Source organism: Homarus americanus, unplaced genomic scaffold, assembly GCF_018991925.1.
Source record: "Homarus americanus isolate GMGI-L3 unplaced genomic scaffold, GMGI_Hamer_2.0 scaffold39675, whole genome shotgun sequence".
Classification (NCBI taxonomy): Eukaryota; Metazoa; Arthropoda; class Malacostraca; order Decapoda; family Nephropidae; genus Homarus; species Homarus americanus.
Genome location: NW_024736071.1, coordinates 5,583,237 through 5,697,193, shown reverse-complemented (window position 1 = coordinate 5,697,193; position 113,957 = coordinate 5,583,237). Strand labels below are relative to the sequence as shown.

Sequence of the window (113,957 nt, the reverse complement as noted above, 5' to 3'; positions counted from 1 at the left end):
GGGAGTGATCATGCCCTCGTGGCAATCCAATTGTGAGAGTGATGATTCAAGTAAAGCAGCAAGCCTTTGTGAACTTTTTTGCCACGTGTCCCTTGATAATCCATATTTTGTTGCATGAATAACATTTGTTTTCACGGAAGCATTTTTCGTGTAATCACAGCAGAAACAATGTAAGATATGAAACAGTGCGAGACATACAGCATGTCTATCTCTCCGTGTCTGAGTGCATACTGAAACTATCTCGCTTACCCTGCCACATATTTTTGAAGATCAAAATTAAAAGTCTGCTGTTTTCATAGGGGATGATTAGTTAAAATTTCTCCCATAGCTAATTATTGCCCAGTTTCTCTGTGAAGTCGTTACTCTTCTTCTTGCCCGAATTTTTGCTATCATGAAAAACTGTATGATGTATTGTTTCATTAAAAAGCTGGGCACGAGATATTTAAGGACAATATTAAATACAGTAGTCATATGGTTTGCCCAAATCATTGATGCTGTTGCCCAAGTTTACTCAGGGGTTTGTGGGACTACAGCTCCTGCCCCATTCATAAACTGTACTGTACTGTATGTAGTGCTATACTCTGCATTGGATATTGTAAATTATATACAGTACTGTATTAAGTTAGGCGTATTGGTGAATATGTCGTGTTTTGTTGCGATTCATATTTCTAACAAAGCTTCAGGAATGTCAAAATAAACTTCAGAAGAGGCAATTTTTTATCTTATTTTATATACCAGGCAGTTGTGAAGTTCTTAGTAGATCACTAGAATTCATTTGTATTTCATGTACAGTATTGTATACAAATACTAAGGCTAGAGATATGGTAGCAAGTGGAATTAGTTATATGTACAGTACAGTAGCTAAAACAACTATCTGTGCAGGTGGGGGTCGATATGCTCCAAAATTTTACGTGTGACTAGTGACAGCCCTCATATACCAATATTTACTGTCCATGGTCTCAAATTGTTTCCCACAAAGTTTCCACAGATAGTTGTTTTAGCTACTGCACATGATGGCCTAAAGTGTACAGTATATCAGTACAGTACTAATATTAATTTTTGGAAAGGATTAACCTTACAAAAAAAAAAAAAAAGAATAAGTGTAAACAGTTCATTATTTAACCAGAAGCCTAAAACATAAAATGGCAGAATTTCACTCCTTTTCTGACTAGTAACTGGCTATAGATCGTATATACTCGTGCAAAAACAGATCCCATATGTGTACCGGTAATTAAACCCATTTGGGGAAAAAAAAGGGGGCTTTTCATATACTGTATCTCTTGTATAATTTGATCCTAGTTTTTGAGAAACACAGTACTGTACTGTACTAGGTATAATACTAGATACAATTTGTAGCAGGACACAAGATTCACACCAACTTGTCTTGGCCGTGACCACCACCACCACAACAGTTGACACTGTGCAGTGTTACCAACTCTTGAAATTGAATTCCCATCAGTTACTAATTTCCATGAGGAGTAAGATAAAATAATATACAGTAATGTCTGTTAGTTGGAATCGCTCTTAACCAGAACTCTCAGATAGCCAGAATTGAAATTTTCTTGGAATTTTCCAAAATATTCCAGGTTTAGGAAAAATTTTCTGAGACAGTTTCTGCAAAATAACAAGAGAATTTTCATGGTACTGTATCCGGGAAATTCCGGGGAAGGGGGATTTTTTTCCCAGCTTTGGGAGTTGTCTCGTTAGCCAGAAATATCTCAATCCCGGAAGTGCTCTGCACCAACTATTCCAGCTAATGGAGATGCCTGTACCACTATGCAGTAAAGTAGTACTAGTAAATGTGACAAATAAATCTAAATACAGTAAATCCTCAAAAGGCCAGACAGTTTAGGGGAAAAGGGGTCTGGACTTGTCTGTTGCCCAGACTTTACCAAGTGGGGGTTTTAGGGGCCACTGAGCAGCCACTCATTAGCCCTCTGCTTCAGGCTATGGTCAGCATCCCCTTCCCACACACGTATACTCGAGAACATTTAAAAAACAATTCTAGTCTTGCAAACTGGCCATACATGATGTAAGGAAATAAATACTGTACATGTCCTTACCACTGGTTGGCAACAAGGAGCTAGTTAGTCAAGAATGTTCGTGGAGTGGTGTGTGTGTGTGAAGCAATAGTATGGGGGTAAACACTAATTTGTAAGCAGTATGAGGTACAGGACATTTGTTTTACTATGTTATTACTATTTACACTATTATCAATAACTGATCACAATACTAGACATGTGGTTGGGGGGTAGAAACACATGGTGAAGTGAGTCAAGACCAAGGACGAGATGACTACATCACAAAAGGTGAGAAGAGACTGGGAGGCTCTTATGTGTGAGTGAGTGAAAGATATATACCTACTTGGCAAGATAATCTAGCCAGACCAGCCCTTTATATTCAAATAGCCCCGTGAAAGATCAAGAGGCATATGACGTGACCTAAAGCTCTAGAGATGCACATCATATGATGTGACCCAAAGCAGAGAGGGTTAAAGAATTTATTTAAAATATATTTATATAACTGTACCTTATTAAAATATTTACTGTATTGTCTTTAAGGGGGATACTATATAGTGGTCTAATCAGATTTTGGGGGTGGGGAGGGGACTGGACTGGTTGATTTTTATTTATTCTTTATTGTATTCTTGTATAATCAGCCTCTAAGGTGTATGTTTTATCATAAATAATATAACATACAGTATTAAATTATAGAAAAAGTACAATATATAATTTGTAATTTGACTTCAAAGTAATGGAAACCAAGATGGGCTGTGCCGAGCGTGTGTGACATGGATGATGCAACACGCACTCATCTTCTGTTCTCTTCCTGGGAGGATTACCATTATCATTGCTTTAATTAGTTTACCTAAAATCTTATAATTTTTCTATGGCTGAATGTGTTTTAAAGTTAACCAAACAGTGCAGCATTATGGCTGAGTCCATTTTGCCGAACAATTATTGATTTTTAGTTCGACAAAGGATAACCAGATATTAAACAGACAATATTTTATATATTGTTAACTCCATACATTTGTTGCCACTTAGATATTTCATTTTTCCAATATTACACATTATGATTCGCGTTATACAGTATTCCCCTGAAGCTCACAGGGGTTAGGTAAAATGGACCCCACAAGAAAGCAAAATCCGCGAGTATTTCATGCCAGTCCCAGGAATGTACAAAATACATATAACTAGCTATACGCACATGTATAATGACGTTATGTATGCATTAGATGAGGTATCATTGTTAGAACCATCATGTATGAATTATTGGGAAATTTTAAAATGGAAGTAAGAAACTAAATGTTATAAGACAATGGTTTAGTAATGCTGTTAATGTGTGTGCTGTGTGAGTGTCTTGTTACGGCACCTCTCCTCTTGCCCCGTCGCCTCTCCTCTTGCCCCGTCGCCTCTCCTCCTGCCCCGTCGCCTCTCCTCCTGCCCCGTCGCCTCTCCTCCTGCCCCGTCGCCTCTCCTCCTGCCCCGTCGCCTCACCCAGTAGTGTTACATTTATTTTTTACTGTATTGTTTACATTACTATTACTGTATGTACATTTAGAAATTGTTTGTTTGCACTGTTTGGGAGGCATGGTAAAACAGAATGCTTCAAAGAAATCAGTCAGTGAACAGCACTGGGAGGACAGCAGATAGGTGCAGGGAAATGCGTGTGCTACCTCACGGCCGCAAGCTCACTCCAACAGCAAAGTTTAAAACTGCGAGCTTTAGGGGAATACTGTAATTGTTATATTATGTAATGGTCACATTGTAAAGACAATTAATTCCTTCATGAAACACTTGAGATTAAATGTGAAACATGTATTCTTGAAATGTGATGTAAGAATCTTATGGCAGCCCTGGATGTAATTAAGTTGCTAATTCATGACAATTTCTTTACTATTTAAGCAAATATACGAACATTTGTAAACTTCTCATGATCTGAAATAATGATGAATAGTTTATTAATATAAAAATGCTACCTTTGGATAGTTTAATATTTATCCTAACAGTGATACAGCCAAAAATAGATTCATTTTACTATACCAAGCATTATCGGGTAATATGGCAACTACGACATGAGATCACTGGAACTTTGGCTATCTGTACCGGGTAGCTATCATACACCGTAAATGACCCACAGAAATACATGAATTTTAACCCATCAAAAATATTATGCTTATATAGTTTAACCCCCCCCCCCCCGTACTCGAGTATATACGGTAATAAGAAAAGTCTTGTATGCATATGAAAAAAAAATTGAAACTAATAAAAAACTGATCCTTTATACTTCAGTAGTACAGAACTTGGCAAAGTTAAAGGATGGCATTTTTTTAGTCAACAACATTAACATCTTCTAACAATAATACAGCATAAGCAACCTGCTCTGTACAGACCACACCAAGAACTGCACAAACCTCCCTGTCTTGCAGCTCATTGGCTGAGTACAGAGCAGTAAATATTTAGCATGTCATACATTTTGATTACCGGTATTCTTAATAAGCAGAACATAAAATGACCTACAATTATATGAAGGGAATCATAATTTAGTGAATAGATGTATGTACCCATGTAGCTCTACTAATCGTAAATATACTGCATCGACAAACAATATATAAAATGGTAACAAACACGAGGATTGGGCAATGTCTGCACTTGGGAATCCCCATACCTGAAAATCCCTTTCAGTCAGGTCAGGAAAGGTGGGCACCAGGCTGAACAACACAGCCAAATAACACAATTCAATATTCTACTTCTGTAGGATAGTGAAAAATATGTACGTATATCACTATGTAAGGCATTAACAGATTTCCATCAATGTAAATGGAGTGTACCATCGTTTCAGTAAATCGTTACTGTCAAGCTTATATAATAGATGTAATAATTTTAGCCGAGTTAACTTCATATTAACTGAGCTTCTAGTATTTAATCCTTTATATTTACAAACAAACATTGTCATTCTCTCTTATAACATGAAACTATATGTGTGTGTTCATCCTACCAAGTTGTATGTTACATCTATACATTTACCTGTGTTGCTACTGAGTGAGGTGATCTTTTGGAAACCTGGTATATATATCTAACTAAAGTACAGTACAGCATAGTAATCAAGTGGGAGTTGAAAATCCAAACTACAATATACAGTAATTTACTGTCATTAGAACCATCTCCATTAAAAATAAATAAAATAAAATAAGAATAAAAGTTTAGGAACTATTACTGTACCATCAATATATAACCCATTCCATATATACATAATATATATTATTGTATAATGATGTACAGGTACGTATCCCCATCTTAAAGAATGGGTTAGGTTCCTTGAAAACCATGCTGGATGAACATCGTAAAGTGAGGTATACCTGTACAATAATTCAAAATACTTATGAAGTTATGATCACTATCTAATAGGATCATAATTTGGCAATATTTAACTGAAACCACATAATGTACATATTAGCAAGCACTGAAGGAAAAACCTTATTGGGCAACTTCTCTATAAATTTAAAGTTGATTAAAAAATGAAGCAACATGTCTCAAAAAAGAAGAAGCCATAACAGTACACAGCTTGTGTCCTAAATCTCATAATATACTGTACTTTAAAATGGATTATAGAAGAGCTATTTTGCACTACACATGATTATGGGCACATCTTCCTGAGAATAAATGTTTTAGGGAAAATGTATTAGACAGGCAGGCTGGCTATGAAGATTAGCAGTGCCGGGCATTTGCCTGGAACAAGTTCATATTTTGAGAGGAAAATACCTGTATCCGTACAGGAATTTGTCAGGTACTGCATGACCCCCACCTCCCCATACATGCTTGACCAGTGAGCTCTCTCACCCAGCGAGGTGACGGGAAAGTGGAGGGACTGTGTGTGTCTGTGACCTGATGCATATCATAACATCACAGCTGAGCTGATACCAGATTTTTCTGTTCCTACAATGACCTGACCTGCTAATAAAGCCCAGGTGGATGCTTCAGCCTCAGTAACATCACAGCTGATCCCTTCTATTCATATTGGTTTATTCTCACAATGACCTGACCTGAAAATCTGTATACGGTAGGTCCCACTGATTGTTGTGTCAGCAGAGTTACGCTACAAACTGAGGTGAAAACATTAACATGAATAAGAAACGAGGAAAATTCTTAACACGACAGGATGGATGGAGAAGGGTGAGGGTGTAAGGTATTAACCCTTTGTAGGGCAGCAGTGCACCGGGGTATTTTATTGTGGCTAATGCCGGACGATTTTATTCAGCTGAGAGGAACCCCTGCCCTACAAAGATTTAAGACAGTCAAGTGATCCGAGAGTTGATACACACAATAAATTTGAATGTTTTAAAATGTTTATTTAATTTTTCCCAGAAAAAGGGGCAAGCAATTTCCTCCCAAATTTGTCTAGGCAAGTAAAAAAATTATTTTGGAAAGTAAATTTCAAAAGTCACTTGCCTGGGACAAGTAGCTGTTCCACATAATCTGCTAAGTCTTGTGTTAGATAATTACACAAAAAGTAGCTAGGTGTGATAAAATAAAACCCTTTCAGAAACATTGTTGCATCCTTCAAAAATAATTACAGTAATACTGTACAATTTTCATAACTTATTTAGAAGGTGAAAACACAGCTGTGGCAGCTTCCCCAAATCTCAGAATAAGTAAACAACTTCTCAACAGCAGTACTGTACATACAGGTACAGTGCTTGTGTTCTACAGGCAAAATTCAGATATTTTAAAAGTACAGTACTGTCCACTTTTACCTAAGACTGTTTCTTCAAAGCAACTATTAACCCTAAGCCCAGGGTTAGGGTGCTGCTGGCAGTAACACCTACCTCCCCACCCAGCGGGGATAAATCAAGGAAAAAAAATCTACTTAAAAAAAAAAAAAAAAAAGGCGAGAAAATAGGAAGTCGTTCTGGAACGTCATCCGGGGCCTAAGGGTTAAACATATGTTCTGTACTGTACACAAACAAAAAACACCATGTCCCTTTTGTTGTTGATACAATATGACACAATGGACAACCAATTATTGTGAATCTTTGACAACAGAACCAAAACTGCAGTACTGTACATTGTGATCATTTCCAAACATTGGAACCCAGGCGTGCAGCTAATATTGTTTGTGTGCACACACTCCCAAACAAGTATCGGCCCCTTTTCTCATCGATACAATGTGTCACAATGGACAAATATTTCCGATCACTAATTGTGATTCCTGCATCATGTTGTTAGGTCTACCTTCCTAGTATCTGTGAAGTTACCAGTTATTATTTCAGGCATTTGTTGTGATTATGGTGAATCACCTTGCTCCATCTTTAGTAGAATAATATAATGATATTAATGTAACGAAAATATATTGACAGCAGTCAAATAGTGGGTGTTTTATGCTAGAATTCTATGACTAACACTAGTACCAGAGACTCTTTGGAAAACACAGCTTGCACCGACAGACATCGTCTCGTAGTGTGTATCGGATAATGTTCCGTTGCCAGCACGAATCACGAGATACGTTATATTCGTAATTGTTACCTCGTCAATTGAGGTAGAAATAATATTGAAATGCAGTATAAATCATCATCATTGTAACTGAGTATGGCATCAAAATACTGTATATTCCCTTAAAGCTCGTGGTTCTAAAGCTTGCATCCCTCGGAAACTCACGTACTGTCATGGGAAATAAATAAAAAAATCTGAGGCTGTGTGCCAGGGATCAAGAGGAGTCAACACTACAGGACAGTACAGAGCACCATCTTTCCCAGGTCATAAGATGCACCCTATAATTAGCAAAGTATATTTTGGAAAAATAAATTTTGCAGATTTAACAGCCTACTGTACTGGCAAACCCAAATCACTGGTTATAGGCTATCATGTTCACCACTACCACAGCTCACTTTATGGACCTACAGTATTATCAAACATTTGCTGGTACTATTAATTAAATTTACCCAATTCAATACAAAAGGATATAATTGTACATACAGGTACCTACTGTATATACATTACAAGTACTTATTGGTACCGGGCATCTTCACTAGGAAATGTCCAGTATAGGGATTGCTTACATCCTGTGTACCAGATCAGCTGGCATTTCAGAGGTATTGTCTTTGCATTGTCACTACCACAGCTAACTTACTGTGTGGACCTAATGTCCACACAGTGCTATTTCATGCTGATGTTTGTTATTTCATATTTATCATATTGCCTTATGCATACATAATGTTGTTGTACATAAGCTATTTATTTATTTATTTTGCACACTCCTGGGACTGGCAAGAAAAAGTCATGGAATTTGCTTTCTCATGGGGTCCATTTTATCTAACCCCAGCGAGCTTTAAGGGAATACTGTACACCTGTAATTACTTTATTTGTAAATGAATGTAATATCGGATCATAGTGTTTCATATTTCGTTCGAAGCAATTCCATTGTAAACTCGGTTCATGAAAACATGGTAACGTTACATTCCTATTTGGCAACCCATCCTCTGGGGCTGAAATAGTGACTAAGGTGCATAAATCAACGGGGTTACTCATGACGTTATTGGTTTTGCATATGGTATCACAATTCATCCCCTTTGATTACCTTACGCAGAGAATAGTTGGTATACTGCAGATATCATGGAGATTATCAGGTATGTACAAGAAGAACGAAAGGTGCAACTCATAAACAGAAATACAAACCGAACCGAAACTGTTGTGAACGTGTTATTGTGTTCATTTCCAAATACATCAGGTCCACGGGGCCGATACTTTTTTGGGAGAGTGTTCATTATAAGAACACTATGAGCCTCCTACATACAATACAGTATAATTAATCAGTCAAAAGACAAACCTGTCATTGCAAAGAGCAATTTTTATCATCAGCCATTACAAACAGTTCTTCAGTATAATTTCCTGGAGATGTAACTCGGTTTAGTACTTCTTTCAAGTGCTCTGCTTGTGACATCCATCGTGTGACCTCTTCTCTGAGCAGGTCCTTCCTACGTCCCTTTGGTTCACTTTGTAAAAGTTCAAGCAGTTTTCCCAGTGCAAGCTGATATTTCTCAAAAGCTGTGGCATAGCTTCCTTCATTTGCATATAGTTCTCCTGATGCTGCAATTTCTATTGCAGTTTGAATTTGTGGAGTTGTAGCTGTTAATCTCAAGAGTTCTTCACGGTTTCCCTGGTATTCTGTACTTCCTGTAGACTCTTGTCTCTGTATTGTTGGAATTCTGATATTTCTGATGGTTTCACTATCATTATTCATGATTTTCTTGAGGTCCTCTGTCCGACTTAAATACTCTGAAATCTTTCGCCTCAGAGCAGTTCGTTTACTTGCATCACCTTCTACGTGGAGGAGTGGTACAAGGTACTGTAGTGCTTGATTGTAGTGCCTGAAATAAAAAAAAAGATCAATACAGATAAAAGGCACGAGGAACATCAAATGATATACAATCATAACGGTGAGAAACTCTACTCCTTTACAATTGGGAAAGGTAAGGTTTGTTAAGTTCTTAATATAAGATGTTTATAATGACTGCACACATTAATATCTTTGGTAATACTGGAGCAGTAACACCGGAAGGAGTTGTTCGATTTTTTTTTTTTTTCCACAAATGTTCTTATCAATATAGTAAGTAATAAAAAAGATACGACAACTTTTTAATTTTTATTATAAGTATTTTTTTTCTCTATCTACAATCATAAATCACCTGTAGCAGGCAGGATATGAAGGATGAGGGTCATTGCAGGGTAAAAAAAAAAAACAGTGAAAAACTGATCTCTACATGCTTTATATGCCAAGAACTTAATTATTCACTGTAAATTTACCCCGGAAAATCTGCCATTGTCGGCACATGTTGTCATCTGCTCTATGCTTATTTATGCTCGGACCAAGCGGGTCACCAGGCCCAAGTGTATGCTCACATCCATAAAATTACAGTACACCATGATGCTTCAAGAAAATGACTGTGTAGTTTTTATTACTTACTGAGGAAAATATTAACGAAATTTAATACATTCTGGTATTAGTCATGGGTTCCAGGATTACCATTTCTTTTTTCAATGGGATTTTCATAAATATTTTTTAATGCATGGAATCCAAATGAGGTGGGAAAACAACTCTAAATTTACTATTGTTATAAACAGAGTTTTTCATGCTGATTACAGGTAATGGTGGTATTAAAAGTTTGGGGAAATACTTCACCAAGACCCATGCCGTAACCAAGCATCTGATTATGTAATATGCGATGACTTCACAACCGTTCAATTTGCACCATAATGTACTACGAATTCCCGCAGTGTATGTTGCATCCAATGCCTAATAAAATTGCTGGCTAATTATTGACGACATACCCGCCGCTGATTTTTCATAGAAAATTAATTTAAATATGGTAAATGTATTAAAAAGTGGCTATTTCTAAATTAAACCTCGCTCAACCTTATTTGATAAACACAAGCGGACGAAGCATTGTTAGATGACCTCACCAACCTAACCAATGAAACCTTCCTAACCTTACTTAACTTTCTAACCGTGAGGCTCAACCCTCCAGAAGCCCCACATATTAAACAAAAAGAACTTAATAGGATATGGTGTAATTTTATGTGTTTTGTGGATGCGAGAGAAGCCACCCAGACCAAGCAGTTCATACAGTGAGCCGAGGCCAAAATTGAGCGTCAATCTGGCAGCCTTACCAATAGTGCAAGCGTAGGGGCCTAAATGTCTACCAAACGAAACATTTGCCCAAGTAATGAATATCATATTTGAAACTTGACTGTTGCTAGTTTGGTGGACAATTTTGTTCTCAGTTTGCTCAATATTTGATGCTTAATGCAATGGAGATATTTTTTTTTCTTTTATTTTTTTTATCGTTTCCACAAAAAAAGGGTGGATATTTTGACGTGACCGGCTAAGTTCCTACTAATGCTATTTTATCGTGAGTGTGCCCTGGCTAAATAATACTTTCTGTTTAATATAATGAGGGAGGGGGGGGAGAGTCTGCCTGCTGGCTAGAAAGTTTGGTTAGGTCAGTTTTTATTAGGTCCGAGTAAATGTCACCTCTTTTATAAAAGAACTGTGGAAAGAATAAGCAAAATAGAACAACTCTTCTGGTTAGGTATTTTTATAGCTACGCAATGATTGACTCACGGTGAAATAAATGCCAAATTCCGCCAGTCACGGTCACATATCGTTATCATGTTGTTCGCCAGTAATGGACGATTAGCCAATCAGAGCACACTCACGGTAAAATAGCATTAGTAGGAACTTAGCCGGCCACGTCAAAATATCCACCCTTTTTTTGTGGAAAAAAAAAAATTCCATTGCATTAAGCATCAAATATTGAGCAAACTGAGAACAAAATTGTCCGCCAAACTAGTAAAAGTCACGTTCGAAATATTAGCAAAAAATCCATCAAAACATATTAGGCTGCGACAGGTATCTCGTCAACATTAACCATTGCTGTACTGTACATATTTATGCAACAAATCATTTCAGGCATCAATAAAATTTAGGGTAACTCTACCACTGAGTTATGCCTTGCAGAATTGTCTTACTGTGAGGTGGATGATTTACAATATATTTACCTAAAAGCTTCTTCATATTCCTGACACTCATCAAAGTTTACTGCCATGGTGAGAAGTTCTGTTGCCTTTGTCATACTTTCTGGACTTGGTTTGTGCTCTAGGTCAACAAAGGGATGTGAAAAGAATCCTTCAAAATCAATTCTCTTGCTCACATCTCGTTCCAGGCAACATTGCAATAAATTTCGGCAGTCTTGCGAAATGTTTGTGCCGTACGGTACATCAATGGCCTTGTCCTTCTTAATCTTTTCAATTAATTCGTTCATTGTTTTAGATGAGTAGGGAGCTTTCCCAAAGAGACATTCGTACAAGATGACACCCACTGACCACAGATCAACCTTGGCATCATACTGATGCTTTAGAACTATTTCAGGAGCCATGTACAGTGGACTGCCCTTGATGGTACTGTTGGTGTCGTCTTCAGGCAAGTGTTGGGCAAGGCCAAAATCGCCTATCTTCAATATAGGATTACTCCTTGACTTTAAGAGAATGTTTGAAGGCTTAAGGTCAAAGTGACTGACTTTTTTCTCTCTCATGTATTTCAGAGCTGCAGCTAATTGCTGGAGGAACCTTTGACACACAGTCTCTGGTAGTCGTCTTGTAGATTTCACAAAATTTGAGAGATCTCCACCACTACAGTACTCCATTATAATGTATATGTACTTATCATCCCATTCAAAATCTTTCATTTCTACAATATGCTCATGTTTCAATTCTTTCAGTATCTTAATTTCCAATATCAAATTGTCAAGGGCAGTCTTTGAGAGGTTAGACTTAAGAACACACTTAATTGCAGTCACTTCCCGTGTTTTCCCTTTCTTATAAGCCTTATATACATCTGCAAAACTCCCAGAACCAATTTTCTCAGCAAATATGTATTCTGGTACCTTAGGTGTGCCTGTGGATGCTGCCATGATAGTATACCAGACCAGATTAACGTAATTTACTGATTTTTTTATCCCAACAACTTTAAACCAACTTTCTTTTTCTTGGTTTATAGTTCAGTGTAGGAGACTCCCCTGAACTGACTCCCTGTTGATGACTGGACTTTGTTTACATCATCCAGTGCAGTATTACCAGAACCACTGCTGATGACTGGATGACTTTGTTTACATCGTCAAGTGCAGTATTACCAGAACCACTGTACAAATTAGCTCAACATTAGCAAAAATAAAACTCATATTTTTATAATATTGCCTTAAAAGAAAGTGATGAATATATATATAGTGTATCATCATTACAGAATAAAGTTTCATATAGAGAAATTTATTACATAACAATATATTCAAATAATTTTTTTCTATACCGTGAGCTGAGTGGTTACAGAATGACGTCACGACTCACAGGGCCGAAAGATCTCTTGAATAATTTGACTAAAAGCAAGAACAGGTGGGTAGACGGAAGGTATTTATTTAATATAAACTACATACAATACTGTCAGTCAGCTGTCAGATGGATATTTATTCATTATAATCATCTTCCACGTGTATACAATGGGTATAGACAATGCAGATATACAAACAATTCACCTAGATTGTGAGAAAGATTTTGGAGTACTGTATGATGATAAGTAGGAATCTTAAGCCAAGACAACAATGTAGTACTGGGTGTCTGAGCCCCCCGGTAAGGAAGTTAGGTAAAGTTAGGTAGGTTTGGTTGGTTAGGTCTGTTCTTCATACCCACAAATGTTAAGTAGCGTTTATTTTTAAAATATCCATTTTTTAACATGTTTCCACAACTACAACAGCGTCCACTCTAATATAACAATGAAAATCTGGTGTTTTTATAATTTTTTTCACTCAATTTCGCTCACTGGCTCGTTCTATATGTATATGGTATATAAACTTATTATAGTTTCAGAATTTTTAAAGGTTAGGTAATTTTCCCTCAACTTCAAAGCCCTGCTCACTTTAAACAAGTGAATTTTATCAATTAAAATACAAAGAATAAAATAAAATCCGACATAAATGCTATAGAAAAAAAGTGTCTTCAAATTGTGTAAACCACTGGTTCCAAGACTTAAAATCCTAAAATTCACAACATGACCAAAAGGATAATTTTACCAAATGTGAACCTCTGGCATATATAAGAAAAGTGTCTTAGAATTGTCTAAACTATTGATTACATAGGTAAAATTCCTATGATTCCCGTGTTGTCTGAAGGTAAAATAATTCTGGGGTAATTATTCGGATTGTGACAGGAATCAAATGGATTGTCAACTTCAGGAGTGGTCAAAGGAGTGACTGTTAAGATTCACCATGGCAAAAATGTGTAAGTAACTTTAACTGGGACCAAATGTAAAAAGGGCGTGGGTGTGTATGCCGACAATGAACTGAAGTTCTCAGACCATTGTTTGAAGAAGGTTAATAAAGTAATGCAGCTAATAGGTCCTGTAAGAAGTGTGTTCACAACTTCACATACCTTGACGGTGTGACCACCATAATGCTCCTCAGAAGTGAAATGCTTTCTGTTTGGATCACTGTTACCCTAAATACAAATATTGCAACTTCACCTAATTTGGTTTATTCTTGAGGTAAGAAATAAAGTTTGGTAATAGTCCAGATGAGTTAAATGACAATAACATAATTATTGCAATTGTGGAACTAAAACATGGGCAAAACTTATCAACAGTTAGTCACCTTTATTTGGAAATTTTCATATTTTGAAGGATTCGTTTCTCAATTTGTGACACCTGTTTTATAATACTGAGAAGATAACAAAGAACTTTTATTCTGTTACATCAAGTCTCAAATAAAATACAGTAGTAAAGGAGTGCAAGGAAAGTGTGGTTCCTGCAGCCAGTCACAGAATGGGGCACCCTTTGGTGATCCAGTTGGAGAATGGGTACCTAATTCTGCCTTTAGGAAGTGAGAGGCAGTAGAGTGGTGCTGGCCATGCTGTCTCCCTATGTACTGAGTATCCACACTACCCTTATGGGCTCTAAGGTTTATGGGATCTACAGTCAGGAGGCACTTGTAGAATCTAAGGTGTTAATGTACGTGTTAGATGTGGCTCTTTATTATCTCGCAATGTATCCATTTATAGGAAGTGCCATGGCAGACAAACGAGTAGAATGTATCACAAAGAAGATTGCCTCTTATCCTGATTTTCCTAAACCTGGGATTGTGTTTAAGTAAGTTATTGCATTTTGTTTCTATTCTTTACCTTTCAGAAAGTGTACCATTACATATTATATATCCAGTGTACAATAATAATTTGTTAAGAGGCTTTTTATCTTAGTGCAGTATTACAGGGGGTACTTATAATATAATAAAGTTTTATTTCTTACTACATGTGGTTACCTGACTTAATACTGTACCAACTAAACCGCTGCATAATATTTTTTGTGGAGAGATGAGACAGAGGTACTGCATAACAAACACTTTATATGAAAGGATTAAGAATCAAGGTGCAGTACTTTATAGGCATGTATATGAATAACAATATTTTTATATAAACATACATGAACATCCAAAAGACGAGTGTTTGTGTCTGTCTGTAGTTAGGTCTTAGAATTTTTTGGGCCTGACGCATTTGATATTTGGGGTCTCCATATTTTATTTGTAGGAATTTGAAGTTGGCACATTCCTACACCCATTAGGCATCAAAGAATAACCAAATTTGTATTCAGTGGTTCTTGATATATTTTATGAGTCTAATAGTAACCTATCACTACTGACCACACCTCCCAAACTGCCATCTTGCAACCTTTGATACCATTCACAAGAAGGTCTGACTGTTCTCCATATAGACATAATGTAAATGTATATTTATATATGCTGTATTTTGCCTTTGTTGACTGTTTATTTCAAAGCACATTGAAACTATCCATAATTTACTGTATTGATAAATAATTGAAACCCTTGATTTTACAAAGTAAAATTTAAAAGGATTGCAGTTCTTCATCCCCACCGCTATACTGTATACTCAGTGATATCATTTGTTGCTGTTATAACTAATTCTTAAAACTTGAGGAGAGGTTATCTAAAACTATAGATCATTTGTGGGTCTTGTAAGATGTTCTTGTCCTAGATTGGTGACTTCATCATTCTTTGATTTAGATACTGGTTTATATACTATACTGTGAAGAATTAAGATATTCAGTGCAGATACCTCATATATACTGCACCTTACTAGCAGTTCTCAATCAATTTATCCTCAGGAAATGTGTGCGATACATTTTTGTATAACATGTTAGAACTGGAGTGTAGTTTGTTGCTAGTACATATTTGTTTTGTTAAATAATTTCTAATCAGCAATGTTATATCATTTGGTGAGAAGTAACATTATACAGCGCATACTAGTCAAGTACAATTCATTTGGGTTTTGGAACTTGCCCCTGGTGACACATTTTGCACAATAAGCCTAGGTTGGGTGTTATAATAGTCTACACTTCACATCCCATGTACAGTATGTTGGTACAGTGTGAATCTTTTCAGAGACATCTTTTCCGTTCTTGCTGACCCGCCTGTATTCAAAGATTTGATGGTTATCTTTGAGGAACGCATACGAGCTATATGTCCTGATGTGGAGATCATCGTGGGTCTTGAGTCTAGAGGGTTTTTGTTGGGCACCCCTCTAGCACTTGCTCTGGGTGTACCCTTCGTACCTGTGAGGAAGAAGGGAAAATTACCTGGGGAATTGAAGCAAGTGTCCTACAAGTTGGAATATGGAACAGTTAGTATTTCGATTTTGGGTTAAGGAAGTTAAGAGAGTTAAAATTAATTCTTTCTGATGAAAATTGCTCACTACAGTGGAAAAACTTGCACTAAATTTGTTGAGAATGTTAAAATGTTAGTGTTTCAGCATTATTAATACTAAATATTAAATTTGTGAAAAATCTTGGTTGTGTCATGGGCAGCAATGATTATGTGGTCACTGCAATAGAATAGTTACTGGAGTGTGGTGGTCAATGGTGCAAGGTGGCTGTAATCACCTCAGTAAGATGGTGATGGTCACTAGAGAAAGGTGGTCTTTGAAAAAAATGGGTGCTTAAAGGTGCTTTGAAAACTAAGGTGTTGACTGGATTTAGCTGGTTGGGAGAGTTAATTAAGGTGGCCACTAGTACTGTATAAAGTCAATATTTGAGGAAGGTAGTTATGGGTATTGTATAATGTGGTTCCTACAGTGTGGTGATTCCTGGGGTATAGTGGTCACTGGATTAAGGTGGTCTCTGGAGTAAGGTAGGTGCTAGAGTAAGATGGTCATTTTAATAATATGTTTGTACTTTTTAATGTGCATGCACATGTACCGTAATTGTAAATGTACAAAGAGGTGCATATATACACTATTGGCTGTGTGCATGTAGTTACACACACACACACACACACACACACACACACACACACACACACACACACATGTACATACTGTTCATTTTACTGCATTTTTATCAGTAATAAATATGAATGTGTATTAATGAAATATGAACAAGGGAAAAAATCACAGAAATGTTTGCAAAAAAGTGTGTTTATAGTGATAGGAAGTACTGTATAGTAGTTGTATTGGTTGACCACCCAACACTGGATGATATATTTATATAAGACAGAAGTAAACTTGTGAAAGATCACCCGGGTGCCTCCCATTCATTTCACAATCACTTGCAATGAGTGTGATTACTAAACCTAGGAACATTATTATACCTAAAGAGTATAATGTAACTGATATACATTGTATTTTTTCTCTTGCAGGATGTATTTGAGGCCCAAGCTAATAGTGTGAAACCAGGGCAGAAGGTGGTTATTGTGGACGATCTGTTAGCAACAGGAGGTAAGCAAAGTCTTGACTGTCAGTGGGATAATTAAGAGCAGAGATAAAGAATTCCTCCCATATTCACTCTTCCGATCCCACATGTGTTCTCTATATAGCAAATGGGCCTTTGATGAGTAACCTTTAAGTACTTCCACCACAACAATTATAGATGGAGCCTCTCATGAGCAGTATTCTCGGGGTAGATTACAATGTTCTGTCATACTAGTGTTATTGTTGCTTAGTAACTTTTCATGCAACAAACAAGGACCAAAATAATTCTTCATATATTTGTATTGATGTTGGTTATTTTTTATTTATTTTTTATTAATTATTTACATTTACAGTACCATATTTGTAGATTTGGTCAGTTATAGTGATGGAATTATTTTGTTGCATTGGATTTTGTTTTTCTATGCCAAAGCTATTTTGTTTGATGGTAGAGAGCTGTCAGCTTGTAGACAATGATCAAGTCAGTGAGTTGCCACACATCTGTCACAAAACACACAATTATTCTGCTCAACCTGAACTCCTTGCCCATTGGTTGTTTCAAGAGTATCTGATTCTTCTATTTCACCCCCCCTCCCCTCCAGTTTTCTTCATCATGGATTTTGTCTACCTGTGCCTCAATCAATCATTAACAACCAAAATGTTCTCTCCTTCTGTGGGTTCTGTCACATTGTGTATGAAATGAATCTTCTTTAAGGTCAAGAAATTCTTCACTACAACTTGTGGGGGGAGAGTGACCCAGTCTTTCATGTTTTTAAAATATCACATGATGAATGACTGTGACTCAGAATCTGCATTACTTCCCCTCTGATACAGTCATCCCTGTAGCACACACTATCAGTATACTTTACAATATTTATGTCCTAACAAATTGTACAAGATTGATTTAGAGGAAACCATTTCATGTAATTTGTCATTGCTGATCTACTGTCGGGTGTTCCTTGACATAGAGTAACACTTCTCCAAAAGTCTTTCTGCCTCTTAATGTAGCTAATGATTGAGCAAGGACTCCAAAGCATTGTTTCAACCCATGTTTACTAGGTAGAGGCCTGCTTGGCAACAATATACATTGGTCCAACAAGACAGTGTAGCCTGCTGCTTCTAGAAAATATCAGTCCCTTGGCCCTAGCAGTTGTTGTAGGAATGCTACAGGTTATTTGTTTTATCTCCATAGCTATGAAGTAAGGTTTCATAATTTAATTCTTGATTTTTTAATTTGTTGACAAACTGTAAGTAGTGGGAGCGACTACAGTACTATATTTCCATTATTTTTTTTTATGTGAATTACCGGTATCATGCCAGTAGTTTTTAAAGTGTAAAGAGATACATTCCTGGACTGGATATAAAGATCTAGAAAGAAATAGTCCTATTGCTTTTCAATATTATTAGTTTGTTAATGTTCATCTTGTTTTATAATTAAAGTTTTGTATTCTACTTGGGTGGGCAGATGTGACCAAGAAGCTTTATTTTGTTTTCCAGGTACCATGAAGGCTGCCTGTGATTTGGTAACATCCTTGGGTGGGGCAGTAGCTGTATGTTTTGTCTGCATTGAACTTGTAGACTTAAAAGGTCGGGAACAGCTAACAAAACCTTGTGATGCTATTGTCAAGTTCTAAATCTGCAAATCTCATTCTGAAGGATAAATTCATCGCTTCGTCAACTGCTGTTGGATGAATAGTGGATGTGGGAATAGAAATTTGATACATTGTAAAGTATTTAGAATTGGTAAGTGATGTCATTTTTTGTTAACACAGCTGGTATTTGCATCACCAGTGTACATGGTCCAAAGATGCAAGTTACATGCAATTAACTCCTTTCTATCTGGCAACTATAAGACCAGGATGCTGCCATTTAATAACAAATTGTTTGAGAGATATACCTGTACTTCCCTGGCAAAATTGTAATAGTGTACTAAATAATATAACTAATGTTTCATAATGACTTGAACAACAGATTTAAGCATCTTGCCCATTCCTCCCCTACCTGAGCATTATGTAACATTTCTCCCACCTGACCTTGTTGACCTGAATTATTATAGTTAACCTTAAAAATTTAATTGATACAAAATAAAGTTGGGTGACCTACAGTGTCTTGATGAAGGATGGTGAAAATACTTGAACCGAAAAGGTAAAGTTTTAATGTTATGGTAAGTGAAAGTTATGTTGAAGTGAAAACTAGAACTAAAATTATAAACTACACTTCGTTGTAGGGTGGTATGGGGTGAGATCAGACTCTTAACCATTTACTTTGCTGTGGTAGAAGGCTCAATATACAGAAACATTTAACCATCTGAAATTTACAGATAAAGAGAAATGGCATCTTGTCCGGTTTGGGACCATATTTGGGACAGGATCGGACACAGTTCATATCATCCCCCCCCCTCGAAAAAAGACCAATTTAGAGAAATATAAAAGGATACAAATATACCAGCATACAAAATAGGACTACCAGGTAATGTTTATTTAGAAATTGTTAAATAATTTCTTGAATCTACATCTGACACCTAAGCTTCAATATGGGAGCAGATGCCATGTTGTAATGTCCACTCCTGTGTCTCCAAATGTAAACTCCTTTTCGTCATTATATTCTCATAACCTCACTCTATATACAGTACTGTACACATTTTATAACAACCACCAACTATCATTATTTTGAAGATAAAAAAAAAAATAGTGCAGGTAATTTAATAACAAAAACATACTTGAAAAGGGACTGTCTCCTTCTCTCATAGACAAGCCAACCCTGGGTATAACATCACAAGGCTGTCACCATCACCTAGGTAGCCATACTGTGTAATTTTTCTGCACACTAGATGCTCTGTCCCACCCCATACTACCCTACACATATTCACTAGATCCATCATGCACTTTCACAGTCAGTTCATCTGTTACTTCCCAGTCAGTCAGTTCATCTGTTACTTCCTAATCAGTCAGTTCATCTGTTACTTCCCAGTCAGTCAGTTCATCAGTTACTTCCCAGTCAGCCAGTTCATCAATTATGGTACTTCCCCAATCAGTCAGTTCATCCGTTACTTCCCAGTCAGTCAGTTCATCTGTTACTTCCTAATCAGTCAGTTCATCTGTTACTTCCTAATCAGTCAGTTCATCTGTTACTTCCTAATCAGCCAGTTCATTAGTTACTTCTTCATCAGCTGGCTCTTGGAAGTTATATTGAACTTATCACAGATGTCAGCTTGCTTAATGTTTTTGTAGGAAAGTGGAATGTATAATGTAGAGTAACATAGCCTCCTGTGTAGAGTAGCAAGCCGGCTCTGAGCAAATTTGTGGATTAACTCTGACCCTTCTGCCATTCTAGCCCCCAGAATCTACTCCTTTCCTCTGTTTTCTTTGGTTTTAAAGGTCTCTAGTATTTTGTCACCAGCTAGCATATGGACAACCCTAATTTCTTTTATCTCTTTCAATCCATAACTCTATTTGACTTTCACTGAGGTTACATACAGAGTTTGTGGAGTAACAACGTGGCAGTCATTTACTTTACTGTAGATTTCTTGTGACAAACATTGAATGTGGCATCTTGAAGGTTATACACTTTGTGGAAGTCTTGAATGTTGTCTTCATGGTTGATAAAGATGAAGAAATGTTTTTCCCATAATGACGCTAAAGGTTTTAGATGTCATCCTTTGGTTTCATCAGTTCAGGGTGCTGTACAGTACAACTTGTTTTACCACCTAGTTATAAGTGCTTGTACATTCCACATATAGTTTTAATTATATTGTAGTGACTTGTTAAATATGAATAAAACAAATTATTCGATAGTTACTTTTTTTGTCATCTCAAGAAATTTAAAACCATCAATCTCGGATTAGAAATTGTCTTTGCAAAAAAAACTTTATTACTGTAAATGAATTTTTGAATACCCCATCACCTGCAGTTTTATAAGTCTTTCAGACACAAGATCATCTACAGTTAACAAAAAAATTGTCGTGCCACTTTCCGTACTTTTCATTCTGGAACACAGGATGAATTGTTTAGAAAACCCGAATTTGTCCACCCAATACATACCATGAGTGTCTTGAGGTATTTGTTCATTCCCAGTACCAACAGACCCCACTCACCCTATACCTCAGAGTCAGAATTGGTGGTAAACCCTAACCTGCCACCTCTCATCCTCAATTCCGACAGTGATTAAACCAAGAAATAAATGGCAGTTTTAAGAGCAACTGTGCAGATAAATATGCAAATACTGCAGAGTTTTTCATGTATGAAAATCAAAAAGAACCCTATGATTATCTGTTCCTGGTCGTTTGTGAACTGTATGAAGTCCAATCTCCTGACATGCTTCTAAAATGTCAATGAAAAACCAGATGGAGATTTAACAGTGAAAATATTCAATGGTCCCGTTGTAGTCTATTTTACCCAACCCATCCAAACCTTGAGTACGATCGGTGGATATTTGCAAGATCTCGTGCTCTGGTTGTGTTGATCTACCTGAGAGAAGCCTGAAAGACTAACCTCATGTGAATCGAGGAGAAGGTTCAAGGTACAAAAACTTACTCCAACACTCCCCCTTCAACCTAAAAGAGTGGAGTGCCATCCATAAATAATACAGAGAAGAAAATAGAACTTGTGTGTGCAACTTCTCACAACAAGAGGGAAAGGTCCTCACACAACCACCCAGTGACACGGAGGGCCTGGAACCATGTAACCATCAAGAAGCTGACATGAGGATGATACTCCACTTCAAACATGCAGTTCAGCACGGCCACGACAAAGCATATCTCGCTCACAGTGGACACTATGTCGTGGTTGTCACAATCTTATTCCCCAAACTGTTATAGTCTGAACTATGGGTGACTTTTCACTTGGTAGCATCACAGCCCGGCCCCGAGTTGGGACTTTTCCCTTATTCCGTACACTGACAGGCTCAGACACTACATTGGAATTTGTAGTAGTGGGCATGAAGACAGGTTGGGAAATGTGGAAGCTCTTTCCGGTACTCATGGCTAGTCTGCTCGCAATATTGTGTGATTCCGACTGCTTCACCATGGAATCTGTACCTATGCAGATCACTGAACGTTTCATTGTCCTACTTTACAGTGTCTTTTGTAGCTGCTACAGTAAAACAACCACAGAGGGAGACATTTTCAAAAGGGAGCAGAACCCTCAATAATGTCCCACCTACCCAGGCAGGTCCATTTTAACATGCAAGACTAGCCATTCTTCAGGCAGCTTTCATATGGGGTCAGGCTTCATCAAGAGATTCCTGATCCTACTGACTGGAGATGGATGATCTCATAAGGAGTATGTGCCATTCTGGAAGTCACTTGCAGGTGTCGGTAAAACTGGCTCTCTTCCTAGCACAGTGGATGTACGAAATCGTGCACTGGCAAGTGCAAATGCAACAAAGCGCACTTACACTGCATCTCCTTATGCCACTGTCAAGGTGCTGGTTTTAATGATCTCGCCAAGTATTCTCATTGTATGGTAAGTTTTGACAACCTCCTCCTGTCATAACTTGCCTTGTAGTAACTATGACCTTTCCCAATGTTCATTAGTTTTGTGTAAACAAATATGACCACTTTCACTTGGTGGGGTGCATAGAGTTGGGTCCTCTTCCCACACCCTGGAAACACACTACTTTTTGAAAAAGGATTCAATTTGCAGTCTGACAGTGTGGCTACGTGTTAATCTTTGACTTGCCGATATCACACTAATTCAATAATTTTACACAGGTTGCACTGAAAATTCAACTTTAAACCAAACAACTGTGACTGAAACCACGTGGTTGTGGCTTCCTGACAACTGCGGAGCTATGAAATCTGACAACCGACGCCTGTACCTAGGCTTCTAGGACCAAATATGACCTTTATCATGTGATGGTGACCCTGAATCGTTCCAAAACAGTTCTATTAGGTATCCTCAAAACTATAATAAACGACCTCAAGATCATCAAAATTGTCTGAGCAGTTTCCTGAGGATTGGCATTTAATAGTTTGGGTTATGGAATCTAGGGAACCATTTTGAATTTTTTTTAAATGGCCGCATAATATAAGGGGGTGGCATCCCACAGAGCGTCTGGCATAATACAGAGATGGTCGTCCGCTAAAGGTTCTCCGACTGTTTTTACTAATCATCCCAGAAAACTTTTTTCCGGTTTAACATTTTCCTGCATTCTCCCGTTTGAAGATTTGTATATAATTATAGTATATCCAGCATCATAACCATTATAGTTATGCAATTCTGTATTCTTTTAAAAAGGTTTTTCTATTTAGAAATTAAATAAAACTAAAATACTGTATGTAGGCACAGATGAATTCTATACAAGGATTATAAAAACCTAAGGTATGCTGAAGGAAGCCCGTGTCCTTGGATAAACTAACTCTAGAAGCAAGAAAATCTGCTCTAAAAACCAACGATAGGCGATAGTTACCATTCCATCCCCCCAAGTCCAGAGATGCTACCTCCTAAGTTCCCCCAGACTGGTACTGTACACTCGACCAGCTAGTGCTTAATAATAAAGGGGACCAGGCAGTCATTACATACTAGTTAGGGCCTTCAGGTAGCTAAGCGTCAACCTAGAGTGGCCAATATGAAGTCTGGATAGGGCAATCTCATCCCCATGGTATTTGGGAATAGCATCACATTTAAAAGGGCCTTGGACCCTTTAAGGTTTGCTGGAAGTGCTTATGCTTCTAACCCACACAACTGCATCGACCCACATAAAGCATTTCAGCAGCTTTATATTGAATTATTAACTGGTGATAGGAATAGACTAACTTTAGCTACGACTATAGTTACTGAAATGACAAGCTGGGCATTGGCGCTTCTACACTCCAGGGTTGGGGGTCATCATGAACCTTTGTGAACCCAACTCAACAAAATTACCCTGTTTTCATAAACCCAATCTTACTTAACCATCGAGATTGTGCCCCAAGTTCTAATTAGTCCTGATAATTAGATTAGTTTGGGCTAGGGCCTATTAGAACTGGGCTCAGCTGACATTGCAACTTAATGTTTACTAAGTGGCAGAGTCCTTACCTGTAAAGGACTCTGGCCACTGATGATTCAGTCATTACAAGGCTGGAGCTGACCGCACTGCATCATCCACCACATCCTGCACGGCCACCTCGACATCATCGTCCAGTAGACCCATCCCACTGGTCACTGTAACAAGTGCCGCTACTACTACAACCACTATCATCCTGCAAGGCTCCAGCTTCATCTATTTTCGCCCCTAGGGAACTCGTTTCCTTATATCTTGCAATCGCCTCTTTCACCTTGACTAAGCAGTCAGGGCAATACCAGCAACAGCCTTCATGCTTTATGGCAGTTAGCATCGTCCTATACGTTGCAATGGTCAGGCCTGTATCATCCATATCCGTCATCTCCCGCAGTAGTCACATATCATATCCCTCATGGTTGTTGCTGTTGTGGGAGGGTTGCAGACTGTGTATAGATCCACACCTATTAAAAAAAAAAAAAACTGACATTGTCAGTGGAATTCAAAAGAACCTGTTCTTATGACCACTGAAAGTAGATAAAAATTCATAATCTCAGTAGGTTGTGCAGGGTAACTTGGAAACAATGCTAAAAAACAATTTATTTAAACAATGAGTGACAACACAAGAGATAGTTAATAGTAAAAAAACTAGTGTTCCTATATGGTAACATATGTGCAACTAACACTGGCTATGGTACATACATATTTTACATATATATACAAAAATGTCACTTGTCTATACAGGTAGTTCTGCTATAACGCGATAATTGTGTTCTTGTAAAATATCGTGTTATAGAAAATCGCGTAATAGAAATAACAGGGCTTATGGAGAAAATAGGGTTAGGTGCAGATTACTCGAAATCGAAAAAATTTAGTAGTTAGCCTAACACAAAGGATAGCACAGTCTAAATAAATGTTACATTCATATCTAATAATGAAATCATACAGTAAATGTAACACTTTACCTTGAAAAAATATGAATGTAACTTGATGGGGGAGAAGGGTGATTTTGAGGTTGAAAAAATCGAGCTTCTCTTCAAGTGTTATATCCTTTCTTTTACGATCATCACCGGGAATTCTATCACCAGAACGCTTCTTGTTGATATTCTTCTTTACTATATTCACAGTTAATACAGTGGGGTATGCTATAACGAACGGATTCTACTACGAATATTCCTATAACGAACGGTTTTACCTATAAAATTGAGAATGCTATAACGAACGAAACTCCTACAACGAACATTATTTAATTTTTTTTTTTCTAATTTATTGTTTTTTTATTACAAATATTAATGATATTCTTTATTTCAGGGGTTTAGATGCATCTTTATGCACTTTTTTACAATTTTTACAATTTTATATTATATTTTTCGGTGTTAAGTGGTTGTATTTGGGGGCCTGGAACGGATTAATCCTATAACGAACGAATGCTATAACGAACAAGGTTCTAGAACCAATTAGATTCGTTATAGCATACCCCACTGCCACAAAATTGGAGAAATAGTAAGCAAAAATCGCGTTATAGCAAACAAGCGTTCGCGTTATACAAATATCGTTCCTAATTCATAAATCGCGTTAGAGCAAATTCGCGTTATCAAAACACGCGTTATAGCAGAAATCACTGTACAGATCTAAGAATATTAACATACTGAAAATTAGGTTAAAAATTTTCAACTTTCCCAAATAAATGTATGAATATTAACAAAACAACAATGATAAAGTTATACAGTTAAACCAGAGTTTATGAAACACAAGAGAAATTTCATGAAATTATTTGAACTTTACATATTGTATTTGAAAAGTATTTTACAATTTTTACCTAACACATTTAATCCTTTGATTGGGTGTGTAGGTATAGAAGAGGTAAACAATGATGAAATAGATGAGAAGAAAGTAGTAGCACTTTGGGTACACTTGAAATCCAGTTCAACTGGAATGAAGAGGTTGAAATAAATTGTATATAAACTGCATAGCTTTTAAATTTTCTAACCACCTTGCAAGTTAACACTGCAAAAAATAATATTTACCAATGTCTGAATGTAATTGTTTGACAAACCAATTTACTCCACATTTCATTTTTGCATCTAAGGTTTCTAAGATAATCAAAGGGATTAATTACATGATGACCAGTGTGGTGAGCATAACATCTGTAAGTGCCTTGAGATCAAACATAGCTAAGGTTGTAACACACTGTATTGTGGTGGTTGAGAACATACCTGTACACATACTTTGGGAACACTTGGTTCCAGGTAAGTTAAAGAGCCTGTTATTATACATTTAATTTAGAAAGATCAACATATGTTTTACTTAGTCTATTTGGGCAGACCCAAATGCCATGCTGCAGCCCTAATATCGGTTACTTCCATATTCAGACATAACTGTACATCAAGACAACCATTATGAGTTTTAGTATCTCTGCCACTAACTCTTTCCTTGGTTATATTTCTCTTTATACTGTACTTTCACTGCTTCATTTTTATAAACAGATGCTTTTTTGGCAAAATCTACATAAATTAAAAAAGCTCTGAATATTAGTGACTCCTCTTCCACACCAGGATGTGTAAAAGTAAACAGCAATTTAATTGTTTACATTAGTTTGTGTGGTCACTTTTACACCATAATTAAGATATAAGATCAACACTCAAAAATTATATATATATATATATATATATATATATATATATATATATATATATATATATATATATATATATATATATATATATATATATATATATATATATATATATATATATATATATATATATAGTACAGTGATCTCCCGGTTAACGAATTACCTTCCATAAGATTCTTCACTTTGATTAACGAGCAAACCCTCGGTTAACGAATTCCTTACGAATTTTTCCCAACATGTTTTCGCCTGCATTTGGCTGCCCACCAGCTGTAGTATTAATCCGCCAATACAGTAATCGGTTTTAGGGCTTAAATTCCTTACCATTTAAGTAAATATCAAGAAGGTTGTACTATTCAATAATTTTAAAAGTTTTATTTTAATTTTTTTTTGTCATTTTAACAATTACGTATTGAACATAAGTGAAGTACAGGAAGCTAGTTTTTTGCGCGCCAAACAGCCACTCAACACACCAAGCTTGGCGTCAGTTTGTTTACCAGTTCAGAGGAAGGAACATCTTGTTTGAGACTCTTTAACATAAACGCTTTTTTCTGTTTCCAGTCAAATTATTGGTCATTTTGAAATATATTTTACATATTGACAGTATATAATGCAGTGCAGTGTTGATTTAAAGAAAATAATCTTGAATTACACCAAGTGAACTAAAATTTTATGGGTGAAATGGGGTGACTTCTCTTCCACCCCAATGCCTTCTCTTCTCCCTTCTCCTCCACCCCCATTCTAATTCCCATCATCATCAACCAGGAGCCTTCTGCATGCACACCTCAAAGTAAGTGTACTTTACTGCATTTATTTTTAGTTTGTATGTAATTTTCGGTGAGCTGGAACCAATTACCCAAAAACCCATTGAAAATTGTTTCAGTTAACGAGCAACCTTCTGGAACGAATTGTGCTCATTAACCGAGGGACCACTGTATAGCTAATAATGTACAAAAACACAATCAGAAGTAATTTCAATCTATATACAGTACATGTAGTTTATAAAAATATTACAAAAATATATACATTACATCATTACATGGAAGCAACTTTGTATGAAGACAAAAACAAAAAAATTATATATATATACAGTATATATATTGTAGAGTTTCCATTCTCAGTAACTTTCGCTTTGAAAACTGTACTGATATTTTAAAAGACCAGTGTCCACAGGCCTACCATGATCTCATATGGTGAGCTGATAGATTACAACTGTGGTTCATGAAAGCTGAACAGTCATATTACCACACTAACATTATGGCACAGTCTCCATGGTGTAGTTCCAACAGATAAATAATTCTTGAGCAGCTTGGAATAAAACATAAAAGAACATATTTACGATCAAGGTGGGTAGCTTCAAATGGGCTCGGTGAAAATCCTAGTTGCCAACTTTTCTTAACTTGACCCTGCCCCTTTGTTTCTCTGGCTTCCAGCATACATAAGCATTATCATGACAGTGTTTTCTGATCTAAATTTATGGGAAGAAATTGGCCTTTTCATAATTACTGTATATAATTAGACAATATATATATATATATGTATATAATGAAATATATGATAGCCTTGAATGGCTTGCTACAAAGACATGAAGGGTTATTTAAATTGTTATTTTAGAAACAGATTTAAAATTCCCCTTTTCATTTTGAAATTACTGTAATTTCAATGAAGTTTTTGTAATACAGAACCACACAGTATCTTACATTTCCATCAACATAAAAGACACCATACAGTATTAGCAGCCAATCTAGAAACCTAAATTTACAGTGATCTTACATAAATTTGGTTGATATATTTGGAATCCTTACCCATGAAAACCTGTATTTTTACATATACTGTAGTCATATTTGACCAAGATTTACTCTAACAGTTTTATATTTCTAATCTTGGATATGGAAAGTTCTTGGGATAATCATGACTTTTGATTTGCCAAAATAAATATTTTTACAATAATGGGATACTTTAAGTGTGTAAAATATAACCCATTGAATACAAGATTCAGTTTCATGTTATACATAGTATGTAAACAGTTATAAATGTTAAAAAGATTACTTAAAAAATCCCTTTGCTGTAAAAATATGTTCTTTATAAAATAAAATAGAGACCATATTGACAACGATTTCCAAGAAAACCCGTTTGCAGCGAATCTACATGAATTTCGTTGTAAAAAATGTTCCTATGATGATTAGAAGTGCAGATTTGGATCTTGTATGTATATATCGCCAAGCCGTGGTAGCCATCTCGAATTTCTTCCTTATTGCCGAGTTACAGAATGCCCACCCTTCATTTTTTGGGGTACTTTAGATGTTCCTTTCACAAAATCAAGAGGGTGATTTTGAGTAGTTTTCATGAACACAGAAGCCCCCAAGCCACTGGAGTAATTGCTTTAAAAATCATGCCTTCACAGTTGACAAGAGGAAGAAAGGGGAGGGGCCAAGCAACATATCCACGGATAATTAATCAGCATGCTGAACGAGTCTCTGACGAGTGATAAATTTTCCTTTTATTTAGTATCATTGGCTCCAATTGCAATAAAACAAAAAATCTACACTATCTTTTATGCCAATGCATCATTTCATACCATAAGAAAACCTCAACAAAACCTCCTCTTCCTTCTTGCAATCACTAAAGAGCTCTATGAGAATGGTACTACCTGTCCTTCTATGTACCTTGATCAATGATAATCTATAAACTTTATAGGTTACTGGTGCTCAGTAACTGACCATTACGGTACTTATCATCTTTCTAAATAACAAATTGTCTATGAAGGAACTGGTATGCTACAAAAGCAGCTCAGCTAGTCTACTGTGATAGGAGAACATGGCATGTATAATCCTGCAGGTCACCATATTAGCTCATGGTGGTCCACGGCTCACAGTGAGTACGCTCCTTTCTCATCATGAAGACGTCGCTTGTCTGATGCCCTTTTGTAACCAGCTTTATCTTTAAGTTTGTGGATGATGTGAATGCAGAGGATAATACACATGAGCTGGAGTCCTCCTAAAGCAGCCAGGATAGAGCACCAGATGGCCTTATTGTCATCTAACCAAAATTTGAGTGGTGCTCCACAGCCATTCTGTAAAGAGGGAGGGAGAGAGATTTTTCCATAAGCCTAAACTTCTATCATCTTTGGTGTTACTTATGTCATACTTTGATGCTTTTTGTCAAAGGTTACAATTATTGTAATAGTACTGTAATAGGATTTCTTTACTACAAAATCATTGTTGAACCTTCAAAGCAGTGAATTTTTCACGTACAGCATGTATAGGGTACCTACTGAGATTATATACAGTACAGTACTGCATTGTTATCTGAACTGAATTTATTACAAATATAAGTTGTAACCAGACATTAATTTTGAGAAAAAATGTAAATTATACCTCTGTTAAAATGGTGTAAATTGAAAGGGATAAATAATATTTACTCATTACATAGAATTCAGACTAAATTATCAGTTATAACATTTATTTTTGTTTCTTGAAAAAATATAGTAATTATCCTGCATCCACTAATGCTTTAAGTTCAGAAATGGAAAACCATAAACATAAATTACTTTATTCTCTTCATTACTGATCAGTCTGTTAGCCACTTGGGTGGTTGGTCATACTTTTACTTACTTTTATCCTCTTCGCCACTGATCGGCTCGTTGGCCGCTTGGGCGATCGGTCACGTCTCTGTTACGCACTGTTGGCAAGTACTGGGCATGTACCGGCTCCTGAATGTACCTGAACCTGCTCCAATGTTGGTCAAGTCTGGTCTTGAAAGAGCTCACACTCGGTGCCTGTCTGTAGTATAAGCTAGGCAAGTTCAGGCACTCCAATCTCTCAGGGTAGCTGAGGTGCCGAAGTGCAGGCACCAGTTTGGTGGCCCTCCTTTGAACATTTTCAATCAACTCGGGGACCAGACGGGGTGACAGTACCCTCTTCTCGCAATGGCCCGAGAACTTCAACTCATTGTCAACATACACACCTAGGTCCTTCTCCCATTCAGTCTCAAATAGTGCAGTTTCTTCATTCCACTGGGACATATGATACGTCTCCTTACCGTTGGTATGCCCCAGGTGCATCCTCTTACACTTCGTGACATTGAATCTCAGCAGCCATTTCTTCGACTATGCTGGTCAGGCTCACTGGTCTATAGTTATTTGTGGAGTGACGATCGCCCTTCTTGAAGATAGGACTCACATAAGCCATTTTCTAATCACTGGGGACCTTTTGTTCATCCAGGCATTTACAGAACACAACTCTTTCAGCACTCTGGGATGCGCACTATGTCAGGGCCGGGACTCTTATGGATCTTTAGCTTTGACAGTTACACACTGTTGGCAAGTACTGGGTCCAGAATGAATCTGAACCTTTTGTCAGTGTTGGTTAAATCTGGTCTTGAATGAGCTCACACTTGGTACTATCAAACACTGGCAGATTGTTCCAAGAGTTTACAATTCTTTTTCCGAAAAAGTTGTCCCGACAATTTTCTGAGCTTGCTTCTTCAATCTGAGGCTGCAACCTCTGGTGAGGTGGGCATCCACCTGCTCCAGGTATGAACACTCGACTGAATAGTTTTCTCTGAAGTGTTTATAGACTTCTATTAAATCACCCCTTGCCTGGGACTTGGTCAAAAAATTTTGTGATGCCATATGGCAGAAGGGTCTACATTATGCTTCCAATATCTTCCCGGGTGGTAGTACCTCCCTGTTTGATAGCTGCCTACTACTAAGGACATTCACTTTTTTTTATACAGTACAGTACAGTACTGGTTTCACTCTTACAAGCCCTCTCTAGGAACACAACCATTGGTATAAACAAGGATAACCTGACTAAAAAAATAAAGATAAGATGAGAAAGCCAGGATTGTATGTAAGATTTAAATTGTTAAGAAGAACAAAAGGTTAGGAAAAGAGAAATACAAAATCACAAAATGTTACTGGGAAGGACATGGAGTTAAAGATTTCTGAAAATTGTGTTGCTGGATGGTAATATCAGTCAATCTAGTAAACAATTTATGGATAAGGAAATCTCAGGAATGAAGGGCAAGTTACCTGCTTGAGCTGGTGAGCATCGGTGAAAGTTTCTTTAGTCACCTCTTGGATGGTGTCATAACATGAGTTGCTCAAAGGGTAATTGGTATATGCAAACTCCTTTGGACCATAGAAACCACAACAGTTGAACTGGAATGTCATAAGTTGTTAAAAGTTTACAGTACTGAATGGTATTCCTATATGGACCCAAAGGAAATAGACGCCTCATTACCCAGACACAAATAAAGTACACGGCATCCAGGAGATTGGACCCAATAATCCTTGTACAATTTGGCAATAAAAGAAAAAATAAATTGATATTTCACATAAAAATACAGTAACTATTAATAGCAATAATATTTGTCAACTAATACTGAAAAAGCGGCCAAGAAAATTCAGTAAATGTAAGAATCACATTCATAAAGACTCAGACTTTAAAACAACTCACATTTGTCTGGACGATGTTGCGGGTTCCCTGGTTAACTTCGGCCCATCCATTGATCAGGACATCATCCAGCTGCAGAGAACTTCAGACTACAGTATAACACAAATTTTAGTCACTGAGATGGCAGTAATTTAAATAACCTGGGTAATTTTCAGTCACCTTGGCCATTACAAATGATAATAACACCAATCAGTACTGAACACTAAATCACTTCCTTCAAAATCTCTTTGTTCATAACTTTCAATATAAAACATTTTAAATAATATTAATAATAAAGGAATATTGGATTGATCTTCTATCAAATGTTTTAGGACTAAACATACTTCCCCACACAAGTGACAGACTTACCCTCAGCTGGAGGAGATTAAGAGCGACGATGCCACCAATTTCTCCTGCCACTGCGAGGATCAGCATCATAAGGTACTGCAACAAACATGAGACTTGTAAACAATACCAAGATATCACAAGCAATATACTGTACCTACTATAGCGTCTGTTATAGTGAATTATTTTCATATGTTACAAGTTAGACCTCATCACCACCTAGAATATTATTCTTCTGGTAGTTTTCTGATTTTCAACTCATGATATCTTGGTTATGGGTAAAATGCCAAAAAAGTGTGATGGTGAATGTCTGTGAGGCTGCTGTGATGGTGTATGTCTGTGAGTGTGTGTGGCTGCTGTGATGGTGTATGTCTGTGAGTGTGTGTGGCTGCTGTGATGGTGTATGTCTGTGAGTGTGTGTGGCTGCTGTGATGGTGTATGTCTGTGAGTGTGTGTGGCTGCTGTGATGGTGTATGTCTGTGAGTGTGTGTGGCTGCTGTAACAGTGTATGTCTGTGAGGGTGTGTGAACTGCTGTGTAACAGTGTATGTCTGTGAGGGTGTGTGAGGAGGCTGCTGTAACAGTGTATGTCTGTGAGGGTGTGTGAGGCTGCTGTAACAGTGTATGTCTGTGAGGTGTGTGAGCTGCTGTAACAGTGTATGTCTGTGAGGCTGCTGTGATGGTGTATGTCTGTGAGTGTGTGTGGCTGCTGTGATGGTGTATGTCTGTGAGGGTGTGTGAGGCTGCTGTAACAGTGTATGTCTGTGAGGGTGTGTGAGGCTGCTGTAACAGTGTATGTCTGTGAGAGTGTGTGAGGCTGCTGTAACAGTGTATGTCTGTGAGTGTGTGAGGCTGCTGTAACAGTGTATGTCTGTGAGGGTGTGTGAGGCTGCTGTAACAGTGTATGTCTGTGAGAGTGTACAGTATGTCTGTGAGGCTGTTTTGACGGTGTATCATGCATGCCTGTGAGAGCTGTTTTTAACATGATTTTCCTGGTGTGTCCCACCAAACATGGCGTTCCTTTCTGTGACGTAGTACAAGTGTCAGTGCTCGAAGGTTAATATATATACACACACACACAGAGTATTACCCCGCTTTACGCATTTTTTTTTTACGCGTTTCCACGTTTACACGGTACCCTGCCAGACCCGGAATGCTCACTTTACGCGGTGCATCTACTCATATACACAGGAAGTGGCGCGGGCAGGGTGCGCACAAGGTCGCCCAGTCATCAAAACATTACTGAGTTCTTCGCCCACCACCCACCACAGCTGGCCCAAGTTAGTGATAGTGAGGATATGGACTTATATGGACTTTGAGGGGTTTGACAAAGAGGCCCTGCAAGCCTCTGTGGTGGATAGTGATACAAGTGATACAAGTGATACAGGTGAGGGCCAATAATCTGCCCTCTGCCTCGGAACCAACCTCCCATCCCCGTGTGCCCAGCCATCTTTTCTACTAATGTAAGTGTTAAAAACCTAATATAATTGATATTTCTCTTAATTATTAATTGTGTGTGCATACCATCATAAAATTAAGAAGTTATTTTTACTGCAACGTAGGTATTGTGTCTGAAAAAGTGGAGTTTGGGGGTCTGCCCGGTCTCTATTTCAATTAATCCCATATGTTCTGTTGTTCACTTTACGTGTTTCCCGCTTTACGCGGGCCTCCGTGGGTTTAATTGATCAATTGACAGCGTAAAGTGAGGTTTCACTATATATATATATATATATATATATATATATATATATATATATATATATATATACAGGGTGTCCCATAAGTTTCCATACATATGGTTTTTAACATTGGATTGGTCGGCGTGGTCCTGTGGAGTGGCCTCCCAGATCCCCAGACCTTACCCCACTTGATTTTTACCTTTGGGGGCATTTGAAGGCCATGGTGTATCTGGAAAAGATACAAAACATAAATCATCTCAAGCAACGTATCACCAACGCCATTACAAGCATAACTCCAGCTGTGCTTGAAAGTGTTCTTCAGCAGTGGAGGACACACATTGAAGAGTGTTTTCAACAGAATGGTAGTCATGTAGAGCATATTATATAAATAAAAATGGATTTTCATATAAAAAGGTTTATTTTTCCTATGTATTGAAATTTATGGGACACCCTGTATGTATGTATATATATATATATATATATATATATATATATATATATATATATATATATATATATATATATATATATATATATATATATATATATATATATATTGTTACGACCGTGTCGTATTTTTTTTATATAACATGCTTCCATGTTGTTCCATATTATTCCTGTAATGATGTGTTGTATTTACAATTATATAATCTAGTCACCTTACCCTATGCTGTTAAGGTTTTATCTGTTATTATTTGTTCAAACCCATTTAGTATTGTAACCAGCATTCTTTGTTTCTAAACGACCATCTGCATCGTTAAACGACCCACCGGCGGGTCGCGTGGCGGGAGCCGACCTTATATATAGGACCCACCAACTGACGGAGTTAGTTCAGTCCTCCTGTCAAACAGTTCACATCCTTTGAGTCACCCTCGTCACCTGTTACTTCTACTTAATTTATTTGTGTTGTTACTGTCGCCACCAATGTGGTATATCTATGTGAGTACCTATTTATGTCTTTATTTGTGTCCATCAGTGCTTGCTTAGTTACGTTAGGTAATTCAGTGTTTCACGTTAGTTAATTTCAGTGTTAGTTTTTATATGTTTATGCAGTGTTAACGTAATTCATTGCTTTATTTTTATTCTTTTGACATGCATGCATGTATATATGCATGCATACATGTATACATACATACATACAACGTGGTAACTTTATATGATATAGATAAGGCTCCATATGTTTTGTGCACACTTCGCCAATTACACACAAGCTATTGATGAGCTTCCAACGCCGGGGTTTCTTAGCAAGTCACGGGTGTTTTAATATTCGTGAATATCTTATGCATATGTAATACCTTTAAGTGCACGAATACATAAATATGTGATCATTATAAAATATACTTTGAATATCAATAATGTAGCACCAGGTAGGGGGGGGGGGGTATTAACGCGGGTAAAGTATAGCTGTGTAATGGCTAACAACCTGCAATATTACGAGGCCGTCGACTTTCACGAGTGTAGTATTCACTCGAATGTAATCGAACAGAGAATAACTTGCACTTTCACTTGATATTTTAGGAAAGTTTGTTGCCTCTCTCTGTTGAGGAAGCTGCTTTGTCATCGGCTGTAAAATGCTACGCACGGAGATAAAATATAATTATTACACGTCTCGCATTCTCTCCACTATTACATGGTGCACACACGTGTTGTGGTTTTGAATGATAAACCAGCTTGACAAAATAGATCGTAGAATTTTAATTTAAAGTCAACATTGAGACGTAAATATCTTTCTGGATGAATTGTTTCTGGTTACGAACTTCACGATGAAACTAACTCGCCAGGAAAGGTCAGTTTGGTAAGAAAAAAACAAACTAAACCAAATATAATCTTTAATTGACTGCGAGTTTACAAAAATCAAAATGTGAAACTTTATTAACAATACTGTATATATCGAGTAATGTTCTTATTATAAATATACCCTAAGTTACAGTTCTGACGCTTATAGAGGAATATACTCCCATGGCATTCACAAAGAAAGCTTGAAATGATCTGTGATTGGGCGAAACATACTGTAAATCGGCGAAAAGGATGGAAATAGTGTAGTGAACGAGTCTACCATCACGACATTTTGACTGTCATAACGGACGGCTGACAGCGTGGCTGGTGCATCTGGCCTAGTCCATTATTTTGTAGTTGTTACTAAGAGGCAGTTGGGTAATTAACTTAGAGTTGTAGCTTCATAGTTTTGTAATATTGTTGGACTAGTGTATATTACTAACTTTGCTACGCGCTTAAAAACTTTTGTTGAAGAGCAGTAATATTATAATTACCCCGTTGGTAACGGGACAGTTCACACAATTACCAGGCGAGTCACAGTGTATCAGGGAGTACCTGCTGTGTGTGGTGACGCCCTTCCGTTACACGCGGGTAGTGGCAGGTGCATTACCACGGTGACCACCCTAAAATGTACCCATTATCACCACCCTCCATTGCTTATACACCTACACAAAATACATGACCAAACTGAATAAAAGTGGAAGACGTAAGAATACTCGAAACCGAGCCAGATTTAATAAGACACAAAACCATAAACAAGCTTGGAGTTTATCACAAATAAATTTTTTTTCCATTCCCAGTTACAGTATTATTATCCTAGCTGAGTTCACTCCTCGATTATACTCATGGTCATTTATGCAAAACGTTTACGGCATGATTATCAAGAATAACAAAGCTTAATGTCCCGATAGGACACAAGAGATCAAAACAAGGGTCAGGCCGTGGATATAACCCTTGTTTTGATCAGTCCCCAAGCGGTGCCTTAACGAGGATATAACTAATAAAGAATTACACAATGTTAACATCCCCACTAGTAACTCTTCAGACAAGACACAAGAGGACAAATCTCGGTGACGTTCAAAATCCTACTTTTTCGTGATGTCAGGGACCACCAACACAAAAGGACACAACTTTGTTCTCCAGGGTGACATGCTCCTTCGACATGGCCACCTCTAGTTGGGGTGGCCAATGAGTAAATTAGGTAGATACACAGCCGAGTCATACATACAAACAGCCTGTTCATAAAATATACAGTAATGGACTCCGGTTGGTCTACAGTCGCCAAATACTGTCTCCATCATACTCGAGTTACTCGGCTACAACAGACAATTTCCGCATAGTATTAAACCTTTTGTAAATTTTCTTACCGCCGATCTTTTTTCTTGACAAACCCTCCTGTCATATTAAACTCTTTACCCTGACATAAAAACATAGCCAATAGCCACACGGTGTTAAAGCTACACGGTTTTGTCCGTGATTTTATTTTACGTATGGGGGTGAAGTAGCCGAAGATCCTGTAGGGCAGGGTCTTTCTATGGTTGAGGGGGCGAAGCCGAAGCCAACGGTTCACTTGTTCGAAGGTTTATCCTTATCTTTTTTTTATTTTTTTACTTTTTTTATTTACGGGTATTAGCCCACCAGGACACAGGTCACCGACCCACATCAGGGCCCGAGGGGCGAAAACGTGATGATGATAATAATAATAATAATAAATAATAATAATTCAGATAAGTAAAATTTATAATAAAAAATACAAAAATAAAATAATAATGTTAACAATAATAATAATTATAATAAGGAACCATAAAGAAATTAAATAAAAAGATCATTAGTGAGAAACGATATATGTATGTTGTGTTGTCAATAACAAGAGAAACAATTGAGACCCTGCAATTGTGTGTAAATGAGGCAGAAAGTCAGATCAACAACCTGGGACTTAGTCACAATTTTTGCAATGCCATATGGCAGCAGGGTCTACCATTAGACAACACATTATGCTTCCAATATCTTCCCAGGCGGTAGTACCTCCCTGTTAAGTTCTTGAAGTCTTTGTGTGATTTCAAGCATATATTCACATCCCTGCTACTCCTATATGATGTATAATAAGCTGTAGGCACTGTATGAATTCCACGTCTAAATAACTTTTTAAAAAATCCAGTGGTTTGACCGATTGTACAGTTGAGGAACGGGTGTTATTATTGGAGTCAGGCGTGGGCCACACTTGGGTACAACCTGGTCTGGCAAAATCTTGTTCTTTCTTCACGTTGCCACACACCACTACATGCGTAAGGTAGGTTAGTTGTACAGTACGTTACGTGACTCATTATATAAACCGGGAAGGGCGTGGCCCCGCTGTCACAGAAGTGCTTCACTAACTATGGTTTGGTTACGATGATAATATTGTTACGTCACAGTGATGGCGAGTTGCTGACGTGTGTGTGTGTGTGTAGTCATGGGTCGGGAAGCATGACCAGACAAGACAGTGGATAGGGGAGCAGTGGCGCTGAGAACGTTTAGAATAAAGGAGTTTGGTCAGCAACCCTCGGATATGAGGACGGTACTCTGAATATAGACACTGCACGAAACTACGACAGTTCATACACAAAGGAAGAAAATTTACACTACCTGATGAGCGTAGAACACTGAGCAGAACATGAAAATTATATGCATTTAAAAAAAAATAAAACCAAAATAAAAATAACAACCTCACCCTTCTCTTCTCACCAGACGGTAAAAAGAGAACCTGGAGAGGCTACTCACCAGACGCAGAACACACAGCATCTCGGAGGCGCCGGCCACCCAGCCCACCAACCCACTCATGAAGAAGAGGAAGCCCACGCCCAGCACGCTGTACGTGAAGATCTGCAACATAAAGGTACATGGTTATTGATGACAACACTGTATTACTGTACCAGTGCTGAAGGTGTCGGGAATTAAAATATATTCTTGGAGGGGGAGGGTGGCAGCCTGTACTGGCAGTAAGATGGGGCTGTTAAACTTACACTTTTCTTCCTATTTTCTCTTTTTCACCACAAAACCTACTTTGTCTTTTATCTCCTCCAGCAGCAGCAACAACAATAATTAGCTCCAACTCGCAATGCAAATAATTAATAAAAATAAGATTTGCAGTAAATATATTCCCAAGTATTTTAGATTTCTTTAATAAATATATTCAAAATTCGAGTAATGTAACAATTTAACGAATAAGTTTCCTGTACAGTATAAATAAAGTTAAACTAATTTAAACAAAAATAATGCATTTTTATACGAAGCACAACTTATAACATTTAGTGAGGAAATGTGTATTAAATTTCTCCAGTGTACCGTAGGTATAGCAGTGCCCTGTAGGTGAACAGTATATTTCTTGTGACCACCGGAAGATTTTTTCCTCTTGCAACACCCTAAGATTAACAATCCCAACCTAACCGAACCTGCCCAGGTAACGTTAGCGTGTTTAATCACCAGGTGAAATAAGCTGGGTGATCAGTTTCCTTTAAGACTCGTTTACACTACGGCTAATATGTCGGCCGATAAATGGGTGATAAAGACGTTGAATTATCATTGATTTATCTTTGAAAGAATTGACAGACCAGTTCACGAGTTATTTATTTTTTTGTTCAGACGAAGAACTATTATTGTTGTGGGCTGCAGCAACTACATTTAAAACAGACGAAGATGTCACAGAAACAACACTATTTTGTCATAGAAATTTATTTTTCTGCCTCATTTCTTCAATTATGTAGTTTTCTTTATTACTAAATGCTGTTGAAACCTTTCGAGTTACCCATGATATGGGGGAAACGGCTGCTCTTGTTGATATCAAGTACTTGCATAATTCTCCGTTTGTCATTAACAATGATAAAACCTCAAAATAAATTGATGATAGAGGCAGTTTCTCCTCAAAGTCGTGCCAAATGTAACATATATTTTTCACTTCTGCTGTGACCGCTATGAGGTTACACGTATGGAAGAACTCAGAGACCACACGGAACAGGAAAGTATAAACTATAAAGCTTTATGGGGTTAGTAACCATTACAAAACACCTGTCTAGCAGGTTTTTTGCTGTTCGTTCTTTCATAGAAACGAAGTGTTTTTGTGGCATTATTGCATAAATCACCAGGTATTGAATTTTGAGACTTATGGTTGCAATCAATAGTTTTGACAATTCTAAGACACGATTCTCCTATGATGTTTCCTTCGCTAATGACAATATGCCGGGGCCTCCAGAATGACAGAGCCCCCCCCCCCCCAGTTCGGAGGTCAGGCGAGGTCATTTGCGAAGGAAATTCATAGGAGAAAGGTGTCTGAGAATTGTCTAAACTATTGATTGCAACCATAAAATTCTCAAAATTTAATACAGGGTTATTTATGCAAATTTACTTTTTTGTCACCTCTGACTTCTAGTTGACGTAGTTTAGAGGATTTATTTTTAGATTAGTAGCTGTTCACACGCGCGCTCGTATCCACTTTTTTTGTGTGTGTGATTTGTTCTCGTAATATAAGACATCGTATGTATGTATTTATTTATTTATTTATTTATTTATTTGAAATCTTGGTGCAATTTCCATTTCGCTTTGAATGCCTTCTGTGCCGAAATGTAAGTAAGCTTTAGTTACAAGCATTCTCAGTTATATCTCACACGTTCTCGTAGGTTTAGAAAGTTGATAGAAACGCTCACTAACACTGTACTTCGACAAGTCAAGTCTGATCTACACGCACCTTGTTATTACGACGCATTCACACATTTATCTTCATGTTATTCCTGAAAACAAAGTCATGGGGTTTCACACGTCAATATACTGTATCTCAACTGCCCTCAATTGCGTTTGTCATATATTCAAAAAATAATACGTAATACGGGACATGAGGCACTAAACTTAGATCCTTGCTTAAAAAAAAATGAGTGATAGGTTATGTGAATCTTGTCATTTCTAAGTTACGGAAAGTGACAGACAAGGCAGAGAAACTCGGTATCACCAGCCACCACACACACACACACACACACATGGCCCTGGACGTTTTAAGAAAATTTCGGTGCTGACACTTGTTACCAGAGTGTTTAAGCATTCGTTCACACCATAAGACAGTGCGGGAGAGGAACACCCAGCAGTCAATTGTACTTACACGCAATAATCAAGATATGGTAGTGTGGACACCTGTAGTAAACCAAACCCATCAAGGTTTCAAGAAACTAAGAGGCGTATGAACAATGTACATTCATGTCTTTAATATTCCATGGACAGCCAAACACAGTCCAACTACTTTTCTGAGTCCCGCTAGTATATACGCCTGACGAGTCCGTCCCGTAGTCAGACACTATGAAATCCTGTTGTACAATTTTGAGTGATATTCTAAAAGTTGACACAAACATTTTGGATGGACATAAGCATATACAGTAAGATGTGTATGTTTCAGTATGGGTCAAGTCAGATGGTATGTTCAGTTCTTATTGTCTTTGAAACTCTGAAAGCTAATATTTTGCAATCATTAAGTCCAGACACACACCGTGACAACTGACAGTGGATCCCGTTGGCCTTCTAAGAACATTGTGGATACAACACTAGAGTATTTTTGGTATATAATTACATGGAGGCAATGTGACCCGTACTGCACACTTGACCACTTTATTTCCCCAATTGTAAAGCCGAGTGGACGAGGGGTGGACCGGCAACTATCGGTCAGGGGGCCGAGTACATAAAGTACTCTCAGAGCACTGTATGTACTCGGGGCCCGCACCACTTTCTCAACCTATTAAATATCCCTCACACAATATACTTTGGCTACTTTATTGACCCAAAATGTATTTTTTTTCTTCAAAACAATTCGAAAAAAAACCCTAAGTAACAATAACATTTAGTTGTTTTTACGTCCAGCTAAGTTTCGAACTGGTGACCAGATCTCACAACCCTCTGTGTACTACGTCACTGTACAAGATAATATGACTTAATGGAGGATAATGCAATGGAATGCCACTAAATTTTTTCTTACGCAACAGACGTACAGAAGGTGTCTACAATTTTCCCTCCCCACCCACACACTTTTCTCACAAAGGTGTTACGGAGTGGGAAGGTAAGGTGGAGAACGAGTGTGACGGAGGATGTAGTCAACAGAGACTCTTACTGAAAGTGACAACTTTTACCGTGGGATGAGTGAAGGTGTGGCGTGTCTGCAGTACCACACCTTTATGACGCGCCATTTTCTCATTAGACCGCACATACTACTGGAAAGTGAACACGTTCACGCCCGTCACTGGGATAAAGTTTAATTATTTAGTTCTCATGGCTAATACTAACACAGGTATAATCATTCCATTATTATTAAGTAATTTTAAACTTAGTAAATTACGAAAATCACTGACACTAAACTCTCATTTCAGTATGTGAACTTTCCTTTTTAACTGGTCGTTCGACCAAAACCAGATCAGACTGTCACCTGAATCATTCAACCACATTCACCTCAGTTACGTGTTGGGGAAACCTTGTAGTGGTCAAGTGTTACACTGCATCTCTTACCTCAAGTTGCAGATTTAGCTGAAGCACGATGATCTGCCTTTCCTTCATTAGACTTTCAGATAAAGAAAACCATTTTTAACAGAGCTTGTTCGCGCAACGGCTTGGTAATTACTATGGTCACTTCAGTTAGCAAAATAACCTGAACAATCTCGCCATAACCACTTAATACACTGTAGTTTACTTCGTTATATTTTATTGGTACACAAATATATGTGAATAATGGGATTTACTTCCGGTGTACTACGATACAGCAGACGGCGGAGTAAACATCTATAGGAGTCTTGACTGTTAGGGGAAATACATATTTTGTGGAAGGCGATATGATGAATCTTTTTTTATGAGTTAATTATAAAGAATGACCTTACTTGTTTTACTGTATGTCAAACTGTTTTTAGGTTCATGTTGTAGTTATATTGTTCTCAAAATGTTCCTGCAATCTAACGCATAAAAAAAAATAAAAAATAAATATATATAGATAGATAGATAGATATAGAAAATCACATGACATAGTTAATTAAAACTGTTGCCAAGAAGTACTGTACACAAGTGAGGTAAACAGTTCACCTCAAGGCTACAAATAAATTGAAGTCCCCGAACCTACAGGAAACATTCCGTGTTTAGTGGTCAATAAGGTCATAATTTTTTAAGTTATGTTGATTGTAAGGATTTACTGTGTAATTATTTGAAGTGATTGTTTATATCCATCACAACAATTATTAAAATACCACAGTTCGTTTTTGCCTTTCACTAACAATTTATAAGTACTGTACTGTACTTGTAAGGAATATTTATGCTACCTGGTGCTTGGGTAGTGGCGGCCAGTAATAACGATTTTGTCAATATCCTGCACCAAAATGCCAGGGCGTGGGGTCGGCTGGCTTCAGTTCTGACCCCCGAGTATCGCTGCCTCCAGTCATACCTCCTTAGATACAACGCACTAAATACTAAGTCTTGAGTGTACATGAACTTGGGGTGCCCCGAGCATGAACCATTAGCACAAAGAAAGACGCAAGTGTTGTAACAGGTGTACAAGGGTAATTGAAAAAAAAAAAAAAAACTTCAGCTGAGTTAGCCTCACACTATCTCGCAATAGTTCACCTGTAAAGAATATTAAGACGACGGAAAACTGAATAATATATTAAATGAAACTAAAAATAATCAGCAGGATCTCACTGGCATGCATGGGCAAAGAACACTACTATCATCCCCACAGCAACTCCTCCTCCAAGCATAGTGTCCTGTGGTGTTAATTTTGTGACGGCGCGACAGCAGCTTTCATACAACTACTGTACCAGGAATCAGGCCCAAACCCAAGGGAGGAAAAACCTCTTAACAGGTCCACTAGCGAGGTAATTTATTTTTTTTCCTATCCTTTAATCATTTTCGGTGTTTTCTACTAGTTTTCTAAAAAATATTGGTGTTTTCGAAATTAAAGTGTACAGTAAAACTACGTCATATAAAAAAACAGTTGCCGTTCATCAAACTGAAAAGTTCCAGCTCCAGAAATTAGTGTAAGTAGGCAAGAAAATGTTCTGTTTTCTAATATTTTGTTACTATAACACTAATTCAAACTGCCCAAGAAGAAACTGTACTCGAGGTTAAAAACATCTGATCACATTCCTTGCTTTATACTGTAATGAGCTTTCGGATAACTACTTGCTCTATTATCACCCAGAAGAGATCGGCACAGCGTTTTGTATACAGTATAAACTTTCAGTTTTGAAAGGAGATATAATTAGGTACAATTCTTTCAAGGTCTGTAGCGTTTCTGTAAATACATCTCTGGTCATTCGACGAGTCATACGTGAACAAAATGCTGTCAGCAACGTTTACACCACCACAATACCAGCTGGTGACATTACAAAAATGCATTGTTTAACACTAGCAAACTGGGCGAGATAAACAATACAGAAATTCTTATTTCAACTTGTACTGGTTTAAAATGATTTTTTAAATAGTTAACAGCAGAATCACACCGCACGGCAGTCAGATGGCAGGTCTGCAGCGGTCCCCAACCTGTAGTTCGTGGACGCCATGGCCGAAGCATATTATGGAGCCCGCAAGGGTTTAACAGAAAATTGTGAATTATTTGGGATTCTTCGTAAGAGTGAAAGAGTGAAATTAATATGAGATTTTTTCTTGAGCGTAGATCCAAAGTTTTGGCGCCCTCCACTTATGTACAACGATAAATGTGGTCCAGAGCCTACAAAAGGTTGGGACCACTGCATTAGTGGGTGCTTTCTGAGCTTTTTATTACCAGTTTAGACAAGGTTCACGAAGAATTATTGTCCGTACATAGATCACTAGTTTTGTCATTTTGAGTTTAGTGATTTAATCGTCCAATTAATGACAAGCAGCAAACTGGTGAGCGCACTTTATAACTGTTAGGACTATTATAATTCGTGATACAGACTTCTGAACCAGAAAGAGAATATGAAATGTAATATAACTAAAATCTTTGCAAAAAATGAGTGAGTCAGTGAGTGTCTGCGAAGGTAAGGGCTGTTCGGCAACGGCTTATGTTCCTATTGGTGTATAAAGTGTATAAATTGGTAGTTTCTGATTAGTGCTAAGTTACCTTAAAAGATTAGGCGTTATTATTTATCTTTATTCACAAACCATTAACACCAATGTAAACCTAACCTAAACATGACTTCATCGCCTCAAAAGTAAAGACGTTATGTATATTTAATAAGTATAACAGCATTCAATAGCAATAAACTGAAAATGTCATGGGGTCGAAATTGCCTGGGACGAATTATGTGGTTTACGAGTTGTACAGTACGTCCACCGTTCACACTATTGCCAGCCGCTTTAGGAGCACGTAGCAGTTAATTATGAGATGGTCGGTTCAGTCGTTTCCGAGACCTAGGGATGCACAGGTAGTCATCATGTGGTGCAGAGCATTAAATAAAACGCTCGATTTTGGAAGAGGCCAAATTCATGTCTCTGGATGTTTCTGAATTATTCCTAGCAGACATGATCCCGTCAACAGTATTAACTTCAGTCTATTATTTCATGAATTTTCCTGTAAGTTCGAGTATACGTTACCGATGCCTTTAGAGATCTGGTTTCTCTACAAATTTTCTGGACAGCAGACTGTAATGAGTAGCACCTCTATCACCATCTCTCTTGAAAGCTTTCGCAGGATGAGTCAAGTCAAAGAGAGTACAGGCAATTGCGAATGCCATTAATACGAGAAGCATTGTTGGTCCGAAAGTCATAATTCATCAGATGTTTACTGCAGGGCATTTAGTACAGCGTCGTGATTCAGCAAGACGAGTTTAACAGAAGAGGAAAGTGAGGCAATGTTGGTACCGTATGTTTTCTTCTGTATGGATATTCATTCAAGTACAGTACAGATGTTGAACGTTCATAAATACCTGTAATTAAATTTGTACGGCCTTCGTTGTACAGTAATAACTAACGTAACTTGAGCTCCACAATGAACCTACTCCACCAATTGCTTAAGCATTCTTTTTACACATCCTCGGGAGAACAAGTGTGTGTGTGCTCTTAGGTAGTCATTAACCAGTCGTACCTTTATCTGAGCATCCTACAACACTTTATCCCTAGTCGTTAACCAAATGTCTTGAACAGTAAAGAATAATTTATTGATCTGACGTAAACAGACTTGACTCCTGTTCATTGTGTTCCATCAATAAAGATCCCCAATCTGTGCACTAAACTAACTGAATTCTAATAGTGTTGTGGATTACCTTTTCGGCCGTCTGAAAATTTATCATTTCTTCACTAACAGCTGACTAGCCGTTGGTCTTTCCGGTGCTAGTACAGGAGGAAACCGGTACCAGCACCCTTTTCATGCGAGTCATGGGCCTGGACTCGAACCCTTCACTCAGTATGGTGTAGGAGATACGCTCGTTACCCCTGTGACCACCAACATCCTTAGTTCACGGACTAGGCTAGGCGAGTAGACCATGCCAAGACGGCCTTCAATTGGTGTTCATATCAAAAGCGCCAAGCGGATGACAGCCAATCTAAGTTAATAAAACTAAGGCGGCATCACCAGTTATACTGGAAATAAATACTGTACTAGAATATACTGTTAACAACATCAATTATTGTCGAGCAGCACAAACCGTATGCAACACTGTTAAATTGTATAAGATACTAGCAGAAACGTCGCCCTCCGGGAGGCTCTTTCGCTAGGACTACCTACCTTGTTAGAATGGACAGCCTAGAAAAGTTAGAGATCAAAGAAAAGTAAGCTGTCATGAGAGTATAAGGAGAAAATTAGCTCTGCTTGGGATGGGATACAACTTTTCAACCTCTATGTGGTGTAAGATGGAGGTTAGATGCAGAGAAAAGTAAGCCATAATGAAAGAAAACCTAAGGATCAAAATTGATGTAAATCATAGGTGGGAATACGACTTTTCTACGTGTGTGTGTCCGGGCTGATCGTTAGTCAGTATATCTCTCTCTCTCTCTCTCTCTCTCTCTCTCTCTCTCTCTCTCTCTCTCTCTCTCTCTCAGATTGACCCGAGTTCAAAATTAGTAAGGACTATAGTAATTCACCTAAAGCCCTATAGTGCAACGTAATTTTGCTGCTGACCCATAAGTTACGATATACAGCACAGTAAGACATCATCTACTTACCAAAGTGCCAGAGAGAAAGCGGGACACAGTGATGGAGGTAGCGAGGACCCAGGCCATGTAGCAAAGAATGCAGCATCCCACTACCTGAAAAATTGACAAAAACATAATCAACAAACTGACGCTGCACAGTACACCCTCCCTCTGTCCTGTGTCTGCGTGCTATACAGTACATGGAATACAAGCATAAAAGATGGTTAGTTTGTGTGTACAGTTATGAGTCATTATTAAATAGAGGGGTTAAATGAGAGAATATTATTACTAGTTCATTTATTTATTGAACTCTTCTTATGTTCTTTTGAAAGGAGCAATATTTAACAATATTTGTCACCTTGTGCATATATAAATGTATGTAGATTACAATTATACAATACAAGCACGGTCATTTTAACTACAATCTTAAAAATTACGGTCTAGAAATATTCCTGCATTGCTAAGATTTTTGGTCAAATAAAAACTTGTTTCGTCTATACTCAGTTACTGTAATTCATGGGTACATATCGCAGCAAATTCAGATTGTATAAAAGGCCTTAAGTTTCTTCATAGTTTTTAGGTAATTAAATTTCCAGCAATGTCTTTACCTAAAGCCCTTCACTGGTTGAGGCTGTTAATGACGACTACTACTACTTTGCTGTCACTCGGAATCGAATATGACAATCATTCAGCTATGATACAATGATTAGTTATTAGAGATGTCACCTTCATTGGTGAGTTTTGAGGTGACTAAAGAGGCCGATACGGGACCGGCAGAGTTGTTCACAGATATTGCAAATGTGGAGGGCTACATCGAGTGCGGGAGGGGTGGTGGCAGCGCGTTTCCGGCGTTGGCGCTTGTCTGCCTAGGGCTAACTCGAAAGTATTGACACCATCTTGTGTGGTGCTCCTCCAAGCGTTATGGTGTGGAGTAATCGTCTCCCAGGTGAGGGGGTCGATTTGGCACTTTTTCAGGTTTGTCTTAGACTATCCTTCTACCTTTTCAGTTGCCCGCCGGCGTTACGTTTACTATTCGTTAGATGACTGTAAAGTAGCTGCTTTGGCAGTCTACTGTCGTCCATGCTGGTAACATGGCCAGTCTAACATAGTTCATGGATAATGGTAGCCTCGATGCTCCTACAGTTGGTGTCAGCAAGAATACTGGCATTTGTTCTCTTGTCTTCCCAGCGAACTTGGAGGATGGAATGTACACTACGTTAGTGAAAGTTTTTCAGGTGCCTTGAGGTGCCTCCTGTATGTGACCCATGTCTCGCTGCCAAAGAGCAGGGTGGGGAGGACCACTGCTCGATATTGGTGTAACTTTGTAGATAACTTCAGCTCCCTACAGCTGAAGACACGGTTTCGGAGTCTGCCAAAGGCTTGAGATGCACATCTGATCCGATGCTGAATCTCTTCATCGATGTCTGCGGTGGTGGACAGGTGGGAGCCGAGATACCGAAAGTGGGTAACATTAGAGAGGGTAGTACTGTTAAGATGAATGGATGGTGGGGGTGTGTCTGAACCAGGGGCAGGTTGAAAAAGAATCCGAGTCTTGTGTACATTCACTTCAAGGCCGAAGTGTGCATACTCCTCTAAATAGGTGTTCAGGGTCTCCTGTACGTCGCGCTCAGTGTGAACAACAAGAGTGAGGTCGTCTGCATACTGAAATTCAGTAATGGAAGCTGCCGACACATTTGTTCTTGCCTGGAGACGTCTTATGTTGGAAAGACCCTTCATCCGGTACTCGATGTCCACCCTGCTGGCTATATTGGCACTGGCACGAGTAAGGAAGGCAGCCAAGAAAATGGAAGAGAGTTGGTGCCAGTACACACCCTTGTTTAACCCCTGTTTTAATGGGGAAGAACTCTGACAGGGTGTCATTGTGAACGACACTGCCGGTCATGCCATCGTGGAGTTGACTCACAATGGCCATGAATTTTGGGGGCAGCCAAAACGGCTGAGGATCCACCAGAGGTCTTCCCAGTTGACTGAGTCGAAGGCCTTGGTTAGGTCGATGAAAGCCATGTACAGGTCACGACGCTGTTCTCTGCACTTTTCCTGTATTTGGCGGGCAGCAAAGATCATGTCAGTGGTGCCACGTGATGGTCTAAAGCCACATTGAGATTCCGGGAGGAAGTTTTCCGTCTCGGGAAGAAGGCCGTTTAGGAGGACTTGGGCAATAATCTTGCCCGTTACGGATGAGAGCGAGATCCCACAGTAGTTGCCACAGTCTGGCTGGTCTCCCTTGTTCTTATAAATATTTTGACGATGGAGGCGTCTTTAAGAGCCATACCTCTCAATAAAACTGATACGTAAAGAACTTACATACTGTGCACAATGTTAAGATGCGTTAGGTTAGACCCCGGAGGTTTAAACATAGCTCAGTCAGTCGGTAGAATGAATGTCTTGCATTCCTCTACATTATTTCTATTATCACCTTTTTTAAACTACAGGCCTAATCACCTACGATGCTGCGTAAAGACTTTAATAAGACAGGAATGTACTATATACACCTGTAAAGTGGAGCCTCGCTGCTAAACTGCTACCAATGTTCCGTAAAATAATGTCTGAACGGCATTTTGGCGTAGTTATGAGTCTTCGGTCCCGTATACCATCTTCCCCATTGTAATTATAGAAACCTCGCGAACAGGTATTTCGCTGTAAATAGCAATCCCAATCTCATGAAATACCGAGAGACTATATTTACAATTATCGGTCCGCAGATTTGTTTCACTCCGTTTGTCCATGAAGTTGAAAAGGTTGGAAACCACTGCCACAGCTCATGAAAATTGTCAGGACAAATTTTTTGTGAGTGTTGCGAACTTTGAACAGTCTGCCAGTCTTCTGACGGCTCCAAGTGTGAGCTCCTTCAAGACCAGCATTACTGTGGTGGTGTGTGTGTGTGTGTCAGCATTACTGTGGTGGTGTGGGTGTCAGCATTACTGTGGTGGTGTGTGTCAGCATTACTGTGGTTGTGTGTGTGTGTGTGTGTTCAGCATGTTGGTGGTGTGTGTGTGTGTGTCAGCATTACTGTGGTGTGTGTGTGTGTGTCAGTGTGTGTGGTGTGTGTGTGTGTGTGTGTGTGTGTGTGTGTGTGTGTGTGTGTCAGGTGGTGGTGTGTGTGTGTGTCAGCATTACTGTGGTGGTGTGTGTGTCGTGTGGTGGTGTGTGTGTGTGTGTGTGTGTGTGTGTGTGTGTGTGTCAGTGTGTGGTGTGTGTGTGTCAGGTGGTGTGTGTGTCAGCATTACTGTGGTGGTGTGTGTGTGTCAGTTACTGTGGTGGTGTGTGTGTGTGTGTGTGTGTGTGTGTGTGTGTCAGGCTGTGGTGGTGTGTGTGTGTGTCAGAACTGTGGTGGTGTGTGTGTCAGGGCTGTGGTGGTGTGTGTGTGTGTGTCTCAGGTGTGGTGGTGTGTGTGTGTGTTACTGTGGTGGTGTGTGTGTGTTGTGGTGGTGTGTGTGTCAGCAACTGTGGTGGTGTGTGTGTCAGCATTACTGTGGTGGTGTGTGTGTCAGTTACTGTGGTGGTGTGTGTGTGGAGGCTGTGGTGGTGTGTGTGTGTGTGTGTGTGTGTGTGTCAGGTGTGGTGTGTGTGTGTGTGCTGTGGTGGTGTGTGTGTGCTGTGGTGTGTGTGTGTGTCAGGTTACTGTGGTGGTGTGTGTGTCAGCATTACTGTGGTGGTGTGTGTGTGTGTGCAACTGTGGTGGTGTGTGTGTCAGTTACTGTGGTGGTGTGTGTGTCAGTTACTGTGGTGGTGTGTGTGTGTGTCAGTTACTGTGGTGTGTGTGTGTCAGGCTGTGGTGGTGTGTGTCAGTTACTGTGGTGTGTGTGTGTGACTGTGGTGTGTGTGTGTCGCATTACTGTGGTGGTGTGTGTGTGTGTGTGTGCTGTGGTGGTGTGTGTGTCAGCATTACTGTGGTGGTGTGTGTGTGTGTGTCAGCATTACTGTGGTGTGTGTGTGTGTCAGGCTGTGGTGGTGTGTGTGTGTGCATTACTGTGGTGGTGTGTGTGTGTGTCAGCATTACTGTGGTGGTGTGTGTGTGTCAGCAGGCTGTGGTGGTGTGTGTGTGTGTGGTGTGTGTGTGTGTGTGTCAGCATTTACTGTGGTGGTGTGTGTGTGTGTCAGCATTACTGTGGTGTGTGTGTGTGTGTGTGTCAGCATTACTGTGGTGGTGTGTGTGTGTGTGTCCGCATTAATAATAATAATTAACGGTTTACTGAAATAGTATGGGAGCCAAAAGGCGGAAAATATACATCTACATAATTGGGGAATGGGTCACTTGATTGACAAATAATATACAAGTAACATAAGTGATACAGATATGATATACAAGAACTAGGTGGGGAGAAGGTCATACTACAGGGCATTTCAACATAGTGACAGTGCAAAAAGGTAAGATTGGCTGGGAGTGAATACTCTGGTTGATTACAAGTTATTGATAATTTTTACAATGGTTGGGACTACGTGCTCGTATGGGCTGGATGCGGTTGTGGTGTCGAACAGCAATTCTCGGACGAGGGATCTCGGGTGGTAGTCGGAGCTGGTGTCAGCATTACTGTGGTGTGTGTCAGCATTCCTGTGGTGGCGTGTCAGCCGTCAGTCAACATTATTGATCTTGAGAACCGTGAATCTTCTTTATTTGTACATTCCTTACGTGTCTGACGGTCGCACGGTAACCAATGACCTGTTTGCATCGTGTGAAAATGGCTTTATGTAATCACTTGTTTCTTAACCTCTTCTATATGATACCATCCCCCTGATGTACTGAACGAGGCTACTGAGTGAAATATCTTTATCACCTGAGGACGATGACAACGCCGTAAGTGTGATGACCGAACACCCTTGCCTGTAACCTAACCTAAAAATTATAATCCATTCCATGATGTCAGGGGTGAATCGCTATATAAACCAACCACCAATTGGTCACTTTATGTCAAGAATCATTATTGTTTGTCCTTTAAAGACTCGAAGGTAAGTTAAATTTGCTCGCAGGTCAGGCGCTTGTGGGTAGCTTTTCGTTAATAAAATGTACTACCGATGCTGATTTTTTTTGTTCGCGGAAAGTTTCAGTGACAGACATACCTTTAGCCCGGCAGGTCAGTCTCGACTTTTGAAGTACGTTACAGTACTCGTGTCCAGAGATCGTTGTTGTACTTCCAGGGTGGAAATGTTCGCCACAGCTGCACAGTATTTACGCATCTCTGCCTCGTTGACTTCAAGTTGCTGGCTTGAGTTTGTAGTTCCCAAGTTGACCTTTAAGTTTGGTCCAGCTTCCTGTGGTAGGTTAGGTTAGGTGTGTGTATGGGGAGGGGGGGTGAGGAAGGAAGTTCGTACGGTGGGGTGAGAGGTGGGGAAAGTGTGTGTGGCGGCATCTGTTATCAACTCTCACCAACACGCCCTCACAATGGACCTTTGTATGTTGTACACTTGTTTCAAACTATCACCGCGGCGGCTCCTGGGTGTACCATTATTATACTGTACTGTGTTATTTTCCTTCGTCTTAATCCGTGTGTTGATACTTGAAGCTTCGTAAAATGTCTTAATCTGTGATATTACTTAAAACTTCAAGTGTCTTAATTTGTTGATTACACTATCAGTTGAATGTAGCCTCACCAGGAGTCTTGATTTTGTGATTGTTGGCCATGTGTGTGATGCTGGAACGGCCGTGAGGGAGTGATATGTGACCGCCACCTCTGGGTTTGGTACAGTAGACACCAAGAAGTAAATTTTGCAGGTATTGGTATCTCTGTTAATTACAAACTACCAAGTATAATTCGTTACATTCTGATGTGTTATACAATCATGCAGGTCGTCGTCCACATTACACCAAGTCACGTCAACAACTTCATTTTTTTACGTTCTAGAAACATACAGTCAGACTTCATAACTGTTGCTGATATAATTGGACTGAAGGTAATTGTAGTTATATGGTTTAGAAAGCGGTGGTCAGTAATAACTCGTGTTGTAAGTAGATGGCTTGTTACTGTTTTATTAGGAGACAAGAAGAGGACTTTCTCCTTCTCGCTTCTCTCAGTTGGCGCCAGTCAGAGAGGCCTTGGGGTGAGCGAATGCAAAAGGTAAATTATGAAGACAGTGGCGTCGTCGTCTTTCCATTGGTAATTACACCACAGAGGAGCCCGGACAGCCATATGGCGGAGAAACTGACTAGGAGAAACTTGTATCAGCGCCTGCTCACCCTGCAAGCGGCTCTTCCTCATGCCTGCACACACACTACGTGCAGTACGCTGACGGGATTTTCGCCATTAATGCCTGGTATATTCAGGGGTGAAGTCAAGATGTTATGTTCGATTACAAAGCCTTGAATATATGTTGTAGTCACTGGTCCCGCTCACGTAGGCGTTAAGTATCGCCAGAGAAACAGAGGCGTCGAAATTGTCACGTTAAGACATGAGCTCCGGTGGTCATTCATCCTCATGTGTAAGTGTAGACCCTCCCCTTTAAACGTTCTTGGGCTGTTGTTACCAATGTTCCTAGATTTTGTACGTGTATCCCCGGTGACTTAACTTTTAATTAGTCACCCAGCCCAGTCTTGGCTTTCCCTTGATCCCTACCTTCAATGCTACATGTTAATATTTGTAACATTATCGTCTTTTCAAATAGTATGGCCGATGCTTCTCTTTTTTCTGTTATACTCAGTCTTCTCGTTGGTTTAGCATAGCGTGTAACCCACCCTCGTGTTTGTTCATTTTTCTTTAACTTAACATTCTTCCGTGGCACCATTCTGTACGTCGAGTGCCACTAGTTTCTGGTGTTCTGTTCAAAGTGTTAAGAGTCGGAATTTAGCTATTTGCTAAAAATGGAACACAATAAACAGATCTTTTACGATTTCGGCGAGCCGCTTTTTTATCGCACCTAGTAACCAAGCCAGACTTAAACTCTGACTTGCCGAAACGAGAAAATAGTTATTTGTTATCGTTTTTCAAGGTGATACCGAGAGTTTTTGCACCGAATACACTGGACGACGAAAATTTTGGTATTCAGAATCTAGAGAATGGTAGATAAATCTTTCTCAATGAATATTTTGCATAGTCACGTCATATCTTGACGTACGATATCAACAAACCCGTGTGTGTCCGTCAAAAAATCTCGGATGAAGCAGTAGATTCCCACAGTCTGCCGGGGGGGGGGGAGGGGGGGGCATCTACTGTACATAGGTTAGTTTGATTCTTACGACATGAACGAAGACGTAGGCTGTGTCCGAATGAGCAATTTACTTACTGCGTGACTTTTCAGTTTGTGAACATCTCCACACTTCAGGATTCTGAAAACATAAGAGATGGAATTGAATACAGAGAGACGTGTGAAAAACAAAGAGAAGAGATGCTGAAGGCAATAAGACAGGAGGAACCAGACGGTAAATCACATAACAAAAGGCATAGAAGTCCGTGGATGGCAACATTTCATACACGACAAATCCAATAGTTGCTGCTCGTGTCCTCTAAGTCGACAGTAAATAACAACAGCGTCTTGTGTACAGTACAGCTGGAGCGGTTAGCTTACCTCCATAGATTAGCCGTATCGTTCCTTTTCCCAGTCTACTGCTTGTCATGCAGGTATTACATTTATTATAGCACTCATTTATCTCAACGGTACTAGTGTGTGTTAACATATCATTGCTTCGTAATTATCTTCATTAAAATGTTAGAAACGTTTCGTAAATTACCTAAACCTGCTTTGGTGGTGTTTGTGCGAGAGACGATGTTCCAAGCATATAAGTCTGAAAGGCTGATATTTGTTTTACTATATATATATATATATATATATATATATATATATATATATATATATATTTAATTAGCCCACCCGGGCACAGGTCAAACGACCCACAACGGGGGGCGAAAAAAAAGAACGGAAAGAAATTGAAAATATAGAAAAAAAAGGTTATATCTACACCACGAAGATGCCGGAAAACCAGCTTTTTAAAGTGAGACAGATTGTAAGAGCATGGAAACACAGAAGAAGGCAGAGCATTCCACAGTTTGGCTGTGTGAGGAAAGAAGGAGGTACTATAACGGGTTATTCTCGTGTGACCGACATCCACAGAGAAACGGTGGGCACCGCGGGCAAGACGTGTGTTACGAACCCACGGCCTTGCCGGCGGTACACAGGATGCCAAATCCACTGAACATTGCCCGTTAAAGTACCTGTAAAAGAGAGAGAGTGAAGCAACATTGCGGAGAAGAGAAAGGGAAGAGAGATTGTCGACTAAAGGAGGAGAGTTAATAAGACGAAATGCCTTTGATTCCACCCTATCTAATAGTTGGACAGAAGAAGAGCCACCCCAGATATGAGAGCGGTGCTCCAAGTTAGGACGAATGAATCCCTTATATACTTGGAGCAACTGCTAGAAGAGTTGGATTTTCATAGTATATCCATAAGCTTGAAGGTCTGGATAATATATGATCTTCATGGATAAGTTTCCCTTCGTAAAAAAAAATTCGAAGTACAAATATATATTAGATTATTGTAATGTGTTAGACTAAGGAACCAATATTACATCAGTTACTGTAACAGGCTGAATGGTACTCTCTCAGTGTGTCTGGTGGTGAAGGTAAGAGTCCCACGCCTCCCGCACCACCGGCCACCTTAGACGGAGGTGTGGTGTTAGGGTACAGGTTTGTGTTATCTAGACAGAGTTTGCCTCATACTTCTTTATTGTGGTCGAGGGCGTTAGTCCTATGTACCTGGATCTCTGTTAGTTTATATAAAGCCGGTAGATTAAGCGATAGTGCTCTTGTGGCTTTGTTACAACTTAAAGTGGCCAGTGCATGTCCAGTGGCCTCTTGGCGGTCACCACGTTTGGAGGCCCTGCCGCCTGACCTGTTTAGTTAAATCTAACGAGTATGTCCGCAGTATGACCTTCCAGTTTGTAGACATGACTTGCAGTTTCTCTCCCTGTTTAAATTTCAGCCTTTCATGAGGTACTCTGTCAAGTCATGGCAAAGTTCAGATAATCTTGCCACCACGCCCTAGGACCTGTGTCCACCGTCCAGCACCTAAATATTTGTGTTAAGCAGGAGTGTCAGGCCATAAAACAGTGTTGGCAATCCTTCACGAGGTTGTTTCGTAGTAGATGTTCCATCAAGGCATCTCTTATAATGCTCTCTAGTACTTTACACACTATGATGGCCAAACGCACCGCGGCCTATAATTGTCTGTACAGTGGCGATCAACCTGTTTGAATTTATTGCTGAAATAAGGCATTTTTCTATTGTTGGAGACCTTTTGGTTATCCAGGCATCTGCAGAACAGGATTCTAAGCAGTTCACCAAGCTCGTTGCACAATTCTCTTAACACTGTGATGCACACTATCAGGGCCAGGGCTCTTATGAACCTTTACCTTTGACACTGTTTCCAATGCATTTTTCTGAGGACTAATGTGCATTAGTTCACTACTGTGTAGAACCATTTTTTTCAAACGGAAGTTATTCACATCCTTTTTTGTGAACACTTAGGAAATAATTTATTTAGTGCTTCTGTCTTGTCCTGATAAGAGTCCATGTAACTACTATCCTCAAGCTTCTGATCTGACCTACCCACAGGTCTTTGAATCTGAGTAATGCTAGAAGGCCTTTGGGTTTGCCTTGGCCTCGTTCGCCATTCACCCCTAGAACTTTTATTCATCCCTTCTTCACTCTGAGTAGGTTGGTTCCTGGACCTGACATACATCCTCCTGTCCTGACCATTTGTCGTGACCCATCCCTGGAAATACAATATTGAGATTTTTTCTTAAGTTTGTCAACCGCCTCATGGTTCCCGTGTAACGGTCTCCGAGCAGTCCTGGAGTCAGGGGGTTTGATCGTTGATTTGTGTTTATCAAACAGTTCAGACTGTGTGAAATTCAGGGTAGTACAAAAGAGTTATGCAGACAATGGCCTCCTTGACAAAAAAAAACTGATCACACAAACGAACAAGTTGCTAAATTGAAAATGTTAAAATTCGAAGATATTAACACCTACTGCTGTGCCCTATTTGTTTACAAATCTGTCAATCACTTGCTTGACAACAATTATTTCCAGTTCCAGAATAATCAGAGATACAATTTAAGGCACCCAGAGCTACTAAGACCACCCTCCATGTGCTCCTCTCAGTCCCAGACCTCCATAAAATATCACCGTGTGAAGGTGTGGAACAACTTACCCCCACCCATCCCAGCAAAGTCTACGCTCCCTTCCTTTAAATCATCTCTTACAAAATATCTATTGTCTAAGTATTATTTTTTTTGTAATGTCTGCTTTATAGACCTGCCTTTATTGTACCACCAAAACCGTTTTATCAGAAATTATCATGTAGATAGATAGAAATTACCATTGCAATAAATATATTTGCCAACAAGACATAATCCTGACAGCTGTCCTTCTGTTCCACCTTAACACAACCCTCATCATATTTGTTTTTCAATTCCACTGTAAATTATGTATATACTTTAAATATAAATCTTACATAATACTGGCTCAGCCATGTTAATATTATGATTTTTTTTTACCGACTCTGTATGTGTTCTGGCTAAATAAACTTTCAATATCAGTATCCGCATTCTTATTTCTCAACATGTTAGGCCAGTGAATATTCATTGTAATATTTGAACCTTGGCCTGCTCTCATGTACCAAAAACTAGTTCAATCTAAAGGACCTCATCACATGATGGCCGGTGCTAACGGGGCTCCATGTTCCAGCTTGGGCACCATACCCTCCCTCCTCGTTGGTTTCGATGAGGTCCAGCGGTTTGTGTGTTTGTTCCCCTCTCGTGAGTCGGATCTTTAACATGTTTGAATGTGATATTGTCTCAGAGTTACTACACAAGAGTTGCAGGATTATTAAGGTCATTCATTGGTGTAAATTGTAATCCCTGCAGTCGATGTCCCCCATGACACTCCGTTACGTTGTCTATTAAGGATTTTAAATTACTTGGAATTTACACAATTGTAACTAGTAGTTCAAGTAAATTTTTGTGTATATTTTGTTTTCAATTTCTTAGTTAGATGACCCAGTCTGTCATAGAGTAATAAAATAATGCAGCAACTTAAGAAGTGGAGACTTTCTTGAGTATCGTACGTGCGGCGGCGGCCAGGCACAAGAAGTGTTTGACCACCAGGTCATGAGTGTTTCAGTGTACCACAGCTGCCTAATACTCTATTGTATATATATATATATATATATATATATATATATATATATATATATATATATATATATATATATATATATATATATATAGTGTGTGATTGTGAGTATAAGCCAGGAGTTTCGAACGAAGTTTTCTGAATCCCAAGGTACAATTGTTTATCCGATTTATTTTGTTAACATTTGTGTTGGAACTTTTTACTTGGGTCGGGAGAGATGTCAGTGTTTTAGACTGTCATCAAAAAGAACGTCAGTTGCACACACACGCAAACACTCCGCTACATCTTAAGACAATGAAGTCGAGTACCGGTGTGCGGCGCCAGCGTAGAAATGAGTCGGTCGTTAAAGTTCACGTATCAAGCTGTTGACACAGCTAACAAAAATGTATCTATAAACAACAATGAAAGCACACGGTACATACTTAAAAAAATATAAGTAAAGAGGAACACGCATAAGTGTACAGTATACTCAGTGTAACATTGGACACTGACATTGTTAGGCCACTTACAGGCTAACATTATGCACTCAATGGTTTACCAATATTATTTACTGATGTCGACTCAACAAAACTAAAGATTGAACTTATGTATATTTTATTTATTCTGTGCTTAAAATTTTATTGATAATCGGACTCCAGGTGCGGATCCAGGAATATCAAAAGGGTGGGGTCCAAGAAGTTTTGGGTGGGGGAACAGGGCCATTTTGAAGCCATGTGCACATGCTGTTTGGAGATATTCTGAGGTCAATAGTAATTACTTTTCACTATACAAATATGCCTGAGTACAACACTGCATTAAAGAAAAGTATTGAAATTTTTTGATGAAAAGGGAGCTCCGGACCACCAGGACCCGCCCTTGGAATCCTTGACTATATATGTTAAAATGGTCAACCCTGTAAATATATATTAGAAGAGAGAGAGAAAGATAAACAGTAAATGATAGAAAATACACAAGGCAAATACAGATGGACAAACTTGTACACAAGTTTAGCAGAGGCAGAAAGACGCACACATAAGGTGTAACAGGCGAATGTTGTGAGTCGTGTAGGGGTTAACTGTATTACTGATTGAACAATATCTGGTGATCGCACGCCCCGCATCCACGCGTCGCCCGGTCATGTTCCACTAACCTGCACCATCTCCCCCAAGTGCTGCCCAACGCACCCCTTAATTAAACTTATACAAGAATTAGTATCTCATATTACCAATGATTAGTAAAGCAGTGTAATTACAATCGGTTTATTCTAATTTATATAAATAAAGATATGTACTGTAGACTCGCCAGATGTTTATATGCAAATTTCGTCTAATCAATGTAATTATATTCAGGTGTGTGAGCCACAGTACATTACTCGGGGGCTCACGCGGTGTTCTCTCTGGCATTAAGTTATACATTTTCCTAATAATAAATTGCAGTAATGAGAGTATTTGTCATAGTCTGTGGAGTTCCTTCACACATACGGTTGTCTGGCCAGCACGTGTTGACGGCCGTACAAGCTGCCGTCATCACCCTCCGTCAACACACTCCCTCCGGTGTGTTGCGCTAAACATTATGCAATGAACTTACTTGATAAACTTAACCTTCCCAATTGTAGTCTAGACCAAGATAATCACCCCAAGCAGCTGATTGGTTTAGTTAATGTGTATAAATGTGCACCTTGGGTCCAGGCTCTCGGAGGGTCGTCGTGATGATTGCTGCTCGTGCTGTTAATGTAACCACACACCGCTAAGCTACATTAAAACAAACGCCCATAAATAGCACGAGACTATTCCTTAAGCCCTTCACTATGGGGACGCCACTTTTAATATTTTATTTGGCTAACGCCAGACGATTTCACTGAGCAGAGGGAAGCCCATACACAAGTACAGCAGGTGCAGTAACCAAGATGAAATTGAGATAGAATATCTGGTACAATACTATTACGTAACACTGTTACTACTTTAGATATAGTGATTATAATTAAAATGTAGACATTTCCCATTTTTTTTACAAATGTACATAATTATTATTATACAGTAATGTATCTGCTACTGACTTACAAATTATATTTGATACTGCACAGGTATACAGTACGTGATAACTTTATTCAAAATACGCGTCAAGTAATATTGTGAAGCCTCTGTGTTCATCCTAGGTAGAGAAACCCACACTGGACCAGGAGCCGTGCTTGATGGCCGTACTGCTCTGTCATGATCGCTTACATATTGCAGGAGGCTTGATTATAGTGGTGTGGTGGTGATGGGGGTCACTGCTCGCTGCTGGCTCACGTTGCCACGTACCGCTGCTCTTACATTAGGGGGGAGGGGATCTTTTTTTACTCACACCCTGCCCTAAAATGGTGTCAGCATTTTGAATGCCTGCCGTTTAGCTCTACACATGTATACAGTATACTTACTGGATGAGTAACTTCCGCCGTCTTTCTTCTTAGGCTATTATCATAAACTTCATATTGTTCTTATGCTTTTTGATTATAATCATCGGACATTAATTATTTTGTCCCCCTGCTGTATACTGTATGAGAAAGAGAATAAACTAACATGTGAAGAATTAGGAAAATATTGTCTGTTAATGTCACCCTCTACAGCCGCTTGTAAATACAGTAGTCAACGGGTGTACAGTGTATGCACAGATGTTGTCTCGTTAGTAAGAAACTTGTGTGTTCCAAGGCAGCCATATGTGTCATCTGCTGAGGGAAAGTTGTAATGAAAGTTTGTTAACCGCAGGGAATATGTTACCACGAATGTGAGATACTTATTTAAGCAGGTGTTTGTTTGAAGATGTAAATTATATCCGTTGTTTGCTGTAAGGTACAACTTCTAAACCGAGAAGAGATAGTTGCTTACTTTTCATCACTCCCTGGGGCTGATGTTTTTCTTTTGTTTTAATACGAGTAAGATCTTATAATGGACTTTAATGTGTCGGAAATGTACGCGTTGGAACATTTATCGCATTTAGTCATTTTCATATTCTTTAATTCGAAATATCACTGGAAATTACTAAAATTTTCTGATGAGTTGCTTAGAATATCTTTACCCTCAAGTTCCGTCTGGAGAAAAAAATAGTCGATAAACATACGTAATACAAAAACAACCAAGATAAAAGCACCTTGATGATCATTGTTCACATGCGTTTGTCTTGACCAGCTACCCAGAAACCTGATGGAGGTACAGGCACCGGCATCAATAGCTGCTAGTTGACTGAAGGTGATAAGTCTGTTATGTCGGGGTGTTTGGCACATGTGTGTGAAGCCCATACAATTCCTAAACAGAATGACTGGCTATATAGCGCGCATTCGGATGTGCTTCACCAGATGGCCGATAATACCGCTTTTGTTTTGTGAGATATTGGCTTATGCTGTTGTCTTCAGTTGTTGTTATTTTTGTGTAGCCAGATTGTTGTTTTCCTTGTGGGTGAAAGCCAAAAAATCTGATTGGGAGTAGGTAGTAGGTAGCTCTCAAACAGGGAGGTACTACCGCCTGGAAGATATTGGAAGCATAATGTATTGTCTAATGGTAGGTAGCTCTCAAACAGGGAGGTACTACCGCCTGGAAGATATTGGAAGCATAATGTATTGTCTAATGGTAGGCAGCTATCAAACAGGGAGGTACTACCGCCCGGGAAGATATTGGGAGCATAATGTATTGTCTAATGGTAGACCCTGCGGCCATATGGCATCACGAAAATTGTGACCAAGTCCCAGGTTGCTGATCTGACTTTCTGCCTCATTTACACACAATTGTAGGGTCTCAATTGTTTCTCTTACTATTGACAACACAACATACATAAATTGTTTCTCACTTGATTTTTTTATGGTCTATTATTATTATTATTATTATTATTATTATTATTATTATTATTATTATTATTATTATAATTATATTTTTTTGCCCCCAGGCCCTGATGTGGGTCATTGACCTGTGCCCTGGTGGGCTAATCACGTAAAAAAAAATATCCTATTCGCCATTGATCGGCCTGTTACCTCTTGTCAACTGTTGGCTTGAATTGGGCATTTACTGGCGCCAGCAACTTTGGATATTTCATTCATACTCCGTACCCAACAGTCATGTGTTAGAACTCAGAAACTATTGGATATTGACACTATGAAGTCATTTATCCTTATGTATGTCTCGAAAATACACCCCTCCCCCCAAGTATGAAAAGTATTTAATTAACACCCAGTGTATACGGTAACCTCTCAGCAGCCTTTTCTCAAATCGGTCTTACTGTCCTTCATTATTAAATGCTGTTTATGTTTGCCCCATTCTTGTTTAGATTTCTTCCGTACATCTACCATCACAGCTAATGTTACTTCCTAAATAAACATAATTTACACTTAGATTTTAGAATTTATTTCAAATTTAAAAACAACCATTACCATAGTCTTTACACGTTTACAGCATTAACTCTTAACCTATATTCTCATTCTAACTTCCCATGAACATTATAATCACTCTCCACCCACACCACTCCATACCATTCATAAACGACCAAAGAAACAAACTGGCCACTTCCTCCCCCACACGCTTTCGACATCCGGGGGTCATAATACAGGTTATAAATCGTATACCGATAGTTGTGTAGTACAGCGAATATAACTTTTCTTGTACGTACACACACACACACACACACACACACATGACTTGAAAATGGGGATCGACATAAGCCCCCAACTTAGTACACACATCCGTTTGAATTCGACGGACAAGAGAAAGTAACACACGCTTTCCCTTCACTCTCTGTTCCACACGAGGTGAGATGGAAGGGCGAGGGAGCGAGGGAGGGAGGGGTAGGTAGTTAAGACAACACTATAAAGATGCAATTTTATATATACTGTACTGTAATTAAAACGTAACGTGAAGGAAATGGTAAGTTCCGGGTCCCGACGGTGATGTGGGTCAATATACCTAGTGTGTGTGTGTGTGTTTTGTGTGTGTGTGTGTGCGCGCTACATCATCTTATTACTCTTCCAAGTCCACCACACCTACAAGAACACCTTCACACTCAGTTAACAGTTAATCACAGGCATCTACAGTTATTCCTCTCAAATAACTTAACGCCTATAGTTCTAAACGCCAGGTAACGCCGATTCAAGTGCGGCCATTGTTAGGTGGTGATGGTGACGGCGGCGGTTCAATAATAATAATACAATATAATGTGAAAGTCAACCTTATTGTTCTCTCGGTCGCTGTACAAAAGCTTCCCCCAACTCGTGCAAAACAACAATAAGGAAAGTAAAATGAAAGTATTGTTTTGAAGTGCCTACAATAACCTTTCAGCAGCTAGCCAGTAAATGTACTCTTGGTTGTAAGTTATTGGTGAGGGTGAATACTTGTTTGTTGTCTATTGTACATACTTGAGGCTTTTCAACTTTCCATCAACACCTGTTATAACAATCTTCTACTAATGTGTACAGAATCATCTAATGTTTCTCAAGCCCTCAATTATCCCTTAAATTTACCTAGTTATTATATGCTACAATGTTGATGACTAATTACTATTACTGATGTATAATTACAATGCTATCATCCTTACTAACAATTACGCTGGTTATTACTACAGCTATTAATATGATCACAATTATCATTAATATTATTTCCTCTCACTTCATCCTCCACACCTACCCTTGATCCATTACGTTTTCGAGTCTCCCGCTAGTCAAGCATGGCGAACAGTCATTTCATTCGGTATTTAACGTTTTACTCGATACGTTTCGGTTAACGGTGTACAATACAAGTAGGTTTTTGCTTCTCACAGACAAGGGCACCAAGTTCTTGTCGAGTTCTTGCCACAATGAATGCTACTTATGTCCTCTTGTAACCTAACTATCTAAAACAGTAATAATAATAGCAACAAACACTTCATCCCGTTTTTCATCACTAGGAATGACCTAAAGTGTCGGGTAGCGAGCAGAACCACACCACCACTCGCTTTCTCTTCTCTCGTTATCCATCAATTAAAATCTCTGTCCATCAGTAGTAATTTATTTGTTTATCACGCTTTACCATTCTCGCTCCCCTTTCCTATCTTCGCCACCCAATGACTGGCAAGTCAATTAGCAAAATGTTAAGCTGTTGTACTCAAGGCCTTCAAGTTTTTACCGTATTTAACGAAGGAATATATCCAGCTTATATTTACGAGAATAATATACGTGTAAGGATCTTTCGCGATGAATTACTCCTGGACATTTTAACCTGGTTAAGATCACTTTAGGTTTGGTTAATACACGTCGGGTCCAAAACGTTCATCACATTGGCCTGCTAGAACAGGACAGACGCAGTATAATAGTTGCCATACTAGGATAGATGCTAGTAGTGGTAGTGCTAGTCTAGGTGCAGTAGCGAGTCCTCCCTCGGCAGTACACGTACTGTACAGTGACACAAACCTATATACTGCTATAGGAACACTTGCATAGTTACAGAAATAAACAAATGTGTCGGGGAATAATCAGCAAGTCTGGCTAGCATAGAAATTCAATTCGTATATATTGTATTACATAAGGAAATATACTTACAGTACAACGAAAAACCTTTCATCGGTCACCTCGTCACCTAAGAGCATTTAATACCCCCCCCCCCACCCCGCTATTTTTGCATCTTTCGACAGTTATCGCTTCGCCCTCACCATCTTATAACAATTGAGCACGCCATTAGCATCAGGCAGCCGACTACTGGAGTTGAGGCTGTGGCAGGGTGGAGGCCCTGGGGGGAGCGGCAGGTGGCGTGAGCGGTCACTGTGTTACTAGGCTGTTGGTATGACTTCCCACCAGAACGTAACCCTAAACACCCAAAACATCGTCTGCTCTTGTTATAATTATGTACGTAAACTTTGTTGTACGGAGCTTACACACAGTGAATACAGGTACGCTCACAGCCAGGTCTGCCAATGTGCACCGATTTAAGAAATTCATAGAATTTCCCGTAAATAAGCCAAGAAGCTCCGTTATTCTCACACCGCATCTCCTGGTAATATTATAGACCAGCAGCAGGGCGACGGTTTGTCTCACCGGCTCTAACTCTTGTAGAGAAGTAGGTTTCCGGGACGACAGTTGATGAATCAAGCCAAGTTGGTGATTATTTATCAACTCTGGCAGCATAGTTTAAATCTAGAGAAAATTTGAATAAATTTTGATGTACTTTGTTGGCCGATTTAACGATGGGTCATAAACACGTCAATTAAGCATCCATAATATAGAAATAATCTGTTAATTCACAAAGGTTCTTACCATAAATGAATGTGATAATGTACCAAATGGTTTACTTAAACGAAACCACAAAAGTTTTCAAAACTCTACCAAAATTACACTGAGACCGTAGGTTAAGACACTGTTGGAAATAAATTAAGACCTTCGGGAATCTATTACGCACGATGCCCAACCTTAATTTATTCTCCTAAATATTGTTAAGTGAGATCATCGAGTTAAGGTATATTCTCATGTGTGATTTTGATACTGTACTAAGTTTGGAGGTTAATTTGTGCTATGTATAACATATTCTTCCATTTTCACTTCACGAAGAATATTCACAATAGGCCTACGAACCTGTGTTAGTCTGACCCAAGGGCGGACGGCTGCTACGGCCTAGTTTTTTATTTTATTTTTTTTAACGGGGATAAGCCCACCCAGGCACAGGCCACCGACCCACATCGGGGCCTGGGGCAAAAAAAAAAATAAATACAGAAATGGAAAAAGATAAAACAAATCAATAGTAAGAGAAACAATTGAGACCTGCAATTGTGTAAATGAGGCAGAGAGTCAGTTCATCAACCTGGGACTTGGTCACAATTTTTGTGATGCCACATGGCAGCAGGGTCTACCACCAGACAACACACTATGTTTGAAATATCTTCCCAGGCGGTAGTACCTCTCTGTTAACCTAAAGGTTAATCCAATAAATGGTGGCCGTGGCTTGAGGAGACCAATAGATTGTGTCTGATCTCCCCATTGCCTTGTCCCGGGCTAAAACACAGCCCAGCACTTCTTGTTTCCACGGCTTCAGCTTCGACTTTTCCATAGGTCTGTTACCCTCTGCGTGAAGTGCTTCCTTATATTTGTTCTACATTACATCTCCTTGTTGCTTAGGCGAGTGATGTCTCAATAGTGGGAGGACTTAACGGCATCGTCTCGTAGTGTTCCGTTGCCAGAACGAATCATGAGATGATTCGTTATATTCATAATTGTTACTTCATCAATTGAGGTAGAAATATCGAAATGCTGTGAATCATAATGCCATTGTAAATGGATAATGGCATTATAATACATCTGTAATTGTTATATTTGTAAATGAATGCAATATCGGATCATAGTGTTTCATACTTCGTTCGAAACGATTCCATTGTAACCTCTATTCATAAAAACATAGTAACGTTATAATCTTATCTGGCGATCCATCCTGGGACTGAAATAGTATCTAAGGAAGGCTTCCCAAGCATTTTCCAGTGCAACCCCGTCTAGAATAGCACGGTCGCCTATCCAGTGCGACCCGGAGTCATTACAGATGCGTTCATACGAGGATCCTTAGAGTAAATGCGAACATATTGATATACGTATTTAACTATAAAAACAAGCAAGGAAAATGTATTACATACAGTAATTGAGAATTGTAAAAGTAAACACTGGCAGCAACAGGCTACAACTGTCATGTTTAATATGTGAATGTTTCCTTGATAATTTAATGTTCTATACCTGGGGATATAAGTACATGGTTAAGCAACATAACATACAGTTTTCTTAGTTACAACTAAGTCATACAGTACGTATTTCGTATGTGACATGTGTGCACCAGCCTATAATTAATTTTCAATACAAGTTACACACGTCATAATTCATATGTAACGTGTGTGCATTAGCATTTAAAAAAAAATCTGTCAACTGGGGGCATCATTATGTGATTAAACAATATAGCACACAATTTTCTCAGTTCAAGTTTGATATGCGGTTACGGTAATATTTTTTTATAAACATTATTGACAGAAAAGCTGCCTCAGACATATGAGCTTCCAAATTGTATCAGAATCTTGATAGCTCGATTTTTAACCACTGAATGTCAATTTGACAAAAAACCTAAAACATTGATGAGTCATTATAGATGGCAAAATTCATCCTTGCCTCGTTGTCTGTCTGTAATTCTGCAATTTCGAGGACAAAAGAGCCACACTGTTTTACATCTGTCTTGAACAGAATATTAACAAAATCCAAAGACTCGGTAAGCAACTCGGGTAATCTACAATTTAAATTTGCTGCCATTTTTTGTTGCGTAACGTGTTATAAGCGTTCACCTTCCCTGGAATGACCTGACTTTTCACAAGGAGAGTAACTTCATTATCCCCTTGACTTAACGAGACAGCACCTGGGCCACGTTCTTCAGTCCTTGACACCTTGATTATGAGCTCTATGGGACCCTATCGACCCCATATGATGCATCTTGCGCGCGACCCCGTATTTGAGAGCCACTATTCTAAGGTGTATAAATCAGCGGGTTACTCTTGACGTTATTTGTTTTGCATATGGTATCACAATTCTTCCTATTTTATTACCTTATGTAGAGAATAGTTGGTATACTGCAGATATCATGGTGATTATCCGGTGCAAGAAGAAAGAACGAATGGTGCAACTCATAAACAGAAATAAAACCCGAACCGAGAATGTTGTGAACGTGTTATGGTGTTCATTTCCAAATACATCAGGTCCAGGGGTCCATACTTTTTTGGGAGAGTGTACAACACACACACACACACACACACTTCATTAATACACACTTCTCAAACTACTGTGCAGATGTAATACCTGCACTTATTTCTACATACAGAGAAGAGGTGGGCGAGCGTGTCTACCACCACTACAACACAGTGCTCACGTCTCATTCCTGCAGTGAGAAGTCTCCCACAGGTGACCACAGTCCCACACGGAGCACTTGGTTTATAGCTTCAAGAGCCAGTTTTCTTGCGCAACATGATTGCTTCACAATATTATCAAGGATACAGATGTAACGCAATATTCAAAAGAAACACAAATGTAAAGTGGGGCACAGTTTAAGAACGGTAATTGTTGGGAAAAACTCATTGTCTTGGTACAGAGGACGTCGCATGACTCGCCAAGAATCGAAACCCCGATCACCTTATTTTGTTATGAAGTTCCTGTAAAAATCTGCCTGTCCTCAGTTGTGTTATTCATTACAACACCACTACGGATGTCTTCGAAATTGATCAATATTTATAGGGATAAGGAAATAATGAGCATTAAATGAATTTTGGTAGATGTTTGTATAGACAGTTCTGGCCGACTGATGGGAGGTGCAGGAAAATAGCACAGCTAGTTATAGAGTATATGATGGAATACATGAGACAAAAATAAGACAAAGCAATTGTTTAAAAATTGGCAAGTCACCGACTTACATAGCAATACTCGGACTTAACTCTGAAAATGATCAGTAATGCCATTAATTCACATTTACTGAAAGCAGCGGTTAAAAGTGCAAATTAAGATAGGTTAGGTTATATTCAGTTGGGTATTGCAGTCTTATATAATAAATGTAATATTTTTGCATGTCAGAAGGTGTTCATAAACTGTAAATAATAAAAATAATGGGTAATGTCTGACAACAGCACTACTACCAGAACGAGTTGTTCGATTTTTCCACAGGTGTTCTCTTGATGATGGTACAGTAAGTAATAATAACGATACAATTCACAGAACCTGGCCAAACGAACCAAAGAAACCCTCCACCGTATTAAACCTAAATTACTCTGATATAATACCAATGAAAGCAACTTCGTTAAAGCGTGATGGTGTTATTTTACGTTTTTGTGGACGTGAGAGTATGGTGACCAAGCAAGTCAGTTGGACATTGAACAGAGACTCACTACGGCAAATTTTTTGGAGGAGTTTTACGTAAATAATTAATTTTTTCGCGTACAAAGCATGTAGAGACATTATTTCAGTGTCATATGACCAGTTTTTCACCGTGTTTTACCCTGCAATTTCCCTCATACTTCATGCCCTGCCCACTACAGGTGATTTATGATCGTAGTTCTATTTTGTTCATTTTTTCCAGACGTTCTTATCATTATAGTAAGTATTTTAAAATAGGTGACTAATTTTTATTTTAATTATCAGTATTTTTTCTCTACGATCATAAATCACCTGTTTCTTTGGTTGGCTAGTTCAGGTTCTATTAAAGGTCTCCTTTATCAAATACTTACTACCTGTATAATGGTAAGAACATGTGGAATAGGTAACACTGAGCAACTCCTGATGGGAGCGGTGTTCTCATACATTATAAAAAATATTTATATAATCAAAATTTAAAAAGTTGTCTGTTTTATTATACAGGTACTTAGTATAGTGATAAGAAAGTGTGGAAAAAATTAACAAAATTGAACAACTGGTGGTAGTGGTTTTCTCAGAACTTACCAAGCATTTATTTGTAAAAATTCTTATTATTTGGGTAAAATTTGTTTCAGTCATCCCTGTATTTAGATATCCAATCTAGTGAGTCCATAACGTAATACAGTAATAAGGTTTTAATAAACATGTAATTGTAAAATCAAATTAGCCATTGTCAACCAAAGTAACCATTGTGCAATCTCATTCTAAATCCTAGGTTAGCTTAGTTAGCCAACAAACTCTGTAATATGTAAAACAAGGGGTGTCGTCCCCCTCTGGTTAACTCATTAAACTTCTTTTCCAACCTTTCCCCCCACGACTATATGTTGTGACTTCTCCATCCCTCGTGTCTGGTTGTGCCTTGAGCCCCAGCATGCCTTCCATCATTTCCTCGCCTTAACTTAAAAAAAAAATAAAATAAATAAATAAAACTATCCTAACCTACCCAGGAACTATATCTAACCTAACAGGAAGGGGGGGGGTAGGGGGCACAGACCCCACCCCCCCCCCCTTTCTGGCGGGGGTTAAATACCTAAGATTCCCCGGATGACCGATCCTTTAATACCATTATTTGTCCTACACTCAACAATGTCATACCAACCGACAATTCACATATTTATTGACTAACTTTTAAAAAAGAACAAAGACAGCGACTCCTGGTCACTTAAGTCTTCTGACTTGGTTCAAGTTAATACCGTTTTCAATTAAACACCTGGAGGGTGTACTACAGTACTCACGAAGAGGAGGACAGAGATGGCGGTGAGCACATGTCGCAGCCACCCGATCATCTTGTTCTCCATACTGAACATGTTAAAACGCTTCAGGTTCATAATTTTCTCCCTTTTAAGTAGTAGAGGAGGTGTGGAGAAGCTCGGGTGTGAGGTAGACAGGTCAGGTCTCGCTGCCTTGAGCTCCGAGTGTGTCGGGCAGGAGGGTATCACCCGCTAGATGGGTCACCAGCAGGTCTTGTTTATTTTAAGTAGAAGCTGAGAAGCCTCGTTTAGTACAATTTCACAGTCATCCAACGAATATATAGTAACATATGTTTTCCGATATATATCAGACTCTAGTCCTATAATTAATGTGTTCCATTCACTGATGTCGAGAAACGGTGATCTACACACACCCTCACACTCCCAGGGTCTAACGTGCACTGCTCGAGTAGCACGGAGCCACGGACCGGTAAGCTTTCACTGTGACTCGCTACTTATTTCCGAGATTTCTTAGGCTGAATCGGTGTTCTTCCTTTGATTATTGTACGTCAGCTGTTGTATGTCGCCATTCCACACTTTCTCACAAGGATTTGAGCTTGATTTACGCCAAGAATGATAACAATAGATGCGAGAATTAGTGTGGACCATATGTAAGCCTTCCCTCGCAACGCCGAACTGACAACCACCCGTAATTCACCTAGTTCCGCGCTAATGATCATTTGAGGGATACAGGTTGACAATCCCTTATCCGAAATCCTTGGGACCAGATGCATTTCGGTTTTTGGAATTTTTCTGTTCAGAATTTTTTTTTTTTTTTTTTTTTTTTTTTTTAAACAGGGATCAGCCCACCCGGGCACAGGTCACTGACCCACATTGGGGCCTGGGGGCTAAAATATAATAATAATAATAATAATAATAATAATAATAAAATAATAATAATTCATAGGTCTAGGTCATGTTTCTCACTTTGGATCTTTTTTTTTCATTCTTGTATTTCTTTATTATTATTATTATTATTATATTATTACAGTATTAGTGTTATTATTATTGTTGTTAACATTCTTATTTTATTTTTGTGTATTTTTTATTAAAAATTTTATTAACTATGAATAATTATTATTATTACTGTATTATTATTATAATTATTACTATTACATTTTCACCCCCCAGGCCCGGATGTGGGTCAGTGACCTGTGCCCGGATGGGCTAATACCCAAAAAAAAAAAAATTGCTCCACAAAATTTTTTTTCGGTTTTCAGAGCTTTTCGGTTTTTGGAATTTCGGATAAAGGGTTGTCAACCTGTAATAGGCATTGCATTGACTGGGGTAATACCTCATCAATATTACCTTGTAATTCAATTGACCGTAGGAACATTATAGAATCTAGTCTCATTAAACATACCGAATCCGTCTTACCCTCTGACCTGACTACAGACTGCTGCTGTGTTTTATGAAGATTAGTAGGGTCATTACCTAATACCTGACCATTGTGGACCTGGTCTCACCCTCCTCTGTATATATATACCTTGTTTTGTACTTCTCCTTAGTCTGTACTCACCCTGAAGATGTGAATTACACGAAAGCGCTTGGGAACTTCGTGTTTTCTTCTTTCCTTGTGGTTATCAGCATTATATATATATATATATATACCATCAAAGGCCATAGCATTACCAATGTCTTATGCCTTAACTGGGTGTGACATAACCTCCTTCTTGTACTCAATAAAAGGGAAAAAGTCTGTCTGGGATGTGTTGTTTGTTACCCCAAAGGTAACAGAGTTTGATAACATTGTCATCAGGATCACAAGAAGTACTAGAGATCCTTTCGGTTTGAGGAGATTTCAATAAATTGCTTATTTTATGTCGTTTTCTACCCGTTTACAAAAATTAGATTTATTCCTATTAATTTATGACTTCACAAGAAATTAAACAAAATATTTATGTAAACACTTGCTGAAAAAATAACACGATAATGGCAACACCTCCAGCCTTATACATGTGTCAACACAGTCCCTCACACCACCAAAATAATACAAAGTAAGTTAGATATGAAGGAAATACTCCTGTATGTGGTAATGCAAAGACACTTGAATAAAAGTTATTATTTAGTGTGGCATGTTAGTGTGTGCGCGTGTGTGTCAAAGTGAACGAAGGAGGAATAAATGAGAAGGAGGCCAGGCACAATTCACTCACAGGCTGGATAAGAGGGGAATGACAGGCCTACACTCAGGAGACACATAACCATAATAATTAAATACATTTATTTTTATATGTACAGGTTAGGTAACTGGTGATGAATTACATCTGGTTGAGTATGTGTATTGTACTTTATATATGTAACAATCTACAAATCATTGCAATAAGCACAGAGAAGTGCACCAAACATATTCTTCTTAAAACCATTCAAGCAGACCAGTAGCAAAGCGGCCTGTGCAGTACAACATGGCCACCACCCCAATGTAACCAAAGCTGCCACGCATACGTTTCTTCGGATCTAAAACACAAGATTAACATCACCAAGTTTAGTTTATAGAAATGAAGAGTAAATAATTTAGGATATGTCTCAGAAAGTTCAATAAAATATCAGAGGATAAAAAAAAATGATGTAATTGTCTTGAATTAAGTCTGGAAAAAAAATTGCAGAGGAATATATTTTACTACACCAAATGTTCTCTTAACTCATTAAAATATTTCAACAAAACAATGTCTGATTGGAGTAAACTAAAAGCCACAGTGTTTTCATTATACTGTACATGAAGTAAGACCACTAACAATTCTAAACAGGAGTGACAAGTTAACATACCTCCTGTATAGTAACCCAGTGCGTAGGCAACACGACCAGCACACCACACAGCCCCACCAAGAGCGCTCACTACTGGGTTATGGAGACCTCCTAACAACAATAGGGTCAGGAATGTCGGGTAATTTTCAAGACTGTAAAACAAATACAGTGTTGTCATCATCTGATCAGCCCATCCATCACATAAGAGTAAGTCAGAAATATTGCACAAATATTGCATCAATTATTGTACCATCTCAAATAGACAAGATGCAAAACTTTAGAGCTCTGCCTTTAAGCCAAGTGTTTGGTTCCTAACTGAACTAATAAGCATTATTATATTTTTTTGTCAATCAACCATATCTCAGTTACTACTAGCTGGGGACAAGAGTTGCCATTGCCTTTTGATAATAGAAGAAAACAGTATCTTATTTAATACAGTAAATTATCTATCAACCAAAATGTTTGAGACCAAGAGACTATCATGAATGTGTGTCCAGAGGAAGTTGTAAAAAAATAGAGCTGTTGTCAGTTTGGTTACGGTATATTATTAGTTTCTGCAAATACTTACTTCATTATTTTCAAACATTCTCAACATTATTAAGTCTACAAATAAACTTTCAATGCATCATCAGTCTCTTACAATCACCATATAACTTACTGACTCCAGGATTCAGCCAGATCCCCTAAGCTCTCTCCCTACCAGGCGGAGGTAGGAGTTATGTTGTGGTCATTTTTCAACTCGTAATTTCAGGTAGATATACCTGTATAAAACTTTCTTCATACATATCTTTTTAACTCGGTTACATGCACACACAATCCTACATACAGAATGAGCAAAAAGAGTAAAAGAAATAGCTAACATAAGGTCAAAAACAAAAGAGAATACTATAAACATTTCTTTGTGTGAGAGAACGAGAAGGGGGGGGAACGGAGTGTCGGTCGGCAGAAGCAGTGCCCTAGCTGGGCTGAGTTGCTATGGCAAGGTTTGAAGCCATGCAGCTATGTCTTATGAAAATGATTGTGTTAAACTTTCATATAACTTTTCCTTAATGGTTTCAGTTGCATTGAAATGGTTCAACAGAAAACTACAGACCAATCAACCTAATACCATGCACATGCAAACTCTTTCAGAATATTCTGAAGGATGCCATTATTCAACTCCTGACCAAGCACAGTCTGTTTCATGGAAAGAAAGTCCTGCTTGACAAACCTATCCACATTCCTTGAAACAGTAACAGACTATGTGGACCCTGGTTTACCAGTTGATGTGTTGTATTTTGATTTTTCTAAGGCATTTGACAAAGTTCCACATGCATGGCTAGCCTCTAAGGTCCAGGCAAATGACATCACAGGCAAAATATTGAAGTGGAATAACAACTGGTTCAAAGACGGGAAACAGAGTGGTCACAAATGGAGTATTCAGAAAAAAAAGGTTCTCTGTGGAGTACCACAAGGATCTATCCTGGACTCACCCTGTTTATCATCAATATTAACAACATAAACAAAATTATATCAAATCACACTCAAGTTTGTGAATGACACAAAGGTATTTGGGAAGGCAGCAAGTCAAGATGATGTTGCATCAATGCAAAAAGATTTGCACAGAAGATGCTGATACTGTACTGGCAAATGCAACTCTTCATAGGACACAACAATCCTAATCACAACTATTCTGTTAATAACACTTTCCTAGATACTGTTGTTACGGAAAAATATCTAGGCATTGTGATAGATCATTCACTGAAGCAAGCACAACAAGTCGGGGTAGCAGTGGAAAAAGAAAAGAAGAAGAATTAAAAGTTGTGCTTTCATATGCAGTAATATTTCCGTCAGCCAGAATCGTTCCTAAAGCCGGAATTTTCCGGCATTGGGAACGATTGTCTAAGGGGCACATTTTCCCGAAAATTCTGAGAAAGTTTTCCCAATACCCGGAAAATTCCGGGGACGGAGGAGTTTTTTCCGGTTTTCAGAGTCGTCTCGTTACCCGAAAATCTCTCATTCCCGGAAGTTCTCTGCACCAACTGTTCCGGCTAACGGGGATATCGATAACGAATTGCCCCTTAAGCTTTACATCACCATCTGGATTACTGTATACTATAAGCATGGAAACCCTACCTCCAGAAAGACTTAATATCCCCAGAAAAGGAGCAACACAGAGCAAGTAAGATGAGTCCTAAACTATATCTCATTTATCTAAGTAGACTGATGGCCTTTGGTTTAACAAATCTTCAGACAAGACACAATGAGGCAGATCTCGTATAGATAATCAAAACCTTGAAAGGGATGAAAAAGGTGAACCCAGGACATTTGTTCATTTATGTCACAAACCACCAACATGAGAGGACACAACTTCAAGCTAGTCAAGATGTCAAGCAGAACAAATTTAAGGAAATACTCCTTTACACACATAAGGAACAGTCTACCAGCTCAAATTGTGGAACTGAAAGCAATACAAGTACTTGACAGAAAAATAGCCTTGACAACACTATCAAGAAAAATGGAGGGATCCTACACAGGCCACTGGTATTCTTACCCAGCATGGCCACCTGTTATTATTATTATTATTTTTTTTTTTTTCAGGATTAGCCCACACAGGCACATTGGGGCCTGGGGGGTGTAATAATAATAATAATAATAATAATAATAATAATAATAATAATAAAGGTCCATAAAGAAATACAAAAATGAAAAAAAAAATCAATAGTGAGAAACAATTTATGTATGTTGTGTTGTCAAAATAAGAGAAACAATTGAGACCCCGCAATTGTATGTAAATGAGGTAGAAAGTCAGATCAGCAACCTGGGAACTTGGTCACAATTTTTGTGGTGCCATATGGCAGCAAGGTCTACCATTAGACAATACATTATGCTTCCAATATCTTCCCAAGCGGTAGTTTAAGTGGCCATTAGATAAATACAAATACTGTATGTGTGTGTTTGTGTTTTTTTCTGTACCTTTGCATATAAACCTTAGAAATTGGACAGGTAATGCACACACACTCCCAAACACCTACAACGCCTCCTCCATGAAACACAAAACACTAACAGTAAAAGATGTGGCTCTTGTTTTGACCACATCTTTCATAAAACAGATCCACCTGCTACTGTCATAAGAAGAGATTCAACAAGAGAGCAATAATGTTATAGGGTACACTGTACACTCCGGAAGAGACAACCATCTTACGTGTTTTGGTGTGCCCTCTGGTAACAGTTAAAGAGATCGTTATCAGGGCTGTACATTGTGGGATAGTTGATCTTCAGGTTCCTGCGCATGTTACCAACCTAGAATAACACAGTTTTCAATAATTCTTTATAATTCTGTACTTCAATCATTCCTAAATTATCAATTACTATCAAAGACAATATAAGAATTCTTATTCTTGTATCCAAAGGCAAAAGATACATTTAAAAACATCAGTCATCAAAAGGCTTAGGATGATCTGCATACAGTAGTACAGTCCAGTATATCAAATCTCAGACATACAAAAATGCTCTAACCACACATTAGAGCCATGGGTCCAGATTTATAAATGTTCATATGAGTATTCTTCATACCTTCAGATGTAAGAATGCATCTAATTGGCTGATCTATACTTAAACACAAACCCAACTATCAAATAGCATAAAAATGGACAAAATTGCACTCAAACTCAACATTAACTATACTGTTTACTATACTGTACATTCACTGTGAACCAGTCAAGGGACAGAATTTTTGTACAGTATCTTTGAAATTGTGTCTGTACTGTACATTGACTATGTCCAGTGCCAAGTGAATATATCTAGTTTTTGGTGAAAATTTTATCCAATTTTTGACCATCATAAGTAGTTACCACAGATTCTTTCCTACATCTTCAATAACATGTAAGGCTCATCCTATGAACAGTTAAGAATCTACAACATTATGTCTTCATATTAAACTCCTGGAAAACACTTGTTACCTTCATGGCTTTCCACACCAGCATGAAGGAGGAGCCAACAGCCACCAGCACACAGTAGCCATACTCAGGCTGCACTTCAATTGCCACCATCCTGACACCTGAGTTGTAACACTGAAACAAAATCTTTCTTGTATTTATGTAAGAAAAAATAATAAATGAGAGAGAGATCCATGTGCTCATTAGTTCTAATACCATCGACAACATATAATACTTACTGTATTTTTTTCTTTTTAATATTAATTTCTCTACTGACCACTCAGATGCTATATATAAGGTGTAAGGCATTATGTAAACTTCCTGCTCTTTATGTCCAGTAGTGAACAGTAAATTACATCTGATATACTTGACAACCACTCACATCTAATTTAATGCTACCCAAGATTTAAACATAAGTTTGATTAATTTTCTTCTAACATTTGTTCATAACTGATTATAGTAATGTATTGTGTAAGGCTGAATGAACGGCACCAGACATGTCATTTAATTTGGGTTATTTATACCACTGCAAATATTGTTTGTAAGCATTATTAGGGTATTTACCACAGTACTGTACAGCCATCTTGAGACTTTCTGTAAAAAAAAAAGTTACTCCAGTACAGTACAGTGCTACACATTTGTTTAAAACAGGAAATACTTTGTATAAAATTTTTGTACCTCAGCCATTTTCCCCCCAAATTATTTTTGCAGCAGTACAGTATTTATTTTGACCATTACCAAACTTCTCCAAAGTTTTACATTTTTTATTTATTTTGTAATTATTCTTTTATAAAATATTTTGCTCTTGTTTAGTCATACAACTGAAATGGTGTCAGACAAGTTCATTTACAGCTAAAAGATAATTTCATCAGGCCTCTTCTCCCTGTCTTATAATGATCCATCATTATATTTCTTATGAAGCTTTTGTGTACAATACAGTATTATCCTGTATGAGTGGCCACAAGTTTAGTACTGTAACTCTTAGGTGACAACATTGCCAAGAATCTCTCTCAACATATTCAATATAAGCACATTGGTTCAGTTTTACTATTGACACATTATAGTAATCCTCAAATATTGAGAAATTGTGATCTCTTCCACCTAAGAGCAAGTCATATATTACTACATATACTGTACAGCCCCATTAATGGCAGCAAGATTTACTTTCCTATACCAAATATACAGTGAGCTCCCCTTAATCCAGATCCCCTTGTAATCTAGACTGGGGTCCAACACCGTACACTTGTATCCTCAACCCGGAAGAACACTACCAAAATCTGGTTAGTACTGTACGTCCATCCTTGATAACTACCGATTTGGGATGAGCTGGTATCCTCAACTGTGACCCAATATTTCATTATCATGGGTCAGCGAAGGTCCCGTAAACAGTATTTTATGAGCAATAAACGTCATGTGCATTTTTTTACATTTTTCCCTTATATGCAGTAAAGAAAATGATTTTTATAAAATATATTACCTTATTTATTAAAATCTATAGTTTTGTCTTAATGGGAAGAGTATAACTGTACAGTGGTGTAATCAGATTTGATATAGGCCTCACGAGAGCTAATAGGTGCGAAAGATGTACTTCATGTGTAAAGGTTCTGGAGATGGGGCTGGCTGGTGCCGCATTCACCAGTTTGTTTTTATTTATTCATTATTATATTGATAAGCCTTTTATGGTGTATGTTTCATCAAAAATAACATATATAACATTAAGTAATAGAACAAAATATTATATATATAATTTGTAATTTGACTTCAAAATAAAAGGATAAACCGAATCTGAAGGTAATTCTTCCATGACCACTGACCCCCTCCTTTTGCAAAGGAATTTGGGTGAAGCTATTAGTTGCAGTGTTCATGTTTGTTTTTACTTATTCATTATATGCCCATATGATCAGCCTCTTATGGTGTGTTTCTTCATCGATAATATAAAATATTAAACAATAGACAAAAGTATGATATATAATTTGTAATTTTACTTAAAAATAATGGAGACTGAGAGGGACCTGCAGTAAGTCTGTTAACTGTATTGTGTGAGGTCAGAAGGATGTCTGTCTTGTGCCTATGGAGAAAGTTGTTTTTATATGAGGTTGGAGGCAGTTTGGGAAGCAATCCTATTTTTTCCGTAAGATAGTTGACTTACTTATTGTGGGTTTGCTTATCATGGCATTTTTCTGGTCCCTAACCCTGGAAAATATTGAGGACAGAGTAAGCCATTGTGATGGAGGAGCACTAAAGTGTAGTGTCTAAATAATATAAAAACAGTAGTGCATATAGTCAATGAAATTAGCAGTGAGAACATAACCTCTCCACCTTCGGTAATGTACAATTGCCAACACTCATAACTAGTACATAGGCTGGTGTGTTATGATAGATGTGGGATCTGTGTTTGTTCACACTGAATGGAGGAGCTAAGTTCAATAGAGTTGATTTCTCAGCCTGTGCTCTGTAACCTTTAATATATTTAATAGGTTTCATGAGTTGTAGCATTAGTTTTAACAGTAAACAGTAAAAAAAAAAATATAAATAAATAAATAAAATAAAATAAATAAATAAATCACAAATAATTGTCTGGCCCCAAACACAGGTATAATGGTCTGTGAGAAAAACAGAACTGTTAGACTGAACGTTTGTCATCAAAGGAGTCGTGTCAATTGGTATAACAGTCACCGAACAAAAATTACAAAAACTGTCCACAAATCATAGACTGGGAAGGCTCAGAGGATTTAATAGTCAAGACTAGTGTTAGACAGCTTACCACTGGACACTCTTTGCTGCTTCACTGATTTGTAGCCAATCACTCTACAGGTTAGTACAGTAGGTGGCATTCCTAGTGATGGGTCATTTTTCATCGTGAGTTCTGGACAAATCCTAGTGTTAACTTAGTATACAGTATGTATATATCTCTTTATTTGAAGATTTAGCGATATAATAATTTTATCGGATGGATTTATTAGGCATCTATAGATTGTTTGAACTGTGGACAGTGTATTGGACTCTATTGAATAGTTGTCGGTGTTTGTTCCAAAGTGAGTCGGAAAAACTGGAACTTAAAGTAACCTACGACTTAACTGAACCTAACATAACTGACGGATACTCTAATTGTAACACAACTTGAAAAGAAACTAAAACACTCTTTAGTAGTACAGTTGGTCCTCATATTACGCGGTTAATGTAACCCGGAGGGTACCGCGGAAAGTGAGAAACGCGTAAAGTGAATAACATAACATATGGGATTAATTGAAATGGAGTCCGGGCCGATCCCCAAACTCCACTTTTTGACGACACACAACTATGTTGTAGTAAAAATATTATCTTAACTTTATGATGGCATGCACACACAATTAATAATTAAGAGAAATATCAATAATATTAGGTTTTTTAACACTTACATTAGTAGAAAAGATGGCTGGGCACACGGGGATGGGCGGTTGGTTCCGAGGCAGAGGGCAGATTATTGGCCCTCACCTGTATCACTTATATCAATTGTATCACTATCCACCACAGAGGCTTGCAGGGCCTCTTTGTCAAACTCCCCAAAATCCATATAAGTCCATATCCTCACCATAATTATCACTATCACTGACTTGGGCCGGCTGTGGTGGGTGGCGGGTGAAGAACTGGTAATGTTTTGATGACTGGGCGACCTTGTGCGCACCATTTTCGCGCCTCTTACACAACATGGCGGATGGTGGGAGGTTTGGATCAAAAAATGGCGCGGCTTGCCAGCCGCTCTCCGCGTAATGGGGTTCACGACCGCGGAAGGTGAAAATGTTAGGTTCTGGCAAGGCACCGCGTTAACGGTGAAACGCGGAATGCGGGACCGCGTAATATGAGGACCAACTGTATTAATGCAATAAAATATTCATAATATGATTTAGAAAAATTAAAAGCATAATTTTTAAAACACAGTATACTGTACAGCATGTGATTATAACTGCGCTTGTTGCAGGCAGTTTCAAGTGTGGGTCCCAGAGTTTGCATGTGTCTCAGGCATCGGACATAGAAAGTGTCGAGAAAAGAAAGCTGGACTGTGGACTTTGTCTAGTCAGCACTTAAGAGGAATTTGCCAGGACTGCCTGGTGGAATGGCAGTTGGGCCAGTGGACTTCCCATAGTCCGTAGGAGGCCACTGGAGCCAACATAGAGAGTGAAGTTAAGTACTGAGTGAAGAGTACTGTACCACAATAGTGAAGGGTTTGGGTTATGGACTTGCAATATTCTACAGGAAAGTGGGCACAGAACTAATCCTTGTGTGTTGACTTTTACAAAAGGTCACAGGAAAGTTCCAACTCTACAGTACAGTATGGCCCTAGAAAGCTCATCTTATGTAAAAAGATATATTGTTAATAAAATACTGGCACTTTCATGGAGAAAGTTTAAGAAAGGTTGTAAATTAATTCATATTTTTACTGTATTTCTCTTGCTGTACCTTGCTGGTTGGGTGAAAAAGAAAAAAAGTGAAAGTGAGGACCCTAGGCATGACTGCCTTTTAGGGAGAGTGTAGATACAGCACACTAAGCCTTCGGCACACAAGGAGGCAGTATGGCCGGTAATGCTCTCAACCGCCTTCACTTCCCCAAGTTGCAAACTTGGGTACCCATTTATAGCTGGGTCAACTGGGAGCACTCTGGAATCAAACCACCAACCCCTGGAACAGGAAACAAGTGCAGTACCATTCAAGCGCCACGTTTCAACATTGATGTCGGGCTAATAGGAGGGGGGGGGGGTAACTAGAGAAGACTTTGGATCCTCAGTCTGAGTGTTCTCCCAAATTTAAAGACACTTCTAGTCTTTCCGATCTGGGACGTAAGTGTCTATTAAGCATTGGTAGTGCTCAGAACATAAAAAGTTGTGGTAATCTTTAACTTGTGGATGACCATTATGCTTGCTTATACTTTACCATAACTACCCTAGAGTTATTTAACAACAGTGTAGTTTGGCAGTACTGTATGAATGGGACGGCACACCATTAAAATGGTCAGATCAGCGTTGGAGATTACATTCAGATTACCAACTATAACATCACTGTTGTGTGATGACAATGAGGGTAATTGTGTGGGCACCTGATTGAGGCTAGATGGGGCAGGGGTAGATGACTGCGCAAGCGAGTAGAAATCACGTCAAAATAATATGAAATGATTACTTCAAAGAAGTGGTGTCCAGCAGTATTGATATAAGTAACCATAAATGCATACTTACTGAGTACCTAATATTATACAAGAGATAAGTAAAACAGACTGTGCATAATGACTGGCAAACAGCTTTACTGGAACATTTCATCACAATGTTTACCTTCATTTGAAGGAATAATTCTTATGAAGGTCTCATTTGGGGTGGGGGGGGGATGCAATTTACTTTTGCTTTAAAATGTCTTTTAATAATATTAATAATAATATTATTATTATTAAATTTTTGTCTGATACTGTATATAAAATAACTTCATAGCGAATCAAAATTCATTTCAGGGATTTTTTTTTATGAGATGAAATTTTAAGCTTTGTTATAAACAGTCTTATATCAGCTATTCAAGTACAGTGGGGTATGCTATAACGAATCTAATTGGTTCTAGAACCTTGTTCGTTATAGCATTCGTTCGTTATAGGATTAATCCGTTCCAGGCCCCCAAATACAACCACTTAACACTGAAAAATATAATATAAAATTGTAAAAATTGTAAAAAAGTGCATAAATATGCATCTACACCCCTGAAATAAAGAATATCATTAATATTTGTAATAAAAAAACAATAAATTAGAAAAAAAAAAAATTAAACAATGTTCGTTGTAGGAGTTTCGTTCGTTATAGCATTCTCAATTTTATAGGTAAAACCGTTCGTTATAGGAATATTCGTAGTAGGATCCGTTCGTTATAGCATACCCCACTGTACTGTACACAAGAGTTCTGTGAAATTAGGAAACATTAAGGAATAATACAATACAGTAGCTACACTCAAATGGTTGTGATACGGGGAGCAAAATTGACGAAGTATAAGGAAATACAGTAACAGAATGATGTACAGTAAGTGGAGAAAAGATAAAAAAATAGTGGAAACAAAACAGAGAAATAAGATTCAAACAAAGACCTGTGAGGATAATACCAGGGGAGGACACTTACACATGTATTATTGTGGAGGTGTGTCAAAGTTCCTCCAGGGAAAACTGTGAGAGTTAAAAGCCTGGAGCAAGCACTGAACACACGACAATTTACGCTGGGTCTATAAACTATGTCACACTTCATTATGTAAAAAAAAATGTCAGATGATGATGTTCATTAATAAATATAAACTACTTTGAAATATTTCCTGGTGATTTTAATGTTTTCTTTTATGGAAATTTGTACATGATTATACTAAAATGTGATACATATCTCTTACAGGATGATGAAAATACAAGAAATCTGCAGTACCTACAATAAAACCCCATAACTTGACATCAGGTAAGCTGGCACAGCACTGGATACCTGTTACATTTTTGAGTAGCCAGTAAATTGCCGGGACCCGAGTCACGTGTGAGAACTTGAACAGACCCACGTTTGTTGGCCCCGTGAGCAACAGTTTACATGCACCTCTCATCATTGAGATTAAGAATAAAGTGTAGCCATAAGTTTGTAAGAACAATTAAGTCAAAATGTCTGCAAAATATAACTGGTACATTAAGTCCAAAACAACATTGTTTCGTTATAACGTTAATACTCTTGGAGATGCTCATGACAACAATGTTTTACGGTCCGCCTGATCCATTATAATGTCGTCCTAACGTTATGTTAGTACCCAACTCAGAATACTTTGTATGGCACACAGAATATGGACTCCACGCTCTCTCAAATGGAACATCACAGCATTCCCAAGCATCATCTTCCCAATGTTTCTTATGCTTCCACAATGTACAGACGTGTTTAATGTGTTTTTGCTGCAAAAAACTGTCTTGTGACCCATTGAAATGGCTTCCAAGCACCCATAAAGTCAAAGTGATGCTAGTGTTGTGAAGAAGAAATGCAAGACCATTAGCCTGGCTATAAAAAAGGAGATTTTAAACAGTTTTGATAAAGGTGAATGTGCTGTGGACATTGGTGTAGCGTTGGGCCTAACCCTCGTACTGATATTTCCGTTAGCCGAACAGTAGATGCAGAGCACTTCTGGGAATGAGAGATTTCCGGGTAACAGGACGACCCTCTCAAAGCTGGGAAAAAATCCCTCATCCCCAGAGTTTTCTTGGAAGTTTCAGAAATTGCCCATTACGTCATCTGTCGAACCTGGAAAAATCTTCTCCATCCCCGGAATTTTCTGGCTACTACAGTAGATAAATTTTCTCGGAATTTCCAGAAAATGCGCCAGATTTTCATCTCTCAAACCCGGAAAAACACTCCCCCCACACCCTTGGAATTTTCCAGAAAATGTGCCCCTTGGAAAATCGTTCTGGAAAATTCCAAATTTGGGAAAAATTTTCAGAGAAAATTTCAATTCTGGCTATTGGAGAGTTCCGGGTTTGAGGGATTCCGGCTAACGGAGAAATTACTAGTACATGCCCTTATAATTCGCGGGGTTAGGTTCTCAAAACGGCTGCGAATAGCTAAATCCGCTAATAAAATTTAGTGACCGGGGGGGGGGAATATTTTTACTCGTGTGCAAAGAAGTGTACGTATATTCATTTTATGTGTTTGCCCTTAGGACAATTATTTCTTTTACCTGTATTGTATATATGTATCTGTGTATAGATTCTCACAATTTTTAATATATTTGTTTTTTTTTTATTATTTGTGAGAGGATTTTCCCATTACTATTTATTTGTGTCCTCACAAGTGAACGGACCCGGGTTTGATCCCCGGGCAGGGTGAAACTATGGGCAAGTTTCTTTACGCCATTTGCCTCTGTCTACCCAGCAGTAATTGGGAACCTGGGTGTTAATCAATTTGCGAATCGTGTTCCGGGGTAATGGTTAGCCAGTGCAGTTGGCGAGTTGTCCGGTCTTCTCGGACTATTCCTTGACACTGGATCATACAACTCGTTAACTTTGGGTGTGGTTGTTGTGTTGGCGACAGCTTCTACACCTTAAACAAATTCATGCCTAGGTGGCCCTTGGGCCGACCATCCTCATTACACGAGGGGCAACCGTTATATGTGTGTGTTTCTACACACACACATATATGCAGGGTGTATACAATACAGGTAAAAGAAATTACTGTCTCTAGAACGAATGGCTCCCTGTCCTGGCTACGAAAATGCCAGCAAATTTAAAACTATCCTTAGACATTCTTGGGTACATCCAGGGTGTCATCCATGAATAATCGTGGTCTGCGAATTAAAAATCCGCGAATCGTCAGGACAAGCTGTATATAGTATCCAGACCACCACGGTCAGGATTAAGGTTTTACAGTATTAATTAAAAATTAATTTGGTTTCTATTTATCTTTTGGGATGTTTAACATATACTGTATATTAACTACAAAAATTCCATTGAATTTATGTATGTAGGTACTGTATTTTATGGGGTGAAAAGAGGCTGGAGAATGTAACTAGCGTATTTTATCCATTTCTTACGGGAAAACTGATTTCATTAACATTGTGGTTTACAAGAGTATAGACAGTTTTTCAGAACAGTTTACTGTACAGTACCCGTGAAGTGTTGCACACAATACAGTACAGAACAGTTTGTTTCCCTCTTACAAATTCATCAAGAAATTGCCCTTTGCTTTTGTTAAGTACAATACCTTATATAACTCTGATTTAATTCATTACACAGTAATGCATATATATGCCTAGTACCGAAGGTTGGCAAGGCCTCAGTCCCATATGTGCAGTCATGGGGTATTTACTGTATATCATTCATACTGTTTCTGCAATTTGCATGACAATAATTAAACAAAAAAGAAAATAACTTGCTTAACAGAAACACAGAAGGAAAAATGTTAAGAGATAAACATAAGATATCATTCAATTTAACAGAATGAGCTCATAATATTCAAGCGACATCTTTGCATTTTCTGACTAACAATATCAAATATATATTAAGTGCTATTGCAATGATGAAGACTACAAGTTTGAGAACAACCATAGTATTTGTGCTAATCTATATTTCTGGACAAAAATTGTATCTGTTATAACCAAACAGTTATGTAAATCTAACACCCAAATATGAAGCTTCCCTAAGAAGTATTTAATCATGCATGAAGGATTTTGCTACCCTACAACCTTCAAAAACAAGACCCATTACCTTATGCAAGGTACAAAGCATACATACAGTACAGTACAGTATTATATTGTTCCTGCATATATTTAACCCTTCAAACCCCTCATATAAGCATTAGTTTTTGGTGTGATTTTCAGTTGAAACGAAGCGAACATCTTATATTCTAGTACGGAATATTATTACAGGTGTACAGTTTCAGACAATATTCCCTGGGCACTTGGCAGTACCTGGCATGTAAGCACTTAATGATCATTAGGTGAGGAGATTGTAATTTTAAAATATTTTCTCAGAATTTTCTTGGTACAAGTGACATCCCCGTTAGTTGGAATAATTGGCGCAGAGATTTCCGGGTACAGTATCGAGACGAATTTCTCATCCCTGGAATTTTTTGGGGTATTGGGAAAGTTTTCAAGAGATTAAATGATGCATCTCACATGGAAAGACACCCACACATCCCTGGAAGGTTTCCCGATGCTGGGGAAAGTTTTCCCAGAGTATATACTTTACTAGCATTGAAGTCTAAACATCTAAATTATGCACCTCGCATCGACAAACACTCTACCTTTACATTTAAGCCGCAGTTACGATGAAAAACCTCTATTGTAGCGACCAAGTGTATAAACTTTCATTCACAGCGTCTGTTATATCAGTCTCCAAGAGATGAATTTGGTACCATAGTGATCCTGAATAATTTCTCCACAAGATGTTTTAGTAAAATAGCCTTATATAAAATATTTTGACACGATATAATGACGGGGGCTCATTTCTTTTATGAAAAAACGCAAGAAATGTTTATACCGGAGGCTATAAATCACTTCTACTTAAGTTAGAAACCCCAATTTTCCTGAAATAATCCTAAATAGTTTTTTTTCAAATACTGTATATAAATCTACAGTATATGATACAGATGTGGAAGGTGTGACTGTCGCTGTGTGTCACAGCCAACACTGGAATTTTCCACCCTGTACTGGAGAGTTTTCCCGAGAGTCTAGACTGTGCATCTCACACAAACAGACACAACTGTACTTATTTACACAAACACCACACTACACGTCCAATACAAGGTGAATAAAAAATAATGTCCAGTACACCTATACAGTAATATCATATATCCGTTAGTCAGAATTGAAATTTCTCGGAAAATCGTTGCCAAAGCTGCAATTTTCCAGAAAATTACGGCTTTGGGAACAATTTTCCACGAGGTAAATTTTCTGGGAAATTCGGAGAAAATTTCCCTAACACCTGAAAAAATCTGGGATGGGGGAGTGTTGTTGGGAGTTTGGGAGATAAAAATCAGGCATATTTTCCGGAAATTCAGAGAAAATATTTTCCAGTACCCGAAAAATTCCGGGGATGGGAGATATTTTTCCTGGTTGGAGAGATGATGTATATTGCTTAATTCTGGAACTTCTGAGAAAATTTTTCCAATATCCCAAAAATTCTGGGGATCAGGGAATTTTTTTTCCCAACTTTGAGAGTCGTCTCGTTACCCGGAAATCTCTCATTCCCAGAGGTGCTCTGCATCTATTGTTCCAGCTAACGGAGATATCATTTATACATTATTTTCTCGATTTAATGAACTAATTCAAGCAAACCCTTTCCGTTAAATCAAAATTTCTGCTAAATCGAACTTTGTTATTTTTGCTCATTTTGCGAACTAGTTTGCTAAACCAAGCGAGATTCCATCAAACTCCGCGCCAAATGCACCGCTTGGTGCATGAGGTTTGTTTACATCCACTCAGTTTGTGTTCTGCCACCACTGCGTGTATTGTTCACTGCTACCTCTCTGTCAAATAACTATAAATATTGTAATTAGACATGATACCAAAAGTCTCAAAAAGAAATGGTGTGGGGGAAAAGTCAAAATAGTGCGGCTACCAATTGGAAAAAGTTTGGAATTATAGAAAAAATTTACAACAAACACCAAACCCCCAAGTTTAAGGTAAGTCATGAATAATGTTTCTAATGTTTCTATGTACCTATCATGTGTCTGAGGTGTCTCTATAGGTGTGAGCGTATTAACAGAATTAATCTTGATATAGTGAACTACAGTAGTTCACTAAACTGAGTGAAAATATCAGACAAAATTCCTTCCGCTAAATCAAGAGTTCGTTATATTGGATTCCATTAAATCGGAAGTATACTATACTACTGTACTGTACCGGTATATACTGCGCTCTTCAGCAGATGATGCTGTTTCAGTAGGCATACACTGTCTACTCTGATACTGTACAGCACTGTATATGTAACTGTAATTACTTTCTACATCTTAACGCTGATTTAACACTAGTATAATCTTGGCCGATTGTGTCCTGGTACAGAAATGTACAGTACTGCACAACAGAAACTGTATGCAAAAACAGAAGCAAGTGGCAGCAGAATATGAACTATGCGCGCGAACCTACAACCAAAGTTACCCAAGCAGTTATTCCACCCGTGCAGCCTGGAACATAGGGGGAATGTGCGGACGCTTCAGAGCATGATGCAACCTCTAGGAACTCCCAGAAAATCTGTTCCCATGCCCAGAACAGAGAGATTCTCTCAGATAATCGTTCTCATGCATGGAATTGAGAGTTTCATTGGAAATTTTCTGGCTCAAAATTAATTCTAGTTCTTGGAGAGTTCCAGGGACCAGGGGTTCTGGCAAATGGGGATTTTATTGTATTAAAGAGTGGGTTTTTTCCATCTTGTGATTCCACCATAATATATGATGAAAAGCAGCATTATTAGATATAAATCAATCATATAAATGACCCAGAAATAGATGCCAGATACTGTATTGCTAAATGTTCAGAGAATTTTCTTTGCTACTGTACATAACAAAAGTAATGTAAATTTTAAAAATGAAATAAAATCATGTAATATATATATATATATATATATATATATATATATATATATATATATATATATATATATATATATATATATATATATATATATATATATATATATATATATATATATTTTGCTTATGATACACACAAAGTATCAGAAGCCAAATCTCAGGTAATAGAGCTACTGTCTCTGGTACAATATAACAACACAAATCACAGTGCCTATCACCTTTCTTCAACCATCTGGTAGGTCAGAAATCCCAACAATACACATAACAAATGACACATATACACATACAAGATTATGGGATACAGTACAGTACATTGATGACATGAGACAGATTTTAAACATTCTGATACACTCCATTGTCATCATTCATATCAATGACTTCATCTTTAACATTAACATTTACTTGCAGAAACTTGGAAGAATCAGCACCTTCTTCCATATGTTTACTACTTTGTGGTGTATAATTTTCTCCAATGATGAACATGGTTTGATCTGAATGGATATCACCTGCTGGATTAAACACTGCACTTATTGTTGGAGACACAGCTACACTTTGGTCATCCACTTTTTCTTGACTGGATTTCTCAACAGGATTTACTCTCATAGCATGATGTTTCATGTGGTCCTTATATATATGACTTTGGCTAAAGTTTTGGTTACAAACTTCACATACATAGGGTCTCTCTCCAGTGTGAACCCTCGTGTGTCTGCGGAGATCTGAGTTTTGGGCAAACCTCTTCCCGCACTCTCCACATGCAACTGGTTTTTCACCAGTATGAACCATCAAATGTTTCTTCAGCTTCCCACTCTCTGTAAAACATGCACTACAAAATATACATGCAAATGGCCTATCACCAGTGTGGAGTCTTGTATGCCTTTTGAGATCACTGTTTTTAAGGAACCCTTTTCCACATTCATTACATATGAAATTTTTTTCCCCAAAATGTGTTTTAGTATGATTCTTCAAATCACTTTTCTTAATAAATGTTTTATCACATTCTTTACACTCAAATGGTCTTTCCCCTGTATGATGTCTCATGTGAACAGTGAGCTTCACCTTTTCTATAAAGCCCATGCCACAAACTTCACAGACAAAGGGTCGTTCACCAGTATGAATCATTGTATGTCTCTTCAAATCACTGTTCTTAGCAAAAGTTTTCCCACAATCTAGACATTCATAAGCCTTCTCACTAGTGTGAGGTTGTTCCTGGAATTCAGATGACTCCATGGTGTGGTGTGTGTATTCTGTGAGATATGTCCAGATGATCCTCTTAGATGTGTCCTGTAAGCATAATCTAGAAATAATTTATACACCAACAAAGGTGAATGAAGACAAGCTAAAATATCAAATACTTAATCACAGTTATGTTTTCCCTTACTTCAAGTTCTGAGTCGTACCTTTAAGTTTAGAATATAACCAATTTTTGTAGTGTTTATATGTACGTACAGCATGCCTCTAAAATTCGCAGTTAGGTTAAGTTCTCAAAATGCCCTCGAATAGCCAAATCCGCGAATAACATTTGCTAACCAGTGGTGTGTGTGTGTGTGTAGACACACACAGACAAAACACATATAAATAAATAATAATGGGACTTGAGGGTAGACTCACACATTTTTGCTACATTTGTTTCTGATTACAGCGATATCCCCGTTAGCCGGAACAGTTGGTGCAGAGCACTTCCGGGAATGAGAGATTTCCGGGTAACGAGACGACTCTGTCAAAGCCGGAAAAAATCCCCCATCCCCGGAATTTTCCAGGTAACGGAAAAATGTTCTCGGAAGTTCCAGAAATTGCCCATTACACCATCTCTAAAACCCAGAAAAATATCCCTCGTCCCCGTAATCTTCCGGATAATGGAAAATTTTCTCGGAATTTCTAGAAAATGCACCTCATTTTCATCTCTCAAACCCAGAAAAGAACTTCCCCATCCCCAGAATTTTCTCAGAATTTTCTGGAAAATGTGCCCCTTGGAAAATCATTCCCAAAGCCGGAATTTAAAATTTCAATTCTGGATATCGGATAGTTCTGGGTTTGAGGGGTTCCGGCTAACAGACACATTACTGTATTTGTGAGAGAATTTTCCCATTATTATATATTTGTATGTGTTTAGTGTGTATGTTTACACACACACATGCACATACAATACTGGTACAGTACATTTGGGTGACAATAATTGTTGATATGATGTGTGAAGGTCTGGATTGGGGAGTTACAGTATTCAAGAGAGACCGCACCAAACTCCTATGTTTGTAACACAGTAAACAAAAGGATGGTTCTGATTTCAATATTAAAATTAACATATTATTGGGTCAAATTATATGTATATAATATCTATAAGAATGTCCTGAACTATATACAGGCAATAAATATATTAATCTTAGGTGTATGTATAACTTATCATTATGCAAATTAAATCCCTTGTACCATATTTGTTGAGAATCCATGTCTGATCACATTCAAATTGCCAGCAGTATGTTACACAAATGCCTTTTACTAATATTTTTCTTTTCCCAATTTACAAACCTATTAATGAAGACCCCATAAAAAATATATATATCTCGCCCTTCAACTGAGACATGACGAATATGAGAATAAAGTTTTGTGCCATTTTGTTTTAAATTACACTCTAATATTATCATTCATAAAGCACATTAAATGTCCTAGAGTAGACTTCCCCTGATCTACCCACACCTCAACAAGGCCCTCAGTTGCCTTTCATGCATTACAGGAGATACATGTTCGTCGTCATTAGCGGCAGTCTGCCCACCCGCCACCCCCAGCTGTTTGTCCCCAATAGCTCGGCTCCACGTGCTCACCTAGACATTCCTCCACAGCTGAACAAATATTAATGCAGGTAAATGATTTAAATTGTTAGTTTAATTCTCTGCATACATATATTTAATTATATAAAAATACACAGTAACATGATTTAAGAGCCTTTATTGGTAACAGTCTAGAACACTGATTTATGAGGTGGAACAACTTTAGGAAAAATTTCTATAAAAGAATTAAAAGTTTTGTCTCTTTTTCTGGCAACTGTTTTTGTCCTAAACACAAATCTACATCGAGACAAAAAATCCCCGCACCACCACGTTAACCTGTTTACATTACTACAGCATAGGATGTCGTACCATAAGAGACCAGTAAGATGAACCACCCAAACGTACCTAGGTTAGGTTTGGTAGGTTAATTTACATTGTTAAAAAAGGTAGGTAATGTAAGGAAAGGGCATTGGTAAGTGCTTGGTCACCTTAGGTTAGGTTAGGTTAGGTTATGTATGTAAAAGGTGCTGGGAAACTTTTGGTCACTTATGTCAGGTAAGTTAATTACAGTTGCTGCTTCTCACGAGTTGTCACTTCAGACTATTATGAAGTGTGGTAAAGATTCTTTATAGTACAAAACAAAAATTAGTACTAAAAAAAAATGGATTTATTCATGTTTTTGATGGCGATTTAAAAAATATGACCTTTATTTTTGGCACTGATGCATATTTGTGGAGATATGACAATACTTTTCACAAAGCGGACAGGGCTTTGAAGGTACAGGAAAATGTGGGGTTAAAATGCTAAAAACAACACCAATAAGTCAGTGAGTAAATAAAATACAGTACCATAAATTTTAAGTGTAGCCTTGTTCGTTTCAGCGCATGTTCGTAAGTTGGACGCTCCTAACACGGAGACTGCCTGTACAGTATAGAGACAGAGAAAATATTATACTCTACAGCGTTTGTCGGAAATTTTTATACAGTATACAGGTAGTCCCCGACTTACGACCAATGGACTTAGTCCATTGGTACTTACGACCTGCTCTGACCGTACGTCCATCGGGACATACGACCGCGGCAGTCGTGACCAAAAATATTTTCAAATGACGCGCGCATTTTCTATACCGAAACATTTCCGTCTCGGGTCGCCTCGTGGGTACACTCACTCAGTGGAGCGCTTAGTTTGTGTTTGGCTATCGTATCCTATAATGATCGCGCTGTGAACTTTCGTTATTATCGTATTTAATTGACTTTATAATGACTGGAAAGCGTAAAAGTGAGAGGGGTGGTGCTCCACACAAAAGGAGACAGGCAATTACTATAAAGGAACTATAATATCTCCTATTCTATGGAAAAATTATTGGGATAGAAGACCAGATACAGGCGTGTAACACATAAAAGCAAGCAGTCATCGATGTTAAGGTGAGTGAGCAGGAAGTCATGGGTGGTTTGATAGATTTAAAAAACGCTACAGTCTACACAATGTTAAGGTGAGTGGAGAGGCAGCTAGTGCCGATGTTGGTGCTGCCGAAGCTTTTAAGGTTAGATAGGTAAGGTTAGGTGGGTTAGACAAGGTTGGGTAGCTTAGGTAATAGTAGGTCAGGTTTTAATAAGTACTGTGTATTAGTGTTTCAATTTTCTTGCTTAATATCATACAAAAAACACCTAAAAAGTAGATAAAGTTCCATAAAGTCCTTCTGGTGCTGACCTTCTCCTACATCATAACAAAAGTTAAGTGGCAACTGCCTTCTGGAGTTACAGTATAAGTATTAACAAAAACTTCTTGAAAAAAAAGAAGTAATTATTCAGATAATGACCATCAGCCGATTATTCATTAAAATGGGTATAAATTACTCTGTTTTCTATTATTTTATTAGGGGACACTATTATGTTTGGAAAATAATATAATGGCTGAAATCATGTACTAGCCTAACCTAACCTATATCTTAACTCTCCTATATATATAAACTAAGCATTTACACAAGAAATTGAATAGAAGTGAAAGTAATCAGCATATACACACTCCACTGATGGTCACAGGGCATATATTAGCTTAAAACATTACCTATGTAGAGTGTCATTTAATGCATCTACCAAATTGTCAAAACCTAAGATGGCTTTCCACATATTCTGGACCTGGAGATCACTATTAAATCCAAAATACATATCAAAATATAGCCTAAATAACAAAAACTGACCTGGTAACAAATGGAAATAATTAACATAAATCAATACATAATTGTACTTCATGAAACAACCTACACAAAACTAAGCAAACCCGGCCTCCACCATTATTAACCCAACCACAAGTTATTACTCGACTTTAAACTTAATGAATCTCTTAGGTTTAAAGTTCGTTGATAACATACCAATATTCTGATAAATAACAAACAGTAGTAAATAACTTACACGTCTAATTCAGCCAATAAAGAAAACAACTCAACCCCAAGCACAAATTCCTCCCCCAGACAATCCCACAATGGCGTGAACAGATACCCTTGTTATTACTCCTGATTAAATAGAGTTTATATGTTACTGAATGTTACTTAAAGTCCATTATAGTATAAATTATATTAAATTTATTGGTATTTATTATATAGGATATATTTTACTCCCATATTCTAAACGGATCACTGGTTGTTGAATTACCAGGTGTGTGTGGGTGTACTGAGGAAAATAATGAAAGGAATTATTACTTTAACATATTGGTGTAGATGGTTGGAAGTACTGTATGTTGTGTTAATTGTATAGATGGTGATGGTCTGATTGTTCGTTTACATTAGTGGAAGAAGGTTGTGGAATGTTGAATCTGTTAAATGTGGAAAAAAAAATAGTTCCCAAGATAATGTAACCATCATTGAGAGGGAGAGATGAGATGTTACAACCATTTGAAATTCTATTGTTTTCCAAAAGATAAAAAAGTAAATTTATGTTAATATGTGTTATGTGGAAATTAAATGATATTGTAGCGTACTGTATGTGGCCAGTTGTTAATTCTCTTAGTATAGGCACACAAACGTATGTACATGTAGATATCTCACACTCAGGAATGAGGTAGGATAGAAACTAACAATGGGCTTTCTGTATATATATTGTTGTACAGTGCAGTGCTTAGCAGTGACTAGGTGAGGAGAAACTTGTTCAGAGGTCCTGTAGGGCGAGGAGGTTTCTAAGGTAGCTGAGTGGTGAGGAGCTGTGAGAGATGTTGCTGGTCCAGTAGCCGAGTGTAGAATGGTCTCCCTGGTCTATAGGCGGCCCGTTTGGTGGTTCCGGCTGGAGCTCCTGGGTGGTGGGCATTGTGTGATGACCCGGAGAAGGTGGTGAATGTGGTTTGTTTGGGCCTTTCGGGTTAGAGTGGCCGCTGGTGTTGTGTGTGCTTCTTGGGAGATTTGAGTTTTGTTTCGGAGGCTTTGTGTGACTTCGGAGTCGAGGAGATAGTGTTCAAGTGGGTTGGCTGCTGGCTCCTGACAGTAGGTGCATTCCATGACGTCATTTCCGATCATCTGCCAGGAGCACTTGTACCCTAGTCGTAGTCGATGAAGGCTCACTTGGGTTTGTCTTGGAGTTTTCTTGTCCGCGAAAGGTGGTTCCCCTTTTGTGGCCGCCAGGTACCATTTGGCTGATTGGGAACCAGCGTTGAATGCGTTAAGGAAGCTCTTTTTGATGTGGAGCTTGCTAGTCTTTCTGAGGTGATTCTTGATCTGTTGCACACTTGCTGGAACTTGGATGTGTACGCTACTAGAACGTGTAGCTACCTTGGCTGCTTCGTCTGCCACGTCGTTTCCTCCGATCCCTACATGACTGGGAATCCAGTGTAAGACGACAGGGCGATTTTGTCTTTGGAATTCCTGTAGCTGTGCGAGGATCGAGGTAATGATGTGGACATTGTCTCTTGGTTGACTGTGTTGCAGCGCCTGCATGGCCGATTTCGAGTCCGTGTGAATTATGATGGACTTGTTGTGTTGTGTTGCAGCGTGTTGTAGGACCTTTGAGATTGCTAACAGCTCTGTTTGTAGGGTGGAGCAGTCATTAGAAAGTCTCCATTGGAGGGTCTGACCTTGGGTGTAGAAGGCCGCTCCGGATGTATGATGTTTTGGATCCACCGAGCCGTCTGTGAAGTATGATGCTGCATCAGCCGGTGTCTCGGTGGCTATGGCTTCCAGAGTTATTTTTTTGAGGTCCTCCTTCTGGAGGTTGGCTTTACTATCGCCTAGGTCGGTAATTTTGAATGTGGCTGGTGGAGGGCTCCATGGTGGAGGAACTACGTAACCATTGTCTCGTATGTCTTGGTTGTTCTTGACGAGTGTTTCTGCTTGCAGGTGTCGGATGACCTCGCTTGCCTCGTGCGACCAGGTGGCCCCTCGCACTCTGTGGTCGAGGTGGAGGGAGGCACTGATTCGAATTTTGGCAACTGTGGGCTTATCTGATCTACAGATTTTGGCGAGGAGACCGGCTGTCACCTGCTTGACTCGTACTGCCAGGGGTGGTAGTTCGGTTTCCATTTGCAAATTGCAAATTCTGGTCCACATGGGTGCTCCGAGCATGGTCCTGAGAGCATTATTTTGGATGACTTCTAGCTTGGCTATTTGGTCTTCTCTCAGTCCAATGAGTGCTGGAGCACTGTAATCTACCAGCGATCTGATGGCGGCCGTGTAGTAAGCTTTGAGCACATGAAGGTTTGCTCCTGCGGTTGTGCTGGTGAGCGACCTCATTATATTGTGTCTGCTCTTCGTCCTGTACCTGAGATACTCGAGTTGCGGCTTGAAAGTGAGTTTCTGGTCAAACCAGATTCCAAGACACTGGTGGGTGTTGGTCCAGACTACCGGCGTGTTTTGTATGGAGAGCATCTTGTCTGGTGTGTCTGTGCAGATGGCCATCGCTTTCGACTTGGCTGGATTTATCTTGAGTCCAAGTCTGTTGCACTCCTCTTCTATAAGTTGGAGTGCGTGTTGCGTGTTGGCTAGTCTGTTTGATCTTCTTACTATAAGCTGTAAGTCGTCTGCATAGCATAGGAGCTTGGCTGTTTGTCTGAAAGGAAGTTTGACAAGATTTTCCATCAGGACATTGAACAGCATTGGACTCAGGATGCCTCCTTGTGGGGTTCCGTTTTCATGGGCCCTGTAGCTTGAGGTTGCTCCCTGAAAGCGTACTCTTGCTTCTCTCTGTGTGAGGTAGTTCTGGATCCACCCCAGCAACCTTCCTTTGACGCCTTTTTTAGCGAGCGTCGTTGTAATGGCCAGTGGATTTGCTAGTTCGAAGGCCTTCTCCAGGTCGAGGAAGACCACCAGAGCTGGTTTGTAGTCCACTGTGCTGAGTATCTCGGCGATGTTGTTGCCTGTGCCGGTGTTCTCGATGTAAGCAAAAATGTGAGGGTGTGGGCTGCCTACTTTCCACTTGAGTCGGTTGAGAGCCATTCTTTCTCCTGTCTTCGCTACGCAGCTGAGAAGGGAGATGGGCCTCGGTTTGTCTGGTTCTCTGGGCTTCGGAATGGGCTGTATATCTGCCTTCTTCCATTCCGGTGGGAGTCTTTGTGCTGTCCACGAAGCATTGATGACTTGTAGCAAAGCCTCGTGTCCGGCTTTACCGGCATGAGAAAGCATGGAGTAGGTTATCCTGTCGGCCCCTGGTGCTGTGTCCTTGCTTCGTTTTAGCGACTTTTGGAGTTCTTGCTGGTTGAAAGGTCTGTCAGTGTCATCTTCACTGTTGCAGGCCTCTTCGATCATCTGGAGTCTGACCTGTCGCAGACGCCGTTGTGTCTCCTCCGCCTGTCTCGGGAGGTTTTTCGTTGCTGCTCGGTCAGAGAACAGTTTTGCAAGTCTCTCGGCTTCCCCTTCTGGGTTGGGATGGGTTGGTGGTGGTGGTGTTGCCTTCCCAGATGCCCTTCGGATCTGGGCCCACATCTTGCCAAGGGAGGTGTGCTCGTTCAGTTCGGAGCACCACTTGAGCCAGCTTACGTTTTTTATTTCTTCCTTCTCTTCCCTGGTATCCTTGACTATAACTTGCAGGAGATGTCTGTTTGTTTCCGTGGGATGTTTCCTGTAGTTTCTTTGGGCCATGTTCACTCTGTGGTTGAGTTCTTTCACCCTGAGACAGTAGTACCAGTAATCATTGTACTGTCTTGATGTGGGTTTTGTTTTTGGGATAGCCTCTTCTGCCGCTTGGTGAAACGCCTCGACCAATTGTTGGTGGAGGGTTGTCTCGTCCACGGGTGCTGCGCCGGCCGGCTGTGATTTTTCGCGCCACTTAGCCAGGTGTTTCTTAAAGAGTCCCCAGTCTGCCTTTTGGGTATTGTATCTCCATCTCGGGGGGGTGGAGTGGGGAGTTTGTTCACCTTCAGCGTTGTTAGGGTGGCGAAGTGGTCGCTGGTCAGCGTGGGGTGTATCTGCCAGGAGGCCGAAGGCTGTAGTGTACTGGAGACGAAGGTTAGATCTAGCCTTCCTCCCCTAGTGTGGGTGGGCTCTCCGGTGTTCAGGAGGCAGATCTCGGGTGTATCTTGAAAGGTGGTGTATAGGTGTAGGCCGTCTTCATTTGTGGGGCTTACCGAGCTTAGGAAGGGATGATGTGCGTTGAAATCCCCTCCTATGAGCGTGGCGTGGTCAGCGGCCGAAGCAAATAATTGAGTCACCTCCAGTGAGCCCCTTGGGTTCTTGTAGATGTTGTGAGCAGTTAATTCCCGTTCTTGGAGGGTTACTTTGACGGCCTGTGTCTCGATGTTTTCCCCACATGGAAATTGCTGCGTGACATCGGCGGAGGGTATGCTTGACTTGACCAAGACCATACATCCTCTTGTTGACGCCTGCGTGAAATGCCTCCTGTATGTCTTGTAACCACTGAATTTGAAACAGTGGTGTTCTTGTAGAAGTGTTTCTTGTAGCAGTATGATGTCAAGCTTGTTCTTGGCTTCTGCTTCTTGTAGGAGGTGTTTCTTGTTTTTGATGCCCTGAGCATTCCATGTTAGGATGTTCAGGGTGCTGATGTTTTCCACCACTGTTTCATCGGGGACTTCTGGTGGTCCTCGATGGAGATGTCCAAGTTCGATTCCAACTGGATCAGGTTCATATTTACGAGGATCAGGATTTGGGGTGAGCGTAGCGAGAGGGCCAATCACAGCGGCTTAAGCGTAAGGTGTGAAACGCTCTGATCCTGAACCGGAGGTTGAAGGTCGAGACTAGGTCGGCGATCGTACCCCTACGTCCTCTGCATAGACCTTGTCTCTCGGCGTAGCTGGCTGTACGCTGATTGGCTGGTAGGCGCGCGGCCGGAGCTCAGTTGGGAGTTGTAGGGGAGAGGAGCCACTACAATATAACCACATGTGCTGGTGTCAATATTGTTTTTTGCACATGACCTTGAGAGTTTAAATACACCAGAAAAACCAGCTCTCATGCCATACTCAAGTATGGCCTAGGGGTGAAAATTTAATACAATACAGTCCCATTTTGTCAGTGCGTGAATCCACTTCGTCGTTTACCTGTACTTGACAAACTTTTCATTATACAAAAATGCCCGTGTACAATACTGCATTAAAGAAAAATGAACAATTTCCACACCCCCCCCCCCAAATCCGCCCCTGCACGGGGAACGAATTACACTTGACCGTTAGACTTCAGGGATTGGAGTCTTTGACAGGTTCTGACTAATGATCATTGAGTTTCTTTAATACAAAAGGTGACAATCACTTCAACACAATTATCAGATTCTCTGATGGCTGTGAATCAAAGATATAACTTCAGTTCTGAATTGATATCTCGTAGTTTCACGAAAGACCACAAACAGTTAATGTAGATTTGGCTGGGCATTTACATACATCATCTGAGTACAATTTTCACTACACAAATATCGTTGAAGCTTTCAACATATACTGTACATAGTGAGTTTTGAATGCTTCAGCTACTGGTAGGTGTCCATCACTTACTGCGACTCATACATGATACATTATAATTTTAAATTTTCGATGCAGGGAAAGATTACAGGAATATATAGACTGGCAAGACAGCCGGTGGTAATTCGACACTTGTACTTGTTGTTGGGGATTACTGGCCTCTTCGCCGTTAGGCTATTTCGGCCGAAGCTGATTGGTTGGACTTCTTTTTTTTCTTGTTTCTTCTTTTACTTTTCACTTTCCATTCTTCTTCTTGTTCTTCGTCTTCTTCTTTTTGGTCTTCTTCTTTCTGGTCTTCTGTTAGGATATTTGTGAGCTGCAGTATATATTGCTTTTGTATATACGACCTAGCTGCTGGCATCCAATGGAAAGAAAACAAGTCTCTTTCTAGGGGTAACTTGCTCGTTTCGCACATGTTTACGACGGAGCATAATATAAATAAGTGTGGAGTATTGTCACCCAAGACACATGGTTACCCACACTGGGTAAGCGGCGGAAGGAGTCGTAGCAGTATTGTGACCAAAACCATTACCTTTATCATGACATTTATCGCCACCATCATTATTATTAATATCGTTATCACAATGATCACCTCCATCTTTGCATAAATTAGTCAGACATGGCGGAGGTAATGGAAGGCAAGTTCTAGGACACTGTAAGCACACAACCCCATCACCATAGCCCGCTTCTTCTTGCTACTGATAAAGATCTCCACTGTCGCAGCTCTTCTGTACACACGTTGCCTTGCTACACTCCTGTCGATGTATGTAAGTGTTAGTATATTATACTTAAATATCTAAATCTCAATGTGCATGAAGCAAGATATTTATATAAATGAAGCAAAGTTAAAATTGGGAAAATAATTAACTTAGTAGCGTTCTGCAGGATGTAAGAGGGAACATATTTCTTAACTAAGCCCAAAGGTTGAAAACAATTACTGAGCTTTCCTCTAGGACCTATTCAACACCTTTTTTTTTTTTTTTTTTTTTTTTTTTTACCAAATCAGTGTAAGTTACTGCCAGTCCACTGTGCACTTCCTCACAATTTCCCCAGTTTACATCTACATGGTGCACTGAGGAAGGAAAAAGATAACCTAATTTACTCACGGCGTTAGTGTCCGGCTGACAGATAGTGACTTCATATTCCTCGCCAGGCAGCTTGTCCATACACAAATCGCCTGTTCTTTTTAATAAAAAATTTGCAAGCCAATAAAATTCAATGTCATTTTCATTTAATAATAATAATAATAATAATAATAATAATTAACGGTTTACTGAAAGAGCTTGGCAGCCAGAAGGCTGAAAATATACAGTTACATATTTGGGGAATGGGTTTCGAATTACAAATAATATACAAGTAACATAAGTGACACAAATAAGATATATAATAACTAGATGGGGAAAAGCTCAAACTACAGGGCATTTCAACATAGTGACAGTGCAAGAAGTAGTATTTACTGGGAGTGAATACACTGGTTTATTACAAGTTATTGATAATTTTTACAATGGTTGGTACTGGGCTGTTCTTACAGCGATCAGTTCGTGCACGTATGGGCTGGATGCGGTTGTGGTGTCGAACAGCAATTCTCGGGCTAGGGATCTCAGGTGGTAGTAGGAGCAGGTGTCGAGGATGGTGTAGAAGCTTCTTAACAAATTTGCAGATGAGGTCGTGGTGATGGTCAGTGAGAGTCGAAAGGGTCAGTGTGTTGAGCGCTTCTTGATATGTGGAGTAGGAAGGGGAGAGAATGATCTTGCATGCCCTCTTTTGCACTTTTTCTAGGTGTTTACGTTGTGTGGAATTTAGGGAGGAAGACCAGGTAGGGGAGGCATAGGTGAGCTTGGGAAGTATGAATGTTGTGTAAACACTGAGGAGCTCGGGTGCAGGAACTCCGAGGGACTTGAGTCGGCGGAGGAGGTGGAGACGGAAACTGGAGAATTTGACAACTTCCCTGACGTGTGGTTTCCAATTTAGTTTGTTGTCTATGGTGACGCCGAGAAGCTTCGTGGAATCTACAACCTGGAGTGTGTTCGGACCTAAAGTAATGGAAGGAGGTGGGACAATGTCGGAGGAGAGGTTGATGTGCATAACCATGGTCTTAGTATGGTTGATGGTGACATGGTTGTTGGTGGCCCAGTTTTGGAGACTGTTCAATAAATCCTGAAGGGCGGTATAGTCGGGAGCAGAATTGTTGACGCTGATCCCAATGGTGGAGTCGTCGACATATTTCCAGCGAGCAGGAGTTTCTCTTAGGGCATCATTGATGAGCATAAGGAAGCAGAGTGGTCCCATCTTGGTGCCTTGGGGGACGCCACAAGTGAGTTACTGAAAGGTGGAGACAGCCCCTCGAAAGCGTACAGCTTGGCGTCGGTCACTGAGGAAGTCTGTAAGCCATGGTATAAGACTTCTCCGAAGCCCGAGGTCAATAGCTTTGTTGATGATTATATTGTGGTCGACTAAATCGAATGCTTTAGTGAAATCAATGAAGGCGACAGCTACAGACGTTTTTCGTTTCTCGAGATCGCGATATATGTAATCGAGAAAGCTGACAAGACAGTGAGTGGTGGAGGAAGTTTTCATACTGCCAAATTGCTGAGGGTCTACGACTCCTGCAATATCAGCATAAGCCCAGTCGAACACAAAACTTTCACAGATTAGGCTGGGTATTGGGGTGATTGCAATAGGTCGTAGCTGATTTAAGGATTGTGGGCTGGTTGACTTGGGCACTGGTGATACATAAGAGGTCTTTAGGGTCAAACTATTTGTATGATTTAACACCAAACGAGTAACCTTGAAACCCAAGGAACACTGAAAGGGACGGGCGGTCGACAACACTTCGGGAGAGGCTTTGGAGTCATTTATGTATCGCAGCGGGGGCGTGAAGCTGGTACTGGGGGATTGGCAGCCCTGTTGGTCGTCCCAGCAGTTCCTCCTGTCGACCACCACTTGGCTGGAGGCCGAGGGAGAGGTGAAGGTTGAAATCTTGGGGTCAACACATCCAACACTCGCCACCACCACCACCACCCATATACTGGAGCCCACCACGCCTGGCATCACAACACATCAGTAACAGAAGATAACTGAGAATTCCAACTTCCTGATCGTACTCCAACCTGTAAAATATAGAAGTACATATAAAAAACATTCTTAGCCATGGTAACGGATTTTTTCTAAGATTTGGACTATTATTTTTTTTTTAAATTGATCTATTAAATGTAGAATTTTTACTGATTTCAAATATGTAATTCTTTTCTCCCGGAAATGAACCGTTAAAGAATTATGCCTGTGTTAGGTTAGGTTAGGTTAGGTTAGGTTATGTTCAGTTCACATCCACCATTTGTGAAGGCCCGTATGGGGTTCTTACCTGACGGCCTCAGTGTATTACTACTGAAGCGAGAAACACCCACCACACCAGCCTTATCTAACTTAAATAAAATGTATTCTAAGTTGCTACATAAGTTGATGATAAGTTTGACTGGTTTATTTTGTCTCTTGTAAAGAAAATTTTGTATGCTTTAAAGTTTGGGAAAATATATTGAGTGATCGATATCACAGGAAGGTTATCTACTGAACTTTATATAGCGCACTTACGTAAGGAGCCCACTAAAGTGACATTAGCTGCCAACACCCTGGTGTGCGCGACTCCCTAATGGCGCACCATCACCTCCTTCCCTGCCTTCTTGGGCACCTCACGCCGAGTTTTCCCGGGTCTGGATTTCTTGCAGACGTCATCACGACCTTCGGTGACATCGCCAACGCTTTCTTCAACTTGCAGCAGCTTGACAGCAGGTGCACCCCCTTGCATTGCCTGCACGGGTCCGCTCCGCTAGAGACACCCTTGCCTCCCCACTGCCGCTGTCAGCTCGCACATGTAGGCTGGCGGCTCCTTTCTCGGCCACAACCCAGGACCCCCAGCGACGCTCAAGCGGTAGCCTAGTCACAGCTCCTTCCAAACCCATGTACCGCCATGTACGCGACGGCACGATGTCTTGGTCGTCCTGGCCCACCGTTCAGTTTCTCCAGCCACTGCTCGGCGATGCTTCTTGGATCCCTGTAGCATTGCCGCAGCAGCCGCCAGACTAATAGGTACCTTTCGTCGGCGTCCTAGTAGTCACAGATCTCGATCAGCTCCTGACCTTCGCCCTTGCAGTACTGTGTCAGCAGACTTGGCTTCGTTATCGTTATCACTTGACATTCTCCTAAGTTCTGTTCGAAAACTCGAGCGGCGGGCCAGACCTTGGTGTGGTCGTTCCCTTCGACGCAGAGCAGCTCGACCTTGTTAACTTGTAGAGCATCCACGGATCCCCTTTGACTCTGCCACCCTTCCTGTAGCTTGTCCCCATCATCTGCGAGACGAGGCCCTGAGTCCCGGCTTCCCAACCGGGCTCGAGTCACATCACATTTTCTCCTCGCTGGTACTCACGTTTCCCGCCAGGCTCCGAGAATCGGTCACTTGTTTGATAGGGGTCAACGCCTCGACTGCCTGCAAGGACCGGGCCTGGGAGGTCTCAGAAGCCGTCCGGCGAGAGGCACCAGGCTTCCCGAGAGTGCGTAGAGTGCCGCCCCATCCCACGCCCCAAGTTAGGCCTAGTCCGCCCTTCATCGGCACCCACGGCTCCACTTCTCCGGTCATTGCCACATAAGGAGACCACTTCTCGGATTCCACTCTGGAGCGTGTCTTGGGATGGCCGAGACACCTAGGAGGAGCGCCCATTCCTGGCCGTCCGGTCCACTTAGGCAGCTAGTGACCTGCACTGGCTAGCCCGCAGGTGCACACCCACGCGGGACCAGTCCCGTGCTGCATCCCTCAGCTTTAGCTGCGCCAGTTGTATATCCAACATGACTTGCTGCACGTCCGCCTGGGCTTGGATTTCCCATTTATTATCTGTCCTGCTGAACTTTCTATTAGGCAATCTTCCGCTTCAACTTCAGCTCCCATTGGGCTTTAATCGCGCGCACCAGGGTCGCTGAACCCGCACAGCTGGAACGGGAGTCAACCCCCACCTGCCTGATGCTACCAGCCGGGCCGCCCGACCTTGCCCTCCGTCGTTCCTAGCCGCGACCGGTCGCTCATTTTGCTTGCCGCAGTCGGCCACCCTGTCTTCACACTAGATCGCTTCACGTGGCTCGCATCAAGGTTACTTCACTAGGTTCCTCGATCAGGTCACTTTAATTTGCCTGGTCACACACTTCACCTCATCAGCTGCACCGTTACGTGGCACATTCGATCTCAGTTGTCTCGCCTCGTCCCACAGCTGTCTGGATGCACGTGTATAGAACGTGTATACTACAAATGATCCCTGAACATGTTAATACTATCGACATGAGATGGGTAGTATGATATTGAGGTGTTGCCAGCCAACCATCAGTTACCAACACATCGCCAGTTATCTTGTTTTTCATTCAAGACCATGAAGAATATGTAGGCCTAAAGAGGTGTTGATGTTTACAAGACTTCCGTAAATATTTGCTCACTTCACCAGCTGTGATCGTGTACGTCAGGGTGAGTGGAGGCACCTCGTAGCTTAAGCCTACAATCGAGAACATATTTAATAAGGCCCCTTCTTTGATCGAGCGCCCATTTAAAGAAGGGCTATGCTGTTCTGTCTCTTTGGTAATAGTGGAACACCCAAAGTCAGTCACCGCCGTCGTGCAGTTCATGTCAGCACAGCCAAGGCCAGGGTGGTGCTTCAGACACTCGCTGGTTTTCCCTGTGACACTCTTGTTTACACAATCCTCCCTTCTCCCCCGTGAGTTTTCTTTCCCGTCAGAAATGTTCATGGAAACATTTGAGGTGAATGAAATACTGTAGTTTTATGCATTACAAAGGAAAATTGCACTATTACGTTAATCAGCATTATAGTTACGTAAAAGTCAATGAGACTATAGCAGTCAAGTCGGACTACTAGTCGACGAGGCTCTGCTAGTATCAGTAGTGACGATACTGCATTATGAGATCCACGTCTCTGTAAGTAAGCTTTTGGTACTATCGAGTGTGTTACAGACCGTATATATATTTATTAATGATTAAAAAATACAACACATGTTTATTTTGCGTTTTGAAGGAAAAACCGAATAAATAAGAGAAATAAAAGTTTAACCTAAAAGAAAAACAACAGTTATAAACCCAATTATTGAACACAAGTTACAAGTGGATTTCACAGTCAATGATTCGTGACCCAGGACTACAGTAAGCTAATGCTGGCAGTGACTCTACTGTAATGATACTTCAGAACCTCTGTCGAGCCTGGGGCATGAACCAATAGGACAGGTGTAGTCCTTGATATTTGATAAATCTTCCCACAATCAGCCACTATCTCTCCTGATAGCACTGTCGGTTATCCTGTCAGGCAACCATGGGATACTGTGCTAATCGCTCTCAAGAAGAATGAGTCATCTGCATATTGCGAGGTAGAACAACGTGGGTCAGGCTGTGTGCACGTCAACAAGTATCGTCCCAGAAGCATGTGTGCACGTCAACAAGTATCGTCCCAGAAGCATGTGTGCACGTCAACAAGTATCGTCCCAGAAGCCTGTGTGCACGTCAACAAGTATCGTCCCAGAAGCATGTGTGCACGTCAACAAGTATCGTCCCAGAAGCCTGTGTGCACGTCAACAAGTATCGTCCCAGAAGCCTGTGTGCACGTCAACAAGTATCGTCCCAGAAGCCTGTGTGCACGTCAACAAGTATCGTCCAAGCATGTGTGCACGTCAACAAGTATCGAAGCATGTGCGTCAGCAAGTCGTCCCAGAAGCCTGTGTGCACGTCAATAAGTATCGTCCCAGAAGCATGTGTGCGTCAACAAGTATCGTCCCAGAAGCATGTGTGCACGTCAACAAGTATCGTCCCAGAAGCATGTGTGCACGTCAACAAGTATCGTCCCAGAAGCCTGTGTGCACGTCAACAAGTATCGTCCCAGAAGCCTGTGTGCACGTCAGCAAGTATCGTCCCAGAAGCCTGTGTGCACGTCAGCAAGTATCGTCCCAGAAGCCTGTGTGCACGTCAGCAAGTATCGTCCCAGAAGCATGTGTGCGTCAGCAAGTATCGTCCCAGAAGCATGTGTGTCGTGAAGCCTGTGTGCGTCAGCAAGTATCGTCCCAGAAGCATGTGTGCACGTCAACAAGTATCGTCCCAGAAGCATGTGTGCACGTCAGCAAGTATCGTCCCAGAAGCCTGTGTGCACGTCAACAAGTATCGTCCCAGAAGCATGTGTGCACGTCAACAAGTATCGTCCCAGAAGCATGTGTGCACGTCAACAAGTATCGTCCCAGAAGCCTGTGTGCACGTCAACAAGTATCGTCCCAGAAGCATGTGTGCACGTCAACAAGTATCGTCCCAGAAGCCTGTGTGCACGTCAACAAGTATCGTCCCAGAAGCCTGTGTGCACGTCAACAAGTATCGTCCCAGAATCCTGTGTGCACATCATAAATTAGATAAGGATAATATTGGCCTCTTGATATAGTGCACAAATAAATCAACCGTTTACAGGCAGTGGACGTGACACCTGTAAGTTTGACGCCAGATAGACAGAGCTAAAAAAGTATATGTACAAAGCCAATGTTGTGTGTTGTGTGGGAGGTAATCCATTGCAGTTATCTCTTACGACACCCTGATACGATTATAGTGGGAAAAAGTTCGGTTTACCAGGTTGGTATTTATATTTTCTGATAGTACTTGTCAAAAAACAGAGAGAAAAAAAATTAGATACAGCGACATGGGTATTCCAGGTGCCTTGTTGCCCCCCTATCTCTCATTGACTATTTGTGTTTGTGTCTATCAAGGAAAACACTCGTCTATATGGAGGTGTATTAATAAACGTTCTATCCAAATACCTACTGATCCATCATACGCGACGATATCCTCTTGGCAAAAAAATCAGGCTAGATAATGTCATGGTCACAGGATTTAACTGAGGATTTGCATAATCTAGTGGATAAGCCTCCTAACTCGCTCAAGTCAGTCGGGAACGAAGCACTTGACACGGGATACCTGATGTGCAACCATATCTCTGACAGGCATTTCCTATCTTGCTGAGTTATTAGTGATCAGAGAACATAAGAACATAAGAATGGAGGAAACTGCAGCGGGCCTATTGGCCCATACTGGGCAGTCCCGTTTACACCCAACCCCTATTGCTCATATGAGCATCCAACCTATGTTTGAAGCAATTCAGCGTAGTCGAGTTAATGATGATATTTGGTAACTTGTTCCATTCATCCACTACTCTGTTTCCAAACTAGTGTTTACCTATTTCACGCCTAAATCTAAATTTGTCTAATTTAAAACCATTGTTACGAGTTCGCTCCTGGTTGGATAGTTTGAGTACCTTTGCAATGTCCCCTTTGTTTAGCTCTGCCTTCCACTTATACACCTCTATCAGGTCGCCCCTCGCTCTACGTCTCTCAAGGGAGTGCAAATTAAGATGCTTTAACCTGTCTCTATACTCAAGGTTCCTAATGCCCGGGATTAGTCCTGTCACTCTCCTCTGAATTCTTTCCAAGGATTCTATATCCATCCCGTTATACGGTGACCAGAACTGAACTGCGTAATCCAGGTGTGGTCTCACAAGAGCAAGATACAGATTTAGGATGACCTCGCTAGTCTTGTAACTAACACTCCTTTGTTTGAACCCAAGTACTTTATTAGCCTTGTTACGAGCAAAAACACATTGTTTACTTGGCTTAAGGTTCCTACTTATCATTACTCCTAAATCTCTCTCGCAGTCGGATTTCTCTATGGCATCGTTGTTCATCTGGTATCTGGTTTCCCTGTTTACATCTCCTATACTGAGTACTTTACATTTGTCGACGTTGAATTTCATCTGCCATTTTTCAGACCATTCGAAAAATTTGTTTAGATCTTCCTGTAGTTTTGCCGAGTCCTCGTCAGATTTGATAACACGTCCTATTTTAGTGTCATCAGCAAATTTACTTATGTTGCTGTCAATGCCGATATCTATGTCGTTTATGTATATAATAAATAATAATGGTCCAAGTACTGAGCCTTGGGGAACTCCACTTGTGACGTTGCTCCAATGGGACTTAGTGCCGTTAATGCTCACTCGCTGTTTCCTGTCCTGTAACCACGCCCTAATCCATTTATGGATGTCACCTTTGATGCCATGAGCTTCTACCTTTCTAATTAGTCTTTCGTGGGGGACTCTGTCGAAGGCTTTGCTAAAGTCGAGATATACCACATCATAATTGTGCCCCTCGTCCACCGATTCGAAAACTGATGAAAAGAATGTTAATAGATTAGTTAGGCAAGAACGTCCGCTTGTGATTTCGCGGGGAGACTGGCAACGAGATATGGGGGAGATGGGAGGAGGAGTATGGCATCAGCTCAAAAAGGATGGAAGGAGGAAGGTGTCACCAGCTCAGGAAGGGAGACGGTGTTACAGGTGTGCTGGCAGTTAATAGAACATATATCAGGGACCGCCGCGACATTATCAGCTGAAATATGATAAGAAATTCTTTCAACCAGGCTTTGTTGAGGTGATCTTGGGGGGCAGCTCACATCGGTCATCAAGCTGCTGCGATCACACTTGTCTGCACGACTGAGGTCTCCCAGACTCTCGACCACACGTCTCCGGTACTGAGGTCTCCCAGTCTCTCTCGACCACACGTCTCCGGTACTGAGGTCTCCCAGTCTCTCTCGACCACACGTCTCCGGTATTGAGGTCTCCCAGACTCTCGACCACACGTCTCCGGTACTGAGGTCTCCCAGACTCTCTCGACCACACGTCTCCGGTACTGAGGTCTCCCAGACTCTCTCGACCACACGTCTCCGGTACTGAGGTCTCCCAGACTCTCTCGACCACACGTCTCCGGTTCTGAGGTCTCCCAGACTCTCTCGACCACACGTCTCCGGTACTGAGGTCTCCCAGACTCTGTCGACAAACACGTCTCCGCTAATTCAAAACGCGATACGAAGATTTCAAGTTGGTTGAATGACCAAAACTGTTACTCAATTGGAGTGGCCGAAGTCGGTTTCTGAAAGTGGGTGATTTTATACTGCAATCTCGGGAACTTGCCTGTCACACACACACACACACACACACACACAAACTTAAGAAAAAGAAAAGGTAAATGTACTGTAATATAAAATATGAAAAGTGAAAAACCAGACGGTGACGAAAGAGGAGGGAGGACTAGAGGAATATGTGCAAGGAACACCTGTGCGACCTACTCATATCACCAAGCCTTAACCACTGGTGGGATAGCGGTATGGTCTGTGTCCACCCTTACCGTCTACCTGCTCCTAGCCACCACCACATTCCCTGTTGTCTCTTCTGTCCCAGCTCATGTCTACTCACGCTCCAGGATGATGGCTACTCTCTGGTCGGATCAAAACACCGGAGTCACCGATGATAAATCTGTTCCCTCCCTCGGTCTCCTGCAAGAACCAAGTAAGTAAAGGCGGTTCAAGGTTGTGTAGTGAGGACCATAGTCTAGTAGTGTAGTGAGGGCCACAGTCTAGCTCGTGGGGTAATGACTGTTGAGAGAAATTATTACACTGTACTAGCCTACACTGCGTCACATATGTCACTCGCCCGTCTGTGTGCTGTCTCAAGCTATTTCTTCGCTGGAACAATGATTTTTTTTTAATTCGTGTGATAATTACTGCAAAAGAAGTTACATGTGTTTAATTATTGTCGAACAGTTTCCCTTTAAGTCGTCTCCAGGTTAATATTTGTATTGAAGGGGAGTTATATAAGAGGAAGCCATTTTTTCTTCTTTACGGGGAATAGCCCACCTGGGCACAGGTCATCGATCCTTAACGGGGCCTAGGGGGTGTAAAAATAATAATAATAATAAAGAAAGTTTATGTTAATCTACACCACGGAGATGACGGACAACCATCTTTTTGAAGGGAGACAGATTGTATGAGTGTGGAAACAGAAGAAGGCAGAGCATTCCACAGTTTGGCTGTGTGAGGAAAGAAGGTTGTACTATAACGGGTTATTATAGTGTGACCCACAGCCACACAGAAACGGTGGGCACCGCGGGCAAGTCGAATGTTATGAGCCCACGGTCTTGCCGGCGGTACACAGGATGCCACATCCACCGAACATTGTCCGTTAAAGTAACTGTAAAAGAGAGAGTGAAGCAACATTGCGGCGAAGAGAAAGGGAAGAGAGATCATCAACTAAAGGAGTTAATAATAAAAGCTGTTAAATTTTTTTTATTAGGGTGTACTTGTGAAACGCCTGCCGCAAACTGCTGTAAAAATAATCAGGCAGTGAAAAAATGTTATCAGGTAATTCTGAGATACAGTTACATAAGGCAATAACATTTTATTGCTCTCAGCAAGATAATTTTCGGTGTAGATGGGAGGGAAGTATGAACGCTAGGATGTAAATTATTATTTCGCCGCACATACGTACTGTATGTACAGTACAGTCAGAAACAGTAATTGTCATCTCCTGGCGATGTTGCAGTGTCTCAGTATCGGACTTAGCTGACTGGCTTCGGAAGCTAGGGGGGAGGGGATAGCGATTACTGTACTGAGAGCGTTAACAACAACATTAACCCTATCAGGAGTAGTGTCGCCTTAACCTAAAGGTATTTTATTCTGGCTAACGCCAGGCGATTTTGTTCAGTTAAGAGAAATCCCTGTACCACTCACTGGGTTTATGGTTAAGTGTTACCAGATTCTTGTGATTCATTTTAAGGAAGTTTTATGCTAACGGGGAGAATCAATAAAACAATAATGCATTAGTTATATGAATGACGATGGTTGAAGTGCAGTGTAAGGATGTTGTTACCTCATTACTGATAAACCCTCGGCTGGGATTCCGTCAGGCCTCGTGGCTTCGTTATTTTCATCTCTTGATGGCAGTGGCTACCTTATCCAGGGATGGAGGATAGCTGAGGTGGGTCAGCTCTGGATGCTGAGGGACCTGCTGGGTAGTCAGGACATCCACATCTGTGTTTCTGTTGAGCAGCGAGTGGTAGTGCTCTTTCCAGCGCTGATGGAGGCCTTCTTCGTCTTTAATTATGGAGTTACCGTCGGATGAATGTAGAGCACGCCATGAGTAGATTAGGCCATATATTGTTTTTGGCAAATAAATATTCACACATTTTGTGTTGATGATCTGCACACACACACACACACACACACACACACACACATATATATATATATATATATATATATATATATATATATATATATATATATATATATATATATATATATATATATATATATATATATATATATATATATATATATATATATATCTCATGTAGATCCACAATGAAAACGTAAATAAGATAAATCTTGATAACATCACAGAGAAAAGGAAAACAATGGAGCACCTTAGCTTTCGTCTTTATTCAAGACATCTTCACAGGCAGGACTCGAACCCTAGACCTTGTGCGTATGACCAGGGAACGCTACCCACCATGCCACAAGGACACTAAAACAATGCTAGACTATGTTATATTTTACACAAAGCCTGTTCATCGAGCTGATGGAGCCGTGAACCTCCCATGGGCACGGGCAATCCCCAGTGGGAGGTTTACGGTGCAATCAGCTCGATGAACAGGCTTTGTGTAAAATATATCATAGTCTAGGATTGGTTTTAGTGTCCTTGTGGCATGGTGGGTAGCTTTCCCTGGCCACACGCATAAGGTCTAGAGCTCGAGTCCTGGCTGGTGAGGTCGTTGATTATATGTTTAAGTCCGCGTGTTATATGGACTAAAATGAAGTACGTATATATTTCATGTAAATTCACACTGGAAACCTGGACAAGATAAATCTCAATAAACCACACACAGAATAGAGGTTTATAAAATGTTCTGAAAAGCAACCCGATTATTTGTTAACTTTTATACACTTCTTTAAAAATTCACTAAATGGTTTTTAGTAATAGACAGTTTTTATCATAATCTATATATATTTTACTCACATACTGCACCACGAGAACACACCACGCACAGACCATGATGTTCCCTGTGTGGTTATATTAAATTCACTAAATTTCATGTGATAAGCAGTAGTGTGTGTGTGTGTGTGTGTCAATCATTCACAGTGTCTTATAAGTGTAGGAAGTGATCTTAACAAGCAAGGTGATAATGAGGTATGGCTGCCAGAGTGACTGTTGATACTTGTGACAACGATGTTTGGAAATTGAAGCCCGTAGATGTGATGACTGATGGGAGACCTTTCTTGCATGGAACATCGTTTATCATCACACATCTAACATCAGCTGTTAATAAATATATATTTTAGGCACCAAACAACAAATCTCTGACAAAATATGACGACATACTTTGTTAGGATAATTTGGTCACTTGAGAAAATTGATCCTGGATTACAGTATATGACCACAATATGCAACAAGTCAATATAGACGCCCAAATATGAACAGAATACACCTATTGTAAAACACAAAAAGGCCGCCTCTAAGACCTAGAAAAAATGGCAGGATTTGGTTGTATTGCATTATTAACCACCCCACCTTACATCACAAGATTATTTAAACACCTAAATACTACTTGGGGGGGGTAGGTAAGATTAGCGCTCAGGTGTTTTATTACCAAGTGAAATACCCTCGGGTGACTAATCTTTGCGTGAGGTGTAGTTTTTGTTGACATAGTTATGTCCCAAGTCATCAACAAAGCGAACGCTGTAAAATTCACATAACATAAACTGATAAATAATCAGAGATTTAAACAACTGTACAAAGCAACACTTACCATTATAAACTGCGTAAAACGACAAAAATAGAACCTATACCTACTGTACATGAGTCAAATTCATTAGATTATTCTTAACGTTAAGGCTTGATTTATAACGCATCCGTAAATCAAAATAAAACAACTGGTTATAGGATATTGTCCCTACTATAATTACGGTAAATATACAGATGCCGTTTCCTTTAAGAAAATATAAAATAAAAAAACACAAAAGAATAAACATAAACATTAAACACAATATAACAATATGAATACACAGTAATAAATTACAGTTTAGACAAGTCATAAGGATGAGACAAATCACGTAACATGACCTTCTATTTCAGACTCAACAAATGGTACACAATATTATAAGGTGGACAGCAACGGCACAACCGCTCCCACTGAGTCAACAAC

The 113,957-nt window shown here is 39.5% G+C and overlaps 5 protein-coding genes across 8 annotated transcripts; 2 read left to right on the top strand and 3 right to left on the bottom strand.

The window, feature by feature from the left end:
- Positions 1 to 4,179: 4,179 nt before the first annotated feature.
- On the bottom strand, positions 4,180 to 12,644 carry LOC121871764 (serine/threonine-protein kinase ULK3-like). Its single transcript, XM_042374204.1, has 2 exons — positions 11,559 to 12,644; positions 4,180 to 9,367 (listed from the first exon to the last, which is right to left on the bottom strand). Exons 1-2 carry the CDS (start codon positions 12,467 to 12,469, stop codon positions 8,830 to 8,832), a joined length of 1,449 nt encoding a protein of 482 aa, XP_042230138.1. The 5' UTR covers positions 12,470 to 12,644; the 3' UTR covers positions 4,180 to 8,829.
- Positions 12,645 to 12,824: 180 nt separating this feature from the next.
- On the top strand, positions 12,825 to 21,085 carry LOC121871768 (adenine phosphoribosyltransferase-like). 3 transcript variants are annotated; one of them, XR_006089942.1, is made up of 6 exons: positions 12,825 to 12,944; positions 14,601 to 14,688; positions 15,995 to 16,232; positions 17,246 to 17,324; positions 18,792 to 19,037; positions 19,615 to 21,085. XR_006089942.1 is itself a non-coding variant. In XM_042374214.1 (5 exons), exons 2-5 carry the CDS (start codon positions 14,609 to 14,611, stop codon positions 18,926 to 18,928), a joined length of 534 nt encoding a protein of 177 aa, XP_042230148.1. In that variant the 5' UTR covers positions 12,825 to 12,944; positions 14,601 to 14,608; the 3' UTR covers positions 18,929 to 21,085. The 3 variants fall into 3 exon arrangements, 2 of the variants coding, with proteins under 2 accessions (XP_042230148.1, XP_042230149.1); XM_042374214.1 differs by having other exon boundaries at positions 18,792 to 21,085; XM_042374215.1 differs by having other exon boundaries at positions 12,888 to 12,959; positions 18,792 to 21,085.
- A 6,784-nt stretch (positions 21,086 to 27,869) lies between these two features.
- LOC121871763 (CD82 antigen-like) lies at positions 27,870 to 70,930 on the bottom strand. The gene is made up of 7 exons (XM_042374203.1): positions 70,500 to 70,930; positions 47,272 to 47,355; positions 38,902 to 39,003; positions 32,712 to 32,786; positions 32,367 to 32,435; positions 31,940 to 32,068; positions 27,870 to 29,977 (listed from the first exon to the last, which is right to left on the bottom strand). The coding sequence occupies exons 1-7, from the start codon at positions 70,590 to 70,592 to the stop codon at positions 29,774 to 29,776; spliced, it is 756 nt and encodes a 251-aa protein (XP_042230137.1). The 5' UTR covers positions 70,593 to 70,930; the 3' UTR covers positions 27,870 to 29,773.
- Positions 70,931 to 72,721: 1,791 nt separating this feature from the next.
- Positions 72,722 to 94,516, bottom strand: LOC121871762 (zinc finger protein 239-like). 2 transcript variants are annotated; one of them, XM_042374202.1, is made up of 5 exons: positions 94,388 to 94,506; positions 77,198 to 77,308; positions 76,441 to 76,538; positions 73,278 to 73,408; positions 72,722 to 72,968 (listed from the first exon to the last, which is right to left on the bottom strand). In XM_042374202.1, exons 2-5 carry the CDS (start codon positions 77,285 to 77,287, stop codon positions 72,868 to 72,870), a joined length of 420 nt encoding a protein of 139 aa, XP_042230136.1. In that variant the 5' UTR covers positions 77,288 to 77,308; positions 94,388 to 94,506; the 3' UTR covers positions 72,722 to 72,867. The 2 variants fall into 2 exon arrangements, with proteins under 2 accessions (XP_042230136.1, XP_042230135.1); XM_042374201.1 differs by lacking the exons at positions 72,722 to 72,968; positions 73,278 to 73,408; positions 76,441 to 76,538; positions 77,198 to 77,308 and adding an exon at positions 89,345 to 90,495 and having other exon boundaries at positions 94,388 to 94,516.
- An 11,837-nt stretch (positions 94,517 to 106,353) lies between these two features.
- On the top strand, positions 106,354 to 107,283 carry LOC121871674. The gene has a single exon (XM_042374086.1). The coding sequence runs from the start codon at positions 106,354 to 106,356 to the stop codon at positions 107,281 to 107,283; it is 930 nt and encodes a 309-aa protein (XP_042230020.1).
- The last annotated feature ends 6,674 nt before the right edge of the window (positions 107,284 to 113,957 follow it).

What these genes read in the sequence shown, in the direction of transcription:
- LOC121871764 (XM_042374204.1), bottom strand. Translation starts at nt 12,469, where the DNA reads ATGGCAGCATCCACAGGCACACCTAAGGTACCAGAATACATATTTGCT. An exon ending in GAATATGAAGAAGCTTTTAG is followed by an intron (nt 9,368 to 11,558) that starts GTAAATATATTG and finishes TTTTTATTTCAG; the next exon opens with GCACTACAATCAAGCACTAC.
- LOC121871768 (XM_042374214.1), top strand. Translation starts at nt 14,609, where the DNA reads ATGGCAGACAAACGAGTAGAATGTATCACAAAGAAGATTGCCTCTTAT. An exon ending in AAACCTGGGATTGTGTTTAA is followed by an intron (nt 14,689 to 15,994) that starts GTAAGTTATTGC and finishes GAATCTTTTCAG; the next exon opens with AGACATCTTTTCCGTTCTTG. An exon ending in CGATCTGTTAGCAACAGGAG is followed by an intron (nt 17,325 to 18,791) that starts GTAAGCAAAGTC and finishes TTTGTTTTCCAG; the next exon opens with GTACCATGAAGGCTGCCTGT.
- LOC121871763 (XM_042374203.1), bottom strand. Translation starts at nt 70,592, where the DNA reads ATGAACCTGAAGCGTTTTAACATGTTCAGTATGGAGAACAAGATGATC. An exon ending in GCTTTCTCTCTGGCACTTTG is followed by an intron (nt 39,004 to 47,271) that starts GTAAGTAGATGA and finishes TTTATGTTGCAG; the next exon opens with ATCTTCACGTACAGCGTGCT. An exon ending in TGCTGTGTGTTCTGCGTCTG is followed by an intron (nt 32,787 to 38,901) that starts GTGAGTAGCCTC and finishes TGTTTGTTGCAG; the next exon opens with TACCTTATGATGCTGATCCT.
- LOC121871762 (XM_042374201.1), bottom strand. Translation starts at nt 90,441, where the DNA reads ATGGAGTCATCTGAATTCCAGGAACAACCTCACACTAGTGAGAAGGCT.
- LOC121871674 (XM_042374086.1), top strand. Translation starts at nt 106,354, where the DNA reads ATGTGTGCACGTCAACAAGTATCGTCCCAGAAGCCTGTGTGCACGTCA.